At 41.5% G+C, this 144,179-nt stretch overlaps 1 protein-coding gene across 1 annotated transcript; it reads left to right on the top strand.

The window, feature by feature from the left end:
* The first annotated feature begins 340 nt into the window (after window positions 1–340).
* On the top strand, window positions 341–104,828 carry ZCWPW2 (zinc finger CW-type and PWWP domain containing 2). Its single transcript, XM_050938520.1, has 8 exons — window positions 341–627; window positions 10,746–10,905; window positions 26,846–26,960; window positions 48,901–48,962; window positions 62,981–63,042; window positions 63,974–64,041; window positions 83,755–83,876; window positions 104,655–104,828. The coding sequence occupies exons 1-8, from the start codon at window positions 341–343 to the stop codon at window positions 104,826–104,828; spliced, it is 1,050 nt and encodes a 349-aa protein (XP_050794477.1).
* Window positions 104,829–144,179: the final 39,351 nt, after the last annotated feature.

Below are 144,179 nucleotides of genomic sequence, written 5' to 3' on the forward strand. Positions count from 1 at the left end.
CATCCTCTTTTTCTCCATATTACTTCTTTGTCTTTATCCTTTCTTCCTTATCTTAAGCCTTAGATGTTTATTAATGGAGAAGGAAGCAGGTGGAGTTAGCTATGTCTTTTTGGCCTCTTTGTTTACTGGTAGATGGAGACAGAGTGCTGTTAGTTCAGGATGTTTCCTTTCCTTGAATGGGAAAAGGACAACTCTGGAAAAAGTTTACTTTTCTTTATATGAATTGTTAATTTATCTTGTTTTGTGCTCATCTGTATAATTTTTTTCTTTTACATTTCAGAATAAATAAAATTACAAAAATTGATCCTTAGAAGACTGGAAAAATCTTGGAGGTTTTGCTATGGATACTATAAATGAAAACCATTTTTATCTAGACAAAGTGTGGGTTCAATGTGAGATTGGCAATTGTTTGAAATGGAGACTTCTATCAAGTGATGACGCTGCACAAGTTGATCACAGTGAGCCTTGGTACTGTTATATGAATACTGACCCGTGGTTTAATAATTGTTCTGTTTCTGAAGAATATTTTCCTGAAGAGTCTGAGTTTAATAAAAATGGATTTAAATATGTCTACTCAGAACTTCCTATAGGAAGTCTAGTTTTGGTGAAAATGCGCAGCTGGCCAAGGTAAGGTTAAAATTGTTACAACCTTAACTGTAAAAAAGGTAAGACATCTGTTCATTTTGTAATGTGCACTTAATTTGAGTTCAGTTCTCCTTTTTAAAAGTAAAAATGGGAGTAGAATTGTAATATTCATGATTTCTTAGTGACTTACAGATCTAATGTTCTCGGTTTATAGGTGAGATGATTTTTTTACCCCTAATTGTGAGCCGTACAAACACGACTTGGATTTTGAGAAGCAAACTGGGTTCTTTCCTTTTTTATGCATAATCAAAGTAGCTGTGGGGGAAAAAAGAGGTCCTCATTTACATCTGTTCAATTCTATAGTTCTTTGAGTGATTGTTCATGTCCATTCCAAGCAGGTGTGTGCACGCCGCATGCATGCCAGCCGGAAGATTTTCCCCTAGCAGCGTCTGTAGAGTCGGCCTTGGCACCCCCTGGAGTGGCGCCTCCATGGCACCCTATATAGGGGCCCACTGACCCTCCACCCCCTCAGTTCCTTCTTACCGCTAGTGACAGCTAGCTGGAACCTTGCTCGCTTACAGCAAGTTTAGTAGTGTCTCGTTGTCAGTGTATATAGTTTTAATTTTAGATTAGAGTTAGCTGATAGTTGTTGGGGGGGCTTCCCCAACATATTCGTCACCCCGCTGGGGCATGCCTGGGTCCCCAGGGTTTAAACTCTGCAGGGACTGCGGGAAGTTTATGTCGAAGAGTGACCCGCACTCTTCCTGCTTAAGGTACCTTGGAGAGAGCCACCAGAGAGACCGGTGCAGTATCTGCAGGGGCTTCAATCCCAGGGCTCTTAAAGACAGAGAGCAGAGACTCAAAGTGCTCCTGATGGAGGCGGCCTTACGGCCCTCTCCAACCCCAAGCCGGCTGACCCAGCGCCCAGCAACTCATCTTCAGTGCGTAGCGCCCCAGCACCGGCATCAAGACATGAGACCCAGACCAAAGCCTCCAAATCCCAGCACCGGAGGGAGTCGTGTCATAGAAAATCGGCCTCCATGCGGCACCGCTCACCTTCTCCAGTGCCCGTTAAAAAGAAGAGACCAGTGAGGGAATGATCACCCCACCAAGACCTCAAGAGGCCAACACCGTCCATGAGTGCAAGTGAACAGGCCGGACCATAGACTCATCCTCCAGTTGCTCCGTCGACTCCCGCACCAGAGAGAGGGCGGTCGAGTCTGGGCTGGCCGAGATCCCCAGACATCAGCGAGGATGTGCATCTCCCATCGACGCCTGAGGCATTCGAGGCGGCTTTTGACTTGTTGAGCCTCCCGGTGCCAGCCTCTCTGCATCGGGTGCATGGAGCCGCTGGCCGTGGCCCGACCCTCGATACAATCACGGGGCAAGCCGGCCATGATGTCTCCTCGTTCCCCGCCCCGCATCACCCCAGCTGCACCGGTGCAGAGGGAGTGTTCTCCGACCCTGTGGCACTGTTCCCGGGCAACAGTGGGTATTGCTTCCCCTAGGTCCTCCTATTCGGACACCTCGGACTCGGAGGCAGAGTCCTACCGCTCCAGTAGATTGAGGAGCAGGAGGTCAGCTTCGCGGGCAAGCCATCAACCTTATCTGCCACAGTGGCAGCAGCAGTGGCAACTGCCCTCCCAGTGGCCGTTCTGGACTTCCTGGGCCTACCATCAGTCCGTGGGACAGGCGTTTGGTCCTCAGTCTAGGTCCGTGTTGGTCTCCTCAGTGTCGGTGGCTCCGGCGCAATTAACTCGTCCACCAGCACCGCCATCCGGCAGGGGTATGCCACAACAAAGTCCAGCACCCCTAGCCAGGTACTGGCAGGGGCCATGGTTCCAGCACTGCAGGCACCGCCTGACTCGCCTCGTCATTCAGTATCAACCCCGGTACCGGCCATGGTGCAGCATCTTGAATCCGTACTGGCCACGCAACCGCAGTACCATGTGCCACAAGCCCCTGAAGAGATGGACAGTACAGAGGAAGGCCCGCTACAGGTGATCTCCTCCTCTTCATCTCCAGACAAGGCAGTCGCGGGTACAGCAACGGCTGTAGAGGACAACCAGGTGCTCTAACAGCTGCTTAGGTGGGCAGCCCAGAGCTTGGCGATCCAAGCAGAGGAGATTGAGGTGGACGTGGACCAGGTAGTGGACATCCTGGCCCCCTCAGGCCCATCCAGGGTAGCCCTACCATTGATTAAGACAATAGCAGACACATCCCGTACTTTGTGGCAGACGCTGGCTTCATTGGCCCCCACGGCCAAAAAGACAGGCGCTACTTCGTACCCTCCAAGGGCCATGAGCACCTGTATGCCCACCTTTTCCTGGACTCCCTAGTGATAGATGCAGCGAACCAAAGGGAGCGTCAGGGGTCCCAAGGGTCGACACCTAAGAACAGAGAGGCCAAAAAGTTGGACCTGTTTGGCAGAAAGGTGTATTCAATAGGGTCTCATCTGTCTCTGAGTTGTGAAGAATATGAATTAAGGTTCTAACAACCAACAAGAATACACTTTTATATAGAAATCTATGATTAAATCGAATCTTCCTAACTAGTGATTTAAATCTTGATTTAAATCACATTTAAATCAAGATTTAAATCACATTTGATCTAAATCAAATCCACCCTGGTAGATTGCTATAGTAGCTAACTTTTGCAGCAAGTTTATAGAAAGTGCATCAAAGTTACTGTAGTCCAAGAACAGAATCCCAAAAATAACCATGACTTTCAAAAAAACACACAAAAATGAGGTGTTAGAAAGACCACAAGACATTGGAGTTACGTAAACTGTGATGATCACAAAGGCCCCTTCAGGCCCCCCAAGTAGTGGTTCTGACTGCCTGTCCATTGTCTGAATGAACACCCCTACTGAAAGTTGAGTTTTAACAAAAGTGTCTAGGTTTTCAGTCTCCACACAAGATTGGCAAAGCTGCTGTTGCTTCAGTTGAAATGTTTATTACTTTACCAAGGATGTGTGATGGGAGTGGTCTGTGTATGCAAGGAGAATGCTTGTGAGATGTAAGATCTTTCGGAGAAAGATGACAACTTAGATGACTGTTTCTCTTCTGAGTATTTAAAACAGCAAGAAGCTGTCAAAGAGCTATTTTAATACTACAACCATTAAAATTTGAAGGCCTTCTCAATAGGTTACTAAGGACACTAAGTAGTCACAGATTGAGAGGTAGAGTTCTAGCATGGATTAAAAACTGGCTAAGAGACAAAAAGCAAACGAAAAAGTGAGCTATCAATATGAAGAGAGTTTTTTAGCAATGTGCGAGGTTCTGTACTAAACCTAGCGTTTAATATATTTACTTACTGATTTGGAGAAGTGAGTAAACACAGATTGGCGGGGATGAGGGATTATATAAGGCTAAATTAGTTTCTCTTCTGAGGATTATGGATCCTCACTTTAAGAAGTGTGGAAACATCTAGCAAGTACTATTTGTTGGTGCTACGTGTGGGTCTTTTATTGTTCTACCAGGGGTGAAAGTAACTTAAAGGACTTACTGGTACACAGAGCGGCCGGGATGGGCAAGGTGGAAGGAGGTGGCCTTGGGCCCCCTGAAGGTCCTGCTCTCTCCCTAATCCCCCAGGACTTACCTGCCACCTGTAGAGCTGGGCTGGGAGGAGCTGATGCCGAGCCTGCCCACTTTCCTCTAGGGACACGGCAGCGGTCAGTCCCTGGAGCGAGGCAATGGGGCGGGGAAATTGGGGCACAGCAGGGTGGGGGGGCCGATCCCTGGAGCAAGGGACTGGGGAAATCAGAGCACAGTGGGGTAGGGGGGCCCATCCTGGAAGCGAGGGCCTGGGGTGGGGGGGCATCCCTGGAGTGAGGAGCCGGGGTGGAGAAATCAGGGCACAGCAGAGTGGGGTTGGTCCCCGGAGCAAGGTGCTGGGGTGGGGAAATTGAGGCACAGCAGGGCAAGAGGGGAGCAGACAAGTTAATGCAGGCACACACACACACACAGACAGTGTCAGTACCTACTTTGGAGCCTGGTCCCAGAGTCATTCAGTTCCCCACATCAGGCGAGGGGGCAAGAGCAGCAGCAGCTGCTAAGCAGAGCTGTTCCTCCAGGCTCCAGCAGCAGCTGCTGCTCTCCTTCCCTCACCACCCCCCCACACAGTGGCGGAGGCTGCTGGAAGCTGCCAGGTTCGACCGGACATTCCAATTGAAAACCAGACACCTGGCAACCCTAATTAGGCACAGTAATAGGCCACCATGTTGATAGCCTAGGCAAACATCCTACTGCTTCTTTGAGTGTTAGGGCTTCCAAATGCCTCTCATCTGTCACTTTGGTGTAAGTTAGTGTGCAACAGATAGAGGGGAAGAGATGAAAGGTTCCTATTCTAAAAAGTTGAAGTCTTACTACAAGATTACTGCAAGGGAAAAGCTTACCATCTTTTTCTGTGAAGGTTAAACTCTTTTCTTCTCTACCAAATGTTTCCAGTGTAATCTTTGATTTAAATATTTTCAGTTAGTTTTTTAAATATAAATAATACCAATAACTAAATTAAATTCCTTAGGTTTGAGTCTCTGGGGCAGTTACAGATAAATTTAATGTAATGGAGGACAGTGAATGACATAAGTGATAAAATTAAAAACTTTATTTAAAATAATTAGTTCAAGCAAACAGGCTTTACAGTATAACCACACATTGCATTTTATACTTACATTCTAAGATGAAATAGTGCATCCAGGGGTGATCAGTTCTTGGTTGAGAAGAATCTTGTATAATCTCTTTCTCTAATGGTGTTTTGATGGTGTATGAGCACGCTAATCTAAAATTAGCATACTGGCCTTTTTATAATCAGTTATAACAACACCCTTTAATTAATTAGCATTAAGCTTGCCTTTTTACCATATCTGTATTTCTGCTATCATATTTAAAATGCCTTCTTCTCCCTCACTGGTTATTTAATACTAAATATAATTAACGTATGTGTAAAAGCTATTCCAATATCTGTCAATATAGACAGCATTCTTCCAAAACATTCACAGTTTGTCTAAAACTTGTTAAAACCAGTTAGGTGCAAAAATGTTGTAAAACCTGGGATTATGTACCAATTTATCTCTAACTTGCCTCTGAAATGTCTCACTTTATTTCACCCACAGTTTAGCAGGCCTCACTATTGACAAGCCTAAATTTATGTTACATAACCTAATCTCTACTTACATTTCCACACATTTCTATTACATTTTTATTTGACATAAACAAACATGGCTGCGCCAGTCAATGAAACTGTTCTGTGTAGTGAATCTGGGCTCCTACAGTTGTGGGGGAAAAAAAGTGGACGTCTTGCTCTGAGGACTTTTCACATACATTTTGGTTAAAATCAGTGTGTGTGGCTTGGACTTTTCTATTCCATAATATCAGAGTCCTGCCAGATGGAAGCAAATGGAGTGTTGCATCTGATTGAATTTCAACCTGTTCTGCTCACTGTGGTTTGGAAGCATGTGGACAGTTGTAATCTGCAACCTTAGGCAACTCATGGTAAAGGCAAGTGGGGACATTAGGAACTTTGCTGGCAAAGATTTGATAATGCTTCCCTATGAGAGGGTCAGGGTTGGGATTTCCTTGAAGAAATGCTTATTCTTCTCTTTTTTTCAAGAGATCATTTCTTGATGTGTGCAGTTTCTAACCTTCCTTTTTAAAAGTTGTGGCAAAGCCACTCGGATACCATTTGAAAAGATTGTTGATCTTTAATACCTGTCTTTAGTTCTAGGAATTGTGTGGAGCCTGTGGTGCTTTCATTGGCTGATAGTCTAGTAGTGTAAAAGGCTAGTTGTCCACCTTGAGTATTTTAGACATGATCAACCTTTCAGGTCACTGATCAGGAGATAAAGCTGACTCATCTATGGATCTGGAAGAGAGTGGATGGAGTTGCACTTCAATGGCTCCATTCCTGCCTTTTGAAGATATAACAGAAGTGGCTACTGAACAGTTGCTTATCTGCTCCAGAAGCTTTTTCATGTAGGGAGTCTTAGGCCTCTACTGTCTATCCTATTGAATGTGTATATAAGGATACAGAGAGAGAGAAGCAATATGGACTTCAGTGCCATCTCCATGCAGATGACTGGACTATGTCTCCTTTTCATTCAAACTGTATAATGCTCTGTCTTTATTTCTTGATGTCTGGCCAGGTAAAGTCCTGCACGAGAACAAGTTAAGTAGAGATTAAGGCTGTCGATTAATCACAGTTAGCTCAAAAAAATTAATAGTGATTAATCGCAGTTTTAATTGCATTGTTAAACAATAGAATACCAGTTGAGATTGATTAAATATTTTTGGATAATTTTCTACATTTTCAAATATATTGATTTCAATTACAACACAGAATACAAAGTGTACAGTGTCATTTTATATTTTTATTATAAATATTTGCAACGTAAAAGTGATTTTAAAAAATAATAATTTTCAGTTCACCTCATACAAGTACCATACTGGAATCTTCATCATGAAAGTGCAACTAACAAATGTAGATTTTTTTGGTTTTGGTTACATAAGTGTTTTGTTTTTGAGTGCAATATAAAACTTAGCCTACAAGTCCGCTCAGTCCTACTTCTTGTTCAGCCAATCGCTAAGACAAACAAGATTGTTCACATTTACGGGAGATAATGCTGACTGCTTCTTATTTGCAATGTCATTTGAAAGTGACAACAGGTGTTTGCATGGCACTTTTGTAGCTGGCATTGTAAGGTATTTTACATACCAGATATGCTAAATATTCGTATGTCCCTTCATGCTTCGGCCACCATTCCAGAGGACATGCTTCTATGCTGATAACGCGCGTTTAAAAAAAATGCGTTAATTAAATTCTGTCTGAGCTCCTTGGGGGTAGAATAGTATGTCCCCTTCTCTGTTTTACCTTCATTCGGCCATATGTTTCATCTTATAGCAGTCTCCTATGATGACCCAGCTCATGTTGTTCAGTTTAAAAACATTCACTGCAGATTTAACAAAACGCAAAGAAGGTACCAACATGAGCTTTTTAAAGCTAGCTATAGCACTGAACCCAAAGTTTAAGAATCTGAAGTGCCTTCCAAAATCTGAGAGGGATGAGGTGTGGAGCATGCTTTCAGAAGTCTTTAAAAGAGCAACACTCCAATGCAGAAACTACAGAACCCAAACCTTCAAAAAAGAAAATCAGCCTTCTGCTGGTGACATCTGACTCAGGTGATGAAAGTGAACATGCGTTGGTCTGCACTGCTTTGGATCGTTATTGAGCAGAACTCATCATCAGCTTGGACGCGTCCTCTGGAATGATAGCTGAAGCATGTAGGGACATATGAATCTTTAGTGCATCTGGCATGTAAATATCTTGCGATGCCAGCTATAACAATGCCATGCGAACGCCTGTTCTAGCTTTCATGTAACATTGTAAACTAGAAGCAGGCAGTATTATCTCCTGCAAATGTAAAAAAACCAAAACAACTTATTTGTTTGAGTGACTGGCTGAACAAGAAGTAGGTCTGAGTGGACTTGTAGGCTCTAAGTTTTACATTGTTTTGTTTTTGAGTGCAGTTATTTTTTGTGCATAATTCTAAATGTGTAAGTTCAACTTTCATGATAAAGAGATTGCATTACAGAACTTGTATAAGGTGAATCTAAAAATACTTTTTTTACAGCACAAATATTTGTAATAAGAAAGTAAATATAAAGTGAGTACTGTACTCTTGGTTCTATTATCACAGAAATCAATATATTTGAAAATGTAGAAAATAGCCAAAATCTTTAAATAAATGATATTTTGTTATTTAACAGTGCGATTAATTGTGTGATTAATTGCAATTTTTAAAATCACTTGATAGCCTTACTAAAGATCAAGCCAGATAAGATGACATGGTGCTATATAGCTTCCCCAGAGAAAGTGGGGAAGGTAATAGCAGTTACCTCTCTGGAGTGGAGTGTGCACCCTTTATTAGTGAGATTCACAATCTCAAGCTGTTGATGGTGCTTAGCATTGCTGGATTTCCGTGGCCACAGCAGCTAGAAGTATGTTTATCTGTCTTTCTTTGGTGAAGAGATTGAAATATTTCATCTGTGACTTGGATCTTGCTATATTGCTTTTTTTGATGTGTAAAGAAGGCTTAAAAGGTGTGAGGTATAGTTTTGGTTTTGTTTAATTTTTTTAAATTTGGCTTCTTTTTTTATTAGAAATTCAGGTATTGTCTGACCTGGAAGACTCGGATCTTGGAGAAATAGTGACATGAAAGCATCATAAAAGTCAAGAGAGAAAAAGCTGAGCAGTTTAAATTCCTAGACTATGTAACATTTTAACTTAAATTACTTATATTTTGGAGTATGGAACCCTTTGTTAAAGATTGAATGTTAACCATATATACTTGTTGGAGACTCTCTCCTTCCTTAACAACTTCTTACACTAAGCCATAGAAGACCAGTATTGACATTTCTGATATTTGTAAGGTTTAAAAAAAAAAAGGAAAATCTTTAGACTTTTTTACATCATAAAGAAGCAAAAAAGAGCAAAAGTTCAGTTTTTCAAAAATCCTTTGTAGTTAATTTTTAATGATGATTCTGATATGCAACGTTTTGTACTTATGTTATTGATTTGCTTGAGTTGATGTTTTAAAAATCTATAAATATTTGTATTGTTTGAATCCTGGCTACCCCAGAGACTACTTATGTATGCACTATCACAACAGTTGAGATCCATTTAGATTCTTTAGCTAACAACCCCTAAATGTGAATCTCATTGTTTGCACAGGAGGGGTCTTTTGTTTTGGAATTTCCTTCCACTGTTGGTCTAGTGAAGTCCAAGTTCATTGACTTTCAGTGCAAAATGTAAAAGGTATCTCTTTACTTAAGGCTTGTCAGTTACCTTCACTCATGTGAAGTAGTACCTCACTCTGTAAGTGGTCTGGTTGATTTCGGTAGAACTGTTTGCAGCGTGTTACTCATTAGGAGTAAAAGTGGCAGATTCTGGCCATTGTGCTTTTGCTTGAGGGATAGTACTTTGGTGGGATGAGTCTTTGTCTGCTGTAAGAGGGTCATTGTACCCTTCCTTGGGTGTTATCTGTGCCTCAGTTTACCCTTCTGCCTCTGGGTTAACTACATATCACAAAATGATAGTTCTAAATAAAAATGTACACTTCTGGGGTCTGATTATGAGTTGTCAAAATCTGTTTTTTATAGTCCTGACAGCCAGTCACATGCCCCTAAGTCATAATCCTTTCTCTTGAGTCTGTTTGCACTGTTGCAAGAAGCTGTTGTCCTTCCTGAAATGGAAGGTTAACACACTTCCTGCCAACTCTGTGGTTGGGTCTTTGTAGTCCATCACAATGTGGATAAAGGAAGGAATTCTTTCCATTTCTCAGTTTTTGTTGGGTTTTTTATTTGCTTTTTAACATTTTTTTTCTTTAATTGTATATACACAAAGATGTTATCATGGGATGAATAAAAAAGAATTCTTTCACAGCCATGTTTCCTGTGCTGCTTATGATGGGTGTTTCTCGTTCTCTTAATACAAGTACTGTACCACTATTTTTTTTTTTTTTGTCACACTGAACAAATATCAGGTCACCTCTACCTGACTGAAAGGAAGTGAGACTTCCGTGTGTGTAATGAATCAATGTAACATCGCCTGTAGATTTTCAGTGCTAATGAGCAGCTTTTTCAAAACCATAGCATGGGGGAGGAACCCAATAAATTCAAATGTTCGTAAGAACAATTGTAGTTTGAAATCTGATACTGCAGGCAGATAAGAAGGGAGATTTACTATCTGACCTTTTCACGTTCCATATATATATATATATATATATATATATATATATATATATATATATATATATATATATATATATATTTGACAAGTTAGCAAGGACAGTTTCAAGCAAAGAAGACCTGAAGGTGATCTCTTACCCCTGAACTACACAAAATGACTAGAAACCCAAATGAAATGAAGACCTAAACTGGTATAATTAACCAATATCACCAGATATTGGCATGTATGGGTTTTCTGACCTTTGTGACAAAATATTGTTACTATTATATTTATTATTTATAAAGCCCTAAAGTATGCTAGACACTCTAGGTATTGCAGATAGGAAGAAACATAAATATTTGGTGGTAACTGAGGTATTGATATTGCTTGTTTTAAAAATATACATTTCTGAGTGTCTCAAAAATTATTTTTTAAAGATGGCCTGGCGTACTTTGTCCTGATCCTCTTAATGGACAATATGTGACATATGACATGGATGGATATGTTGAAAGCAATCATGTAGAATTCTTAGGTGATCCTCACTCCAGAGGTTGGGTTGCCGTGAAATATATTAGCCGTTACCCTAAGTCAATTAAGGTAGGCAGAATAATATATTAACATTTCATAATGCTGGCATTTTATGTGTATGCATGTTAAATATTCTAAAATAATTTACTTCATATATTTACTATTAAAGTGAATGAAAATTGCTATATGATCTGAATCAATAATAGAATATTTGTTTAGGTATAATAGCTACAAATAACATTGTGTTAACTGTTTGGAATCTTGGGTTCACTTTTAAATTAAGAAATTTGAAAGTTAGCTAATAAAATTATTTTTTATTTTGATGGATGTAAAAAGCAGATTCAGATGAGCCTATGCAGTTGCATTTAAACACACATTTTTGTTACCTAGAGCAATTTCAGAGAGTGTAAACTTACAGTAATAGCCTCATGCAGAAAGACATTAAGGAGTGTAACCTGTTTTACAACTTTCATACAGAGAGTTCCACTTTTTTCTTAGTATTTTTTTTTTTGCGCTATACACTTAGTCACAGGCAACCTCAAAAGCATGCTAGTAATTACTGATTTATTACTGATTTAACAAACCTAAAAGAATACCACCTGTTTCTGTTATTTCCAATTATTCTGTTTTTGCTGTATTTTTTAAAAATGAGCCTAGAAAACAAAAACCTCAATGTGCATTTACTGTCAATGTGAACTAGAAAAAAAGTCACAAATATTTGCCATAAAACTCAAGGCTATTCCAACCTGCAGCTTTTCCACGTGTAAAATGCCCAGTGGAATAATATACTCTTGCTGTTGCCAAGAGAAGGCATCATAATGGCCTTGTCAACATGTTTTGTATCTGCCCTGGCCATGCGTCCCTTTAAGTAAAGATACCACTTTGGGGGTTATATTGCTTGTCTGTGGTCATCTAGCAGAGGTGAGATTGCAGCTGCAACTTCCTCTTGGTACTTCATATGTGGTGGCCCTGCAGACTTGTTTATGTTAGCAAAAGTCTGGGTAAATCTGAAGTGAACTTGACCCACTGCCTTAATTTGGTGTTCTGAATGTACAATGGCTATCAATATCTTGATCTGAATTAAAGAAGAGGAAGTGTATTTTATTTACTATCCTTCAGTTTGAAACATTTTTCCATTGTTCACTGTCTCTTCAACCTTCATTGATACATGTTTTCTTCTGGGAGACATATAATAAAATTACATCATTCTCCTTTACAGAATTGGATAACACATGATGGGTTCAGAACTACCATCCTACTTTTGTTCAACTAATTAGTCATATTTTCTAACTGGTTTTGGCTCATTTTCTCCAAATCTTTGTGAGAAGTCATGTTTAATTAGCTGGAACTAAAATAGTCAATGATACATTATTTTATATGTGTATATATAATATAATACACATACATATTTATCAGTTCAAAGGTTGAAAGAAATTAAGAAATGACCTTAAAATAAACTGGAATTTGCCTTTAGAAAGGTAAGTTTTTTGGTGAATCAGTAAATCTAGATTTGTCTTTTAAACATTTCATAAACTTTACTGTAAAGCTCCTCTTTTATTTACATGTCTCTGGGAAAAAAAGGCATCACTTCTGCAGTATGTAATTTAAGAGTGAATCTTGATTATCCACTTTGTAAATTAGATATTCCTCTTAAGTAAACTGTCAAATAGTCATTTGCCATGTAGTGTCCTTGCACCAGAGAGTGTACCTTCTCTATTTTCAGACTTCTCCAGACAGAGACTGCATCTGTCCCCTGGAAACTGAACAGCTTACTCAGAAAATTAAACTATAGCTTATTGACACCAGCAGCAAGGCTTCAGTCCCTTCCCATATAATTCTCTCAAGAGTGGAGTAGGGCTCTCAATTTTAAAGGATTTCTACTTTTACATAGTTATCAGAATGGCTTTCAGAAAATATCTCTGTTTGTGTGTGTGTGTGTGTGTGTGGACAGCCATTATCAATATGCTACCCTTTGTCCTTTCTACCACACTAGCAGTATTTACCAAGGGTCTAACAATGGTCACAGCCCATCTCAAGCATCAAGGTATTCCTGTATGTAGAAGTCCAACGTAAAGGACGTACAGTTTAAATTTTTAAGTCTCTTAATAAATTGGAACACGTCCACGCTTGTACACGCCCAACAAATCTCCTTCATAGGGGCTGTCTGAACTTGTGTTAGGCCAAGGCACATCTTGTAGCAGAGAGTTTCAGACAAATTTATTAAGCAACCCTACAAAAGCAGTGATAATTCACCTGAGGCTTTAAGTCTCCTGGGGTCTTCCATTTGTCACTTTATGCTTATCTGTGAATGAAGTGGGTACAGCACTGATTGGCAGCAAAATTAACTCCAAACATGAACTACATGGGAGCTTTCCAGAGCATGTTTCCAAAAGTCTTCAGGATTCTCTACTAGTGAGCATTCCCAGACACTGTTTTGCAGGAGTTCATTTCAATTTTCATTCTCAACTGTTATGATCATCATAGACTGGAGAGCTCACCTTCAGGAGGTTGATTTAAGCATTAGCCTGCTAAACCCAGGGTTGTGAGTTCAATCCCTGAGGAGGCCATTTGGGGTTTGGTCCTGCTTTGAGCAGGGGATTGGACTAGATGATCTCCTGAGGTCCCTTCCAACCCTGATAATCTATGAATCTATATTCTACCTCCTTGTGGACTATGAAGCTCAATATAAATGTTCTGGAACTCTGTTATATATGGAGGCTCTAATATATATATTTCCTGCAGTTGGCCAAAAGCTATATTATTCAAGTGCTAAGAGCAATATGGTAGCTATGTGTTATATCAACAAAAAAGGACATTCTTTCTCAACTGTCAGCAGCCAGTGGCCCTGTGAGACTGGTGCCTGTCTCTTGAAGTACACTTGATACCTCTACATCTGACACAAATAACATTTGCTAGAAGGTTCAGGATTCAGAGACAACAAAAGTTGTCACTGGAAAGACCATGGTGTAGCTGCTGTTCAAAAATTGGGGTCATTTGTCCATAGACTGTACTGATGCTCAATGGGGAGAGACATATCCTTTATTTTGCTTCAGAGCAGGGATGGATGGAGATTTGATCACAGATGCATTTCTGTTGGATTGGAACAAAGGAATTCTATACATCTCATTGATTTCATTGATCCAATGAGTAATCAGAAGAATGTAACAAAACATAGTCCAAGTCATATTGGCTGCTGCAGCAGGGGCCAGACAGTATTCGTACAGAGATGAAGATCTCTCAGAGGAGTCTCCATTTCTTTAAATGGTATTAACTGATTTTCTCTTTCCAGAAGACTCCTCTTGCATCCTAATCCAGAGTTGCTTCACCTTATGCTTTGATTCACAGAACAGTGAGTACATCTGCTCTCATGTGCTGTGGAGGTGCAGGAGATTCTGCTACTATCTAGAAATCTATTTACTTTGAAATGTTACACTTGGAAGTAGAAAAGGATTTTCCTCTGTGGGTAGAGGAAAACAGTCCATCTCCTCTTGCAGCATCCAAATAACTCACTTTAAATGCAATAAATACTCAAAATATCCCAGCTTTTCCATACTGACATCTCACGGTGACATCTCAGCATATCCTTTGCCAGTGAAGGGTTTCCCATGTCAGTTATCTCCCCATCACAAGATTTCTGAAAGGAATTAATAATATTAATAAGCCTCTGACTACGAGATGCTGGGACTAACGATAGGGGATGTATCACTTGATAATCATCCTGTTCATTTCCTTTGATGCATCTGGCATTGGCCACTGTTGGAAGACAGGATACTATGCTAGATGGACCATTGGTTTGACCCACTATGGCCATTCTTATTTTCTAGGTCCCTTCCAGACCTAGAGTCTATGAGTCTAATATCGCCCTCCTAGTCATAGAATCTGGTCAATCATAGGGCTTTAGTTTGGTACTGTAAAGTTGATAGACTCTCCTTCTCAAATCTTGGGAATGTGCTCTTTGTTTCACATGTTATTAAAGACCTAATTTTTAATCACAAGTACATCTGCAATGAGTGAGTTGCATGCTTGAATGACTAATCTTGATTTCATCTAATCTGTGTTCTTAAAAAAAAAAATCTTATCTGGGGAAAACTAGATTCAGTAATCCAGATGGATAGGACTACAGCTTTGCCTAGATTAGGAAGAATGTTTTTCTAAAAGTTGTTACCTAAATTGAGTTGGCTAACGTGATTTGAAACACTTAACACCTAGTGTTGACACAGTTTAACACTTTTACAATTGTGTTAAAGTAATAGTGGAAGAAAAAGAAAAACTCCTTGCCCAAGTAGCAGAGAAAAATTTGTATGATCTGTTAAAGATTTCAACAACCTTTTGGTGGTTATAACAGAAAAGGCAACTAGACTTGTGGAAGATGGAAGAAAGCCAACTAGTATAGCATCTCCAGAAGAAACTGCACCTCCATGTAACAAGCAAAAGACTATATGACTCTGGCCTTTAGTCTGACACCATCAGTTCCTAGGAGGCCGATGTCTGCTCTTCTCAGAGGAACGTCCACTACCTCAAATAAGTGGGTCATGGAAATATTGAGAAGAGGTTTGCTCTACAAACCAAAAACATCATAAATCCTTGATTTATCTAATCCTTCATTCCAAAAAATCCCCCAAGATTCATGGAAGAAGCCATCGCTCATCTCATCTGGAGAGACTTTATATTTAAATACAGCATGAACACACATTTCCATGTTGAATTTAAAATTGAGACTTTTCTTAATCCTTTACTTCGTATTTTTTTTTTTAAGGAATCTTCTGTGGTCCATGGATATGAAGGAAGCATATGGAAATGGGAAAAATCAAGGTGTCATAATGACTGAAATAAGAAAGCACAAATTCTTAACTTTTTCATGAGCTTTTTAGTCAGTCTAATGACATTAAGGTCACATTTATTTATATGCATGGATTTACCAGCTTGATTTAAATAAATTCAAGAGGTGTATAAGGAAAAGTAAACAATTGCCAGTTGTATTAATTTCTAATTATCAGTGATATTTAGAAATGCAAGTAATATCAATGAGAATTGAGAAATAGAAACAGCTTACTCGTTTTACTTCAAAGTGGTCTTGTTCTACTATTGCTACCACAGAAGATACATTAACAAAAACTAAATATTGAGTAAACTTATAATTTAAGTGAATTACCATGTGAAAATATTAATCTGAAGTTATTGGCGGTATAAAAAAGTAAAGAACTCTTGACATTTTGGTCCATATGATTGCCAGAAATGTTATAAAGTAATATTCCTATTAAATTTGTGTCAAGTATCAGAGGGGTAGCCATGTTAGTCTGGATATGTAAAAGCAGCAAAGAATCCTGGGGCACCTTATAGACTAACAGAAGTTTTGGAGCATGAGCTTTCGTGAGTGAATACCCACTTCATCAGATACATGCATCTGTGGGTATTCACTCGTGAAAGCTCATGCTCCAAAACGTCTGTTAGTCTATAAGGTGCCACAGGATTCTTTGCTGCTATTAAATTTGATTGTTTTAAAATATTCATTTGAAAAAATTAACTTGCTAAAAGAGATGCTTAAAATGTAAGCTAGAACATTGTCAATTTCATCTTATTTATGTTCATAATATTAACTTTGGCTTTGTCCATCTAATATTTAGAAGTATTTATTATAAAACAGAATAGCCAAATCAACTCAGAAACCTAACTATTAATAAAGAAAGGTCTGTTAGCATTCACTTAGAAGTTTTGAATTATATACCTGACATTTAAAAAAACTTTCACTAACTTTTTATAAAGTTCATACACTCTTGAAAATGTTCTGTTAAGTAGTTTAATAAAAATACAAAAAATGAATCATTTTTTCTTCTTGCACCGGTACATGTTAATGGTATTTTTGTCAGGGTGTTTATTTTGGTTTGGTTTGGGTTTTTGGCAAGCCATTAGGTTCTTTGTGTCTTTTCCTCATCTGTAAAATAGGATGATAATTATTACAATACTTCTCATGTAAGAGCATTGTGAAGCTTAATCAAAATGTTTGAAGTAGTTTGTAATCCTGGAAGGGAAGATGCTGTACATGTAAGGCTTTATTATTATTACTATTGCTTAATTTCAATTACCTGCTCAAAATTATGTTTTGAAATTTAGAGCTTGCTACTTACTATCAGATCTTTTAGCAAAGGTACTCAAAAATTGGATTAATTTTGAACAAGCTCTGAAGACACATTTAAGTCATAAGAATTGAGATTTGCTGTGTCTTTCTCACAAATATATCATGCCAATAAGTAAGGTTACTTGAAGTGTTTTACCACAAGACTCAGAACTTTTTCCAGTTCACAGCTCTGACATTCTCATGGTCTTTAACTTAATCTTTTTTATGTGTCATATTTTAGTTCCTGGAACTGGGAAATTATTCCTGGAAACTGCATCCCAGCTGGGAAATTGTAGGGAAAAAATATGTCCCCAAGATTTTAAAATGTGTGTGGATCTATGAACCATGACAAATTTTGCAAGGCAGTGTTATATACTATGTCTGAAAGTTTTTTTGCAGTTTAATTATAAAGCTTGTCAGATGATTTTCAGCCACTTTTAAAAAACCTTGAGAAAGTTGAGGCTGCAATCCAAAGTGTGCATTGTAGTGGAAATTGTCTTAAAATTTCTTGCAATACATTTTCCATCTTTTTTTTGGTCTGACTGATAATTTGACTATTGGTAACAAAACAATTATCTGATTTAAAATTTTTCCAAAGAAAAATTGTGAGTGAGAAAAAAACACTTTCAGTTCAAAGATTCTCCCAAGTGCTTTTCAGCCTGAGAGCCACTAATCCTTGGCATGGGAAAGTTTCAGATTGAACAATGGTCTTATTAAAAATGGTTGATTTCTTGAAAATTTAATGATCATGCTCCTTTTGCCTATTTTATCATATTAATCATCTCATCAAGCACAGTCTTCAGTTTATCACTTACCTACTTTACTGTGAGATCCTAAGACAGAAGTCCCTTGTTCTGCTCTTGGCTGACCAATCCTGAGGATGCTCTGTACATGATGGGATAGTGCAATCGAAGAGCTGTTGGCGAAGGGGTAGAAAGCTTGTGCATCCTTCTTTTTTATTATTATTATTTTTTTTATCCTGTCCTCATCTCCCAGGGATTGTGATTTCAGTGGAGGGAAAGAGAAAAAGCCAGAAATGGGATCTGATGAGTCTCTTCGCAGAGGATGTTGGAGCACTGTCATGAGATTTATTCTTACTTCCCCAAATCACAATGGGAAAGGGAGAATCTTTTGCTCAGTGGTTCTTCCCTCTCTCGGACTGTTAGTGGTTTCAGGCACAGCCCACCAGAATACCTATACTGATGATTCAGATTCTCAGCTATCACTCACCGCATTTCTCCCCTTCTGGAGCCACTAATTGCCCCAATCTGTCACTACATAGATCTTTATACTGTATCCGTGCCATAATATCAAGGTGCCTCTGTAGTGTCAGGATACCTAAAATCATTCACCAGCTTCTTAACTGCTATTTATGGCAGCTTGGAAGTGTAATCATGGACTTAATCCTTGGGCAGAGTGTGGAGTTAAATGGCACTACATTGTTGAGGAACTGTAGTCTGTATTATTCTTCATGGTTCCAAAACCAGACAGTTTGCAGATAGCCTTCGGGCTCCTTGTAGATTCCTGAGACAAGTTTAGGCCCACAGTTAGTGAATCTCTTTTCTCATCAGTATTTGGAATCCATAGTAGGTTTTTTGACATTGCTGCAAATATGTCTCTTCAGATCTTAATATAATATCTTGAACACTCCATGCCTTTACTGCTGTTAGATTTCTCTCCAGAATTTGATATTGAATGAAAATTGGCAGTTTTAACTCATGTGAGCTAACAGACGCTTGTACTAAAGCACTTCATTAGCAATTTTCAAAGCAGAAAATTAAACATACATAAAGTACCACTGGTATCCATAAATACACTAATGTAACACATACTCATGATTTAAATCAGGCATCTTTCATTCCTAGGTTACAAATAGTTCTCTGCACATAGTATATATGACAGATCTAAATGCTCCATTGCATAAAGTTTTAAAAATGATAAGCTGTCTCACCACTTGAGGACACACATTTATTCACTGGCGAGGTACACTGGTTAACATCAGTTTTCTTTCTAACCAACTTGTAAAGAATTCCATTTTGGAATTTCAATATTGCCTTTAAGAAAATGTTTTTCTCAATTTTTAAAAATATTTTTCCAGATTTTACAGTTCTTTTATCATTAGTTCCTTGTGTGCAAACTATGTAGTTAATTAAAAAATATTTTATTCTGTGAGAGAGCTCCATTTGAGCAGTCTCCAAGGCTATATTACTATTTATTTTTCTTTTTTTTTCTTTTGGGTAGTTTTTCTCTCTTCTTGAGTATAGGCAATTTCTTCTTTTGGGGTAAAAGAGAGTATTTTAATGGTAGAGCTGTGCAAGTTGTCATTTTTTAGACCTTTCTCAAAACTTCTAGCCAATAAGGTATAGTTTATGCAGAAAACCTTGTTCAAGACTTTAGGACAGAGTTATTTTTCTTCCCAGGAGGCAAGATTTTGTTTCTAAAGCCTTAACCTTAAGAGATGGGGCTGGACTGGTCCTTCAACCCAGTTCTGAATTCAAGGAGATCCAAACATTGCAGTTGAAAGGAGAGCGCTGGAGAGCTCTTTAGAACATCAGTGCACTTTCCTTATGATGGAAAACATTAACTCTACATTCAGAAATTTCTTGCTAACTGGGAAACTTCCCCAGAACCAAGAATAGTGACAGTGTTTCTGAGAAATCTGCAAACTGCAGCACTAATCATATCCTGATTTGTCAAAGCACATCTGATGTTGAGTTGACAGTTAGATGTGACATCAAAGTCCATGGAATCTACTTCAATAAAATATTTCAATGTCTTGGATTCTTCAGTTGCACTTAGCCACAAAAAGGCTTGCATTGGTGCTATATTTTCTTCGTGTTCTGTGGACGTGTAAATACTAGAAAAATACTGAAGTCCAGAGGTGTTTTCTGCACACACAAGAACAAGGGAGCACTCTCCCAGTCATAGGCAGCAGAGCTACTTTATGCCTTCCCTCCATTTCCTTTGCTGCCCAAACCAGTAAGAAACATCAGCCAGGAGAAGGTCCTTTTAATTAGTGGCTCTTTGCTAGACTTGAAGGCTTTGGCTCTTCTTCAAGTGCTTGCTTATGTCCATTCCAAACTAGGCATGTGCTTGCCCCAAGCACCACTGCCAGAAGTTTTTCCCTCAGTGGTATTCGTCGGGTTGGCTTTGTTGCCCACTGGAGTCGCATGCTTATAGCACTGGTATAAGGGTCATGCCAACCTGCAGCCCCTCTCAGTTTCTTCTTACCACCCATTATGGTCACTGGAACTATCTTGTCCTTGTGTTCTACAAGTACCCTCTCAGTGGATTTTTCCAACTTTCATTGTATATATTTATTTCTTGATCTTAGTAGTTAGTTATCTTAGTGGAACCCTGGTAAGCAGGGTTAGTCTCTGCCCAGTGCCGGACCATGCGTTGGTCTCTAGCTTTTAAGCCTTATGCCTCATGCCATAAGCCTATGCCTGTGAGCGACTCCAATTTCAGCTGCCTTAAGTGCCTGGGGGAAGCTCACGTGCAGGAGCGTTGTAAGATCTCCCAAGACTTCAGAACCACCATATTCTCCAGAACCATGGTATCCTTCAAGGACAAGGTCTATTTGCATCCTCATCCAACTTTCCTTCCAAACGAGGTTTCACAGTTACATATAAGCCAGAATATCTTCCTACTGGTCTTCTATCCAAAATCACATGTCAACAGAGAAGAACAAAGGCTCCACTCGCTAGACATCAGACATCACTGGCTTTCTACATAGAAAGTACTAAGCCATTTCGGCAGGGCTGTCCTTACCATGAGGCGAACTGAGGCGGCTGCCTCAGGTGCCAGACTGTGGGGGGGATGCCACTAGGACCCAGAATGTAGAAAATTGTCTGCTGCTGGTGCATATGTATTCTCTCTGCTCTAGATGCACAGAGATGGTGGCGTGCTGTGCTGGAAGAAGTTGGGCACAAGAGACATAACTGGCAGGCAGGAGAAAAGGTGAGAGGGAATAACAGAAAGCAGCAGAAGCTGCAGGGAGAGAGAGGAAGAGCCTCTTGTGCACCTTTCTAGCACCCCCAGGAGCTGGGACTGATTTAACACCTGCTTCTCAAGGAGCTTCCTGTTTCCTGCTATTTCCCTGAACCCACTTGAGGAGAACAGGCAGTCAACTGAAGTAATAGGACCCAGTTAGGCCCTTAAGACATTGATATCTTCCCTCACTCAGGCCCTGCTACAAGTCTGCTTATTTGTCCCCTTCAACTGAATGTTGAGAGCCACTATAGCTGGCACAGAACAGCAGTCATGAGTGAAAGAAGAAAATGCCCCTCTGAGGCAGCATTCAGGAGAGAAAAAAAAAAAGCAAGCAAGCAAAGGAAGCGTTTCTATCTAAGCAGGAAGGAGGTCTCCTGAGATACATAGAAACAAATGTTCATGGTGAGCTCTCTGGCCCTAGTGAGGATGTGAGTGGTGACGAGATGCCTGATCTTACAGTTAGTCAGAGTGCAGGTGACCTGGCAGCTACTGCAGCATCCATATCTCCATCTCAAAAGGATGTAACCATGCACATTCCTGAAAAAAAGTGTAGATCAGAGAAGAGTGTGGTGGAGGCGCAAGAAACAGCTGCTGCTGAGTTTAATTCCTTAAGTCTAGATGATCCAGGACTGTGGACCCTCTTGAGCAGTAGCCTGAGGGACTTCCTTGTACTGCATGGGCCATAGCAAGTGAAAATCTTCATGTTTCCCAAAGACAATGAAAATAGAAGTTCCCATCCAACATGTTACTGGTGTGAAATCCCCAATGGTGTCAGAGTGGAGAGGCCATGGCTTATGTACTCAAAAACACAGAATGCTACATACTGTTTTTGTTGCAAATTCTTCCAATCTAATGTTCCAGCCACATTGGGTTCTGCAGGAACAAAGGACTGGAAAAATCTGGCTAGAAATCTGGCATGCCATGAGAAGGCAGTAAATCACCAGAGAGCATTCCATAGGTGGAAAGAGCTTGCGATGAGATTAAGGTTAAAGGCCACCATAGATGATCAGCATCAGGAGAAGATTGTATCAGAGTCTCTTTACTGGCAAAACGTTCTAAAAAGGCTCAGAGCTGGTCTACACTATGGGGGAAAATCGATCTCAGATACGCAACTTCAGCTACGTGAATAACGTAGCTGAAGTCGAAGTATCTAAGATCGAATTACTCACCGTCCTCATGGTGCGGGATCAATGTCCGTGGCTCCCCATGTCGACTCCGCAACTCCGGTGGGGTTGGTGGATTTCCGGAATCGATATAAGCACATTCGGGGATCGATATATCACATCTAGATGAGACGCGATTTATCGATCCCCGAGCAATCGATTGCTACCCGCCGTATTGGTGGGTAGTGAAGATGTAGCCTCATTACCATTGTGAGAGTGCTTGCTACCCAAAACTTAGCACTGTGTGGCACTTCAGGATCATCAGTATGTGCCAAACAATGGAAATGTCCTTAAAATTGTGGAGCTGATGGCTGAGTTAGATGCTCCGGAATACAGCATCTAAGAAGAGCCACCACCCAAGAAATGTACACACACCACTACCTTGGAAAAACAATTCAAAATGAGATCATACAGTTACTGGCAACAAAGTCAAACAGAAGATTGTGGCAGATCTGAAGTCAGCAAGATATTACTCTGTTATTCTGGACTGCACACCTGAAATCAACCATACGGAATGAATGACTTTAATGGTGCATTTTGTAACAACAACCAAATCTAGTGAAAATGTCCCTGCAACGGTGACTATCAGAGAGCATTTTCTAGACTTTATTGACATTGATGATACTACAGGAGCTGGTATGACAAAAGTGCTTCTTAAAAAGCTGGAAGATACAGGAATTGTGGTAGCTGACATGGGAGATCAGGCCTATGATAATGGTGCCAATATGAGAGGAAAGAACAGAGGAGTGCAGACATGGATCCGAGAGTTAAACCCTCAAGCTTTTTTTGTCCTATACAGTTCCCATTCATTGAACTTGGTGGTCCATGATGCAGCATCAGTTTCTCGTGAGGCTGCTAAATTTTTTAATGTAATTGAAAGCATCTATGTATTTTTCTCTGCATCAGCTCATCAATTGCAAATTTTGAAGCAACATCTGGGAACATCCTCTCTGACACTGAAACCACTGAGTGCCACACGATGAGAAAGTCGAGTGGAGGCGATAAAGCCTATCAAACATCAAATTGGGAAGATAGATGATGCCATAGTCGCTATTATGGAGGATAATGCTATGACAGGAACTGTTCATGGGAGAACAGTGGCAGAGGGAAATGGAATCACCAGAAACATACATCACTTCAAATTTCTATGTGGCTTAAGTGTTGTGGCATGACATACTGTTTGAAATAAATGTTATAAGCGAGAGACTCCAAGGTGTTGACCTTGATATATGTGGAGCAATGGAACAACTGGATAAAGCAAAATCATACCTACAGTCTTACTGGTCAGATGAGGGATTTCAAAATGTTCTGAAGAGTGCACAGAAGTTGGCAAGGGAACTTCACACTGAAGCTTTCCCTCTACCCCTTCAAGAATACAAGAATCACCAAAGAAGACGACATTTTGATTATGAGGCATGGGATAATCCCATAAGAGACCCCAAACAACAATTCAAAGTTGAATTATTTAACCAGGTACTAGATTGTGCAGTTGAAGAATGTTTCATGCAGTTCAAGGAGCACAGCAGTATATTTGGGACATTGTATGATATTCCAAAACTCCTCATTATACCTAAAGAAGACCTACACCAGCAATGCAGCGCACTAGAGACAGTGTTGACATGTGATGACATGAGCGATACTGATGCGAGTGATTTTGGCAATGAACTGAAAGCCCTTTCAAGATACATTTCAGCAGGATCAACTCCAAAGGCTGTTCTGGAATATATGCGCACAAGTAAGATGACCACCCTCTTTTCAAATGCTTTTGTTGCTTTGTGCATGCTTCTTACACTTCCTGTAACAGTTGCCAGTGGAAAACGCAGCTTCTCCAAGCTGAAGTTAATAAAAACACATCTATGCTCCACAATGATACAGGAGAGGCTGGTTGGCCTTGCAACCGTCTCAGTAGAGCATGAGCTGGCCCAGACTGTGGACCTTCAGGAAGCAGTTCAAATCTTAGCAACCAAGAAGGCACAGAAAGCATCACTTTGATTATTCAAACAGATAAAAATGCCAGTGCTTACTCTGCAGACAAGAAAAGTTACATTTGCTGTTCAGGCATTTGAAAGTTACGTGTTTACTTAAAAATTTTTAAGGAAACATTTTAAGTTGTTAGTTCTCCTTTATTGGGGTAGGTAGCAGAGCAGTACCATGAGAGGAAAAGAACAGGAAGAAGGAAGAATTGAGACCTTTCAAAGTTTTGGCCCAAGCAATGGGGCATGGTGGTGTTATTTGAGTTCCCTGCCTCAGGTGCCAAAATGTTGTGGGCTGGCCTTGCATTTTGGAAAACTACTCAGCTATTCGTGGCCATTGCAGACTGAATGGAAGGTCTTTCTGTCTCAGCCCAGAGAAATTCATCATGGATCATATCCTGCATCTGCACATGCTATGACCTGGCAAAGGTTCCTGCCCTGATAGCACATTCCACAAGAGCCCAAGCATCTTTGACAGCATCCATAGCACAAGTTCTTATCCAGGATATTTGTAGAGCAGCAATGTGGTCATCAGTTCACACTTTTGCTTCCCACTACGCCATCACCCAGCAGGCTAGAGACAATGATGTAATTGGCCGAGTGGCATTGCAATCAGCATGTCAATAATCTCTGAACCCTTCACCTGCTTGAGAGTCACCTATATTGAATGCACAGGAGCAAGCACGCAAAAAAGAAAAAATGGTTACTAACCTTTCTGTACCTTGTTCTTCGAGATATGTTGCTCTTGTCCATTCCAAGATCTTCCCTCCTATCCCTCTGTTGGAGTTGGCTGGCAAGAAGGAAGTGAGGGAGCTGTGGTTTAGCAGGACCCTTTATACTGGTGCTATGACTGCGCGACTCCAAGGGACACCAGAACTGAACTGATGGATACTACTGAGGGAAGACTTTTTGGCGGCTGTGCTCGGGGCGAGCCCGCACCTACGCTGGAATGGGCATAAGTAATGTATCTCAAAGACAACAGTTACAGAAAGCTTAGTAACCATTTTTCTCAGACCTTTCTTTTCAATCACTTCTGCATATTCCCATAAAGAAAATCTCTTGACATAAAGAGCCCAAAAATAGTCAGGAAAGCTCCAGTAAACAGCTTGGATGTTGGTAGAAGATAAGATGTTCATCGGCAGTATTCAGTATTCTTTATCACAGAGAACGAAAACACTACAACTTCTGAATGTGCATGGATAAGATGCAGATTTAAATACTGGGCCCTAGCAACAAGATAAAACCATTTTCTTCAGGATGGATTTGCCGTGATACTTAAAGAAAATGTTCCTTGTAAACGTGTTTCTGCCATATATGAATATATGCATTCTGGGACTGAGGATAGTACGCCAAGAATAAATTTCACTCTTACATCAAACATTTGTAATTGTTTTTTCTTCTAAGATATCAATTTCCTTTATAGTAATCTGTCTCACTGCATATTATGTAAGGGCTAAAGTGCTATTTTAAAATGTTCCGTGTGTTTCCATATATGCAGTATTGCAGCTTCTGCTCATTCACAGCAAGTAAATTACTTGAGCAGTTGGGTGGAATCTGGTGCTTAATCTGTAGACTGTGCTGCCAGCTCCTCTAGGAGCTGCCTTTAGTAGCCCTCTCAAAATTCAGTCATCTGTACTCTTCTTACTGTTTCATTCTCTGCATCCAGAATATAGGTAGGGTGACCAGATGACAAGAACAAAATATTGGGACACATGGAGGGGGGCGCCACGGCTGAAGTGCCAAAAAAAAAAAAAAAAAGCCAGAGGGCAAAATATCGAGACAAATGGCATCCCAACCATACATCGGTCGGGACGTGGGACAAACAACAAAACTTCGGGACATCTGGTCAACCTAAATACAGGTGAGGATAGATCAAGGCTGCAAAGAACTGGAGGAGGATATCCAAGAAGCCTCAAGAGAGTCTTCAACAGACCTACCTTCATCATGCTGTGTGGCATCCTTTTGGTGCCTCTACCACTTCACCTTCCCCCAGTGGCAGCACTCCTTCCATCATCACCACCTCCTTCCACAAATGCATGTTCTCTCTTCTTCCTTTCTTGTGCTTACCCACACAATCACCACATCATCTCACTTTCTCCTCTCCAAATAACTAGTCCAGAGAGCACTTTCCATCTCCCAATACAAGTAGGCTACATTTGCAAAGTTTACACAAATCATACAGACTGGAATAGTAGGTATTTCCTGGCCTAGTACATTTTTACAAGACAGTATTAATACTGTAGTCAGGTAGTTCTTTCAGATAAAAATTAGGTAGTCGCATCTTGTTATAGATCAGGATAAACTTTCTGTAGGAGTGATTCATAAAGGGTTTATGAATGATATTGTAAGTATTCTGGTGAATTAAGATCATTTTGGGGTTTCATTCTTCAGTCCCTATAGACTCGAAATGTTGATTTCATTAAGTGGGAAGTTAAACACAATAAAGAGCTACAGAACTGTGCTCTCTGCAGCACTTTGGAATGCACGTTCTATGTTGAAAGGGGCCCAATTACAAAAAAAAAAATACTAGAAAATTTCTATCCTTTGCACCCAGAGTAATTTACAAGAAATAGATACAGAAGCATTTATCTTGAATTAGACCTCTCTCAGTTTATCTAAATGCTTTGTGGTCTAGAATTCTTTTTTAGTCATTATTTAATATTTTTGAAGTACAATATTTTTGTTTGTTTTTTTGACTCATGCAAAGTGTAGAAAAATTGAGTAACAATAAGATATTTAATAAAAGTTTCTCTTTATTTCCATAGCCAGAACAATGCAAGAGAAAAAAGAAATGGTATAAAAGTGCATTGGAAGAAGCAAATAAATTATTTATACTTTCTGCTCTGCAAAGACTTGAAATGTGCCAGCTATCAGAAAATGGTATAATCCATATTTTTCAGCACTGTTTGTAAATAAAGTTATAGTCATATGCAGAGGGTTTTTTTCCAGTCATAATGTTGGAAGATTTTCTTTTTGAGAACATGCTATTATTATAATAGGAAAAATGTAATGTGTGTGTGTGTGTGTGTGTGTGTGTTGTATAATATATGTTTCACTCCCAATGGATTTCCTTCATGGATGCCCTTGTATTGAAAGGAGATGTTGGTTCACAAGTAATTTATAATTGAGTATTATTAAAATAAATTACTTTGCACGGCTAGTGAGAAAGTGATGTGCAATTACTCTTGTCTAAGATTTTTTTTTAAATTGGTTGGTTAAAAAGGATCTTGTCATTCATAAGACTAAGTTTATTACAAGCCTGAAATTTAAAAACTAGCCTGTTTTATGTAAGCATAAACCATAAAAGGCAAAAAAAGCACAAAAGGAAGTATATGGTTAATATTTTTTTTTCCAGAACCAGTCTGTAGTCTATAGCACTATAGTCTATAGTTTGTGAAGAGATTGATAGCACAGTGAGTGCTAATCTGGCTAGGGAAACTGTGGAAATCATTTTAGCACCATTCTGAAAAAAACTATTTTAAAATTATCTTTTTGGCTTGCTTTTGTCTTAGATAATTGATCTAAACTTTTGTTTAAATTATAATGTTAAATTACATGAAAACAACCATATGCTCTTTTCTTCTTTTGGAATATTGCAGACAAACATCTTCACAGTTAACATTTAGGTTAGCTTTAATTTTTTATTGTTCTGTAAGCAGTAAAGTTCTGTTGACTTTCAGAGCTGGGGGAGTTAGCTATTTAGTGTTTTTTGTTCTTGTAATGTGGGTCGGTGTGCCTAGTGCTCTGGATGAGTGCTACTTTTTATTTTTCTATAAATCCAGAGAAATAACATTAACCATCACAATTAAACTAATTAGTACAATATTATTAATAAAAAGATAACATGCTAAGGATACACGTAGCTGATAGCTAAGAGTAGTGAGGCATGTTCATCAAAAACAGGAGTCTTGTGCATTGTAGCTGTATTTCCATATTGTGCATCCTGCATTATTTAATCCTCTAGGAGCTCATCAGACTTAAAATTATGATGTAAACACATGTTGTTTTACAAATTGACAGCATACTTTGAGGTTATCCAAATGTAGTTCTAAGCCCCAACCCATGCTAGACAGCTATGAGTAGATTTACCAACCTCAGGTAATATTGTTTTTCAGGTGTATACAGTGCCTCCTAGAGTGCAATTACTGCAGTACTGTTTGACAAGATGTTCACTCTGCCTGAACTGGGCTAGCAGAGTGTATAAAACATTGGAGGACCAGAATTCTTCCCATCCGCTCTGGGAAACTAGCACTATTAACAGCATTATCTTAGAACAGTCCTTGTATTCACCCTCAGACCGGGGACGCTAGTAAATGAAGGATCCTTGTATTCTATCTTCATCCCCCTGTATACCTGCACAAAGCTGGACACAGTCAAGCACTGTTCTAAAGATTCTATATATGTATTTGGTATTTGGCTTTTTTTACTCAAAATGCAGAATTTCAGTTTGTGTAATATTAAATGCCACAGCATCTCTCCAGTCTGGCACTAACTCATTGACCCCAAAGTTAGCTGTAATGCCATTTATTTTGCCATGGGAACTTTTCTTCTGTTATTAAAATGTTAACATCTCAGAACCTCACAGGTAACACTTTAGCTGGGTTTTGCACAAACAGCCTTTTCTAAACACTCCCTGAGTATCTTTTCTCCTTTGGGACTCAACTTAGCCAAATTAAATCACTTTATGGGAAGGGAGAGCTTGTGTACCCTCTAGACCAGGAAAAGGTTCTGTAATACAAGTATCAGAGGGGTAGCCGTGTTAGTCTGGATCTGTAAAAGCAGCAAAGAGTCCTGTGGCACCTTATAGACTAACAGACGTTTTGGAGCATGAGTTTTTGTGGGTGAATACCCACTTCGTCAGATGCATGTAGTGGAAATTTCCAGGGGCAGGTATATATATGCAGGCAAGCTAGAGATAATGAGGTAGTTCAATCAGGGAGGATGAGGCCCTGTTCTAGCAGTTGAGGTGTGAAAACCAAGGGAGGAGAAACTGGTTCTGTAATTGGCAAGCCATTCACAGTCTTTGTTTAATCCTGAGCTGATGGTGTCAAATTTGCAGATGAACTGAAGCTCAGCAGTTTCTCTTTGAAGTCTGGTCCTGAAGTTTTTTTGGCTGCAGGATGGCCACCTTAAGGTCTGCTATATACTTCAACCTCCCTGGCCACACTATAGCAGACCTTAAGGTGGCCATCCTGCAGCCAAAAAAACTTCAGGACCAGACTTCAAAGAGAAACTGCTGAGCTTCAGTTCATCTGCAAATTTGACACCATCAGCTCAGGATTAAACAAAGACTGTGAATGGCTTGCCAATTACAGAACCAGTTTCTCCTCCCTTGGTTTTCACACCTCAACTGCTAGAACAGGGCCTCATCCTCCCTGATTGAACTACCTCATTATCTCTAGCTTGCCTGCATATATATACCTGCCCCTGGAAATTTCCACTACATGCATCTGACGAAGTGGGTATTCACCCACGAAAGCTCATGCTCCAAAACATCTGTTAGTCTATAAGGTGCCACAGGACTCTTTGCTGCTTATAATACAAGTAAATTTTAAACTGCTCCTGTTTTAAAAACCAAATCTAAGCAATAATGCTTAGTAAGTATATGAAGATAAAAGACGGTTTACTCACCTTCTTGTAACTGTTGTTCTTCACATCCATTCCAATTAGGTGTGCGTGCACTGTGTGCATGGTCATCAGAAACTTTTCCCCTTAGTAGCTACTGTCAGGTCAGCCTGGGAGCGCCCTGGAGTGGCTCCCTCATGGCGCTCAATATATGACCCTGCCAACTCAACCCCCCTTCGGTTCCTTCTTACCGGCTACCCTGACAGCGGGGAAGAAGGGGATGGGTATTGGAATGGACGTGAACAACACCTCCCGAAGAACAACAGTTACAAGAAGGTGAGTAACCGTCTTTTCTTCTTCGAGTAATTGTTCACATCGATTCCAATTAGGTGACTCCCAAGTTCTCCCATGGGGGTGGGGTCGGAATTAAGGAATCACTGACTGGAGCACTGCTCTACCAAGAGCTGCATCATCTCTAGCCTGCTGTGTAATGGCATAGTGGGTGGCAAAGGTATGTACCGAGGACCAGGTAGCTGCTCTGCAGATCTCTTGGATGGGCACCAGGGCTAGGAAAGTGGTGGAAGAGGCCTGACCCCTTGTTGAGTGGGCTGTTATAGCCAGGGCTGGGATCTTGGTGAGGTCATAGCAGGCACAGATACAGTCCGTAATCCAGGAAGAGATGTACTGTGAGGAGACTGGAAGTCCCTTCATCTGATCTGCCTCCACTACAAACCGCTGGTTTGACTTCCTGAAAGGCTTTGTGCACTCAGTGTAGAACTCTAATGCCCTCCACACATCTAATGAATGGAACTTCTATTCCTGTGCTTTGGTGTGTGGCTTGGGATAGAAAACGAGTAGAAAAATGTCCTGGCTGAGGTGGAATAGGGATACTACCTTGGAGAGAAAAGCTGGGTGCGACCTGAGTTGTACCTTGTCTTTGTGGAAGAGTGTGTGTGGGGGGGTCAGAGGTTAATGGTTTTAGCTCCGATACCCTCCTGGCCAATCTGATTGCAACCAGAAAGGCTACCTTCCACAAGAGATACAGAAGGGAACATGTGGCGAGTAGTTTGAATGGGGCTCCCATAAGCCTAGCTAGGACCAGATTGAGGTCTCAAGTTGGTATCGGTGGGCGTGACTGAGAATGTAAGTGTTCCAGGCCCTTAAGGAAATGGCCCACCATAGGACTGGCAAAGACTGAACACCCCAACTCTCAGGGGTGGAAAGCTGAGATGGCTGAGAGGTGCACCTTAGTAGATGATCCAGCCAGACCTTGCCACTTCAGGTGTAGGAAGTAGTCTAGGGTGAATGGTATAGATGCCTGGAGTGGAGATACTTGACTGAGATTACACCAGCACAAAAAATGTTTCCATTTGGCCAGGAAGGTGGCTCTGGTGGAAGGTTTCCTTCTACCAAGGAGCACCTCCCTCACCAATTCCGTGCACTGGAGCTCTGTTGCATTTAACCATGAAGCTTTCAGGCCGTGAGGTGCAGGGACTGGAGGTCTGGGTGAAGCAGGCAGCCGTGGTCCTGCGTAATCAGATCAGGAAGGAGTGGCAGTGCAATGCGGTTGCTGACTGACAGCTCCAGAAGTGTGGTGTACCAACGTTGGCGTGGCCACACCAGAGCGAGCAGAACTATCTCTGATTTGTGCCTGCGGATCTTGAGGACAACTTTATGGACGACTGGTATTGGAGGGAAGGCATACAGTAGGTGGTTCCTCCATTGCATCATGAACACATCCAAGATTGATCCTGGGCTGTGTGCTTGGAAGGACGAATACGTCTACCTGGCGAATAGGTCTACCTGGGGAAATCCCCACATCTCCACATCTGGAAGATGGAGTGGATGATGTCCATTCGGATAGACTACTCATGACTGCAGAACGAGCCTGCTGAGGTGGTTTGCGTGCTCCTGGAAGATAGGATGCCACCAGGTGAATGGCATGGGCTACACAAAACTCCCACAGGTGGAGAGCCTCCTGACAGAAAGGGGAGGAGCAAGCTCCACCCTGCTTGTTTATGTAGAACACAGCGGTGGTGTTGTCGGTCAGCACCGCCATGCAGTGACCTTGCAATACTGTATGGAAGGGTTGTCAGACTAGTCTTACCACTCTGAGTTCCTTTATGTTAATGTGGAGCAGGATCTCGGACTGCAACCACATGCCTTGAGTCTGTAAGTGTCCTAGGTGTGCCCCCCAACTGAGGTCTGACGCGTCCCTTATGAAGGTCATGGATGTTTGAGGGGTGTTGAATGGGACTCTGCAGATCATGCGAGTGTCCAACCACCATCCTAGGGTACCTAGGACTCATGGCAGTACTGTTACTACCAAGTCTAGACTGTCCTAACCCGAGCGATAAGCCGTAGCGAGCCATGCCTGGAATGGTCTGAGTCTCATCCTGGTGTGCTGCACCACATAGATGCATGCCGCCATGTGTGCCAAGAGGCTGAGGCATGTCCTCACGGTGGTCAGGGGGTATTGTCTGAGTGTCTGAATGATGTGTGACTGTGTTTGTTTGGAATCTGGTTTGTGGCAGGATGGCTTTTGCCTGAATTGAGTCCAGCACCACTCCAATGAATTCTGTTCATTGGTGGGTGACAGAGTTGATTTGTCTACAATGAGGAGGAGACTCAGCCTGTGGAAGGTCTCTCAGACTAACCGGACAGGGGACTCCACCTGCTCCCTGGAGCGCCCTTGCAGGAGCCAATCATCTAAGTAGGGATACACCTGCACCTGTCTCTTTCAGAGAGAGGCTGCGATGACTGACATATACTTGGTGAACATCCGGGGGGCTGTTGAGGGGCTGTTGATAACCCGAATGGGGGCACCATGAACTGATAATGTATGTGGTTGACAATGAATCTCAGGAAGTGTCTGTGGGATGGCCAGATGGCTATGTGGAAATATGTGACTTTCATGTCAAGGGCAGCGTACCAGTCCCCTGGATCCAGAGAAGGGATAATTGTGCTCAGGGAGACCATGCAGAACTTTAACTTTACCATGAACTGACAAAGTCTTCGCAGGTCTAAGTTGGGTCTGAGACCCCACTTTGCCTTGGGGATTAGGAAATAACAGGAGTAGAATTACATGCCCATTAGCTCCTGAGGAACCTCCTCCACCGCTCCCATGGCAAGGAGCGCCTCCACCTCCTGGATAAGGAGTTGATCATGAGGGGGTCCCTGAAGAGGGGTGGGGGGAAGCAGAATTGGAGAGAATATCCCACTTCTACTGTGCGAAGAACCCAGCTGTCCGATGTTATATGGGACCATGCATGGTAGAAATGGGAGAGATGGTTCAAAAAACATGGGGAAGGATCCGTGGTGGTGGCTGGTACACCATCCTCAGGCGTCCCTTCAAAACCCTTGCTTGGTCCCAACGATGGCTTGGTTGGGCCCTGCCCTCGGCCTGTGGGAGGGTTGGAAGGCCTACGTCATGAATTCCTGCCCCTCCGGTGGTAAGTATCCTGCCTAGGGCTGGGTTGGTATTGCCTCTGCTGTTGCACTGGCTGAGGCTTGAAGGGCTTTCTCTGGGTGGAGCATCCCCAGAGATTTCATGATTGCCCTGGAGTCCTTAAGGCTGTGAAGCCTTGAATCAATCTGGTCAGAAAACAGCCCTGCACCCTCAAAGGGAAGGTGATTCAGGATCTGCTGAACATCCAGGGGAAGCCCAGATGCTTGGAGCCAAGCTGTTCTCATGACCATCCCCGAGGCAATGGTATGTATCGCAGAGTCAGCCAAGTCAAGTGGGGCCTGCAGGGATGTTCTGGCAACTGTTTTCCCCTCCTCAACTAGAGCTGAGAACTCAGTCTTTGAGTCAGTGGGAAATAACTCCTTATATTTTGACATGGAGTCCCGTGAGTTAAAATTATACCTGCTGAGGATAGCTTGTTGGTTAGCTATCCTCAGCTGTAGACCCCCTGTGGCATAAATTTTCCTGACAAAGAGGTCCATCCGTTTGGCTTCTTTGGCCTTAGGAACTGGTACTTGTTGACCTTGACGCTCCTTCTCATTCACTGCAGAGACCACCAGGGAGCAAGGGTGGGAGAACAAAAATTCATGGCCCTTAGAGGGAACAAAGTATTTTCTTTCCACACCCCTGGTGGTCAGTGGAATGGAGGCTGGAGTCTTCCACAAAACACTATAATTGTTGCCAATAGTCTTAATTACTGTAACGCCACTCTGGAAGGGGCCTCCGGCATAACAATGTCCACCACTAGGTCCTCTGGCTCAATGACTTCCTCCACCTGTAGGCCTATATTACAGGTAATATGACGGAATAGGTCCTGGGGGGCCCTGTGGTCCATGGGCAGAGGACCTGAAGTTGAGGCCCCTGCCACTTCCTCATTAGTCAAAGACGAAGAAGAGGTCAGTGGAGACACAGGGTCATCATGGCACACTACATGCTCAGGTTGGTCCTGGGATGCGTGTGCCAAGTGGCTCAGCGTGGGCTGACAGGACCCTGGATGAAGGTGGGTCTGGGGCTGGTTCTGATGTGCCCTCTGTAGTATGCGGGGGTAGTCTGGAAATAGCCACCTCTGTGGTACAAGGAGTGGTTCTGTCCACTGGTGACTGTGCCTGGTGATGCCCCGATATAATGGACCTAGAAACCCTATGTCATAAACAGATAGTTAAGGGTTAATGTCTCTCTTACCTGTAAAGGGTTAAGAAGCTCAGTAAACCTGCCTGACACATGACCAGAGGACCACTGGGGGGACAAGATACTTTCAAATCTTGGTGGAGGGAAGTCTTTTGTTTGTGCTCTTTTTGGGGGGGGAGGGGGTTGTTCGCTCTTGGGACTAAGAGGGACCAGACGTCAATCCAGGCTCTCCAAATCTTTCTGAATCAGTCTTTCATGTTTCAAACTTGTAAGTAATAGCCAGGCAAGGCGTTTTAGTCTTATTTTTGTTTTCTCAACTTGTAAATGTTCCATTGTTACTGAGAGGATTTTACCTCTGTTTGCTGTAACTTTGAACCTAAGGCTAGAGGGGGTACCTCTGGGCTGTATGAATCTGATTACTCTGTAAAGTATTTTCCATCCTGATTTTACAGAGATGATTTTTACTTTTCTTTCTTTAATTAAAAGCTTTCTTTTTAAGAACCTGATTGATTTTTCCTTGTTTTAAGATCCAAGGGGATTGGATCTGTGTTCACCAGGGAATTGGTAAGTCCCCCAAGGCAACCCAGGGAGGGGAAAGTTTTGTGGGGACAGAAAGTGCTCCAGACACTGAAATTCTGGATGGTGGCAGTGTACCAGATCTAAGCTAGTAATTAAGCTTAGAAGTGTCCATGCAGGTCCCCACATTTGTACCCTAAAGTTCAGAGTGGGGAAGGAACCTTGACACCCTGGAAGGGGTACCCTGGGCCTGATGGTAAGCCCGGGGGGTCCAGAAGGGCCATTGTGCAGCAGATGGCCATTGAGGTTGCCAGGACAAAGAAGCGTATCTCTCACACTTGTCTGACCTGTGCCTACTATGCTGTGAGTAGTAGGAGCTGTCCTCAGAGTCTGAGGATCCTGAGGGCAATGACCACGGCAGTGCTGAGGATCTCTGCGCCAGTGTTTGGTGCTGCGAGGAGGAAGTCAGAGATGGGTGCCACAACAACTGTATAGACGAATGGTGTTGGCCTTCCTGCCACTAAAACCAGTGCTGCAAGTCCGGTGCTGAGGAGTGGCTCCTATGTTCTGGTGCCATATCGGACAATAGAGGGTGATTGTGACTGGTGCCAATTCCGCGGTGCTGGAGATTCCGAGCAACGCGCTCCCTGGGTCTTGCTGTCATGTGCTGTGGCCAGTGTCGGGGGTGAAGAAGACTGGGAATGGTTCCATGAATGGTGTCAGTCTGGAGAGGAAGATGGCCTCATCAGTGCCGGTTTGCCTGTAGATGGTACCCAGGTAAGTGGTGCCAGGGACTTGTCTCTAACAGCAGGGGGCTGAGAGAGAGTACTTTCTACCAGGTCCCTTGCAACCTCGAAAGTATCTGGGGTGGAGGGAGCTTCCAACTCCTCCACCAATTCAAGCCCTGCCAGAGAGTCACTGGGTGCTGGACTCAATAGTGCCGACTGGGTCGCTGGAGTCGACCACACAGAGTCTTGCTGTTTGGAAGTTAAGTCTGTCCTCTGGGGCAGCAAGGTCTCCCCGATGGTCTCGCTCTCTGAGGAGAGCTCCCTCTGTCGGCCTTCTTGTGGCAGTTAAGGGACACCGGAGATGTTGAGTGGTCCCGGGGCACCACACTGTGCTGCGATGCCAGGGATCTTCAGTACCAAGGATCTCTAGCACCAGAGTCCTTCCTTGGTACTGGTTCGTGAACCGACACTGGGGTGCTGCGCTCCGAGCTCAAGCCCGGGACTTGGCGGTCGGGTGCTGCAGGATGGAGTGCGGCTTCCATCAGTAGTTGTTTCAAACAGAAGTCGCGTTCCTTCCTAGTCCTAGGCTTCAAAGCCTTGCAGATCTTGCAACACGCAGACTGGTGTGCCTCCCCGAGACACCTCAAGCACGAGTTGTTGTAAGGGTCACTGTTTGGCATAGTCTTCTTGAATAGAGTGTAAGATTTAAATCCTTGGGCTTGAGGCATGCCCCAGAGTCCACGGCGGGGTGAGGAGAACGATCTACTCACTGACTATACTGCTAACAATAACTAACAAGAAAATAAAGAAATATTTCAAAAAAGAAAACTAAGAATGGCTAAGGGAAGACTTGCAGGTGAGCAAACTAACAGTTCCAGTGCCATCACAGATGGTAAGAAGAAACCAAACAGGGGTCAAGTCAGCAGGGTCATATATTGAGTGCCTTGAGGGAGCCACTCCATGGGGCTCCCTGGCTGACCCGATGGGAGCTGCTAAGGGAAAAAGTTTGAGCACCAGGCACGTGGTGGAATTGATGTGAACAATCACTCGAAGAAAAACTATTGGTGCTTTGTAAAACTCTAGTGGAAAGAGACTGGAGGCTCGGTGCCATAATAACGTTGCCCCATTGAGAATAAATTTTGACATAACAAGCATTAGGCCTGCCATAATTTGTGTTTTAGACCCATGTCTTTCCTGGCCCAGTGGGACAAAGACTTCTAATAGAGACTGTCAATGATCCTTTTAGGGACGGTAGAATGAAGAAAGCTCTGAAGCAGGATTTTCCAATCTTTCAGATTTTTCCATATGAACATTTTGCAACTATATGCTGTTGACTTGGCAAGGACTGCCAGGGACATTACAAGACAAACTGATAGTCCTCTCCTGTGAGAGTCCTGCAACTAGTGTTCTCTAGCTAGCTACTCAGTAGATTTTGACTGTCTCTGAAGGAGGAATACATAGTTTTTGTTGCAGAAGTCTTAAAATTCTCATTCCATTTTCAGCCTCCTATCTCTATGGGCTTGTCTACACAGACATTTAGTTCACAGCAAGTGGGGATGTAAATCTACCATACGCTAACCTGCTGCACATATAGGTGTCCATGTGGACCTTGCTGCTGTGCTCTGTAATCTAGTCCTAACCTAGACTAGATTAAGCAGGACTAGATTAAAAATTTTTAGTGTGCAGCAGCAGGATCCACATGTCCATCAATGATGGACCCATTGCACATACACTATGCAAGAGCTGTGCATGCTGCTCCTTTTAAAAAAGGACCCAATTGTCCAGAGAGTTTTACCTAAAGATCTTACTCCTTGAGAGATCCATGAAGGCTTCTTAAGTCCCAAAGGTGAGAAGACTGCTTGAACTATCATCTCTGAGTGCTCCAGAAAGCTGATGGTCCACGCTGGGTTCCAGAGCTCATTTGTCACTGAGGAAGTCCCACTTCTCCACCATGAAGGAGAGCGAATCCCAGCTCTCTGTTGAATGCTTTTTTGATCTCAAGATCACTTGGTGTCACATATGGGGTATAGACAGTGCAAGCTGGTGGTCGGAAGAGGAGACAGAACAGAACTGAGGTCATGTTCAGGAGACAAGCCAGAGGCTGGAGCCAGTGGGTTCAGAAAAAGGTAGAGGCTAGGGCTGGAGTGGGAACAGGCACAGTCTTGAAGCAAGGATCACTACAGGAAGCAGATCTGGCACAGCTGCAGGTGTAGAACTCATTGAGCAGATGCTGTGGTGTTGCTACAAGGCTTAAATGATGATCTGCTGGCTCTTCTGTCCAATCAGGGAGCACAGTCACTTAGTGAAGATTTATGGGGCCCAGCTGGTCTCACTGGGTTTCCAGGCAACTGTGACCAAAATCAGCTGAGTTCCTGCTATGAGGGCTTATGTATGCTTACTCTCCAATTTCCTTGATAAAGAGAATCCTCAGGAAGATTATGCAGGACACAGCCCTAATAATGACAGCCATAGCATGGCCCAGACAATTCTGGTATTCTGACCTCATGAACCTGTCAACACAGCCCTCAATCACACTTCCAATAAACACAGATGTGATCACTCAGTCGAAGGGACTAGTCCTGCATCCAGACCAGATGTGGATGCTGAAACTCATGGTCTGGATGCTGTTGTATCTTACTCATGAGCAGACTGGTTTCAAGATAAACTCTTTATGAAGAAACAGGAATTATGTACAGAGATGAGGTAACAAAACTCTACTGTGTAGCAGCAGATTTCATCTGCCCTATCCTGGGCTCCTTTGTTTCTGCCCCAGCAGAAGGTGTGTTCCAGGAAACCAAAGACTGCATCCAGAGTGTACAGGAAGTGGGGCATCTCTGCAGTTCCTGGAGGACTTACTCTATAGCACATTTTCCCTTTTAAAAAATTTCCCAACAGAACTAAAACATTAATTTAAACTATCAAACTATTACAAATACAAGAAGTGACAACTCTTCTGGTTGCTTAAATATAGCACTAATATTTCTCGATCAGTCTCTTCGGGCATTTCAGCAATCTCCCTGATCTGTATTGCAAACCTTTAGGCAAATCCTTGTCTGTAACAGACTGTTTAGGTTTATGGTAAATAAAAATATGTTTTTAACTTATATGTTTGCTCTCACTTCATTTGTCTTGGTCAAATTGTTGAGTATCTTGAGCAGATGTTTACGATTCTTTTGTAAGGTTTTTTGTTTTCATCTGTGATCACTGATTATGATGATCAGTGCAGCACTGACTGGTCAGTGCCCATGATAAGTTCTCAATGAGTCTTTATATTTAAATTGTGGAAGAGGTCTTGCTCCTTTTATTGTAATATTTTGTCTGATTGTACTTTCCTAGTCTTTTCTTTACTATCAGAGACTCATTATTCATCTATTGTTTTTGTCCCGTATCTAGTCATTGAGTATTTATATGTCTGTAGAGGAGTTCAGAAGGTGACTTCCCACATTGCAGCGGTGTTGCTCTATATTTGAATAGTGCTAAATATGACCACCTCTTCCATCGATTGCCTTTTTGAGCATGTTCTTTATTATACATACTTCACGTTCAGCTAATCCATTGGCTTGGGGAATGGGCTCTAGATGTCATACATTTTAGCAAAATCCAAGGATTCCCTATTCTGTGGTCCATTGTCAGTTATTACTAGTTTTTGAATTCCATGATATACAAATACAGATTTAATGTGCCTGACAACTGTTGATGCTGTGGTATCTTCAAGGGTGATGACTATTTGGAAACTGGTATAATAGTCCATTACAGCCAGATGATTGTGTCCTTCCTAAGCTGAACATGTCAGTTCCAACTTTTTCCCAAGGAATTGTGAATTGTTTGTGTGATATCATTGGTTCTTTCTGCTGGGAATTGCAGTACTTCTGACATGATCCACACGTGCTCACCATTTCTTCAATGTCACTATTCATCTGTGGCCAGAATACAAATTCTCTAGCTCTTCTTTTTGATTTAGTCATTCCCAGGTGCTCTTCATGTATTCATTCCAATATTTTCCTTCTCATCACTGTGGGAACCACAGTCTGTGTTCTTTTCAAGAACACACTTGAAATAGGTAAACGTTCATTTTTATAATGAACATGCAAATGTGATTTTTCTCCCTCCTTATCACTTTTATCACCACATGCAGCATTTCGTCTTTAGCTGTTTCTGTCTCCAGTTCATCCCACATGCCTAGAGATACAGAACATGGCATTTTTTATCACGTTCACATGTATGTTTCCTGCTTGTTCCAGATCATCAGGCTGTGATTTGTCAGGTAGAGCATGTGCTCTTGACAGTATGCCTGCCATTAATAAGTGGTATCCATGTTGGAACTCCAGAATCATATAATATTTCTGTATTTTCAGAAGTAGTCATTGTATCCTTGATGATGCTTCTCCAAGTCCTTTTTTGAGTATTGCAATCAGTGGTTGTGATCAGCTTCTTCTTTGAAGCTACCACCAGAGAGAAAGTCATGGAATCTTGTACATCCACGCAACAGACCTAGTGTATCTTTCTCAAATTGTGCATAAATCTGCTCTGTGGATGTCATAGCCCTAGATGCATTTGAGGCTGGCAACCAATCCATTCCATGACACTGTAATAGTACTGTTCCCAGCCCTCCTTTCAAAGTGTTTGTGGAGAGAGTGATGTCTTTTAATGGGTCAAAAAATTGCACCCTGGAGCTAATAGAACGTGCTTTAAATCATTGAATTTTATTCCATGCTCTGGCATCCATGCCCATTCGGTGACTTTGTGGAAGAGGTGTCTAAAGTGAGTTGTGCAAGCTCACTATTTAAGTCTGAACCTGCTGACATAGTTCAACATGCCTAGCAGCTTTTGAATTCCCTTTTTATTTTCAGGTATCTACATGATCAGTCTTGCTTGACTCTTTAATTCATCAGGCAAGATTCCCTTGGAGGTCAGTCTTTCTCCCAAGTATGTTATTTCCTTTGTTTGAAATTGACATTTGGACTTACTCAGTTTAAGATTATTAGCGCTTGCAATTTCCAGTACTCTTAATGTTCAATGGTCGTGCTGCCCCAAATTATTATGTCATCATTATTATGTCATGCATCTGACGAAGTGGGTTTTAGCCCATGAAAGCTTACACCCAAATAAATTTGTTAGTCTCTAAGGTGCCACAAGTACTCCTCGTTGTTCATGTCATCAGTGTACAATTTAACACCTGTTTGACCCTCTTGCATGTGGTTTATTGTAAGGTAAAATAGTTCTGGAACTTAACATATTCCAAAAACAGTCTTAGGAAGCAGTGTCTGCCAAGTGGTGTGTTGAAAGTGTAGATTTTGGTGTCCTCAGTGTCTAAGGAGATCTGTCAAAATCCAGGTGATGCATCTAGTTTGCTGAAGAATTTGTCTTCTGTTGTTTCAGACAACAGTTCACTTCTTGGGGTCTCTCTTTATGTTTTTGTTCAGCTTCTTACTGTCCATACACAGCTATGGTCCCACTTTTTTCTCTACGGTTACTAAGTGAACCCAACTGTTGGTTCTTCTATTATCCAGATGATATCATTTGTTGTGGTGTTTTGCAGTCCTTCTTCTAGGCTCTTTCTTAAGGCTTGTTGAACTTTTCATGTAGCATGAACCACATGTTTTACATCTTCTCTAAACTGTATCTTGTATGTTAGTTGGAAGCATCCATTTCCTGTGACTATATGTTCATATGATGCTATTAATACTTGCTTATCTGGTTCTATATTGTCTGTCTTTCTATGGGTATACATCCTCTTAACTTAAAGACCAAGCACTTCATGTATGTAGACCCAAGTCTGATTGCTTGCCTCTGTTTACTACCCCAAACTCTGTTTTCTTCTTAGAGTGCTTGCCTTAGCGGTATCCGTAAGGTTGGCTGTGGTGTATCCTAGAGTGCTGTGCTCATGTACTGGAATATTAGGAGCTGCTGGCCCTACCCCTTCTGAGTTCCTTCTTACCACCTCTGATGGTTTGTTGGAGCACCTCGTCTTGCATTGCAAGAGCGTTAGTGGTTCTTTACAACCATTGTCTATCTTCTTTATATATGGTTTGTAGGTACTTAGTTAGCCATTAAGTTAAATGTTAGGTTAGTTTGGTAGTTAGAGTCCCGGCATGGACTTCGCACTGGAGTGGGTATGCCCCGTTCCCCCAGCTTTAAACCATGCTTGTCATGCACCAGGCTGATGCATATTAGTGACCCTCACGACAGCTGCTTGAAGTGCTTGGGGGAGTCCCATATAAAGTACAAGTACAAGATTTGTAAGAACTTTCACCCTAGAACCCAGAAGGAGAGGGATATTCGCTTGAGGGTCCTCCTTGTGGAGGCTGTGCTTTGTCCTGCATCGGAGCCCTCCTGCTTGGCCTCCACTCCTAGAACCTTGGCAAAGGTACAGAATGCACTACCAACATCTGGCTCCATCCAGCACCATTCCACCTTGCTGGTGCCTAAGAAATGGCAAAAGAAGAACGGCTCCCCGGTACCAGAGGGGAAGGAGGCTTCAGGCAAAGGACCTATGTCAGCATGTGACCAAAGCAGAGCTTCATGGAGGTACCACAGCAGTCGGACCCTCTAGCCCAGCCAGGGATCCAACTCTAACTCCTGGATGTGGCAGCAGACTTCAGCTTCTCCTAAGGCTTTCGTTCCCTGAAGTGGCCCTGGTGGCTAAAGAGCAAGAAGGCCAGCTGGCACCGCAGATGCTGCACCAGGGGTCAGACTCAAAGACCCCTATATCCAAGGGCAAGTTGATCATGGTACCGCCCCATAGGGCAGTGGAGTATTCTCGATCCCTGGATGGCAGATGTAGATTCCCATTGCCTCGGCCTAGGACCCCAGCACTGCAACCTCGGTCTCTGGTCAGAAGACACTGGTCCCTGACGCTGTGCTCACCCCCAATGAGGTGTGGGACACCGGAGTGGAGACATAGCTCTCCATACCTTGGTCTTGACCCTCTTGCATGTGGTTTATTGTAAGGTAAAATAGTTCTGGAACTTAACATATTCCAAAAACAGTCTTAGGAAGCAGTGTCTGCCAAGTGGTGTGTTGAAAGTGTAGATTTTGGTGTCCTCAGTGTCTAAGGAGATCTGTCAAAATCCAGGTGATGCATCTAGTTTGCTGAAGAATTTGTCTTCTGTTGTGTCAGACAACAGTTCACTTTTCCTGCCAGAGATCACCACAGTGCAGGTTACCATCGCCTAGATGGTCTCCCAGGCGTTGGTCTTCACTGGGGAGGAATCGCTCCTAGACGTGGCACCGGTCTCCACCTCTCTAGTACCATTCATCCGGCAGGCACCGATCCTTGCCAGGCACTGATAAGGATTAGTCGACAGACTCGGGCCTCCACAGCACCGCCATGGTCACCAGAGGAGCAATGGTCCTTGTTGGAGCAGGAGTTCAGTCCCTAGCCAAGGAAGGGTGAATCACTGCTAACCCGCGAGACTGACACGGCATCTACAGCAGTGGTAGTGTGGCAGCAGGGACAGTGGCCCACTCAATGGCCATACTGGAATCTGTGGGGCATGCCCATGATGCTCGTCCTGTATTCCTACCATTCCTCCTTGGCCTCCTTGGACAAACTGCCCCAGGCACCGAATCCAACACAGGGGCAGCACAGCAGGCTTCAACATCTAAGGAGCCATCCCTGGAGAGGGAAGGGAAACCTACCCTTCCCCCTGTGGAGAAATTGTCATCATTGTCGTCGTCTCCGGACAAAGTGGTGGCCAGCCCTCCCAAATGGGCAGTCCCCCCCACGACTTCAAGGAACACCAGCCCTACGTTAAAAGGGTGGCTACCAGTTTGAACTTGGATACTGAGGAGTTGACTGAGGAGTCCAACGTCTTTTATGTTATATTCTCCACATGTCATGTCTCAGGAAGCAACTGTTCCTCAAAAAGCCTTACAACCACCTTATAGTGTGGCCATCTGAATTGCAAAATACAAACAAGCATGCCCCATTGTTGAGACCCTTCTACTTCCAGGAGCAATAAACATGTAGAATTATGGTTGAGGAACAAGCAGCCACAGCACTGAACACCATTACTATGTCAAATAATGCCCTTCATTGACACATTGACGGCATTGCAGAAAACTTCCAGAACCAAATGATAGAACATGTTCTAAGAAGAGTCAGCTTTTTGCACTGCAGCTTGATGAATCAACAGCCAGCCAGCTTCTGGGTTATGTGAGCTTTGTCAAAGCAGGTATAGTCGTGGAAGAACTTTTATTTAACAGGTCCATTCTTAAACTTTGTCAGAACATGCCAAAATATGTATTTTCAGATTACAATTTTAAAAACCAGGATTAGAGAGAATTATATAATTAAACTGTATGTAGTTAAATAAAGTTGCAAAATCATCTGAACTCTAGTGTCCTGAACTCTTGAATCTTGTGTCTTGCGTTGGTTTAAAAAATAAGTATTTGATTGTAGGAAGCCACTTAGTTTTAAAATATCTGTAGGAGTGCCACAGTGCTAAAAAGCTTGAGAACCACAGCTCTATAGCACAGATGCTGCTTGGCTAATATCTAATAACAGATTCTGTTCATTAGCAGTGCAAAACATCTTTCCACCAGTTTTACTTGTGCTGCTAAATGGAAGAGGGTCTCCGTCTGGCCACTGGTTGCCATCCTGGACTACCTACTCACCTTAAACTGTACAAGACTCCTCAACAGCTTTTTAAGACTGCACCTGATGTTTATCTCTGTTCATCACCCCGCAGTGGAAGACTACACCGCTTTCTTTCAACTAATAGTAGCTAGATTTCTCAAGACTCATTCCTGTCTACTTCCCAATCAGAGAGACCCTGCCCTCCTAAGACCTTAACATTGTTTTAACAGGATTGGTCAGACCTCTTTTTGAACATTTGGTGACCTGCTGTTTGTACCACCTCTCCATGAAGACTACCTTCCTAGTGGCCATAAAGTTGGTTGAAGGATAGGGAAGGTACAGGGTCTCAAAGCAGGACCACCTTGTACAGTATTCTATAGTATGACTTCATCTGTTATTTATTTATTTATTTGCATTAAGTGGTTTGACTGTCATCTTAATTATATGATCCATCTACCAGCCTTCTTCTCCAAGCCTGATCCAAGCTTCCACTTAGGGAGAAGCTGAACTTCACATAGTGGGTATTGTCATGGGTCTTTCATACTATTGGTACAGAACAAAGTTGTTCCAGAACGCGCCTAGATTGTTCCTATCAATTGCTGACAGAATGAAGGGTGAATCAGTCTTCTCTCAATGACTGTCAAAAAATTCTCTGACTGTATTAAACCATACTGTGTGGTGGTTTATGTAGACCCACCTGGACAGGTTAGGACCCATTCCACCAAAGCTCACACAGCCTCTACTGCATCACTGCAAAGTTACAAAGAGAATTGCAAAGGAGCTACTTGGAGTTCAATTAGCAGCTTCATTCAGCATTATCATAGAAGATTAGGGTTGGAAGAGACCTCACATGGTCATCCTGCTCAAAGCATTGTAGTTAGTATAAGCTATAGATCCATTGTCCTTTTTGGCAGAGCTGTCCTGCAGTCATCATTTCAGAAGAATCTGAGCTCTAACATCCAGGATAATGAGTTACTGCTTCTGAGTCACCAGAAGTGGAATATACATGGATGGTCTCTCAAAGATGAAAGAAAGTTACATACCCTACAGTAATTGTAAGATGTATTGTTCACATATATTTCACAACCTGCCTTCCATCCCTGTTTCTGTGGAGTCATTGTCACTGTGAATTCTGTTCTGGGGAAAGAACTGAAGAGTGGCTGCAGCTGCTTCACCCTGTCCTTTAGAACCTAGGCTACAAAGTGCTATAAATCATACAGGGCACAGGCGCAGCTCCAATGGACACTACTATTCAGAAGATTCTGATCTCATCTGCATGGGGCACATGTGCACCAGAGATGTCAACATGTAGTCCAACATTTCAAAGAAGAATAATTACTGGAGGTTAAGTAAACATTCTTTCTTCTCAAGGATCTCTGTGCATTTGCAGATTTGGTGCCACTAGAGTCAAGCTCACGGAACCTCTGATGAAGTCAGAATCTTTTGAAGCTAATGACTTGAGGCATCTGACATCTGAGGCTGTGAGTGCAGTCTCTAATCACTTCTGTTCCTTCTTTTCTACAGTGAAGAATGTTAGGAACCCACTCTCTTAGATCTGCCTAGCAGACACTCTTAGTACCTTACTTTCTTTAGAACTCGTCTGGATACAGGTCACAGTACTACTGAGAGCATGTCTTTGACCACTGTGTGCCCTTGCTCTGACTCCTGGCACTTTTCTCTTCCTGACCTTTATGAGGCCCGAGACAGAAAGAACTGTTCTTTGAGAGTTACTCCTGTGCATTCACACAGAGCTCTCCTCTTAGAGTAAGATGCTGCAGTTCAGGAGAAGGTACTGAAGCAGTTGGTGGGGGCTATGCACTCTCAGATGTCAAACACTTATGTCTCCAAGGGGCATTCACGCAGGCCCACAGATTTGGTAAAGATTCTGGTAGCTTGGTACCGGGGCTGCCAAGTGCACATGGGCAGAGGTGACTCTTGAAGAGGTACCCATCAGTAATCTCTCTCTCTCTGATAAGGAATTCCCAACACTGATTCACACCGTTCAGGAACTCTGCTGTGAGGTGCTATTTGAGTTCTGCTGATTCACTGGGGCAAGTGTAGCTCATTGAGTCCACTTGGGAGAGTTGCTCTCTAGAGAGAAGCAACTGGAGTTTAGTATACTGAGATCGGTTTAGGGACCTTAGAAATAGCTAATCTTTGGTATAAAGCTTAGGCTGAGGTTTACATATTTGTTGGCATCTGAGTTAATGATAAATCTACTCCAGGAAGGTGACAAAAGGTACTCTAAGAAGACGATTTCAATGGAACTATATTGATTTACACCAGTGTCAGACCTGGCCCAACAAGAGTAGGTTCTTTTTAGAGCAGAGTGGGAACTGCCCATCCAAAGTGTTGCACCTTTGAGGGTCCATACCTGTATGAGAAGTTCATGCATTAGAGTTTCACACCAACATTACTTGATTTCTTCAAGTATAGGTCCTACACATCTGTGTACTAGAGGTAAGTTGTATGCAACATCGTTATAGCAGTGTAGGTCCCAGGTTATTCGAGAGGCAACATGGGTGAGGTAATATCTTTTATTGGATCAATTTCTGTGGGTAAGAGACACAAACTTTGTCTCTTTCACGCACAGAATTTGGTCCAATAAAAGATATTACCACACCCATTTTGTGTCTACTGGAGAGACAAGGGCAGTTCTGAATATACTGATGTCCCTCTTAGTCTTTTTATATCTGAAAACATGTCTAGATTACAGTGGACCATCAAGCAAACTGCCTCTAGGCATCCCTCCTCACTTGTCGCAAAATAGCGGAAAAACATGATCCCAAGAGAACAAAATCTTCTGTAGGCCCTTCATACTGGGTCTCTGGATCAGGGAGAATTGTTCAGTTCTCCCTGTGGTAGAGGAAATCAGTGGTAAACCTTTTTGTTACTTGTCTGAACAATGAATTACCTGTGTTCTGTTGATACCCAGAGAAGATAGTTTTAACAAAATTTGCCTTCTCTGTCCTTCACAGGTAAGTCTATCAGTTCTTCTGATAGCAAACTCCGAAAGCTGAGGTGTCAAAAAAAAAAAGGAAAGAAAGACACTTGGCCTGCAATTGTTAATCAGTTTAAAAATAAAGTGTGAGCTACAGACTTTTAAATAAGTTTGTAAACATAACTTCTGGAATATTACTGTTTTATGCTGAGTATATTTTCATTAATGAAATTTATTATGGAATAAGCTAAAGTTCTTATACACAGGTTGTAAACAATATTACTTGGATTTGTGGCAAAGTATAGGCAGCCTTTTATAAAAGGAATTTTTAAAATATTCAGGTTTCAGTGGTAGCCATGTTAATCTGTATTACCAAAAAACATGAGGAGTCCTTGTTGCACCTTAGAGACTAACAAATTTATTTGGGCATAAGCTTTTGTGGGCTAGAACCCACTTCATCAGATGTATGAAGTAAAAAATACAGGAGCAGATATAAATACATCTCCCTGTATTTTATTTAAATCGGCTCCCTGTGGCTGTGGTTCGCCATTCCCAGCCCATTGGCTGGAAAAGGCAAACCACAGACACTGAGATCTGAGGGGCCCTGTGCCTGTGAACGCTCCAGATAGACAAAACATCCAGGCTCACTAGTGGCTTACCCTAACGGGCCAAGAGCCAAAGTTTGCCAACCCCTGAAGTATAGGATTGGCTTATTAAAGGGTCATATGGTTTTTGCTATTTTTACCTAGCCATCTTCGGCAGTCAGCGTATAAATAAACAGGCTAATGAACGAATATATATGGTAAACTTAATTTCCCCAATACTAATTTCTCCCTACTGTTACTTACACCTTCTTGTCAATTGTCTGTTATAGGCCATTCTCCTACCACTTCAAAAGTTATTTTTCCTCCCTTGGTATCCTGCTGTTAATTGATTTAACCGGTTTGACTGACCTAATACTGGTAAAGCACCTCCATCCTTTCATGTATTTATACCTGCTCCTGTAATTTTTACTTCATACATCTGATGAAGCCCACGAAGGCTTATGTCCAAATAAATTTGTTAGTCTCTAAGGTGCCACAAAGACTCTTTTTTTTTTTTTTTTTAAATATTCAGTTACTCTACTCTATTTACTGTTCCTCAGTCTCAAAATTGAGTGTTTCTATAGGCAACAGCTCAAGTGACTAAACTACAAATATTTAAGTAACATACCTATTGATGAAACATTGTACTATGTAACACACACTTACTGGCCCACATTTTAAATTACTTAGAGGTCTGACAGTAGTGACCACATCTGAGATGGAATGTTCATATAATGAATGCTTTCTTTAGGGAAGAGAGACAGTGCTCATAATGAAATCTTAATATCTATATCAGATTGCATACAGATCTCCTAAAAGGATGGAGATTTGAGCAATTCATTAAGAAACTATAGAACTTATAGTTAGAGATAATCCATTCCTTGTTAAGAAGAAAGTTTATATATGGCAGTTTCGTAATGTATGGTATGTTTGAGAACAGTTTAACATCTTGGTTCATACCTTTATTCAAGAAGAATCCATCTTTGTTTCTACCCTGATATGTATAATCTATTTTGTGGTAGTAAATACACAGAAACAGTGTAAAGAACCCAATGTTTATTTGGGTAATATATTGTGGATACAAATTGTTCCCACAAGAGAGACTCTTTTTTGAAAATCAGAGTCAAAATGATTTCATAAAAACCCTTTGATTATTGTAATATTAATATGACCTACTAAAATCAATTATGACTGTACTGTTCTATATTTCAATAGTGTAAATATGTTTATAAACAATTACAACAATTTATATTCTATTTGCCAAGAATAATATTCAATATTTATTTTTATTGGTTTCACAATGTTTTTCAGGGGCAGGAGTGTTAGAGGATAAAACAGAAGCCAGTAATGACACAGTGGTATCCAAGAGAAGAGTAAGACCTTATCTTTTAAAATACAAGCTTAAATGATCAAGTCCTATTTCCATTTTGATTAAAAAGCCATATGCAAGACATTTTTTCAAACTCATTTTTGAAATATTATGTCAGTTTAGCCACTGTCAACTATTTTTAGGTCCTCAAATTTTCATGTACTTGAAAAAATGATTCTTCTTTCCGAAGTTCAGTCATGCCTTTACTATTTTTTGGTAGGAGTAGTAAAAGTATTATTTGCAACTGATACACTACTGCAATGATTCAGGTGTTTTATTCTCAAGTAATCTACAAGTGAATATTAAAAACAATTGTAATATGATTTCAGTCATGTGTTTTAGTGCCCATAAGGTGAAATTAAAACTTCTGGCTGGTACGTCTATGTCTGTTTTATAGGTTTCATCATATCATAGAAACGTTGGACTGGAAGGGAGCTGAGAGGTCATCCATTCCAGACCCCTGTGCTGAGGCAGGACCAAGTAAACTTGGACCATCCCTGACAGGTGTTCATACAACCTGTTCTTAAAAACCTCCAGTTATGGAGATTTCACAACCTCACTTGGAAGCCTATTACAGAGCTTAACTACCCTTACAGTTAGGAAAATCTTTCAAATATATACTTAGAGAGATTTTCCTTGGTGCAGATTAGGTCCATTACTTCTTGTACTACCTTCAGTGGACATGGAGAACAGTGGATCATCCTCCTCTTTATAACACTTCTTAATGTATTTGAAAGCTTTATCAGGTCCCCCCTCAGGCCTGGTCTACACTACGTGTTTATACCGAATTTAGCAGCGTTAAACCGATTTAACCCTGCACCCGTCCACACAATGCAGCCCTTTGTATCGATATAAAGGGCTCTTAAAACCGATTTCTGTACTGCTCCCCGACGAAGGGAGTAGCGCTGAAATCGGTATTGCCATGTCGGATTAGGGTTAGTGTGGCCGCAATTCGAAGGTATTGGCCTCCGGGCGGTATCCCACAGTGCACCATTGTGACTGCTCTGGAAAGCAATCTGAACTCGGATGCACTGGCCAGGTAGACAGGAAAAGCCCCGCGAACTTTTGAATTTCATTTCCTGTTTGCCCAGCGTGGAGCGCTGATCAGCACGGGTGGCCATGCCGTCCGAAATCCAAAAAGAGCTCCAGCATGGACCGCATGGGAGATACTGGATCTGATCGCTGTATGGGGAGACAAGTCTGTTCTATCAGAGCTCTGTTCCAGAAGATGAAATGCCAAAGCTTTTGAAAAAATCTCCAGGCTATGATAGACAGAGGCCACAGCAGGGACTCAACACAGTGCTGTGTGACAAGCATAATGGAAAGCCAAAGAATCAAATGGACACTCATGGAGGGAGAGAGTGGGGACTGAGAACTCGAGCTATTCCACAGCTCCTGCAGTCTCCAAAAAGCATTTGCATTCTTGGCTGAGCTCCCAATGCCTGAAGGGTCAAAAACATTGTCGCCAGTGGTTCAGGGAATATGTCGTCAATTTACCCACCCCACCCCCCGCTCCCAAAGAAAAGGGAAAAAAATTGTTTCTCACCTCTTTTCAATGTCACCGTATATCTACTGGATGCTGCTGGTAGACGGGGTGCTACAGCGCGAAACAGCAGCATCCTGTCCCCTCCCCTCCCCTGTGGCAGACAGTATGGTACAATATGACTGATAGCCGTCCTTGTCATCATCCTGTGAGTGCTCCTGGCTGGCCTCGGTGAGGTCAGCTGGGGGTGCCTGGGCAAAAATGGAAATGACTCCCGGTCACTCCCTTCTTTAAGCTTTGTGTCCTGGAGATTCAGTCCTGGCAGATGGTGCAATAGGGCTGGTAACGGTCCTCATCATAGCAGCTGGAGGCTGAGCTCCTCTCCCCCCACCCTTTAATGAGTAATGGAGATGTCCTGCCTGGAATATCATAGCAGCTGGAGGCTGCCTCCCCCTCATTTTATCTCACTAAAAAGTCAATGTTTCTTATTCCTGCATTCTTTATTACTTCATCACACAAATGGGGGGATAACTGCCGCGGTAGCCCAGGAGGAGTATGGGAGGAGGGAAGCAATGGGTGGGGTTGTTGCAGGGGCACCCCTTAGAATAGCATGCAGCTCATCATTTCTGTGGGATATCTGGGGCTCTGACCCGGAGCGGCTGTGCTCTCTGGTTCTCGAGTAGACTTGCTCTGTATTCTAGGCAGGACTGCCTCTATTTTTATACAAAACATAAGAAGGGGATGGCCTGGGAAGTCATTCCCATTTTTGTCCATGAGCCCCCAGCCGACCTCAGCAAGGCCAGCCAGGAGCACCCATGACAGCAGTGGACGGTACAATATGACTGGTAACCGTCATTGCCAATTTCCAAAGCAGCAGATGGTGCAATAGGGCTGGTAACCATCTCTGCTACCTTGCAAAGGCAAATGAATGATGCTGTGTAGCACTGCAGTACTGTGTTTGTCAGCAGCATCCAGTACACATACGGTGACAGTGACAAAAGGCTAAACGGGGTCCATGGTTACCATGCTATGGCATCTGCCAGGGCAATCCAGAGAAAAAGGGCACAAAATGATTGTCTGCAGTTGCTTTCACGGAGGAAGGATTGAGTGACGACATTTACCCAGAATCACGCACAACACTGTTTTTGCTCCATCATGCATTGTGATCTCAACCCAGAATTCCGATGGGTGGGGGAGACTGCGGGAACTATGGGATAGCTACCCACAGTGCAACGCTCCAGAAATCGACACTAGCCTCGGTACATGGACGCACACCACCGAATTAATGTGCTTAGTGTGGCCACGTGCACTCAACTTTATACAGTCTGTTTTAAAAAACTGGTTTCTGTAAAATCGGAATAATCTCGTAGTGTAGACATAGCTTCAGTTTTCTTTTCTCAAGAAGAAACATGCCCAATGTTTTTAACCTTTCCTCTAGATTAGGCTTTCTAAGCCTTATCATTTTTGTTGCTCTTCTCTAGACTCTTCAGTTTGTCCACATCTTTCCTAAAGTGTAGTGTTCAGAATTGGACTCAGTACTCCAGCTGAGCCTCACCAGTGCCAAGTAGAGCAGGACAGTTGCCTCCCGTGTATTAGATACAAGATGCATGTTCATACACCCCCAGGGCCGGCGCTTCCATTAGGCCACCCTAGGCGGTCGCCTAGGGTGCCAGTATTCGGGGGGTGGCATTTTGTGTGCTCCCCATGCGGCGCACGGGAGCTTCCGGTTCCGCTCCTGTTGCACCACCGAAGAAGGACCTTCTGCCGACGTGCCGCGGAAAACAGCGGCAGGCAACTGAGCAGCTCAATGACTGCTGCTGTCGCCTGCGGCATTTCGGTGGAGGGTCCTTCTTCGGCGGCGCAATGGGACTGGAACTGGAAGCTACCGCGCACCCTGTGGGGAGCGCACAAAATGCCGCCTCCCCAAATTCTGCCTAAGGCGCCAGAAACTCTGGTGCCACTCCTGTACACCCCAGAATGATATTAGCCTGTTCCACAACTGCATCAGGTTGTTGACTCATTCAGTTTGTGATCCACTGTAACCCTCAGATCCTTTTCAGCAGTATTACATCATAGCCATTTATTCCTCATTTTGTAGTTGTGCATTTGATTTTCCTTCCTAACTTTGCACTTGTCTTATTGATTTCAGACCAATTTTCTAATTTGTCAAGGTCCTTTTGAATTCTAATCCTCTCTTCCAACCACTCCCACCGTGGTGTTATTTGCATATTTGTAAGAATACTCTCTATTCTGTTGTCCATGTCATTAATGAAAATATTGACTAGCACTAACCCCTGCTGGACTCCACTAGATAAAACCTCTCAGCAAACTATTGATATCTATTCTGAGTACAGAGTTTCAACCAATTGTGCAACCACATTACAATAATTTCATCTAGACCACATCTGTACTCCCTTGTTTGTTTATTATTTGGAGTTACTTTCACCCCTCTGAGTTACATATGAATGTGTTCTAACAACTGGGATATAAAGTTCCTTATTTATGTATATATATGCATGTTAAAATTGGTTATACTATGTGTTACAGGTTGCCTTTCTAGCATTTGATAAGTCTTTACTAAATGCTAGAAAAACAAATCCCTAACAGTTCAAAGCAAAACACTGAAAAAAATTGAACAATGCCCTATGCACGTGCCCTGCCTTCTTGCTACAAGCCCCAAAACGAAGGCCTCCAAAGCCTCAGATCTGAGGCTAGTAATAGTGGAAAACTCCACTAGGTAAGTCAAATATAGATGGAGATGTTTTTTTTAAAAGATCTAGAGTAAATTTTAGAGACACTAGAACACACAGGAACTCTCCTGTGCCTGTTAGTGAGCCCTGATAATTCTCAGACAGACAATCGGATGTTTAAAGGCTAGATTTTTGAGAGAGTTGAACTCCCATTTAGGTTATGGCTAGACTAGGAAAATAAATTGTGTTTAAAAAATACGTTAACTAACATGTTTTAACTATTTTCTTAATCTAGCTATGGCTTGAAGCTGTGAGTTATTAACATTTTCAAAAGAACTTAGTGCCCAACCTTCCAATCTTTTGGAAATCTGGTCACTTATTTTGGTGTCTATGGGTATGTCTACCCTGCAGTTGGAGGTGTGATTGCCATGCGTGTCGTCATACCTGAGGTAGCTCTAATCTAGCTACCACAGTTACCACTAATAGTGAAGTGGTAGCAGCATGGGCCAGCTACCCAAGTAAGTATTCAGGGCCCTGGGCAGGCTTCTATAGGTTACACTGAAGCACCTGCTCCTGTGGTTTCACTTCTATCGGTACCTCAGATAGCTAGGGTATGCCTATCTGTGCTGCAATAACACACTCCAACTGCAGGGTAGACACACTCACAGACACCAAAATAAGTGGCCAGATTTCCAAAAGACCAGAAGTTTGAGAGCTGAGCTCTCTCAATATTATGGTTGTAAATGCAAGTGGTGAATTCTTTGGAAAATATATCTTTTAGTTTTCATTGTGTACAAGTCGTGTTGCCATATTTAATTAAATTGTATTTATTTATTATGTAGATTATATAAACTAATTAGAAGTGCACCCACCCAAAGCTCCAAGTGCCTTATCATATAAAATCATTGCTAGTAAAGTTTCCAGATGACACAGACATTGGTGGAGTGGTAAATAATGATGGGTTCAGCTCAGTTATACAGATCTATCTCGATTGCTTGGAAAGGTGGGCTTTTTTGAACAATGTGTGTTTTAATGCAGCAAAATGCAAGGTCATACATTTATGAGGAGATAATATAGATCAGGCTTAAAGATGGAAGACAGAATCCTGGAATACAGTGACATTGAAAAGCACTTAGGAGTAACAGATAACCACCTGAACATGAGATCCCAGAGTGAATGTCATGTTTGTTCGTGTAAGCAGGAAAATACCAAGTAGGAGGCAGTGTCAGGATCCAAACAAAGGTAGTCAGGGTCAAGAGTCAGAACAGGGACACACCCGAGGGTGGGAGCAGCAGAGGAGTTCATAGGTTCCAGGCCAGTATCAGATTCCAAGCCAGGTTTCCAGATCCAAGTCAAGAGGCAAAGTTCAAATCTAGTCAAGGTCATAGCCAGGCATTCAAGAACAGTCATGGCAGCTACAGGAAATTCCCACTGTTTCCTGAACACTTCCTGGAATGCCCCTTGAATTTATATAGGGCAAGGAGCCAATCAGGAGTCATGAGGCTGCTGTTTGTCAAACCCTTGAGGTGGAGCTACCCATGGTCTGTGTTCACAGTGGAGAACAAATGGGTTACAGCTTCTGCTGGGTGGCAGGCAGGAGAGGTCAGATGACTGGTATCTCTGCAGGTCTGGATTCTAGATCTGCAGGGACCTTATAACAGGGAGGTGATACTATCTCTATAGATGGCATTAGCAGCATACAGTCTCCAGTTCTGGTTTCCATCCTCAGAAAAGATCTTGAAAAATTGTAAAGGGCTCAGAAAAAAATCTTCAAGAAAGATTTGCAGTCTGGAAAACATGCCTTATAATGAGAGACTTCAAAGGCTCAATTTGTTTAGTATATCCAAGAGAAAGTTAAAAGGAGATTGATAAGTATGTACAGAGGGAAGAGATGGCTCTGTAGTTTAGCAGAAAGAGGCATGACATAATCCAGTGGTTAGACAGTGAAGCTAAACAAATTCAAATTAGAGGTAAGATGCACATTTTTAACCAGGAGGATAACTAACCATTGGAACTTACTGAGAGATATGATATATTTTCTATTACTTTGTCTTTAAATCAAGAGTTGGTATCTTTCTAAAATATGTACTATATCTCAAACAGAAGTTATGGGCTTGATGCAGAAACTATTGGGTGAGATACTTTGGCCTGTATTATGCAGGAAGTCAGACTAAATGATCTGTGCTTAAAATCGATGAATTTAGCATATATTAAAAATACAGAAATAAAAACAGCAGCCTCCCCAAAAACCAGAAGAAAAATTCTACTCCATCATCAGATACTCATTTTCAATGCATACATTTTGGTCCTCAGCTCACCCTTTTCTCTTCAAGAGAGACAGGCCTTGCAGAGTAACAGATCTGATCGATCTCTCTCTCTCTCCCATTTTGACCTTATGTAGAAGACAACTTATAGTTATGTACTTCTGGATGTAGATGTGCTAGAAAAAATTAATTAATTTTGCTAAAATGTTTTATAATACCAAGAATATGGAAACAGTTAAGTCTCCTTTCTTTTAGACAACATAACTAGAGCTTGAGTAAATCCCTCATTAATTTCATAGTCAAATAAGTCACTTCATTTTTTCTGCACAAGGATACCTTTCTTGAAGATATTAAAAGTAGTGTGATATTCCTAATAACACTAGAGCCAACCTCTTGATTTCCTGTATGTTGAAACATAAGAGCCAAAATGCTGCATTTCTACTGTATGTGAGAATGCAATCACTAAGCAGTACAGGGAGATATTGGACTTGTTATGGAGCCAAGTTGTGTTAGGACTGTGGGCAATCCTGGAGAGTAGTAGGGAAGTGGCTGGTAGGACTGTCTCAAACCATACAAAAAGGGAACAGTGGATGTTGTGCACCATTCCCACTCATATCTTGTTGTATGCATTCAATTGCTTTTTGAGGCTAAGAATTCCATTTCTCACTCTCTCACTTTTGAGCACATTTGTCTTAATACACAGCCCATTTACTTGGAGAAATGGAGCGTATTAAACCTTGTACTGGTTAGGCTAGGAAGGGATTAATGGTCTTCCTGGAAGGCACGTACTCAAATCTGCTCTACCCTACAACTCCTGCCAGAAGTCCTAAACCTGTAAGGAAGGTTGTCTGGCTATAGTTAATAATTGGAGAAAATAGTAAATAAGAGGAAACAGACATCAGAAATGGCTACTTTGATAAAATTAGAACAGAATTCCTTTACACCTAAACAATTCTAGTTTCATAAGTTCTGGAGAGCACGGTTAGCTAGGGAAAATTGCATGTTCCTGAAGAATAAAAGTTCAGTTAATGTATTGTTCAACCATTTGAGGAGTTAGAGGGACTGTCTAAGTTTCCTTGAATTAATCAAAAACCAGGGAACAAACTGGGTTTTGTCATCCCCCCCGCTTCCCACCGCCCTTCCTGGGTCAGTCAGTCAGTCAGTAGGGGTTCTCAAACTTTTTTTGCTGGGCCCCCCTTTTTAAAATATTTCAGGCTGTGATGACTTTCCCAAAAAAGTGACAACCGCCCCATACTATGCCACCCTTACTTCTGTGCTGCTTTGGTGGCAGCACTGCTTTCAGAGCTGGGTGCCTGGCCAGCAGCCGCTGCTGTTTGACCACCCGGCTCTGAAGGCAGCATAGGTGTAAGGGTGGCAATACTAATATCCCCCTACAATAGACTTGTGACCCCCCCTTTTGGGTCAGGACCCCCTGTTTGAGAAACACTGATCTAAAGACTATTCAACCACTTAGGAAGTGGGAGGGATGGTCCATGTCTCTCAGAAAAGGAAGGACCTAGATTTAGACTAGACTCTGGTGGTTCTATCCCTCTGGAATGGAGTCAGGCTTCACCAGACTCAAAGCAATGATATTTGACTGATTGCTAGTTTTCAGTAATAAGGTTTCTTTTCCAGCCTCTCTTTCTTGTAGACTTCTGGTGTTGTGGGTGTGGTTCAGCTTTTTTGGAAGCTATATGGTCTACACTTGGCATCTGGAAGTACAGCAGTACATCATTTTTCTTTTCCTCTTTCTTTTTATTTTTCTGTTTTTTTTCTTCTAGCGCTTTGTATGCCATAGTGAACAATTTGAAATTAACACATTTATTGAAAAAAATCTAAATAAAGAGATTAACATATAGGATCTCATGTTTGGGAACATTTTCTCTTGAAAAAAATAAAACAGAACTACTAATCACTTTACCATGGTAACATTCCTTGGCATTATGCAGAATAGCAAGAATCAGGGGATTGAGCTAGCCAGATTCCTATTTGGAGAACTCTTGGCCTAAAGGACAAATAATACTTGAACACTGACTTGATTTCATAAGATGATATACCTTGAATAAACGTAGGACTAAAAATGAAATGCAGACCCTGAGTTGCCAGCTTTAACAAACTTTCAAGCTCCATCAACATTCTCATCACTATCACCATTACTAGAAACACTGAAATTTGTCTATGTATTTATACCACAATTGCTACTATGGTATTTGTGTTCCTGACAAAATTTTGTCAGATGGATCAATACATTGCTTCTTTGGAGACTTTTAACACAAGATGGATTAATTAAAATTTTCTATTTCATTGATAGAAATGAAAATAGAAATTTTAACATAAGAGGTGGATAGTTTAGATTATCAGGTGGAGTCTAATAATGTAGGACAAAACACCCTGAATAAAGACTGGAAAAAAAACAAAACAAACCTCCCCACCGTTTAATGCAATTCTGATGGAAGTGATTTTCAAAACTAGATAAGAAGAAGAAACTTAAGAGTTCAGTGAAGTTTCTGAATTATATAATACAGGAAATGTTTATTTTTAATGTATTGTAATGTTGTAGAATTCCATTGCAGAAGCCAATCATGAGTTCAGAAGGAAATGGAGGCCCATAATAGGGCGTCAGTGGAGTTATCCTTATGTATGCTATTCATTAGTTTAATTATGCTAGAAATATTATTTTATTTACATTATCTTAGTCTAGGAGTTCTAATCATGGACCAGGACTCTGTTGTGCTAGGTGTTGTACAAACCCAACAAAAAGACAGATGCTGTGATAAGAGACCACAGATCAATATAGACAGATGAGGGAGTACATGGAAACAATGAAACAGTATTGGTCAGTAAGATAGGTAGGGATCTCAGCATACCAGCACCCTTACCATTATCATTTTTTTGTAAGCATCTTGGCTGTGGAGAATTTTGAGGAAAGATAAGAAGTTAGTTTTGTGGATATTTATGGGGAGCAGCATGGGAGAAAGCATGAAGATGGTTATTTGTGTATTTAACAAGTGAGTGGTACAGAATGAGAGACAATGGTAGGGTGGAGATAGGTGGTGAAGGACCTTGAAAGTGAAGTTAAGTACTTTATGTTTGATACAATAGTGAAGAGGGGAGCGAGTGGAGGGATGCAAAGAGGGATGTGTGTGACATGGTCAAAGCAACAGACTAAGAAAATTGTCTTTGCAGCTGCATTCTTAATGGCTATGCGCAGGGCATTTGTCAAGGCCAGAGAAAAGAATGAGTCAGTAATCAAGGTGTGAGATGAAAATTTAGATGAGAGTTGGTTGTTTGGATGGATGAGAGGCTGTATCTCAGAGGTACTGTGCAAATAGAATCAGCAAGACTTAGACACAGTCTGGATGTGAGGTCCTACAGAGAGTTCAGAATTGAAGATGATGTCCAAGTTATGGGCTGAGTTATGATGGTGTTGTCTACAGTCATTGAGAAAGGAGGTAGTAGAGATGGCTTGGGGAAGAGGAGAGATTAAGCGCTCTGTTCTAGCCATTTTGAGTTTGAGCTGATGGCTAGACATCCACAAGGAAATGGCAGAGAGACAGGCCAAGATTTTAATTTGGACAGAAGAAGACAAGTCTGAAGTAAAGAAGTACATTTGTGAATTGTCCACATAGAGGTGGTAGCTCAATTTGTGGATGAAATTACTCCAGAGATAAGGTGTATATATAGAGAAGGTTACCAGAGTTGGACAGGGTAGGGGGGGGAAATGAAGGGTAAGCTGAAGGAGGAATTAGAGTGGTAGGAGGAGAACCAGGAGAGGACATTGTTATGGAAGCTAAGGGAGGACAAGATTTCAAGAAAAGCATGATTAATGGTGTTTGAAGGCAGCTCACAGGTCAATGAGGATGAGATGGAGCCCGGTTCTGAGCTTTGGTGAGGAAGAGGTCATTGTAGACTTTTAGGGCAGTTTCAATGGAATGAAAAGAGTTGAAATCAGATTGAAGATCCAGGATGGAATTGAAAAAGAACTCTAGACTGCAATTATTAATAGCATGTTCAATGAGTTTATAGATGAAAGGGAGCCGCGATGGTCGCTGGAAAGGCAAGTGGGGTCAAAGGTATATTTTTTTAAGATGAGAGAGATTAAAGCAAGTTTGTATTGTTCATGGGAAAGAATCAGAGGCCAGATCTTCATGACTGGCTTCTTTGGCCATAAAAGTTTATTAGTGTAAATTGATTTTAGAAATCAGCTATGACCAAACATCATAATATATCACATAATATCATTCTGTAAGAGCAGAACTTACAGGAACAGACACAAAATCCAGAGTTGGGTTTTGGGAAGCCCAGTGATCTGTGATGCAATGAATGCAGTGTTTTCTTTAAAGTTTGCTTAAATTGTATGTGAATTTGATGCTCATTAAAGTAATAGTACAAGTAGGCACTGTGAAAGATACATTACATTCTGTATAGTATCTGTCCTTAACTCCCAACCTACAGCACTGTTGCTGTCTCAGTCACAGCAGAATCTTCCTATCGTGCTGAATCATGCCACATTGGTGTTTTTGACAACTATCCACTAGGGACTAGAATGCTACTATCAAACTCATTTAAAAAGTTGAACACTTCTACAGTATATACAAAAGGCTACAGCAATAGCTCACTGCAGCAACTAGGAGGGAACCTCATAAGAGAAATCCATTATACTTATCCAAAAGTAGTATTTTTCATATTAATTGTATCTAAAATATATGTTCAAGAGATTTTTTTATTTAGGCTCCTTCAATGTGCTGCATGTAACTATAGATGCATTCTGTTCTATTTCTGTTCCTTATTAATAATATTAAATTTAATTAAAACTAAAAAATACCTTAATTTACTGTAGCTGCTACTACTCTATAATTAAAAAATGAGCAAGTTCTTGGCACCTGCTTTGAAAAAAATAAAGTTTACAAATTCTGTTGTTTGGGCAGCAAAGTACTTACCAAGAACTCAGTTTAAAGTTCAGTTCTACTCTGAAAAATGATTCAGTAAATTGAGAGATTCCTTGTTTGTATCTAAAAGTTTTCTGTAACAAATGCAGTCAATTCACAGGTTTACAAAAACGCTTTTCTAACAGCCAGTCCTTCAAACACAACATGAGCATAGTACCAGAGGGATAGCTGTGTTAGTCTGGATCTATAAAAAGCGACAAAAGCTTATGCTCCAATACATCTGTTAGTCTATAAGGTGCCACAGGACACTCTGTTGCTTTTAACATGGGCATAGAAAGTCAGGCTAGGTCATTTCTATGATCATCAATAAATAAAAAGTTTGGCAGGTTGCTGTGTTTGGATCTCATCTTTTAAGCTTCTTTTGGTCTGGGTTCTGGCAATGGTTCTGGCCTCTCTGGCACTCTTCCTGGCACAGCCTCTCTAATACTGTTCTAGGCTCACCAGATGAGTGCTGAACCTCGCAAGACACTCCAGTAGCTTAAGCACATCCTTTCCCAGAGCTCCCCTGTTGAGGATTCTTTGTTTATATTTTACCTCTTTAGGGACATGTGATAGTTGAAACAAACAGGCATAGGCTTTGCAAAGGATTTCTGAAAACAAACACTCTTTACTTTAGACAGCACAAGAGAAAAATAGATGAGGTAAAGCAATAAATGTCTATGTGCCATTCTCTGTCTCAGTTACCTTACCACTCTTGAGCATTTTTTGGGAATTGGGTTAGCTACTCTTCACCAGCTCATGGCTTCTCCTCTGAATCAGGGAGTCTATCTGCAGTCAGCTGCCTTCAACTTTGGCTGGTCCAACAGTCAACAGAACCTGTCTCTCTCATAAAGCTGTCCCTTTTGTTCCTCTCTGTCTCTGAATCCCTCTGTGTTTTAAAAGGGCTAGAACAGCATATAAGCCTCTTTATTCCTCTTTTGGGGAAGTTCCACTGCTTGACCCCTTCTTCCCTGCAGACAAGCTAGGTCAAATTCAATCTCCAAGGCTTCAGCCATCCCATTGTTCTATAGTGCTCCCATTGGAATGGGATCCATTCAGGTTACTGACTCTCCATTGTCCCTAGTCTTGGAGAAAAGTGGCACAAGCCCTTGGTAGCAGATAGCAATACACTGAGGCATTTAGTAATACAGCAATGTCATAAAATCAACCAAAATTCATAAGCTGTATGTAGACAGATTCTTCAAATTGTCACAGGAGTGAAAAGCAATAAATCTTTATTAGCCACTACAATAAGCAGATATGACTGACAACTCACAATAAGCAGATCTGTTGAGGAAGAAAGTATTTTAACACAGTCATCTTTCAGAGTAACTGTACTTTCAGCATTTCACTTAATTCTCCCTCATACTTCCCAACAGGAAGAAAGTCTGATGGAGTATTAAGTTTCCTCTTTGATCACTTCTGACAAATATACAAAGGATGAAATTTTCATTTTTGGCAGTCTTGTCAAATTTCCCATTTGAATAGTGATAAAGGTCTGAAATTCCTTGGGAAAAAAAGATTAATAAATCATTTCTTATATGAAGGCAAAATTCAGGGGCCAAAGTAAATCGAGAAAACAAATTTGTGTAAACCACCGGTGTATTTGAGATAATTTCAGAGTTAGAATGAATAAATATACATAAAAGCCAAAGGTATTTAGATTTAGTGTAGTAGTTCAGTACTTACATAAAAAGTTATCTTTTGATTTGTGTTACTTAATATGTGATCCTAAACTGATTATCCCTAAGAAGTACTGATGTTTTGGAATATTATATTATCTACCAGTTATGGAAAGTGTAAAAGTAAGTTTGCATCATTTTCTTAATATATATACCCATTAAGAAAATCCTAATAATTAAAAATGTTATTATTTGTATTACAATAGGGCTCAAAAGCCCCAACTAATCTGTGAGGACCCACTGGGCTAGCCACTGTACAGACACATAGTGAGAGGCAGTCTCTAGTTATCTTATAAATAGACAAAGCTTTTGAAAAGTCAGAAGGGAAACAAAGGCACAGAGAATGAAATTACTTGCCCAGTGTAACACAGCAGGTTAGTAGCAGAGCCCGTATTTTCTAACTTTCACTCCAGTGCCCTGTCCAAAAGAGCACAGTGTTTGCTTTCCTTTTATCATCATTAACCTGTATTTAAAAAAAAAACCAGAGTCTTGATGAAGAACATATATTGTCTTTTTGAGATGACAATCTAATCATATCTTCAAGAATACTGTAGCGTGGATTAAGCTATCATTTCTTTTTTCATATTCATACAAACAAAACATACCTTGTACTATGTAGGGTGTATTTTTAATATAAATTGTGTATATACATGCTTAGAACATGTGACATACCTGTCTTATAAATCAAACTACAAATGTCAGAGAAGAAGCCTACTAATATTTAGTATCATAATGAAAGCCTGAATTCACTTAAGGGATCTACAAAACATTACTTGAATTGGTATAATTGTTTTATTAGATTTTTAATAAACATTTTGATCAATTATTTTTCATATTTGTAATTACAAGTTTAAATTATTTTCCTGTAAAAGTTCATATAGTTACAGAATGTACTAATATATAGCATAAAATTACTTTAAAATGTTGCAGCATATTACCACTTACAAACCAAGTTTTATTATTTTTGTGTCTCAGATAAAAGCTCAGAAAAAGCAAGTTGTCAAGAAAAATAAAAGTGTCATAGGACAAAAAAGAAAGTAAGATTTGGGTAGTTCTTTTTTAATGTTTTTAATGTGTAATTAAATAACTTCCAGTGATTTGGTAGCACTGTGATTAGTATATCATGCTATTATGTGAGATTGCTTCTGTCATTTCTGAGAACGTGGGTGCTGGAGTAGGAAGAGCACCTACTTGCCCTCACTAACAATATCCAAGTCAATGCAAGAGCACTGCTGAAGGGAAGACATTTGGCCCTCTGTGGCCAGAAGGGTTGCAACAGCAAATCCTGAAAAAGAGATGTGTAAATCAAGGGTCATGCATTAGTGGAGAATTCAGGAGGACCATCATGAAAGAAATATAAACACTATTTTTTCAGAGCTTAGAAACATTAAGCATGATTTCAATTGTCTCTCACAAATTCACTTCTACTTACCTTGCTAAATAAAAGTGATAATTGGCTAGATTTTCAGCAGGCTTTCATTTTTGTTCCTACAGTTATGCAGATGCAAATAATAAAAGCAGTTTATTTGTGTGGAGGAATGATTAGGTCACTTAGATATTGAAGTACCTGATTTGTGGGTACAATAAGGTATCTATATTAGCTAAATTTAGCCTGGACAATTTTTGTGGGTTAGAGTTTGGAAATTTGGCTCATTTTGTGCCTACATTTGAGTTTTTCTGTGTATAAATAGAAATTGCTTCTCATAATGCATTTCTTCTTACTGCTTATCCAAACCTTGGGACCAAAACTCTGTTAATAATACGGGATAAACAGAGGATTGTACCTATAATAAGTATTATTACCAGAAAATGAATGAGAGAGACATGTTTTTTCACAAATCAATATGTAGCAACTATTGTAAGAAAGAACCTAGAAAAATGTTGTATGAATAAATATTATATTTTAAAATGTCCTTTAACTGTGCATCATTAGTGACTTGTATTAAATGTGTGAAAATCTTTTTCTAGGAAAAGTATGTTAAGATGCTCTCTTGAAACAATGGTTTCAGATGACTTCCTGTCAAAAGAAAATCTGCGTATGTATAAACTATCTGTTTAATTACAAGTGTCCAGTTACTTTGAATAATATTTACATACATTTAGCATCTTAACATATTTGAGATTTTGATTCCCTTTTGTGTTGAAAAGATGGTCTTTGATGAACAATAATATTTTAACATACAAGCCACATGTATACATACAGAACAAAAAACAAATTACAAGACACCTGTTGCTGCAATGTTAAATTCTCCTTAGAGTCATTGTGCACATATACATTCCACCGTAGGTGTGTGTGTGTGCCTAGTGCACTCTAGTCAGAGACTTTTACCAGCAGGAGTAGTGGGTGGCACATGGATCTCTGCCATCTTTGTGCTCCAAACTGAGAATATGAAAGGGGTGTGGCTGCTGCCTCCCTCTCAGTTCCTTCTTACCATCCATGTCAAGAGATAGGGCTCCCTGTTAAGCTTTGATTTTCTTTACTTGCCAGATTTTAAAAATATATTTTACATATTTTGTTCATAGTTTTAGTGTTGTAGGTTAGTTAGATAGTTCACTCTTTGTGTTCTGAGTGTCTCTTACCATGCAGAAAACCCCAGAATTTAAACAGTGTGCCACTTGCAGGGCAGTAACATCTGTGAGTCATAGGTACTCAAGCTGTCTTGGAAGAGGGACATGTTAGGGACAAATGTCCATACATACCTCTTTCCCAGCAAGGATAAAGAATTTGAGGGAATTCCATATCAATATTCATTTGCTTGAGAAATCGATGCACCCCGCTTCAGATTCTGACCCTGACTATGAAGGAAGAGAGAGTGGAGTGGAGTGGAGTGCACCTCTGGTTGCTCAGGCCCCAAAACCAAAATCTGGATAAAATAGATCTTCTTCTCCTGCAGCTTCCTCAAAACAGAGGAAGTTTCCTTCTCCATCTGAGGCTGATAGACCATCCTTATATATTATAAGGTCTTATATATTGTCCCACAAATGCAACAGATCATCTAAAAGTCCTTCATTATTGAATTGAAGTCTGGTCATAAACACCTGTGTTCACTGGTACTGTTTGACATAGCACTGTCAACTCTGGTGGGGCCATCAAGACAGGTATCTTGATCATCTTCTACTCAAGCACTATCAGGTGCTGTCTGTGGAGCACTTACCTCCAATTACAGTAATGTTGATGTCCCTACGTAAAAGGATAAATGGACCCAAATCAGATATTAGGAATGGCAATATGCAAAAACCTGTAGGTGAACACTTCAATCTCCCTGGACACACAATAGCAGATTTAAAGGTAGCCATCCTGCAGCAAAAAAACTTCAGGACCAGACTTCAAAGAGAAACTGCTGAGCTTCAGTTCATCTGCAAATTTGACACCATCAGCTCAGGATTGAACAAAGACTGTGAATGGCTAGCCAATTACAAAAGCAATTTCTCCTCCCTTAGTGTTCACACCTCAACTGCTAGAAGAGGGCCTCATCCTCCCTGATTGAACTAACCTCATTATCTCCAGCCTGATTCTTGCTTGCATATATATACCTGCCTCTGGAAATTTCCACTACATGCATCCGACAAAGTGGGTATTCACCCACGAAAGCTCATGCTCCAATACGTCTGTTAGTCTATAAGGTGCCACGGGACTCGTTGCTGCTTGTTGATGTCACAAACATTCTTTGTGACAAAAAACTTATTGTGCCTTTTTGTGCCTAATTCACTGTCTGGTATCAAAGGCAGCAGTTTCATCCACATCAGCACTTTCCACACTGTCTATCTTGTCTGCTCAGTCAGCACTGTTGGCACCATCTGTAATGCTGGCCCTGTTCGTGCAATCCATATACCAGTCAGCATTTCGTCCTGTGCTATATGTTCCACCTGGACAAATAAAATCAGCTTTAACACTGGTAGTACTGCCTGTGCAGCAGCATGCCTCACCAGGGCTGAAGCATCTGCTAACACCCACTGAAGCAGCTTCTCCATTTCTTGAAGATAGCTATATCATCTTCTCCTCAGATTTGAAGCATAACCAACCCATTTCTCCTGCAAGGTCTTTTAAGTCACCTTACAGATCACATTCTAGGGACACTTCTCAGACTCGTGGGATGGAATAAGGAATACTACACTTATAGGGCTATTCCAGTTTAGTGTCCACCACTGTGGGCAGTACAGAGATTGGATTTCCCACCCGTGCCATACTGGGCATGCTGGATTTCTCCCAGAGCTTCTAGATACCCTTCTGCAATGTGGTCCAGAAGAAAGTCTGCATCTCAAGCATCTATTCCTGTTAGAAAAGACCCAGTCCATCAGTCATCCCAACACTGGGATTAACTAAGGAAGAGGAACACAGGGAGAACCCACAGATCTACCTCCTCATATTTCTTCCCCTGATGAGGATGTAACCCCAGAATCTTTCTCAAAGCCTCCTGAAGACTTTAAGGTCTTTCATGTTCTCATGAGGAGGGTGACCACATTTCTACATGTGCAGGCAGAAGTCATGCAGGACAATTCAACCAAACTCTTAGACATTCTTCCAGCTCTAACCCCTGTAAGAGTTGCCCTTTCCGTTTAATAAGGCTTTTTAAGAACGAGACAAAACTCTTTGGCAGATCCCAGCTTCTATATGGTTCACTGTCCAGCATGTGGAAGGGGTTACCGTGTTCCTCAACAGGAATTTCACTATTTCTTCATGCATCCTGTTTCGGACTCTGGTAATAACAGTGGCTAATGAATGCTCAAGGCAGTCTCACCCTGAGGCTATCCCAGAGGACAAAGAACACAAGAGACTGGACCTGTATGGAGGGAAAGTCTATACCACCACAAGCTTGGAAATGAACATATCAAATTACTAGGCTTTGCTATTCAAATATATTTTTATGAATTGATGATCAAATGCAAAATTTGCAGACAAATTGCCTGACAAATACAAACCAGTTCATGGTCATAGTGTCTGTGGGGCAACTCTCAGCCCCCACATCTCTTCAAGTAGTCATTTGGTGCATTGGACTCTGCTTTTCATTCCATGGCTACAGCCATTTCAGTGAAATGCTTTTCAGGCTTGAAGGCCTTGGGCAGCCCAAAAGAGCTGCAAAATACAATGGAAGACCTTCTATTTGAAGCGTCTAAGTTATTTTAGTTATTTTAACCAAAAAACAATGCACACATTGGAAGACTTTTATGCAACTCTCTGCTCTTCTGGGAGTTTCATCTTCAGTGATGATGAGGAAACAGTTTAAACCTCAATCAGGTTATAGATCTTTGTTTTTCCAACAAAGACCCCAGGATATCTCTAAAAGAAGATTGAAGTCTCCAAGATGACAGCCTTCAGTTTTGTTGACTGCAAGCCCTTCTCACCAGGTCTCAACTTCAGTGAAGCAATTGTTCTGATGTTTTCATCAAGGACAGCACTCACACCAGGATACATTTCCTAGGTTCTAATCCTATCTCTCTTTTACAGTGCATAGAAAGAGATTATATCAGACAAGTGGGTGCTCCGCATGGTGAGGTATGGAAAAGTTATTCAGTTTACTTCCTTTCCCCAACCTACCTTCTGTGATGCAGTAGGGACTGTCTGTGTGGGGGATGGGAGAGCCAGGGATGACTTTAGGTGAGGGACAGGACCTGAGCCTGTAATCTGAGCCAGGGAGAGGGGGGGGACTCAGCACGTTTGCCCGGGAAGCTGGACAAAGGAAGGGGCCGGCTGGAGGGAGTTAGTTCAGTTTCGGTTTTGGGCTGGGTGGTGGAATTCAGGGAATCCCAAGCTGAGGACTAAGCTTCCTGAACCCCCAGAAGGACTTGATTGAGGGGTCTTGGTTGTGCCTACAAGCTCTGCTGTAGCCTGTGTTCCTGTTGTCCAATAAACCTTCTGTTTTACTGGCTGGCTGAGAGTCACTGTGAGTCCCAGGAAGAGGGGTACAGGGCCTGACTCCCCCACACTCCGTGACAACTGATGGCAGCAGCGGGACTTACTGCACCCCATGGACAGCGCTTTCTGCAGTAAGTGACTGGGGAGCAGTAAAACGAAGGGACGATTTTAGGGGTGATTAACCCCTGAGAGTGTGAGACCAGTGAGAAGGACTTTTGCAGTAACAGGGTCCCCCAGGGGATTGCAATGAGTGGTCCCAGGGGCGGAGGAGTCTGCAGCTTGACCCTGGCAGAGAGGTGGTGACCTCAAGAAGGACTGGCACACTAGGGGTCCCCCTGGAAACCGTGGGGAGCAGTGAGCACACAGGCCTGTGAGTGATCAGCAGGAAGATGTATGCCAAGTGCCTTAAGTGTGACCTGGTGGAGCTGTGTGAGCAGAGGGGGCTGCACAGAGGGAGTCTCACCAAAGACCAGCTGATTGCCCAACTGGAGGAGGGAGATTGCTTGAATGAACTGATCCTTGTCTCTGAGGGAAGCAGCCTGGCAGATGCAGCACAGGCACCAGTGTCTGTCCCAGCTGGGAGTGGTCAGCCGGCTGCTGAGGGCTCCCTGATACTCCCCTTCCTATGCCTAGGGGAAGGGCAGGGAGGAGCCCAGCGAATACCAAGGGCACCGTGACACCCCTGGCCAGCAGGGGATCCTCCCAGCAAAGCTCGCCGGCCAGCAGGGGATCCTCCTGGTGACGCTCAGCATCTGTGGAGTGGAAGCGGCTGGAATGGGAGAGAGAGCTAAAACTGAGAGAGCTGGAGGATCGTGAGAGACAGAGGGAACATGACCGGGAGGAAGAAGAGAGACAGCATCATCATGAGCTGAAACTGGCGAGGCTGAGGAAGAGCGGGCCCCCGGCGGTGATGAGCAAGAGGGCGCCCAGGACCACACGGAGCTTTGATAAGTGCATTCTGGCCCAGCATAAGGAGGGGGAGGACATGGATGACTTCCTGAATGCCTTTGAGACGGCCTGCGAGCTGCACCAGGTAGATCCTGCGGACAGGCTCCGGGTTCTCATCCCCTTACTGGACCCCAAAGCCGTGGCATTGTACCGCCAACTGGAAGAGGCAGAGAAAGGGGACTATGAACTATTTAAACAGATCCTGCTGCGCGAGTTTGGGCTGACTCCTGAGATGTACTGGGAGATGTTCCGGAGTCAGTGTAAAACCCCTGAGGTCTCATATCTGCAACTAGCCATCCGTATGGAGGGATGCTCCAGCAAGTGGGCAGATGGGGCCCAGACGAAGAGGGACCTGGTTAAACTGCTGGTACTAGAGCAACTGTATGAGTGGTGTCCACTCGACCTGAGGCTGTGGTTGAGGGACCAAAAGACAGAGAACCCGCGACATGCAGGGCGGCTGGCTGATGAGTTTGTGAAGAGCCGGTTGGGGGGTGGCAGGGAGGAGTCCCAAAGGAACAGGCCCGCCGCTATGCAGAGAGAGTCTCATTCTGGGACCTCCCAAAGGGGGAATAGGGAGAACCCCCTCCCAAGGGGAACGCCCAGCATCAGGGACAACCGACCGGTTCAAGGGGACCAACGGGACATAAACTGCTATCACTGTGGCCAGAGGGGCCACATACGGTCCCAGTGCCCCATGCTCAAGGACAGACTGAGCAGACCGACCCCACACCAGGCTAACTTGGTAGAGACCCAGCTGGACGAGGGGCAGCATTCCAAGGAAAGGGGGGTTGGCCGCATACCGCCTGCGAAGGAGGGAGGAGGGCCCCAGGTCAGCTCCTCTGGGGGGCTGGATGCTCCAGGCTCCGGGTTTTTGGTTTACAGGGTAGGCGCAGGGCTGCCCCTCCGGAAAGAGTGCCTTGTTCCCCTGGAGGTAGATGGGAGGAAGATCACTGGGTACTGGGACACGGGCGCAGAGGTGACGCTGGCCTAGCCCGAGGTGGTGGCCTCAGATCGGATGGTGCCCGACACTTACCTGACCCTGATGGGCATAGGCGGGACCCCATTCAAGGTGCCCGTGGTGAGGGTACATCTGAAGTGGGGGGGCCAAGGGCCCCAAGGAAGTGGGGGTACACCCACATTTGCCCATGGAGGTGTTAATGGGGGGGACCTGGAGGTCTGGCCAAGCAACTCCCGGGGTGCCCTGGTCGTGACCCATAGTCAGAGTCGGTGAGGGGAACTGCGCCCTGACAATGGGAAAGGTACTTTGCCTGAGGCGCAGGACCCTAACCTGGTGGGGAGGGAACGCCCAGGGACACGGCTCAGAGAAGCTGCGGCCTCAGACCCAACCAGTGAGAGAGAGCAGGTCCCCATCCCTGTCCCAACTGCTGAGTTCCAGGCTGAGTTGCAGAAAGATCCCTCCTTGTGGAGGCCAAGGGACCTGGCCGAACTCAGTGCGGTATAGTCCATGAGGAGAGGTTGCAAGGAGAGGTTCCTTTGGGAGAAGGGGTTCAGGTACCAAGAATGGGCTCCCCTAAGGGAAGCAGAGTCATGGGGGATCAGGAAGCAGCTGGTGGTTCCCCAGAAGTTTCAACACAAGCTCCTGTACCTGGCCCATGACATCCCTCTTGCGGGGCACCAGGGAATCCGACGCACCAGGCAGAGGCTGCTACAGAACTTTTACTGGCCTGGGGTCTTTACCCATGTCCGACAGTATTGCAAATCCTGTGACCCCTACCAGCGGGTGGGGAAGGCCCGGGACAAGGGGAAAGCGGCTTTGAGGCCTTTACCCATCATAGAAGAACCTTTCCAGAAGGTGGCGATGGACATAGTGGGACCTCTCAGCAAGACAACCCGGTTGGGGAAGAAATACATTCTGGTGGTGGTAGATTTCGCCACTCGCTACCCCGAGGTGGTGACCTTGTCCTCTGTTGAAGCAGACACCGTGGCAGGTGCACTGCTGACCATTTTCAGCCAGGTAGGGTTCCCCAAGGAAGTCTTAACGGACCAGGGGTCCAACTTCATGTTGGCCCTTCTCTGGTGCTTGTGGGAGAAAGGTGGGGTCCGGCACAACTGGGCCTCCGCGTATCACCCCCAGTCCAACGGGCTGGTGGAAAGGTTCAACGGGACACTAAAGATGATGCTAAAAACATTTATGAGCCAGCAACCGCAGGACTGGGACAAGTACTTACCTCACCAGCTGTTCGCGTACAGGGAGGTACCCCAGGAATCCACCGGGTTTTCGCCTTTCGAACTGTTGTATGGAAGGCGGGTAAGGGGGCCCCTGGACCTGATGAGAGACGAATGGGAGGGGAAGGCCACTCCCGATGGAGAGTCAGTGGTAGAGTATGTCCTGACCTTCCGGGAAAGACTTGCCGAGCACATGGGCCTAGCCAGGGAGAATCTAGCCTGAGCCCAGAGGAAGCAGAAGGTCTGGTATGACTGCACGGCGCAGGCCTGTGCCTTCACCACCGGGGATCAGGTGATGGTTCTCATCCCCGTGAGAAAGAACAAACTCCAGGCCGCCTGGGAAGGACCCTCCAAGGTTGTCAAGCAACTAAATGAGGTGAACTATGTGGTGGAGCTGTCTAACCGGGCACATCACTGCCGGGTGTACCATGTGAATATGGTGAAGCCGTACTATGACAGGGGGAATATGGTGTTGGCCATGTGTGGACATTGGGAGGAGCAGGGAGATGACCCTTTAGTGGATCTACTCCCTGGGACAAAAGCTGGTTCTTCCCTGGAGGCAATTCCCCTTTCTGATCAGCTGACCCTGGCCCAGCATGCTGAGATAAGAGGGGCGCTGCATTTATACTGACAGCTGTTTTCCAACCAGCCTGAATGCACTAATTTGACTGTTCACCGGGTGGAGACTGGGTCACATCCTCCTATAAGATGCTCCCCTTTTCGAGTCACCGGGAAAACTGTCCAGGACCTAGAAAGAGAGGTCAGGAACATGCTGGCTTTGGGGGTGATCCAGCCATCTTCCAGCCTTTGGGCCTTGCCAGTGATGCTGGTCCCCAAAAGGGATGAGTCGATCCGGTTCTGTGTGGACTATTGAAAGCTCAATGCCATCACCGTATCTGATGCCTACCCCATGCCCAGGCCTGACAAGCTCCTAGACAAGCTGGGAGGTGCTCGGTACCTCACCTCCATGGATCTTACAAAGGGCTACTGGCAAGCGCCGCTGGACTCGGATGCCAGGCCAAAATCGGCCTTTATCACCCCTCTGGGGCTCTACGAGTTTCTGACCCTGCCCTTCGGCCTCAAGGGAGTGCCAGCCACCTTCCAGGGCCTGGTGGATCAGCTACTGAGGGGTGGAGGGTTGTGGCGTGTATTGATGACATCTGCGTCTTTAGCTGAACCTGGGAGGACCACGTGTCCCAGGTTAAACAAGTGCTGGACCGACTCTGAGAGGCTGGCTTAACTGTAAAGGCTGAGAAGAGCAAGGTGGGGATGGCTGAAGTATCTTATCTGGGCCATCGGGTGGGGAGTGGCTGCCTAAAGCCGGAATCAGCCAAAGTGGAGGTGATCAGAGACTGGTCCGCTCCCCAAACCAAAAAGCAGGTCCAAGCCTTTATTGGGATGGCAGGGTACTATCGAAGGTTCGTGCCCCACTTTAGCACCATAGCTGCCCCCATCACTGAGCTGTGCAAGAAGAGGAAGACAGACAAGGTGGTCTGGACCAAGGAGTGCCAGCAGGCTCTCCGGGCACTAAAGGAGGCTCTGGTTAGTGGCCCAGTTCTGGCAAACCCAGACTTTGACAAGCCCTTTATGGTGTTCACCGATGCCTCAGACACGGGACTGAGGGCGGTGTTAATGCAGGAGGATGAAAAGGGGGAGAGAGACCCCATCGTGTACCTGAGCAAAACGTTACTACCCCGGGAGCAGAACTACGCGGTCATCGAGAAGAAATGTCTGGCCATGGTGTGGGCCCTTAAGAAACTAGAGCCATATCTCTTTGAGTGACACTTCACCGTGTACACCGACCACTCTCCCCTGACCTGGCTGCACCAGATGAAAGGAGCCAACGCCAAGCTCCTGAGGTGGAGCCTGCTCCTGCAGGATTATGACATGGACGTGGTCCATGTGAAGGGAAGTGCCAACCTGATAGTGGATGCGTTGTCCCAGAGAGGGGGCCCTAAACTTCCCCAGGTCACTGGGCAGAGTGACCCCACTCAGTTCAGTCTCAAAGGGGGAGAGATGTGATGCAGTAGGGACTGTCTGTGAGGGGGATGGGAGAGCTGGGGATGACTTTAGGTGAGGGACAGGACCTGAGCCTGTAATCTGAGCCAGGCAGGCGCAAGGGGGGTCAGCACCTTTGCTTGGGAAGCTGACAAAGGAAGGGGCCAGCTGGAGGGAGTTAGTTCAGTTTCGGTTTTGGGCTGGGTGGTGGAATTCAGGGAATCCTAAGCTGGGGACTAAGCTTCCTGAACTCCCAGAAGGACTTGATTGAGGGGTCCTGGTTATGCCTACAAGCTCTGCTGTAGCCTGTGTTCCTGTTGTCCAATAAACCTTCTGTTTTACTGGCTGTCTGAGAGTCACTGTGAGTCCCAGGAAGAGGGGTTCAGAGCCTGACTCCCCCACATTCCGTGACACCTACCCCATCCCTTTTCAGGGACCGATCTCACAAGGCTGTTCTACTTCAAGTACAATCTCTTTTGGAATTGAGAGAAATAGAGGAAGTACCTCACCAGCACAAAGAGAAGGGCTTCTGTTCCTATTACTTTCTGATTTCTTCCCCTCACCCCCCTCCAGAAAAAGAAGTGGTCTAAGACCTGTTTTGGATTTGAGAAATCTGAATAGATTCATCCTGAAAATAATATTTCAGGATGGTCATCCTCTCATCTGTTATTCTTTTCTTTGGAGATTGGTATGCGTCCCTCAGTTTTTAGATCACTTTCTTTCACATAATAATTCATCTAGGTCACAGAAAATTATCTTGATTCATTGTCAGGAACACAGACTGACAGTATGCAGTGCTGCCCTTTGGTCTGTCCTCAGCCCAGAGGATGTTCACCAAATGTATGTCAGTGGTAGCTGCCCATCTCCATTGTTCCAGCATTCAGTTAGTTAGTTTGAGGAACATCAAAAGAGTACATCGAAACAGCATCATCATGTCATTTGGGGCTGAAATTGAACCCAGAGAACTAATACATTTCCATTTCACCAATCCAACTAATACATTTCCACTTCACCAGTCCAACTAATACATTTCATGGGGGAAGATCTCAACGCCGAGACAGTGATGGCTTACCTTGTGGCAGACAAGTTTCAGTCCATAGTCATCCTTTGCAAAAACCTCAAGTCTGATCCCAGGACAACAGTACGTTCTTACCTTCAACTTTTGGAGCATATGGCCTCATGCATGTACATGACTCAGCATGTCAAACTTAACTTAAGATATCTGCAGGCCTGGCTTCAATCTGTATGCCATCCAAATAGAAACTCTCTGGTCATGATGATTTGTATACCTGCATGAATGGTCAAGACCCTGAACTGGTGGATGGCTCCCCAGAACATCTGCAAAGGGTACCTTTCTTACCACTGGAACCAACAATAACCCTTGTAACATGTATGTCCACCAGAGGGTGGGATGCTCATCTTGGACAGTGTCAAGTTCAGATGCTATCAACAACTCAGGAGGCTATGCTCTATATAAATATTTTAACACTTTGATCCATCTGTTGGGCTTACAAGACATTCATCACCACTATCAGAAATCAAGTGGTTCAAGTTCCTACTGACAACACCACTACTATGTTTTATCTAAACAAGCAGGGAACCAAGAAGTGATTCACTTGTGGAACTTCTGCATATGTAACAATATTTCTCTAAAGGCATTTCACCTTGCCAGGGTGAGAAATACCTTAGCAGACTCTCTCACCAGATACTTAGTAGACCATCACAAGTGGTCTGTAAAGAAGGAGAGTCTAGAATGGATTTTTCAAGAATGGGCATTCCTGGTAAAAGACCTCTTTGCAACAAACCTGAACAAACAAATGCAGGAAATTCTGCTTCAGGGCATGTCACAGCCTGGGCTCTGTAACATATGCCTTTCTTCTTCCATGATTGAGTAATAGAACGTAGGGTTGGAAGGACACCACAAGAATCATCTAATCTAACCTCCTGCCAAGATGCAGGATTTGTTGTGTCTAAACCATCCAAGGCAGATGGCTATCCAGCCTCCTTTTGAAAATCTCCAGTGAAGAAGCTTCCAAAACCTCCCTGGGAAGTCGGTTCCATTATCCTATGTTCTTATAGTTAGAACTTTTTTCCTGAGATTTAATCTAAATCTGCTATGCTGTAGTTTGAGCCCACTGCCTCTTGTCCTGTCCTCTGAGGCAAAAGAGAACAACTTTTCTTCACCTTTTTTATGGCAGTCTTTCAAGTATCTGAAGACCGCTATCATGTCCTCCCCTTAATCTCCTCTTTTACAAACTAAACATACCCAGTTCCTTCAGCCCTCATTCATGTGGCTTGCATTCCATCCCTTTGAACATCGTTGTCACTCGCCTCTGGATCCTTTCCCGTTTCTCAACATCTTTTCTATACATTGGTAACCAAAATTGGACACAGTATACTAGCTGAGGCCTAACCAGTGCTGAGTAGAGTGGTACTATCATCTCCCGTGACTTGCATGCTAAAAAGCTCCTTGTACAACCACATTGCCCTTCTTATCTTTCCCCTGTATCAAAATAACGTGATGTTGAGCCTCTAGTATTACATCTTCTAAGTACTGCCAATCCCTTTTGACTCCTTTTCTTCCTAAATGGTCTTTTCATGGGATGTTGCCTACTATTTATCTGAGTCTGTTGAAAATGCCTTTTTTGAAGTCCAGTGTCCTTTGTTTTGTTGTTCTCATTTCCTCCTGCTGATCACAGGATCAGACACAAAGATCCTAATGGACAACATAGCCTGTATGTACTACATCGTTTGATGGGGGACGCTAGGTCACCCTCCCTATGCACAGAAGCAATGAGGTATGGAATTGGTGCATCTCCCACAATGTCTGTGGCTTACCTCCCAGGCACACAAAACCTGACAGTGGACAGTCTCAGTTGCAAATTCCCACATGACCACAAGTGGGAGATGCACCCAGCAATACTTCATGACATATTTGGATGATGGGGGTAGTGGATGTTTGCCACTCACCTGAACAAGAAAAGTCCATGCTACTGCTCCAGAGTGGGAATGGGTCAGCACTCCATGGGTGATGCTTTTTTCATCCCCTGGAACAGGAAACTTCTCTATGCCTTTCCTCCATTTACTCTACTGTCAACGGTCCTGCTGAAAACAAAAAGAAACAGAGCCCATGTCATTCTAATTGCTCCTACTTGACTGAAACAGACTCGGTACCCTTACCTGTCACAACTTGCGATGTGCCCGATGATCCCACTCCCAACCATTCTGCACCTCTTCTCATAGAACAGAGGATGTACCCTGTATCCCAGCTTAGGGATTCTCTGCCTCAAGGCATGGCTCCCAGTCGGTTCCAATTTAGAAAGCTCCTATTCAACGGAGGTACAAGAAGTTCTGTGCACAGCAGAAAGGCCTTGACTTCACATACTTACCTGCAAAAATGGTCCAGGTTTCAGATTTGGTGCTCTTTTCAACAAATTTCCCCAACATCCGTGACTCTTCCACATATCCTAGACTAAGCATTGACCCTAAAGGTCTCTCAGGATCCACTTAGCAGCTATAACAACTTTCCACCAGCCAGAAGGATATTCAGTGCTGTCACATCCAACCACTAAAAGTAAACCTCTTCCCACAACCTTGTCTTCCGATTCCCATGTGGAACCTAAACCTGGTACTGAAAGCATTGATTAGGCCTTTCAAACCTATGGCCACCTGTTCGCTGATGTACCTTTCCATGAAAACGGCCTTCCTGATAGCGATTACCTTTACCACGAAAATAGGAGAGAGAGCTGTTCTGATGGCACATCTCCCCAACACGGTATTCTTCCCAGAGAAGGTTACGCTTAGGCCTCATCCAAAATTCATCTCGAAGCTGACCTCCCTGTTTCATGAATCAATTAATTCACTTTTCAATCTTTTACCTTAATATTGCATACCTTGAATGTCAGGAGAGCCCTGGCCTTCTACTTGGACAGTACTAAGGCCTTCAGGAAGTCCCATAAGCTTTTCCTCTCCATTGCAGAAAGATCCAAAGGTTCAGCAATATCAGCCCAAAGGCTTTCCAAGTCAGTCTTGACTTCCATCAGTGTTCCAAGTTCACAATATGATCCCTCCAGACTCTGTTCGGATACACTACACAAGGTCAATTTCTTCACTGTCGCCTTCTTCACGAATGTCCCTATCTTGGAGATTTGTAGCACAATGACATGGGCATTGGCCCATACTTTCACAGAACACTATGCGATGACTGGGGACTCTGCTGCTGAAGCCATCTTTGGCTCCATAGTACTGCTAAGTGTAACTGACCCAACTCCGAAGTCCCAGCTCTCCAGAAGGGGTATTGCTTGGGAGTCACCTACAGTGCAGCACCCACAGGGACACTACTCGAAGAAGTTGTTACTCACGGTGTGCAGTAATGATGGTTCTTTAAGATGTGTCCTGCTACGGGTGGTCCACCACCTATCCTCCTCCCTTCTACTTTGGAGTTATTGTCAGTGACTCTGCAGTAGAGAAGGAACTGAGGGTCGGGGGTTAGCCCACGTGCACTAACTACCCTCCTGGAGCAGCACAAGGAAACTGCTACCGAAGTTCTCTGATCAGTAGCGCAGGGACACAAGCACATCTATACAGTGGAGCACCCAATAGGGACACACATCTTGAAGAACCATCATTACTGCACAAGGTGAGTAAATTCTTCTTGCTACCAATGAAAACAGTGTTTTTGGTAGCAGTTACTTTTGTGGGGATGGCATCAGAGCTTCAACCATTACCAGCAGACCCTCCCTTCACAGTATTTCACCAGGGCAAAGTCTATCTTAGGCTGCATCCTAAGTTTATACCAAAGGTTGTTTGGCATTCCACCTCAATCAAACCAACCAAACTTCTTGTTTTTGTTTTTGAAGCCTCACTCTAATAAGACGGAGGAGAGGCTTCATACCTTGGATGTCTAGAGAGCTTTATTCTTTTACTTACACATACAAAGACGTTCAGGTAATCTCCTACACTTTTTGTATCCTATGCTGAAAGGATTAAAGGCAACCTCTTACAGTTCAATATATATCCGACTGGATTTCTGACTATATCTAGCTAAGGTCTCTTGTCCTATGAGGATAACAGCCCTTTCTACTAGGGTTCATTCCACTTGATCAGCCTTTTTGAACAACATACCTATGTAACCCTTCTCCCCCTCTGAGTTGGCAGCAACAAGGGCCGGGTTCAGTATCCAGGGGTTTTGTTTCTATAACACAATGCCAAACCAGCTCGAGCCCCCACCCAGTGACCTGGGAAAATCTTACACACACCCCTAGGTGCCTCGAAGAGGCAATACTTCCCCTCTCGCAAGCGCAGAGTCTCAGTGTAGTAGAAAAGGTTTAATTACATGAGATAAACAACAAGCATTAAATTGGGAAAATATCTCAATTAGAGTTCATAGACCAAACCGTGAGCAAAGACCCACCCCAGGAAATTGGGCCGTGTCCTTTTCCCTGGGCTCTTGAGCCCAGCAACCCCCAAATCACCCACAGTCCCAAAAGACCCACAATCCAAAAATCTCTGTCCTGGGTCAGTGCAGCCCCGAAGTTCGAGAGTCTATCTGCAGATGTCCCTCCCCCCAGCCTGGGTAGAAAGGGGCACCTTACGTGGTCCGGGGCCAACTGCCCTGCCTCTCCGTGGGGTTCTGCTTCCGCCTTTTCCACGAACTGTTCCGCTTTACCAGCCACTCCGCTCTGCTCCTCCAGCCGTCCTCACAAACTGCTCCGCTCCGCTCCACCAGCCGCTCTGCTCCACCAGCTGTCCCATGAGCTGCTCCAGCTGTTCCCGCAAACTGCTTGGCTCCGCTCTCTCCGTGGGCCACTCCAGCCATCCCCACAAACTGCTCCACGCCACTCTGCCAGCTGCTCTGTTCCTCAGTATAGCTTCAGGCTCCCCCACTAGTTAGCACAGTACTCAGTGCTCTCAGCTCAGTAATTCCAGCTCTTTAGTGATTTCAACTCTTAATGATCTCAGCTCATAGTAGGGGAGCCCCAGTGCTAGTGCACCATTAGCCCAAAGTGAGTTCAGTTCAGTAACCTGTATCTAGATTCTTAAGGGAATAAAAAATCAACTCTGACATTCCACAGTGGAGAGAGGAGTGGGTGGAACTGGTGCTTCTGGCTCCACAAGGAGACTACACCACCAGGCACAGATACCTGTCCCCAGTCTCTCTCAATTCACTGGGTTTTGGAACCCATGTCCCTTGTCTAGCAAGTACCACCCAACTGAGGTTGAGTCATTTCTGTCACAAACCAGTCCCACAGCTCGGCAGCCTGGGATGGGGTAGGTGTGCCTATGCAAATACATTCTCTGAAATTCTTTCCCCCAGATGTCAGGGCAGAGCTCACCCTGACTCTGCTTACACCTATAGTGGACATTTGCAAAGCAGCAACATGGTCATCTGCACCTACCTTCTCCAGACACTACACTTTTACTTAAACTTCCTGAGCTGATGTGAACTTTGGCAAGATGATGCAGCAGGCTCTCTTCAAATAATTAAAGTCCCACCATCCTCAAGGTAACTTTTGCTGAGTCGCTTACAGTGGAATGTGTATGTGCACAACTATTCAGAGGAGAAAAAATGGTTACATACCTGTACAGTTAGTGTTATTCTTGGAATGTATATAGGCATAACATGTCTCAATGTCCCTTCTGCTTTCCTGTTACTTTGAGTCTTTGTTGGATGTTCATGTGAAGGAATAGAGAGGGAGGCAGAGCCACAACCATTTTATGCCCTCAGCTCTATGCACAAGTGTGGGAAGGGGCACATGTGCCACCCACCAGTATGGTTGGCACAAGTCTACAACTTGATGCATAAGGCACCCATACACCTACAGTAGAATATGTATATGTTCACTACACATCTCAAAGAACAATAGTTATTGTACAGGTAAATAATTTTTTAATTATTATTTTAATAGTTTTAACAGTGTGAATTACAAAACCAAGTAAAGATCTTAATAGTTAGCATCCACATCTCAATGTTTTGGAGTCAAGGACATATTCAGCATGATATAGAAATTTGTGGCAGAACAGGGAACAGAACCCATTCTCCTCGGTCCCAGTCAGGGTCTCATAGCATCTGATCATGTAATTAAAGACTGTATTGTTCATCTGTGTTTCTCACAGTGCTTTGCTGAGGTGGCTGTGCAAGAGTTGCTCCATTTTTTACAGAGAAAATAACCAAACACATAAATTTGGCTTAATCTAATTGAGAGACAATGTGGCTAAATTAGTGAGATTTGGATATGCCACAGCAGAGATTTGGGTCCTATTCCCAGCTCTGTCAGAAATTCTCTCTCAGAAATGATCACGAGCAACCTCTCAGATCATCAATTAACTCATCTAACCTCTTACGGTAATGATCTAAGTAAATATGGGCTGTGAAGGACACAATTGTTAACAATGATCACTGGAAGGGGGAGACTCAAAATCATGATGTCCTGGGTTCCCAGTCAAGTACATCTTCACCTAAGCCAAGAAGTATTTTGTCCATGTCTTGTCTTGAGCTCTGGTTTTGTGCATTTCATATGTAGGAGAACAAAGAAAAAAGAAACCAAAAACAAAGGGTTATATTAGAAAGTGTTAGGGTACTGAACTATACGTGTTGTTAGTTGTGCTGGGTTAATTTTTTCAGATTAATAGCTTATTTGGCAAAAAAAAAAATAAAAAAAAAATAAAACCCAAAACCACAACAGTTTGGTTGACTTAAAACTTTTCACAAATTTTATGTGAATTTGCTAAATAATTCCGACCAAAAATATTTTGGTGGTGGTAGCTGTGGCTATTTCCTTATAATGTTTAGCCCAGTGGTTAGGGCATTCATTGGGGATGTGGGAGACTGCCTGATGTGGAGAAGAGATTTGAAAATACTCTCCTACCTCTCAAGAGAGAACCCTTATCATAGCATTATGGAATATTTTGCAGTAGTCTCTCTTAGTCTTTCTTGTGGAAGTTCCACTTATTATTGGAGCACAGATGTGAATTTGGGTCTCCCACATCCTAGGTGAGTGCCCTAGCCACCAGGCTACAGAGTCATTCATTTGTGCTGTCTTTCTGATCCAATTACTATTCATTGCCATTATGAATGACATTGGCTGCTATACCATAGACTGATATCACCACGACCTCTTCCTCCTCCTGCTACTTTGTGAATCTAGCCCTTTTAAATCTTTTGCATCAGTTCTATACCCTATTCTGATTAGACTAAATATTCATGTGCTTTCCAATGAAACAGTTTATAGACAGAACTAGGATACCAAAATAGCTTCTTGACCTAATGAAATACATTAAAGATTGCTTGGACCACTGGAAACACTTCACAGCTACTTCTATATGGTATATTATAGAGTTAAAACTTAATATCTTAGATTGACTCAGTTATATAGTTTGTGTTCTCACTGGTGCTACACCTAGAATTACAGCACATAAACATATAAGAGAAATATGTCTGGCTATGGAAGAAACTCTGCATTGCATTGTTACAGCTATAAAATAGACTGAATTGTGATTAATCTGTTATTTGCTCAGATTTACTTGTCTAGTATCCCAGGTTAGGCTAGGTACAGTCTAATATGAAAAATGCTCCAGAATATTGACTGGAAATGTCATTTTCATAAGCACATCTACTAGAAGAATTCTCCCATCCTCAGGTATTGTTCAGATATATGGTCTAAAATGCAAAAAATAAAATTGCTGACAATTCTATACCTACTTCTCTTGAGCACACTAAATTCAGAATTCCCCATAACTTATCAGAATTAAGCTTTCAATTATTGGGAAATTCCAAGCATCTGACATTTCTTTGATTTAAAAGAGAAAAAAACATTTAGATAGGAAACATTTTGGATCCACATGTCTCCTTTTCTACAATAGGCTCCATGGCATTATAGTTAAGACAGATACTCTGCTTGGGCCTTTCTCAGCCCAAGAACAACTCTTCATACAAAGTAGAAAAGGAAAGGTCTTTCATCTTCTCTTTGTTCAATCCTACTAAGGTCTCTATGGGACAAAAATCTTCATTTATGTGACTGGATAGTATAAGTTTTTGGCAGAATACTAGCAAACAGTACACTGTATACAATATAACATCTTGTATTTTTCAGTTTTGTAAAACAAGTCGGGATACAGATCATATGAAAGATTATATAAAAATGTATGTGTGTATCTATGTAATTATAAAGTATGTTATCCTGGTATGACTTACATGATTAGTCCAAGGAAAACACATATTAATGATTTGGAAACACATTAAAAATGTTATACCAAATGTAGTGCATATCATATAAACTACACCTAATGAAAATGATGATTCAGCTACCAGCCAAAAACACTGTGGTAATATTGATGATATTCATTAAATGAGAAGAGCTGAAGAAAAGCTTTGTGAAGCTTGAAAGTTTGTCTCTTTTATCAACAAAAACTGGTCCAATAGATGATATTACCTCACCACCTTGTCTCTCTCATATCCTGGAACCAACATGGCTACAACACTGGGATATATCAGTAATGGCAGACTTTCCATGAAAAGACATTCATGAAGCTGATACTGTTGTGCAAACATCCATGCAGGCTTTACTGCACATTTTGACCAGAGAAGTTGGTGCAATTATTGATATAGTCATTTCTGAAGATAGTATGTAATAAGTTTAATTGAGAAGGTCTTTTCCTGGCAGCCTCTAAAGCCTCAGTAAGGTGAGATGAAATGGTCCCAGCTAGAAATTAAATTGGTTCAACTAACCTTCAACCTGAAGGTTGCATTTAATACTTTATTAGCACAACAGAACCTCTTTATAATCTTATCAAAGCTGTTTACAGAATGTCTTGCTTTAGAATAGCTTCCTGCATTGTTTTTTCTTCCAGCTTCTCTTTACAAATAAATACATTAAATAAAATGCTTTCTAATATTTTTCCCTAAAACCTACCACGTTGAAAAAATAGAATAGTTTTGCATCAAATACTTAGTATGAATTTACCTAATTTTGAATCAATGCTCACAGTGAAAAACATTTGTGCTATACATTGGAAAGAAACAAAGCTGGTCAGAAGGAACTGGTTGAGCATTCTCATGGTAGCATTGTGTTGTGTCCATTTACGGAAAGGTGGGAGATGACCTCATGTGGCCTCCTGTCCCCATATCCCTGCTGCCTGTGGAAAAGGCTGCTTGCAGCTGCCACCATCCTATTTCTATAGGAAAGAGAAGAAAGACCACCAATGACCTGTCTCCAAAGAGCTCTGCTTCAGCAGAGCCTCTTGGCGTTGTGAGTTTTGTTGCATTTTGTATCTCCTTTCAGAGATTTTCTATCCAGAAAGTTCAAGAGGTATATTTTGTAAAGTAATGTAAGAAGTTACTTTTTATTTTTGTTTAAAAAGTTTTCAGGCAAGTTTCTACCCACATCCAGTATAACAGTGCTATACAAATTGCAAGAATTTTACCTAACAAGATAACTCTTTTACTATTCTTCGCTTAATCTTGACAATTGTGTTGATTTCAAATCATTAAAGACCAAAGGATGAATTGTTCTCACACCTGAAGCCAGTAAAGTTACGCTGGAGTTTCACCAGTGTCAATGATAGCGGAATTTAGCTCCATATGGTTTTATCACAGGAAACCCATTTTCTTTTCCATGTTTGGAGTAATGATTTTCCCTGGAGATTTTCTGTATCTGTTCCCCACTGTTGTTATTTATTATTCAGTCAATTAAATTTCATTAATAATGTTGCATAAATGTACATATGTATTTTAGCTAAATTATTGATTTTGTTGGTTTATTAGTTGTCTCTGAGACAGAAGTTATATTAAAAGATCTGGAACAAATTCTCAGGCATGTTGCAGACCCTTTAAAAACAACTTGTGGGTTGTATGGAAATGGAGAGGGAAAAGATTCAGGAGAAAAGGTATGAATTATACATGGTATTGCTAACTAGTTACTGGAAACATTTTTAATTTTAGTGGAATTTATGATAGTGCTTAAAAAAGACACTTTTAAATATGTTTTAATGACTATATAACATACTTCTGAAAACAATGTATACTGCCCACTTTTTGAATGCTTTATATTTAATCATAATAATGATATAAAATAAAATTGTTTAAAGATCATATTTAATACAAACCAGTTTCACTGTATCCTACATTTAAAACAGAAGATATTTGAAATTAATATTCATGGTTGAAATCCCAGTCTCAGGGAGATGCATCCACTGATATCCCCATTATTAATTATACTGCAGATGTCTGCATGTGGGCAGACAAGTAGATCTTACTTCGTATACCTATATTTCAAATTTGGGTGTAGTATATCTAGCTAGGAGATGGCCTCTAGAGATCCACACTCTCCCTGCACATGGTCCAGGATCACCAAACAGCTAATCCTGTATCTGCAACATACTTAATAAGTTACCTTCTTTATTCAAGGGCCCATTTAGCTAATGTTTACTTTATTTCCCCTCTATTTAAGTGTAAAAAAAAAGCACCTAATCAGATTGTCTTTAAGTGATTGTCCACATCTATTCCATTATTGGTACACACATATACCATGTGTGCGAGAGTGCAATCTTTTTAAATAGCACTGTCTTTCAGGGCCATGTCTGTACCCTCTGGTGCTCCATATCTGAGGTCATAAAGATGAGGTGATAGCAAGTGACCTACAGTTCCTTCTTACTGCCTAGGGCTACAAGATGGAACACCTTCAGTGTCTGTATCTATGCGCAATGTGCAACTGATTTTCTATGGTTAGTTCTTAATTAATGCTCTAGCTATAGTTGGTATAGTTTAAGCCCATTGGCAAAAAAGAAAAGGGAAAAAAAGAAAGGAAAAAAAAACCCTTTTCAAGTTAAGGATATGCTTAACTTGCCCCAGACCTTGCCCCAGACGTAGTGAAGTCAAAGTCTCCTAGATTCAAGACCTATCTTTCTTGGGAGGCAGCTGTTCCTATTATGAACACCCTAACTGCCTCTTCTGCCTTGGGGAAGTACTTATATCATGCAAGTTTCTATATGCTGCTTCTTTCCCAAAAGAATCCAAAAGCAAGGGAATCCCACCTGAAGCTTTTCCTCTTTGAGAAGTACATGATGACCTTGTTGTGTCCTGAAGGAGAGACCATCTTACTGGATCACACCAGCTCTGTGAGTTCTCCAGTAAGTCAAGTGTCTACCTCAGGCACTAGAGGTCATTTGGCACTGAGGAAGTCCCACTCTTCTATTGTGGAGTCAACCAGAGCTTCCCTACCCTCCTTCACTCAACACTGAAGAGGGAGGGTGCTTATTGGTGACCACAGATCTCCCTCTCTGGGTCCGAGCAGATTTACCTTAGGAGGCAGTTCAAGGCCCAGATTGGATATTGCTGACACTTCGACACTGAAGGGTCACCAGATTATCTTAGTGCAGCTTGGAGAAACTACTTGTGTGTCTGGTACTGACAAACAAGAATTGAAGCATCTGACACTAAAGCAACTGGAACTGAAATTTTAAATGGCAGAGTGTCAGTAACCTAGTCCCAGATTTGGACCTTAGCGTCCAAAATATGGGGGTTAGCATGAAATCCTCCAAGCTTAGTTACCAGCTTGGACCTGGTACTGCTGCCACCACCCAAAAAATTAGAGTGTTTTGGGGCACTCTGGTCCCCCCAAAAACCTTCCCTGGGGACCCCAAGACCCAAATCCCTTGAGTCTCACAACAAAGGGAAATAAACCTTTTCTCTCCCCGCCCCTCCAGGTGTTCCTGGAGAGATACACAGAAGCAACCTCCGTGAATCTAAACAGAGGGATTCCACCCTCCCCGTTCCCAGCCTGGAGAACAGAATTACCGAGAGTCAATCTCTCTTCCCCCCTCACCCAGAGTGAATGCAAAGTCAGGCTAGTACATCTAACACACACAGGTTTTCCCCTGACTTCTTCCTCCCACCAATTCCCTGGTGAGCTGCAGACCCAATTCCCTGGAGTTCCTCACTAAAGAAAAACTCCAACAGGTCTTAAAAGAAAGCTTTATATAAAAAAGAAAGAAAAATACATACAAATGGTCTCTCTGTATTAAGGTGACAAATACAGGGTCAATTGCTTAAAAGAAATATGAATAAACAGCCTTATTCAAAAGAATACAATTTAAAGCACTCCAGCAACTATAGACATGTAAATACAAAACAAAAAACCAACTTTGTACTCACAACTTGGAAACAGAAGATTAGAAAGCAGGAAATAGAAAAAATCCTTCTCTAGCTGAGAGAGATTCAGGCAGAAGACAAAGAACTCAGACACAAACTTCCCTCCACCCAGAGTTGAAAAAACTCCTGTTTCCTGATTGGTCCTCTGGTCAGGTGCTTCAGGTTACTTTTTCAGGTGAAAGAGACATTAACCCTTAGCTATCTGTTTATGACACAGAGCTTCCCATGCTAGCACTGAAGCTCATTGCACTAAAGAATCCAGTGTAACCTAAGCTGTCAGTCCTGGTATCACTCCTTTGGCACCTACGATGGAGCACCTAGCACTTCACTTTATGGTACCAACCTCACATCTCAGGCTGGAGGAAACACTACCTTCTCTTGTTGTGGTACTCATAATATTTGTAGTACTAGAATACCTAATGGTATTGGACTAATCAGAGTCACCATTTCTGGCCTCCTGGAAGAAACTACTCTTTGACCCCAGCCTTGATACTGATACAAAAATTTCTGGGACCCTCATGAACTCTTGAAAGATAATCTCTGCCAATGAAAGATTTATATCCCTTCTCCTCTGCCTCACTTGCCCTACTGAAGTGGAGCAGGCTAATTGCCCCATTGTCATGAAGCAGTTCACTGCTGGGACTATTGTATCAGCCCTCAAGTCACACACCAGTGGCTCTATAACTCCCAGACCTTGAAAATAAACTAGCAGACGATACTCAATCAATCACAAATAATCCACCAAGAATTCTGTTCAACAAGACATCTTCTACAAACGGCGATGTCCAAGAATAGACTTATTTGCTTCAGACCAGAACAAGAAGTGTTAGAGATTCTGCTCCAGAATGGCAGCCAATCCAGGCTTTCTGTCAGATGACTTCCTGACTTCATGGACTGTGGGACTCATGTATGCCTACCATCCCATTCCTTTGATACTGAGGGTCATGAGGAAGCTCAGATAGGACACAGCACTGGTGAGGATGATAGCACCAGCATGGCCCAAGTAATTTTAGTATTTGGGCCTGATGACCTTGTCAATGCAGCTTCCAGTCGTGGTTCTGATGCACCTGGGTATCCTAATGCAGACAAAGGGCCAAATCCTGCACCTGGACCCTACACTCCTCCATCTCACAGCCTGGATGCTGGCTGATAACCACAGACAGATCCTGCTCCATTGCAATCCAGAATTTCTAAGTTTGCACTAGAAAAGACTCAACACGGATGACATGAATAAATGGAAAAGGTTCGCTGTTTAGGTGACACAAAATCATTGACCACCTTGGAAGGCTGCAGCAGCCTCCATTCTCGATTACTTGCTAGCCCATAAGCATTCAGGTCTCTCCATCAGGTCCACAAGACCATATCTGGCAGATGTCATTCTCCTGCTGAAAGCTACACAAACTTGTCACATGCAACAATGGCCAGGTTTCTCATTCACATCTTCCCATCAGTCAGGGAATCTGCCCCTGAAACCCCCCTTATGGTAGGACCACTGTATATGGTATTCCACAAGGACAAAGGGACATAAAGACCTCATCTGAATTTTTTATCTAAGGTAGTCTATGACTTTAAACTCAACTTACCAGTGTTGGAGAAAAACAGCGTTTTTTCTTTTAGGTTGGGTGCAGCAAGTTAGATACTTTATTTTTTCTAGCAATTGCATGGAGAGAGCTAAACAGGTCTCTCACAAGGTAAACAATTATAGCAAGCATTTATACCTTTGTTACATACAATAATGAGCAACAACTGTATTTGTTTATACATAGGTCATCCTGATATCTTATTTTTCTCACTTTTATTTAGATTATAGTCTATATTCCATACTTATTGAACACAAGGTCGCAACAACTTTTCACATAGTTCTTTCCCACTTGCCTCTCACAATCCTTGCTTCTACAAATCTCGCGTTATTAGGGTTACAGCTAGCCTGACTCTTGTTTACATAAGGAGACTGTGTGGACTTGAAATCTCCTTCACATCTGTCAAGGTTCCTTCCCCACTCTGAACTTTAGGGTACAGATGTGGGGGACCTGCATGAGAAGCTCTAAGCTCAATTACCAGCTTAGATCTGGTCTGGCTGCCACCATTCACAAGCACTCCCTTCCTTGGGTAGCTTTGAGAAACTTCACCAATTTCCTGGTGAACACAGATCCAAACCCCTTGGATCTTAAAACAAGGAAATTAACCATCCTCCTTTCTTTCTCCCACCAACTCCTGGTGGATCCAGATCCAACCCACTTGGATCTAAAAACAAGGAAAAATCAATCAGGTATTAAGAAAAAGGCTTTAATTAAAGAAAAGAAAGGTAAAAGAAAATCCTCTGGGAGAGATTAGCATACCAGCTACTCTCACAGACAACAGGTTCAAAACACAGAGGATGTTCCCCTAGGCAAAACTTAGTACACCAATAAAAATACCCAAATACTCAATTTGATTCTACCTCTAATTGCACAAGACAGGTTACAAAGAAATAAACATAAACTTATTTATTCCTTTCTAAAACGCACTACTCTGATAAGAGGCTAGTTCCTTGATCTTTTTCACTCCGGCTGAAACTGAAAACTAATAAAGGAAAAAGTGCTCCTTCCTTTTAAAACATCTTGTTCCCCCATTGGTTCCTCTGGTCAGGTGTCAGCTAGGCTAGGTGAACTTCTTAACCCTTTACAGGAAAAAGAGGCATTAACCCTTAACTATCTGTTTATGACAACATCCCTGTTAGTTTTTTTTTTTTTACTTCCACACCCCCCTCTTTTGTGCTTTTAGCACAACTAACATTTTTAAATCTTTATTTGCATTAAGCCTTGGATTTAGATTTTACAGTAAAAGCTTTAACCTTAGGGGTTTTCATTGAATGCAATGACAATACATGATTAGCATGGACATGAAAGGTATTACTATTATTACGTTTTTTACAACAATAATATAATTTTAAACTAAACAACAGCAATAAAAGCAGTAACATTTTTATGGTAATAATATGATGGGGTTGTTGTACAGTTTTAGTTACAAATCACAATACATTATTTTTAGTACATAAAGTAGACACTTTGTAAGCTGTATGAAAGGTATTTTTTTAAACTTGATATATATTTTGAAGCCCTTGTAATGAATTTGCCCTTGTAATTTAGAGATTTTTTGAACCTTTGGTAATAGTGAAAGCAAATTTTGAAACCAATTAGGCACTGAAGTACTTTAATTAAAAGATATTTGAAACCTAAGGGCTGATTGTAGGATTTTATTTGCGGGCCAGTAAATAATATGATTGTCTGCAGCAGTAGTATGATTAAAATGTATATTTTGCAATGTGGTGGCTTTAACATACACACAGCTATTATTAGCTTGAAAAAGCAGGTGTTTTGTCAGGGTAGTTTTTTGTTTTATACCTTTCTAACAAACTTTGTTAAACATTGTGACAACTTTTTTTTGCTTTAATTTTTTTACACACTAAAGCTGCGGGGGTGTTAAGGGCCAAAATGTTTACTGATTTTTTATTTTAATTTAAATATTAGGTGTTATTTTAGGAGCACTAACAACAAATTGGCTAGGCATTATTAGGTGGTTTAATTTTTTAGATATTATGGTGAATAATTTAGTTTTACATGCATTTTTTTATGGCCGCGGCAGGACTTGGTATGTGGGAGCCCACACCCCATTTACTGGCCCATATGCTTGGAAGGAGCACTGCGAGTACTTGCACATTTATTTAGAAAAATTTTAAGTATGTTTTTATGGCCACAAATTAGATGGCATTTTTAAGGTATTTGTAAGGGCAGTAGGCCATATCTTATGCTTGAGATTACTTTGAATGGCCATTAGCTGGTTATTCAGGAAATTTTGAATTTCTGAACATGACAGATTTTACTGCAATGCCTTTTTAGCCTTAATGATATTTAATATCATTTTTGTTAGTAACTTTTGGGTTATTGAACTAAGGGCAGAATAACATGTAATTTACCAATTTTAGCTTGCACCTGGATTAGCTGTGCTTTAGTAATAAGACCAGTGGCCTTTTTTAGTTGTCCTAATTTTTTATTGTGTTGTTGGCCCTTAAGAATATTTTAAATTGCTACTGCACTATTTTCACCATTTTATAAATGTTTAGCTAATTTTTTTTAGAGGAAATTTGTGCCCTTTGCTAGCCAAATAACAGCTTTTTTGGAGCAATTTGGATATATGGAAGTGACATAAGTAATTAAACACATGGGGGAAGGCCTCCTTCTTTGGAAGATAGTATTAGGGAGATAAATGAATCATCAGGCTGAAAATAGGACATCTGAGCTAAATAAGGGTAGTAAATAGATCAGTAGGCTAAAAAGACAATGTCTGAGCCAGCTGAGATAAGAGGGAGAATGCCCAGGGAACCGTTTACTAAGAACAAGATAACAATGGACAAGATCAATTAGGAATGTAGAGATGAGGTAAGGAGTATGTTGATCATGGAAAATGCATGGACAGAGCATGCTGAACAGGGATTGCTTCCTGCAAAGTAACCAAGTCAAAGTGTGATGCAATGTATAGTAAATGCAATGACATATGTAATGTATATAAAGGAACAGGATTTCTGTGTAACTTTGGAGCTGTGATGTACTCTACATCCACCCTGCCCCGCTTCCCCCAGCATTTGAGACTGATCAATTCAGTATAGCATTGCTATGTGCCAAATAAAGATATCTGAGAGATAAATCTGGAGATGAACTGAGTTCTTGAGAAGCTGAGTGGAAAGAGGTCTTGTAGGGAATCCCAAAATTTAGCTGTTGACAGATCTCTTGGTAGCCTCTGCAGTTTCTCTTTTGGTGTTCCAATTTCAGAAATTTGTAAAGCAGCTACTTGGAGTTCAGTCCACACCTTCATTCATCACTACTTTTTGATAGAGGGCTTCAGATCTGATGTCTGCTTTGGCAGAACTGTATTACAATCATTGTTTCATTCGACTACACCTATGAGATGTGAATTACTGCGTGTGAATCACCAGAAGTGGAATATGTGTGGATAATCACTCAAAGAAGAAAGAGCAGTTACTTACCCTACAGTAACTGTAGTTCTTTAAGGTGTGTTGTCCACATGTATTCCACAATGCACTTTCTTTCTCTGCTACTGTGGAGTCCTTGTCAATATGGATTCTGTTTTGGCAAAGGAACTGGAGTGGTTGCATCCATCTCACCCTTTATGCCCTCAGCTATGAAGTCCTAAAGGGCATGTAGAGCACTATTCAAAAAGATTCTAATCTCATTCCCATAGAGTGCATGCACACCAGAAGTGGAATACATGTGGACAACAGATCTCAAAGAACTACAGTTACAGTAGAGTAAGTAACCTCTTTATGTGGGTAATCCAAAATAATATACATCAATGGAAAAACTGGCTGATTATACCATGGTAATATTTCTAAGGAAGCATGTGCTGAATACCTTATTATCATGTAATTCTATCTACTGTCTGGTAAATCTAATGTAATTTCCTACTTAAATAATGGAAGAGATGTCTAACAGAAAAATCTGCATGCAACTAGAGGATAATACAAACATGCACAATGAATGGCATAGATTTATAAAGAAAAATCAAACAAATTTGATAACTTTTTTTATCAAATTACAAAATCAGTTGTAAAAGACAATTGATTACATATAAGATATCTGAACATTAGTTAAAACATTAAACACTGTTTCTTATAAAATCTTACTTAAATAATTAATCCAAATTGGATTGAACATGAGTGTTCTTACATGAATTGAAAACTGTCTCAGGGATTGTAAATAAGAAGTAATGATAAACTACACAGGATCCACATCCACTGGGCTGCTAAAGTACAGAACCATAAGAGACAACAAGGAATGGTGATCTGATGGCAAATTGATAGAATCACTTATATATTCTTATAGTTCCACTTGCAGTTACAGGCTTACCTGTTAGCAACATGGACCAGAGTTGAAAGGCAAATGTAACATCTAACATAAAGAAGTGGTGTTTTCCAACTGTATCTACCCTATTGGATTGCCACTCTTATGCCTGTGCTTCCAACCTATGACCAGGAAAGAAGTTTTCAAATATTTTGAGATATTAAGAATTTGTAATGAGTCTTAATGTCTTTTGAAGTTTCTTACTGTCATAACACAGCTCATTTCTGATTGGTCTTGGAGACAGAACTTCTTGCACTTCAATAGGCAAGCAAAAGACACCACCAATTTGGTCATCTTAATGTACCCTCTCTACATACATTGGAAAGCTTATTATGTCTTCAGATGAGGTATGATGTGGAGTTCTCAAGTGGTGCCATTACCATAGAAATGAGATAAACAATGACACCATCAACACGTAAAAATGACCTCTTTGAAATATTTGCATTTGTTTCTGTTAATGACTCTGTATTATTTCAACCTATTGCGTCCAACCTTTAGATCCTGTCCAGTGCCGTCTTTCTGCAGTTTTCAGTTATTGTTGTCATATCTGTCAAGGACTTCGGTTACAGTATTAGGTTTGTCAAATCCTTTTAGGACCTGCCTCAAGTACTCAGCTACCAGTTCATCAAATCTGTGGAATTTGTCTCCAGCCATCATTTGTTTGATGACCATGGAATCTCTGATGTACACTGTGGTTTCTTTGTTGCATGCTCTTAGCTTATGGATGCTTTCAGCTTGAGCTTCCAGATGATGTCCTAATTCAGCTTTTTCTGTTATTCTCATTGTTCCATCAGCATGCAAGAGGGACATAGACACAGACATAGACACATTGAGAGACTAAGAACAGATACCATTGAAATATATCTGTGTCTTGCTAAGGGTAGGGCTCTGCAGAAAACAATTTATGGACTGAAAGCTGCTGCAATTGTCCCTCCCTTGCGAGACTTAAATTTGGTCTTCTTGGACATATGATCAAACGTTTTGATGCCAGATTTCTTGACTGGGCTGAAGAAGCTATGTGTCCCATGAGAATCAAGTGCGCCTCTCAAAAATCTCTTCATTTGTTCTTCACCAATATCTGTTATTTTCAGTAGATTCTCTTTACATTTGATATTACATGCAGTTCAGTAGATATATTGATAAGCACCTCTGGATGTGATTCAGGATTAAATGAATTTGTCATATTGTTGATGACATCATTTGTAAGGCAGTAATATGATCTTCATACCTCTTCAGTGCAGGCGCAAGGACTCATTTGTAGACTTTGTCTTCACTACTTCTTGTTAGGCCATTTCTTTTTCTCTTAGCTTTTGCATGTTCATAATATGAAACTGTGCATTGTCATATCTGACACTAATTCTGACCTATGCATGAGTGTCACTGAATTAAAAAGTTAGTTTCTAGACTATTCAAAGGCTAGTACTGCATGCATAGGCAATTACAAGTTAAAACCTTCTACCAAGCAGATACTACATTATATGTACAAAAGCTTACAGATGGAGAATCATTATATTAGGAATTCATGTACCTTTATAACTACCCTCCATACAGTACAAACTATGGGCATACAATCTACTGTTACTGGTGCACAAACTTAAATGTGAGACCGATATAGCCATAAAATTTCAATTGAAAATATAGAAAATTATTATAATCACTTGTGAGATACTTTGACAATTAAGATATGCAATGTGAAAACATTTAATGTTAGTATATTGCAATATGTTATTTGCCATTTTTGCCCTGCTAAACAGTGTCTTCATTTATAAAAAAAAAAAAATACTTGTCCATTGAAAACCAACAAAAATCTTTTAATACATTTTCATTTGGTAGCTTTGACCAATAAACACCACATTAAGGGGTTAAAATTTACTTAAAACAGCAAAAATTGTAGTCAGAGTCATGTTGCTATGTTTCTGGAAATATGCAAAAAATATGACACTCTCATTTTGAGTATCATTGTTTCACTGTGCTTACAGACTTACAGTACCACTTGGAGTTCCACATGCTTCCTCATCTAAACATATATAAAATAAGCTTTCAACTGATATATGATGTAGATGTGTGTAATGTGGTACATTAAACACCAAAAATATATCCCTTTTTGGAAAAGTGCCACCTGCCTACAAGAGACTTGTCTCAATTTATAGTAACATACTCTTAAATCACAGGATCATACTCCTTCATCTTTTACTAGAAGTTATGTCTAGTGTTAGTCTTTTTTATTTGAAAAGGAAATAGTTTTGCAGGATGTTTTGTTCTCATGGGGCTCTTATTCAGTGAGATAGTGCCTGCAGCCCATTGAAGCTTTATCCCTAATACTCCATTCACTTCATAGCCTTTGGAACATTAGTTCCATGCATTGCCACTGCATTTAAGGTTACAGCCCTTCCACCTACTCCTTGCAACAGTATCCTGGTACTCCAGTCTTCTTTAGAGGCCTCTTTTTTAATTCTAAGGTTGTTTCTCAAAAAACACTTCCTTTGATTCTCTTGGACTATGGACTTCTTAGCTCCCCTTTGCTGAGCTTTGTTTTCTATAAGTTTTGATTTCCTGTGCAAGATAAGATGATTCTTTAGGTCAAAATGGTTTCAGAACTGGTAAGACCATATTTGTTGGCTCCTCCTCTGGGAAAAGTGTTATGTACCTGTTTGTACTTAAAATGATGGGATATGCCTAGTGCCTCACATAGCCTTTTATTTTAACCAAATTTTGGAAGCAAGGAATTGGGATAGGGTTGCACTGAGGCAAAAATTCTTAGTTTAGCCTCACTACATCCTTTTTTTTCTTTAGAAATTTTGTACTTCATGAGGATATGGTGTACAATTATTTGTTGATCCTTGTGGGAATTTTTAATGAGAATTTTGCAATGTCTATTTAATAAAAGCTTCAAAGAAGAACTGCTATAATAGGAAAACTTTCAGATCTATTCAGTTTTGACATAAACTGAATGTCCCTCTAAATTTTCTGTCTTAATTGTTCTTGCTAATTACAAAATCATTTGTTTGCAGACAAGGGCTTTTTCTCTTTTAGCAATTCTCCTATTCACTCTTGCAATAAAGTCATAGTGCAAGGCCAAAGGCTCTCCCCTGTGTGAGATAAATATAAATAAGCTTTCAAATGGAATCTGGAAGGATGGAGTTGCCTCCCTCCGTCAAATTCCTCTTTCCTGTTTATAGAGACTCAGTAGAACTGCTGCATGACATAGGTAGGGAGGGATTTGACTGGTTGGCTATATATAGCTTTAAATTCTCTGGCCATATCCATGCATCTCTCCTTCCCCAACCCTCCACCAAGATAATCACTCCATACTACTGAAGATGAAAGATGGAGTCCCCCAATCTCCTCCCACCAGAGAACTATTTCTTAGGAACATAGGATTTGATCAGAGGTCTATCTAGTCCAGTATCCTGACCGTTGCTAGTGGCCTAGACCAGATGCTTCAGAGGAAGGTGTAAGAACCCTGTAGTGGTCTGAGGTGGGATAATCTGCCCCCTGCATTAGGGATAGATTAAAAAGGTATTTAGGTGCCTAAAGATACAGATGCCTCTTAGTGGTGTTTATAAAAGCACATAAGTAGGTTAGCCACCTAACTCCCACCTTATCTGCTTAGGTGCTTTTGTAAATTCCTCTAGGTGCCTATATTCATCTTTAGGTACCTAAATACCTTTGTGAATCAGGCACCAGGTCTCATCCTGATCCTGGAGATTGACTTAATCTCTGAAGCACAAAGTTTAATATCCTTTCAAAACTTTTTATAATTAATTATGAAAACTCTGGATATCCTTGATATCCATATAAATATCCAGTCTTTTTCAATCTCATGTTCTTGACCTCAGGTTATTCCAGTGGCAATAAGTTCCAGAAGTTAGTTTTATAAAGTACTTCCTTTTCTTGATTTTGAATTTTCACCTTTTACTTTCATTGATTATCTCCATTGTTCTTTATTATTATTATTATTATTATTAATTATTATTATTATTATTATGAGACAAGGAGAACAGAAATTTCTTATCTGTGTTCTCTATACCATTCATGGTTCTACATACTTTTATTGTGCGTCTGATCATTTTTCTCCTTTCTAAGGTAAACAATCACAGTCTTTTCAATCTCTGTTCTTGACAGACCTAGATCATTTTTGTCACTCTTCTCTGAATTCCCTCTAATTCTGCAATATCCTTTTTGAAATGGATAAGGCTGCACCATATATTTATATAAAGGCATTATAATATTCTTTGTGTTATTCACCATTCTGATCCTTATCCTAACATCTTGTTAGATTTATTGACCACAGATGCATGTTGAGTAAAAGTATTCATTGAGCTGTCTATAATGACACTTTCTTGACTTGATACAGTTAACTTAGAACCCTGAAAGGTGTATCAATTATTTAAAATTTCCCCTCTAATATTCATTATTTTGCATTTATCAACATTGAACTTCATTTACCAGTGGTTCTAAAAGCATTTTGACCTAAAACATTGTGCAGCATATGGGGCCAAAACTCAGGGGGAAAAGAAAGCACAGGAAAGGGGAGTCTTTCATACTGTACTCACTCACATAAAGAATACAGGTGAAAGGGTTAGATCTAAAATGCTGAATTTGTGAAATCACAATCATTTCTGTGGCAGCAGATTGTGTTATGACAAACAAAATAGATTTCACGGTAGGATCTAGAACAAGGTAAACCAAGTTGGGAAGGAGAAAATTTTCATTTAACCTTCACCCCTCATTTTTCAACATGGAAAGCTCCATCAAAATTTTAATAACATTAAGAAGAGAAAATATTAACTAAATACATTGCTTCCTCTGTAAATGTTCTTTTCTTTCCAGTTTTCCCTGAACTGCCTTTTACTGAATACAAAATTTGTACCCAAAAGGAAAGAGGATTGGTTATATGATGAGCCTGTCAAATGAGTATCTGATAGAAGTATTGAAGCTATATTCTCCAGTAAATAATAATGTATATCTGAGCTTTTGGCATAAGTCTTCAAGAGTAGCATAAGAGCATCTTATTCAAATTACTTAAAATTTTATTATAAAAAAATTAAGCTACATTCCTCAGACTATGTTCATGCTTCCTGAGAATGAGTTCGCGAATGCAACAGTATGAGGAAAGGTCACTTAAAATTTGTTTAGAACGTTGGCCACTCCTTGAATGCCTCTCTGATGAAACTGGAATAGGTCAGCGTTAGTGGAAGGCTCTCCTACCTTCCTCTCAAGTCCTACACTCATTTATCCAATGTTTTAATATTCTCTTAAAATGAAAAATGGGCTATAGAATTATCATTTTGTTTATTGACCTTCAGCATCTTACAGAATGCTGTCCAGCATTATAAATGTGCTACATTCCACAAATCAGAGGCCTCTCTTGTTCTTGCCCATTCCAGAATCTCTCATCCAATGATGTTTTAATATCATTCTGTTCCTGCTATAGTTTTGTGACATCAGTTTGTGTAGCATACAAGAAAATTTTGCATTTTGTTTAGCCTCCCAGTCTACAATTTTAAAAGATAAGAAACAATTACCATGACTAAAGAGTTTCAAAGCATTTAAACATTTTTATGACAATCAGCATTTATGAGTCTAATAGTAGTACTAGTGGTGCATATCATGCTTAAATCTCACTGGAAGTGTGGAACCCTGAGTTGGGGCTATAAACAAAACAAATGTCCATTCTGCTTTTAACACTGGTTGAAAAATCTTAAAAAGCAATGGCTTGAAATTATATACAAAATATTAAAATTAGTTGTAGGATTGTTTAATATTTGAAGCATGGTGAAAACTTGATTTCATTGAAATGTTATACTGTCTGTACTACAAAATTGTCACTTTGTAGCAAGATGAATGTCACTGAGAGTGGACTCAGATATGCCCATTATAATTTTGGAAATGACATGAGTGCTTTCCAAATCATTCAGTTAGAAATGGGAGAAGGTGAGGGTGGATAGCTTCTACCTGTGGAACAAAGTGTCCAACCCCTTGACACTACAGATACCTTGAAATCCATATAAATCTCAGGACACCCTCAGGGGACAGGAACATCTGAGCTTGTCTTCTGTTCCTTTGGCTTCCCGTTCCCAATGGCAGCTCCACTCCTTCGCAGTGTACTGTCACCCAATTTAGGAGTATGAGGAAGGAGCTCCTGTCTTATTACAAATCCATCTGATTCCCAAGGACTATGTCATATACACAAACAGTTGTTCTCACTTTGGGGGTTGGGTCCATAAATTCAGTAGTAATGGGTTCTCCAGTCTCCATTTTATCAGTAGCAGAGTCAGATGGTTTGATGGTCAGGCTCACTCTTCAGATAACTTCTTCCACTTAAGAACCCATCCAGAATTTTCTCTGCCTCCACAAGTGAAACAGGTGAAGAGTTAGGACATCTGTAATTTGGCCAAAGCAGCAAAAAGTCCTGTGGCACCTTCTAGACTAACAGATGTTTTGGAGCATGAGCTTTCATGGGTGAATAGCCACTTCGTCGGATGCATGCAGTGGGTATTCACCCACGAAAGCTCATGCTCCAAAACGTCTGTTAGTCTATTAGGTGCCACAGTACTCTTTGCTGCTTTTACAGATCCAGACTAATACGGCTACTCCTCTGATACTTGTAATTTTTTTCTTTTTCCTGTTTTTCTAGGTTATTTTTCCCTCGGCTCTCTGCATTTTTTTACTTTGTACAGAGTTAATGTCTTTTTAAAGGCAATTAAAATTTACCTCACAGAGCTCCAATCTCTCCCCACAAATTATCCCTGATATTGCCTGAAAAAGCTTTAAAGAAGGGTTAGGACAAGGGCTGAGAGTATTGAAGGGGAAAAGTTTCTTTTGTTCCTCCAAACTTGGTGCTACCAGGATTGAAAAGCAGGCTGTTGGGCTGCCTCATAAGATAGTGTGGTGGTAGCCACAGGCAAATTGAGGGCCCCAGTAAGACAAGGCACTGAAGAAAGTGCCACAGAATGCCAAAGCCCAATCTCTGGCTCCTGACATGGACCAGGCCGCATTGCCAGGTATCTCGCCCCAGAAGTGTGCACTGCAGAAGCCACCTGGAGCTGAAAACAGCCAAGGACACTAGGGCTCAATCTGCAGCCAATGATGCAAACTAGGCCCCATTGTTGGGTGAATTATGAAGGCCCTAGGAGTGCCAGTTAACAGAACTGGTGCATGGTAAAAGTGCGGGACCCCAGTCACCTTCACTCCATCCCTCCCCTCCACTAGCCAAAGGATCATGCCAGGGGCCTATGAGTGTTGCAAGGACCTCCCTTTGTCCCTGCCAGTGGGTGTGCTGTGGCCAGGACATTCCCTCTGTTCCTTAGGGGTCTCAAAAACCACTGGCAGCAAAAATTAGTATTCCCACCTCTGTGTCCTCTTCCCTTTGTAGAGGGGTTGCAGTGGCCACAGGCTGACATTTTGAATAGGCTCTGGGCCTGCCTTCTTGGTAGCCATCTTAGAGTCTCTTCAGTGAAAAAGTGTAGGCTTAGGCTGTCCTTAGCAGACTCTTATGACTCCAAATCCTCAGCCCTCTCTCTTGCTACTCCTCACTCTGGAGTTAGGGTCACACATGCAGATATAAAACAAAGAAATCCTAGAAGATCCCCAGAACTATTGTTCCCTGCACGTTTTTTCAAGTCTATTCTGTGTAAGGCTGTTACTCTTGTTGGGATGTCTCCCATGAGCACTCGGCCATCAGAGATTAAAAAGGGGACGAGGATGAGGCTAAAGAGACAGAATATACCTGAAAATATTTTCTAGTGGGCTCAAAACTGACCTTTACAAGCCCATTCTGGCAGACCTGCCTAAGGCTCAATGGATGGAATGGTAAACTCAGCAAAGATAAAGCATCTGATTTAGAACAAAAGTTCTGTTCAAAACTTGCATTAATAGAATCAGCTCTCTGCAGAGACTATGCAGCAGTTTCAGCAGCCCTGAAAGCCTCAGTGGAGGCCACTTTTTTCAGCAAAGTCATACTTGCTTATACTGTGTCCCTACTCTCTGACATTCCTGAAAAGGGACAAGGGGATGGGATCCTCCTTAAAAAGAATTTCCCTAAATCTGCTCTAGTTTCAGGTGCCTCACTTGATGCTTTCAGGTCCTCCACCTGATCCAGGATATCCATGGTGGTCGCAAGAAGGCATCTATGGCTATGGACATGGAAGGCAGATATTTCTGAAAGACAGGTTTTTCGTAGCAAACCCATACTCTGGAGAGAAATTTGGCAGAGGGACCAATAGAAAAAGCAACCTCCAAAGCACAGGACAAAAACAAAATCTCTCTTCTATTTTAACGCCCATTAGAGAAATTTTAAGCTGTTTTTCTAAGGTAGGCAGCCTTTTCGGGGTTATGATGCTTCATATAGGTGGTGGCAGAGGAGAGATATTCTCTAAGAATAGGTGGAGGAAAACCAGGCCCATTAAACCCAGAGATGACTCTAAAAAAGTAGATTCACTTCCACAAGTTCAAAATAGACCCCATTCATGTCCACCAGGGCAACTATAATCTAGGGTGATATTGTAACCTCTGTGGATCAGAAGTAGGTGTATCTCCACATTCTCTTTCTTGCGGCCACAGACAGTATTTTAGGTTTCCTTATGGTACTCTGCACACGGAGTACAAAAGCCCTTCTTTTTGGCATTGACACTGCCCTCAGGGTAATCATGGGTGCTGAGGGTAATAGGGGAATCTTTATGTCAGCAAGGGGTATATCTGTACACTTTTTCTCACTGACATTCTGATAAGAGCTCCCTTCCTATAGAAATCAGTCAGAGACACTCAACTGACAGTACATATTCTTCAACAACATGCATTTATAATCAGTTTGGAGAAAAGCCAGCTCATCCCTAGACAGAACACCTAGGGGTTTGGCTGGACACCACACTCTGCAGAGACATTCTCTCCAGTAAAAGACAAGCATGGATTGTGGAGCAAATATAAAACATTCTTCCTTGTCTGTGTTCCCTCATGAAAGTCTTACTATGACTTCTAGTCATCTTAATTTCATGCCTACTCTCGTGGCAAAATTTCATTTCAGGTGCCCACAGTACTACCTACTGAGCTTTCCTACTCGTATTCACAATTCCAACTCACACACTGTAAGACAGGGGTTCTCAAACTGGGGGTCAGGACCCCTCAGGGGGTCACAAAGTTATTACATGGGAGGTTGTGAGCTGTCAGCCTCCACCCCAAATTCTGCCTTGCATCCAGCATTTATAATGGTGTTAAATATACAAAAAATGTTTTTAATGTATAAGGGGCGTTCACACTCAGAGGCTTGCTGTGTGAAAGGGGTCACCAGTACAAAAGTCTGAGAACTACTGCTATAAGATTTCCCTCCACAGTAAAAGGTCCCTCAGATGGTGGTTACATCTGACAAGATTCACAGACAATATCCACTTGGCAGAACCACTGAGAGACACCACAATGATGGATGCTAGCTTGGAAGGATGTGGAGCTTACACATCTCAACATGATACAAGGGCAGGGGTCACAGATGGAATCTCAGTACATCATAAACTGCTTCAAAGTGCAGGCAATTCACCTAGTCCTTCAGGCACTCCTACCCCACTTAAATTCCAGAAATATACTTGTATTCACAGTCAGCACAAATGCCATAGCATATATAAATGAGTGGGGGGCACAAGGTTTGACCGCATATCCCAGACCTTTAGGAAATCAACATCGGATCTCTTTGCATCCAGCTCAATTCCAAGACGAACAACTTCTGTGCCAGGAGGGGAGATTGTCGCCCCAGGGAAATTGATTCTTTCTCCTAGGTAAGGCAAAGGGCTCTTCTATATGCATTACCTCTTTTTTCTATGATAATATGCCCCATCTAACAGGTATGCAGACAACAGTGGAGAGGTCAGTGACCCTCCACTAACATTACAATCCATGCTGGATCTACTGTCATGGGACCATCTGTTCCATTGTTACCTGACATCCCAACTTGACTGCCTGGTTATTGAGAGGTCACCTTAAAACAGAAAAAAACAAGCAAACAAAATCTATCAAATTCTCAAACTAAAATACTCCAGTGACAGAGTTTCAGTCATACTGAAGTCCAGAAGGTTTTCCACCAGCTCTTAGTATGCAATAATATGGAGAAGATTTGATTTTTGGTGCTCATCAAAAGGATACGCAGCAGGATCAACACTGGTTAAATTGCTCCTAGAACTTCTTACAGGAAGGCTGGTCTCAGGGGCATCTGTACAACTCACTTGCATCTCAAGCATTGGTTATAGGCTTAGTGCTGACTGCCCAGGGTCAACCTATCTGACCCCATCACCAACACATAAAACAAATAAATTATCAATGCTCCTGCCCTTATCATACCTCCTTCCATTCAAGGGTAGGTCCACAGGATCTTTTCTAATATTAAATGCTTTTGAGGTAATTGGGTGTCAATTTTTGACCCACTCTCCGAAGGGTCACTATATTTCCTGGCAATTAAAGTCACCTTTCTAGTGGCCATAACACCCACATGAAGGATATCAGAGCTGAGAGCCTTCTCTGTCCTCCCTCAAAATTATGTTTTTTCAATAATGAAAGGGTGATTTGACAGACAGATCCATCATCCATTCCTGAAATAATTTCCTTCTTCTAATCCCAGGAGATTTCACTCTCCTCTTTTTGCCCAAATCCAGACCATCCAAAAGAAAGAGTTTGGCACATCTTAGATGTCTAGAAGGCAAATTAAGATGTGTGGTTTACAGTACAAAATCCTTTAGTGAAGCTTCCACTTTGTTCATTGTAAAATACCACATAGCTAAGCTTCCAGGTCCTCCACAGCAAGGTACATTGGAAGGGGGGAGATTTTCCAAGGAATGTAAAGTTAAGGGTAATCTCTCTCATTCAAGTTTAAAGCCCATTCCAAGAAGGCAATGGCAGCTTCATGAGCCATTCAGTCCAGTGCACCATATGGACAATTTTGCAGGGCAGCAATCTTGGGTATCCCTGCAAATGTTGGCTAATTTCTGTAAAATGAATAGACTTCAGATGGGTGAAGCAGACTTTTGTAGAAGGATTTTCTAAGCCGTAGCTCATTCTTAGCCAACCCAACAATTGGTAGTGATGGGGGTGGGTTGGTAGTACTGCTAAAAAATTGGATGACTATTGAATTTATGAACCCATCTCTCAAAGTGAGAATGAAAAAAATTTGTCTCACCTGGAAATTTTTGTTCTGGATAGGGGGATAGGTCTATGAATTCATCCCACCCTGTATTTTTTCATCTCCTTCTTTCAGGAGGTTATTGCTCAGTAATGTTGCATTGTTTTCTTTCCTTTTTAGGGAAAGCTGATGGATAACAGTATTCTTATGTTAAATCAATGACCCTTGGGGTTATCTCAGTTAATGTGTTTTTGTCAGGTTATACAGTTATAATATATGGATATATACTTATCTCATAGAACTAGAAGGGACCCTGAGAGGTCATCAAGTCCAGCCCCCTGCCTTCACTAGCAGGACCAAGTACTGATTTTTCCCCAGATCCCTAAGTGGCCCACTCAAGGATTGAGTTCACAACCCTGGGTTTAGCAAGCCAATGTGCAAACCACGGAGCTATCCCTCCCTTCCCCCTGCTTAGATGCTGATCAGATTTTTTTGCTACTGTTAATATGTGAAAGTGTGTTATTCAGATTCGATAGCAGCTTTGGAAGCAACTCTCTGGTGGGGCTATTCAGTGGGAGGAGTTATCTGAAGAGTCAACTCGGTCAATCAAAATACCTGACTCCACCTCCTATAGCAGGGAGACTGTAGAACCCATCACTGTTGAATTTATGGACCCATATCTCTACCCAGAATTAAATTTTCTAGGTAAGTAAGACAAATTTTCTCACTAAACCAGTCTACCTCTTTAGTTCCCTCTTAAGAACCATAGTGCCTAAGACTTAGAAAGGCTTCTGTATCTGGAGTTGAGGAGAATACTGCAGAGGCAGTGCCTTGACACATACATTCATTTGAGGGTCTTTGTCCATAGTTTGATAATCTACAGGTTGCATAGTGAAGAGTAGCTTTTCTTCCCTTTGGTTTGAGATACATTTCACAGTATTCTTGGTAGAAAGTGGTTCTTACATTTAAGCTTCACATATTAAGATCTCAGTAAAATGGCAATATAATAGAAGAGATTTTGGTTTATTAAGGGCACATCTACAGGAGGACTTACACTTACTGCTGTAGATTTACACCACTGTGAGTGGCAGTGTAAATCTACAGTGCTCCAACATGTCTTGCACTATGTGTCCATGGGCACTAAAAGCTTCAAGTGTGTTGATGTGCTGTGGTTTGAAACAGCAGTAAATCAAAGTGCACTAGGGAATTTTTAGTGTGCATCAGTAGGGTCCACACGGACAGTTAGTGCATGGCCTATTGGAAGTGCTGTAGATTTATACCTCAGCTTACCGCTTATTGCTCATATAAACATACCACTATATTCCTCCAGATGCTTTATGTTTACCAAAAAGTATGTTCAGGCAAATTCACACTTTAACTGCTTGTGATGAGAGTTTTACATATATTTGGACTATGGATTGTTGACATGTTGAGTGAACTTGATAACAAGGAATATTACTTAATGTTGTTTTTAAATTTAATGTAATGCATCTAGAGAATGCATATTTGCTTTTCAGGTAACGAAATGCAGCACAGAGAGTACTGAAGGAAGTCCAATGGAAAACTACACCCAAGAGGATTGTATTATTATGGATGGGATAGCTTTCAGGGCTGGGGAGTGTATTGAGAACATAACCAACAAGTTTAAAGAAATAGATTCTTTAATGGCTGAATTCCAAGATAGTTTGTAGCACTTTAAAAAAAAAAAAGAAAAAGGAACCTCTCTATCCACTTTTCCATTTAGTCATAGATTATTAAGTGAATAATTTGCATAGTTACAAAGGCAGTTATTTTAATTTAATGTTAAATGTTACCTGATAACATTGTTAACAAAACTAAAGTATATTTTCAAGTTGATAGGAGAGATTTAAAAGTAAATACTCATTTATAATTTTGTTGTTATTTACATGGAATATTTTATTAAGGCTTGAAACAAATTGTAAATAACTGAAAACTAGATTTAAAAATAAAAGCAAATAAGCTTGTTGTAGTGATTCTGAACACATCTTGAATTCTGGAGGGATTCTGGCAAGATGGTGGATCTTCAGATGTTCAGAAGTTGATTAAAGTAAATCCTCTAGTAGTCATAAGTTTATATGGCTGAAATGCAATTTAACTACATACCTTTCTCTAATATGAAACATTGATGGAGTTTGTTAGTCGTTTGATCCACCTGTGCAATTCCCATTGGGTTCTATTCAGCTCAAATTCACCTCTGGGTAACCTGCCTGGAGGCTGCATACCATTCCTAAGAATACTTCCTTCTTCTTTGAGTGGCATCTGGATATTCACACTTGTGAATCAAGGAGCCTGCACCCTGAGAGTCCACAGCCTTCTTGAAAGCAGTGTTTGTTGGGGCCAGTTGCATCTCTTAACCTGGAGAATTCTGAGGACATAAAAGGGGAAATGGCCCCAGTTGTTTCTCCATTCCTTTCTAACCACTGTAGGTACAGGAAACTCAGATCACACAAAGTGTTCTCAATGCTTCCCTCATCTGCATTTCATTTATCTTTTTTTTCCTGTCCTTTTGAGGCAACATTTGTTTATAGTTAGTCTATCAGTTAGTCAAGTTTTTCTTTTAAAGAAAAGAGGAGATGCTATGTGCTTAAAGTGGAGCCAGTTTCCAGAGGATCTGTATCCATAGACCAGATCTGTATCTGGCAGCCAAGCATGGATTGGGGGCTGAAAAATGTGGATCCAGATCTGGCAGCCAAGATCTGGAGGTACCAACCCTCCGCTCACCCCCAAACCAAACCAAAAAAACAAAACCCAAGCTGTGTAAAAATCTATGGCTGATAAGTATGGATTTAGATCCAGATGGATATGGGATCAGAACCTGGATCCAGATTTGACAGCTAAACATGAAGAACTGCCAAGCATGGGATCTGGTTATCTGGGATCCAGCCATCATGAAGATCTGATATCTCTGACTTTTGAGAGGTATGGTCTAATAGTTCTGTATCTCTCTTGGATCCAGCCCCGGGTCAGTGGAGTATGTTACTAGATTTCCAACACCATGATCTTTTCAGAGTTATCTGACTTACTGATGCTGTTCCCAACATCCGTTCCCAGTTTTGTGAATTCGTTGTGAGATGTGGCTCCTTGTAAAGGCACTGGAGCTGAGAGCTGTTTCTCTGACTTGCAAAGGTTTTCTACACTTCATAAAATTAAAATCTGTCTAAATTCTGATGGACAACATTATGGGAATATATTGCACAGACCACCAAAAAGGGATTTGCTTTAGCCAGTTGTGTCAGGGAAATTACCTGTTCATAAAGTTAAGTATCCTCATTGTATGGATCCAGGGAAAGATGATGTATTGATAGATTCTTTGAGAAGAATTTTCACTCAACTGTACAAATGCTATATCAAGGGCTCTATCACGTATTGTCATGTTTGTACAAATGAGGTAAATACCAGTTATGTCCTTTCCCTTAGGGAGAATGTGCTTGTCTGTGGTTCTGAACCAAAGACTGGCAAGTGCTAACCTCAATATTGCACTCGTTTTCTGCACTAAGAGCAGGAGCTTCTCTGTTGCCCTTGATTCTATTAAATTACAGGTTTCAAATGATAGTTCAGTTGATATTAAGTTACAGTCAGTAGCCCTGGTTAGAGATTGGCAAGTCTTTCTGTGAAAGGGTCTGCTCACCTGTGGCACCTCCTGTTCGCCATCACAGGGATTAGCTCTGCCAGCTGGTGCTCCCTCTCTAGATGGTGCCTTTTTCTGTCATTTTCTCTGGCCGCATACCTGTCTCAATCCAAGGACCACAGCATCCTCTTCATGACTCAGCCCTCCAGCTGGGTCACCTTCTGTATTTCTCCCTTTTAGGAGTGGGTACCACTGTTCAATAGTCAAGCCACTTCCCCAATGATGAATAGGGGTGACCTGGGCTAGCCCACTGCTTCAGGTCCTGACCCAGGGACCCTATAGATAGAAGCCTTCTGCTGTGTCTCCTCATCTTCCTTCAATACTGCTTCAATTCCCTGGGCCACTTTCCCATGGCCCCAGCACCTTCTTTGCACTATTCCCAGGGCATTCAGTGAGCAAGTCCCAGCAGCCAGCCAGGAGCTCCCTATTGCTCCCCTGGTCCCTGCCATCAACTGCTCTGTCCAAGGTGCTACCCTTGCTGCTAGGAACACATTCCTCACTCCTTGGGCTCCCTGCAGCAACTGATCCTGTTCTTCCCCACAGCTCCTTTTATACTAACCTGTTGGGCCTGATAGGTTGCTCCATTCAGCCTCCCTCCAATTGGTTGCCTCCTGCTCAGCCTCCCTACACTGCTAGGAGGACTTGCCTCCCCTGCTCTTAACCTCCATTAACCGATTCTACTTGAGTGTGGGGTGAACACCCCATCACACTTTCATGCAGTATCATGGGTATGTATAACCTCCCAAGCACTCTCTTGAGGGCGAGTGTGTCTCTCCTGTGGCCTGCCTCAGCTTCCTCTCCTTAATGAGGTACAAATGAAATGACTTAAACAGCCTGGTCAAGGAGAAGCCAAACACTCTATAGCAGTATCTCTCCCTTTAATAAAGGCTTCTGAAAGGAACATTTGTACAAGGGTTTAAAGGTTCTTACCTCTGAGCCCAGATAAAACTTAAAAGTTCCAAAACAATAGACTCTAAGTTCCAGCAGTAGATTTGTAGTCTTTTCCCTGCTTATTCAGAGTCTCTCCCAGGCCTCCTTACCTGGAAAGCTTTTGCCTAATTCAGGCTTGCTTGGAGCTCCCTTCTTCTGGAGCTTCCTTTCTTCTTCTTCTTCTTCTTCTTCTTCTTCTTCTTCTGCTTTGTGGTGAAGAAGACTCACCCACTGATAACTGCCACCTACTATATTCCTTGTACAGTCATGCCAATATACTCTCTTTACCCTGTGCTATATTCTTAAAACATATGAGAGCTTTTTGGCTGTTACCCACTTTCCTAATACTCTTCCTAAATCCCCTATAGTATATTCTGTCACCTTAAAGTATCTAAATTCTTCATAAAAAGCCTTTCTTTTCTGGGAAAGTCCCTGCATTCCCATACCAGATAATCAACTCTTAGTTTAATCTTACATGTGCTATATAACCTATCTTTGTGTTCAGTAAATATAAATTATTATTCAGTGACCAGTTAAAGGTTTAAATATGAGTATTTGTCTGATCCTTTAGTTACTTTGGAGTAGTGCAATATCGTCTATTTTGGGGCATACTTTATAGAATGTATTCCTCTTTTCTCCTTGGTCCATAATTCTCACCATTCCTTTTTAAATTTCTTTTTTTAAACTAAACTTTTAAATTCCTACTTACTCAAAGGAATATTTATATCAATCTCCCCATTTATTAAAGACATTTTTCACTTTCTTATCTGCCATTTCATTGCTAGCTATCCCGCATGCGAGCTTCTTTTCTCCTGAAGAACTTGAGCTCTACAAAGGTTTTTATTAGACCCAGATGTTCCTTACTTAATTAACTACCTTCCAGCTACTTAGGCAGCTAAGTACCCCAGGTGGATCTGGGTTAGCTCATTGCCTTCAGTGGAGCCTGTTGCAGGTAGGTTGGGCATGTTACAACAGGGCTGCTATGTGTATCTCTAGTACTGCTTGGGGTAGTTACTTTGCTGTGAGAGCTGCAGAAAAATACACTAAATGAAGATGCTATTCTTGATAGCTGAGATAGCCACTAGGCTTGTCTCTTAGTAACTATCTCCTTTAAATTGCATTATTACAGGACAAGGGATGACCATCCCCATCCTTACTGTCTAAGATGCCTGGGCTTTCAATCTCTTTCAGAACCCTAGAATGTTTGTATGTCCAAGTCTCATTTATTTTCAAGTAGGTAGGTATCATACTTTGCACATTTAGAGAATGTTGTCATTGTTTATTTGGGACCAAAACTTATCTATAAATTTGTCAAACTCTCGGAGAGGTGGAGCTGACACAAGAGGAATCATTCCACCATAGTCCATGTTTGTCCATGTAACACACTGTGTTTGACAGTTAGCATGATCTGACAGGGCTTCAGCCTCCTGGAACTGTCAATCCTCATCCAGAATACAGACAGCATCTGTGGCAGGCCCTCATGCTGTGTTCACCGCGCTATGTTGCATGACTGATACTGCAGATATGTATCTGTGTTTTAGCCATTTTTTCCTCTGATTAAGACTTGTTTTAGGAGAGTGAGAAGATCAGTCATGTCAATCCACTCTTGACATGGCGTCCAAACCCTATTCCTGTTTTGGCAGTTCTGCTGTCTTTCTTTACCCAGAACTTCCTGTCTGTTGTACTGCTCGCTAAACTCCCACAAGTGGGAATATGCAGAAGCCACCTAAAGAAGAAATGAAGGTTTCTTACCTGTAACCAGAATTCTTTGGGATGAGCTGTTGCATATTGATACTCCCTGCCCACCTTCCCTACTTCTTCAGATTCTCAAATTAGGAATTACTGAATTAGAGGACAGGTTTCAGAGCAGTAGCCGTGTTAGTCTGTATCAGCAAAAACAATGAGGAGTCCTTGTGGCACCTTAGAAACTAACAAATGTATTTGGGCATAAGCTTTCATGGGCTAAAACCCACTTCATCAGATGCATGGAAAATACAGTAGAGAGGTATAAATACACAGTATACGAAAAAATGGGAGTTGCCTTACCAAGTGCGGGGTCAGTCTGATGAGACAATTCAATAATAAAGAATGGTAGTGGATGAGTCACTACAAAAACTAATTCCCCCCCTGCTGATACTCACACCTTCTTGTCAACTGTTTGAAATGGGTCACCTTGATTACACTGAACTCATTAGCACTACAAAAATGATTTTTCCTCCCTTCTTGTCAACTGTTGAGAATAGCCCACTTCCACCTTAATTGAATTGGCTTGTTAGCACTGACCCCCAACTTGGTAAGGCAACTCCCATCTTTTCATATGCTGTGTATTTATACCTCTCTACTGTATTTACCACTACATGCATCTGATGAAGTGAGTTTTAGCCCATGAAAGCTTATGCTCAAATAAATGTGATAGTCTCTAAAGTGCCACAAAGACACCTCATTGTTTTTGCTGAATTAGAGGAAGTAACTGAGGAGTGGTTGGAGCCACTCCTTATTTTTATATCCTCAAAATTTGCAGGATGGGATGGTGGATGGGGGATTGGCCCCCAATGTATACTGTTTTCCAGAATGTTCTGGAAGTTCATGGCCCAGGCACCTGGATCCTATAAATGTGGCTATGTAGAGGCTCATCTCTAAGAACTCTGGTTACAGATAAGTAGTCTTCATTTCTCATAAGTGGCCATATTATGCATTTTGGCATTAGATGGTTGCTATAAGACTTGAAGAAATGATCTCAGGAGACATGCAGAGGACACCTACTGCAGTGCTTTCCCCGACCTCTTGCTGGAGAGTGAGGATCTCTCTTACTGACAAGATATGGAAGATTTTTTAAAGGGGGTTCAAAGTGCATGGATGTAGCTTTCAGAGGAGTTTAAAAGAGTTAGATGCCCAAATCCCAATCTCCAAACTAAAATAGAAGTTTAAAAACAAGAAAAAGAAAAAACAAATGTACACAAACTATTAACATAATAGGAAAGGGTCAAAATATAGCCAGTACATGCAAACAAACAAAAAAGACTAGAGTTAAAGCAAATAAAACACTAAAATAGCAACATAAGAGCAGGAAGAGGCAGATTATATTTTAATGTTAAAGATGATTGAAGTTTTTTCAATTTTGGGAGGTCAAAAATGGCCTTTTTTCAAAAAGTGTGTATCATCATTGTATTATCATCATTGTAAAAAATCAATTTTTGAAAAAAAATATCATGCCTTTAAAATATTTCCCCCAAAATTTACTTAAAGGGTTATTGAAATGATTATCAAAATTTTTCATTTTCTGAAAGCCTGATAAATGGGAGTTTTGCCATTGACTTCAATGGCCCAAGATTTCACACTGCAAGTAGTCTCATTGACTTCAGTGGGACTACTCACAGTGCCTAAAATTAAACACAAATGTAAGTGTCTTCAGGATTGAGTCTTCAGATTGTAAAATCTTAGGGCAGGGAAATACTTATTGCATGTCTATAACACCTAGCACATTTTCAGCAATATGTAAATAATAATAATACAGAGTTCTTTTCTGAGAGAAAAAACATTTTCAGGAAGGAAAGAGAACACAAGTACTCCCTTCAAGTTCACTAAAGATGAAATTCATCTGCATATGGAGAGCTGCTGCAAGTCTTTCCATGTGACTGAAGGCCTATATAAGGGTTGCATGGGTCTGCTGGTTGAGCAGCAAAAGAGGGGTGCCTGTACACACCCTGTGTGCTGCAGAAATGGTTTCCATGTCACATAAGACAATGTCAAAGGACATATCTGATAAGCAGAGAGACGCAGGCGCTAATTATGTGGATTCATGTGCTATTAACCCATGCAAATAGTGTGCAGAGGCTACAACCACTATTCCAGCCTATATGCCAGAAAAGTTGCAAGAGATAAGCATAAGGACAATTCTCAGTTGTCCCACTTTCTACACCTGATTTGGAGGTGTGATGGGGTATACCTGCCCTGCACTGGACAGGAAAGGGTTAACCTCATACTGTGGGCTGAAGAAGCCATGACCCCTCACCTCTCCTGGGCATGCTCCAACTGGAACCTCAGTATAAAAGGGATCGGCCCAGCTCAGTCTTCTCAGAGGGCAGAGGAGAGAGGATATGTGTTGCAGGCTCATGGCCAGGAGCTGCTGGAGCCCCAGACAATGGAAGATAGACACACTGAAACACGGTTGGCCATGGAAGCCTGTGAGAAGAAGGAGTTGTCAGGAGCTTTGCCTGCCAACTACCTCAGAGACCCAGAGGACCTGCAGACTACAGAGCAGCACGACAGGCTAGGAAGTAGCCCAGGGGAACCAGATATCGATCCAGTTGTGAAACCAGGAACCGAGTCACTGTGTTCTGGACAGATCCCTACTAATCCAGTGGTAGATACACTTGCTGCTGACAGGGCCCTGGATGGGACCTGGTGGAGTAGGGAAGGCCCTTGGGCCGATAGGCCACTTTATCCTGCATATAAGGGCAACCATGCCCACATTGAAAAGTGGTCTGATTGACTCTAACGATTAGATAACACCACCCTGAGGAAAAGGGCAGTTATTTGGATTTGGCCCTGGAGCTATAATGCCCCTGTTCTCCCCTGGTTCCAAGAGGTGATGGGGTTTCCCTGCCCTGCAAGAGAGGAGCTTGACTTCACTGGCTCATTCTTTCAGAATTTCATTTCTCTGAACTCAGCACTGAACTTAAAGAGGAGTGAATTTCACCCTGAATTACTTGTTATGAAAATGAATAAATCTAAAATAAAAGTTTTCTCTAATTTTAACATACATTTTTAACTGCCTCATTTAAGCCTCTGCTAATATAACTCATGTTTGTGTCATGTTCATGGTAAAAAAGTGAAAATATTGCTAGCTCACTGTTGTGTGCTTATAATTAAAATGTAAAAGGACTTAAATTCAAGAATGCAAACAGAAATCTAAACTAAAACTGGGACTGTAAATATTGTATATTCCTTAAAATAAAAATTGTTGCGTAAGATTGGAAGATAGCTAACCTGATGCTCATCTTTTAAAAGGAATCAGGGATGACAACAGGCTTACAGGCTCACCTCAGCATTAGGAAAAGCAGGGCCGATGAGAAGGGGGGAAGCCGGTACAAATTACTGGGGCCCAGCGGTCCAGAAGGGGGTCCGGAGCCCAGTTTTGTCGGCCTGGTCCGCCCTTGCTGGGGGTCCTGAAAATTTTTTTTTCACCGGGGCCCAAACCCACTCTCAGCAGCCCTGAGGAAAACTGACAGAATGTAATTAAGGACAGAGTAATGAAATGCTTGAATATATATATGCTGATAAGGTCAAACCAGCTTAGTTGCAGGAATTTTGCCTCTCTGACCTGTTAAATTCTTTCATTCTGTAACATAATGGATAAAGGGCATCTAGTGGAAGTAATTTATTTGGATTTCAAAAGGTTTTCAATAAAATCTCTCACAAGAAACTAGTAAACAAAACAAGTAACCATGAGGTAAAGGCTAAAGCCCTGTCAAGGATTAAAAATGAACTAGCAATAAAAAACAGGATTCTAGCAATATGGAGGAATTGTTAGCTATGCACGTGAGACACTTAAGAACAGTGGGTTTCAGTGGTTTCACCCAGCAGGTAATGTTTCAGCCTGAGTCATTATGACTGTATCTGTGCTGGCAATTTTCAGGAAATCTCTCACCATTGCATTTCAACTAGCACTAACAATAGTTGGAGCTCTGATGTATTTTTGGCACGTTTTTAACCACGTTTTCTAACTCTGCTCAAAGGAGGTGATAAAAATGAATGTGCTCAATCTACACTCACATTCTAGTTATTGCTAGTACAGGTGAAAATGCAATGGTCAGAGATTTCCTGAAAAATGCCAGTGGAGACAAGGTCGATTACTACCATTATCTGTCCCTGAGGATAATCAGCATCTGCTCAGTTAGTCTTGCTATGAGTCATTAGTCTTTACATAACCTTAAGACACACAAGACCTGTCTATTCTACCACAAAGTCCAACTAGGAAACCCTATGTTAAAAATAATTTAAAATAATTTGAGCTAGCATAGTTTTGCCTCCAGTGTAGATAGGTCATAGCGAGGTTAACAGATTTTAACACTGCAAACAAAGGCAGTAATCTGCTCTTAGTAATGGTTTTCAAAAAACATTTAACTACACTATGATCTGCCCACCATGGAACAAACCTGTCAGAGCTGAAACCATTTTTAAAAATAATTTTTAGAAATGATTTTCTATCACCATCTTTTTATAAGATAGACAGGGCCAGGTTGTGCTGTCTTATTCTCCCACTCCAACATATGGTAATTTGAAAGTTCTCCAAGTAAACAAGATAGGCTCACAAGTCAAAGTTAAAAAGTAAATATATTAAAAACCAGCTACAGAAATTAGAATTGTACTTGGTTGATTTATTACCTGTCAGAAATTTTAAAAATATTAAGTTTAGAGGTTAATCAAAAGCAAAAACTAACATTGATGCAACAATAAAAGAGAAACCAAGCACAGAAAAGTCTGGTTAAGGTTTACATAGCAAAATTTTATTGAACTCCCTGGATATTTTATAACTGCACATTAAACACCATAAGCAGCAGTGTACTAAGGCAACAGTTCTCAAACTGTGGATCACAGATTACTTGTGGTCTATACAGTCATTGCTGCTGGTCTACGTAGAGCTGGCTGGTCACATAATGTGGGCTCTTGTTCTCCTTTGAGTGGTTGCAGGTATGTATTCTGCTCAGGTGTGTGTGAGCCCAGCATATCAAAGCTGAAGAATTTTGCCTCACAGTATCCCTAGCATCTGTGCTCATGCCCTTTCCCTCATAGCCCCTATTATGGCTATATAAGGGTGGTGCCACCCTGACTCCCCTCAGTTTCTTCTCACTGCTTATGACTACATTTGGAGCGATTAATGTCATCTTATCTCACAATTGCCTTTCCAGTTTTCTGTGAATTCCTTTCTATGTAGTTATAGTTATTCATAATGCCCTTTGTTAGTTAGTAGTAGTTAGTTGGGTAGCTTTTCCCAGTGGGATGCCCTCACCGGGGTTTAAACATTGTCCTTGGTGTGGGATAGCAATTCCCAACAGCAGCCTCCACATTAAACGTCTGTTGTGCCTGGGGGAGGGGTTCATTAAGGAAAGATCTCCACCTATAACTCCTTTAAAAAGAGTATAAAGAGACTTAAGATTAAAGGCAGCACCTTCTTGAATAGGCAATGAATTATGCCTCAGCGCAGGAGATCACTGTGGAACATCAGGCACCTCAAAGAGCACCTGAGCTAATACGGACTGGTACTTCTCCACCGAGAAGGAAGAGGGATTGCTCTCCTTCATTGGGTCCCCTGAGAAAAAGAATCCACAAAATGGACCAGAGCCATTCCAGAGCTCAGGGAGATTTGTCTTCATCTTCTAGGGCAAGTAAAAACCAGCACCATGAGTCTTCAGGTACATGGGTTAGAGTTGGGTCATCAACCAGCTCTACAGTACCTATATGAGACAAGGGGGACACTGTACCATCAACTCTGGTACTGCCTAAGGATATCTGGGTCAGGTAAAGACAACAGAGATGGCAGCACTATCAGTTTTCACTCTGTACCAGGCAACAGCAAATTTGCCTATGTGTCCCTGACTCATCTCTTATTCAGGGACATTTGACTGCAGTGGTGTCATCCTCAGTGTCCTTGGCTCCCCTGAACTAGTGGCAGAATTACTGCCATTGCCAGCTCTGTTGTCAATGCCCCAGTTTACTCATAGTGCAGGGATTCTGTCAGCTTCCTGCTTGGCACTGAGAGTTTCACTAACATGAATAGAATCTTCGGTACTCACTCTGATTACAACACAGTCTGCATCTGTGAGCCTGGGACCAGCTTTGTTTTCAGTACTGGTGCCTGTTTCAGGTCCGAATATGAGTGCAAGGCTGGCACCAATATTCAAGGAACCATTGACTGTTGGTTGATGCAGGGTACTTGGTGTCAGGAGCAGGTCCCCTGCTACCATCAGACTGCTTAGAGGGGTCTTCACAGTCAAGCTCAGAGGCATCTCCTTCCCCTTTGCTCCTCTTGCTATCCATATGTAGAGTTGTTGAGACATAGTAGGAATCATAGTAGGTACTGGCATCAATACTATTCCCACAGTAAAGACAAGTGCTCCTGGTCTAGTTCCTACTGGTCGCCAATGCCATATCCTTATCTGCAGTGGCCTTTGGGGAATCCCTGAGAAACTCTATGTTCAGCTAAATCCTGGTTGTAAGCTCACTCAAGGATAAGATCACCTGGATCTCTGGTAATCTTCCTGCCAGAACCACTGGTCCTGCAGCCACTGGCAGAAGGGACTCCTTCTGTGTTGGAACATCCTGAATCTTTGAGACTGTCAGGTGTTATTCTTCAAGGAATTCTGTTGGTCCCATGTGAAGCCCATCTACATCTGCTTCCTCATCACCAGATGATGCAGCAGTGATAAGTCCTCATCTTTGGTACTGGAGGATTTCTGATTATATCAGAATCTGCGTATCGGCATTAGGTATTCAGGCCAAGTTTGTTCAAGAAAACACCCATAAATTGGTGGATATCCTCCAGCCCTTGGCTCCTAGGAGAGTTGTCTTCTCTATAAATGAATCAGTATTAAAGCCTGCTAAGTCCCTATGTAATACCGTGACTTTGTTAATACCCACAGCAAAGCATACTGTCAAAAGATGCTATGTGCCTGTAGCAAAGAGGTGTGGCATCTCTTGGAGATTGACGGCGAGGGAGGGCCAGATGCCCCTGGTGGGCAGAACCTGGAAAACCATGCCCGCCATGCTGGAAGCAGAGGGGTGGAACAGGAACAGGAACTATAAAATGCAGGCCCTGCAGCTCGGTTGGGGGAAAGCCACTGAGGGAGGCAGACACTTCCATCCTGGTGCTGGAGCCAGAGCCTACTGAGGACTTCTGCTGTCCTGAGGACTTTTCCAAACTTCCTGAGTTTCCAGATGCTGAAGAGTGGCTGGGATTACCGCTAGCAGTGTATCTAGGGAAGAAGGAGGACAACCTCAAGATCCAGATATATTCCAAGGGAAGGGGAGGAAGTGGCTCTGGGACAGCTGACTATGAGGGAGGGCCACACATACCTACAGTGCCCATGCAAGTTTTTGAATGCTTTTGTCTTATCCAGTTCCAAATTCCCTGGTTGTGACAGCAGAAAATGAGCAAGCAAGACAGGAAAGATATAAATCTATGCCTAAATAAAAAGATTTTAAAAGGCTAGATTTGATGGGAAGAAAGATCTATTTGAGTTTCACCTTGAAGATACATATTTCCAACCAGCAAGCTTTGTTATTGAATAATGATTTTGTGAACTGGGATGCTATGTCCAAATCTGAATTGGGAAGGGACCTGATGTGTGCTTTCCTCCCATCTCTCTGATCCCTCAGGTTATCCTCATGCTCAAATTGGATCATGTCAAACTGTTTCTGATTGCTCCAGCATGAGGTAATATTGGTTTTCCAACCTCTTCACTCTTTTGACTTGACCATCCAAGCTTCTCCCTCTTCTTCCCAACCTGCTCACTCAACGTCACAGCCAGGGTGTCCATACAGAATTGAGCAGTGTACACCTTACTGGGTGGATGCTGTGTGGCTAGATGAAGAGGAGGGGCAATGCACAGGAGTGGTTAGAGATATTCTGCTTAGTAAAAGAAAACCAGTTACAAAGTCTACCTATTTGTCTAAATGGAAATGGTTCTCGATTTGGGGAATGTCGAAACAAATTCAGCCCATGTTAGGCCTATATCTGAGGTCTCTGAAGTTTCACTTGACTGCAATCTCAGCTTTCCTTATTCCCATTCATAGAAAGTTGGTATTCTCAGACCCTATGATAGTGAGTTTTTTAGAGTATTATCTGCCTTTTTCCACAAGTGAAGGAAACGGTGCTGTTGTGGGACCTTAATTCGGTTCTGGTGATGCTGATGGGTTTGCCAGTTGAACCAATAACAACATGCTTGTTGGCTATCCACTACCAGAATACAGCCTTCCTTGTGGCTATTACATCTACAAGAAGAGTTAGCAAGTTCCAAGCCTTAATGGCAGATCCTTCATGCCCTCAAATTTTCAAGGACAAGGTGGCAGGTTTTTTTGTTTAAAGTGGTATCTCAGTTTCACTTTAAGGGTATTTACTTACCTATATATTTTTCCAAACAACATTCAAATGTAGAGGAGCAGCATCTACATACCTTACATGTCAGGCAGTGCTTAGTATTCTATTTAGAAAGGATTAAACTGTTTTGTTCATCACCTCGACTCTTCGAGTCCTACACTGAGAAGATGAAAGGACAATCAGTCTCCACTCAGACTATTTCCGAGTGGATAACTGCAAAGGATGAATATAGGCAAATAACACAGGAATGCAGAGGCAAGATTAGAAAGGCAAAGGCACAAAATGAACTCAAACTAGCTATGGGAATAAAGGGAAACAAGAAGACTTTTTATCAATACATTAGAAGCAAGAGGAAGACCAAGGACAGGGTAGGCCCACTGCTCAGTGAGGAGGGGGAAACAGTAACGGGAGACTTGGAAATGGCAGAGATGCTTAATGACTTCTTTGTTTCAGTCTTCACTGAGAAGTCTGAAGGAATGTCTAATATAGTGAATGCTTACGGGAAGAGGGTAGGTTTAGAAGATAAAATAAAAAAAGAGCAAGTAAAAAATCACTTAGAAAAGTTAGATGCCTGCAAGTCACCAGGGCCTGATGAAATGCATCCTAGAATACTCAAGGAGTTAATAGAAGAGGTATCTGAGCCTCTAGCTATTATCTTTGGGAAATCATGGGAGACGGGGGATATTTCAGAAGACTGGAAGGGGGCAAATATAGTGCCCATCTATAAAAAGGGAAACAAAAACAACCCAGGAAACTACAGACCAGTTAGTTTAACTTCTGTGCCAGGGAAGATAATGGAGCAGGTAATTAAAGAAATCATCTGCAAACACTTGGAAGGTGGTAAGGTGATAGGGAATAGCCAGCATGGATTTGTAAAGAACAAATCGTGTCAAACTAATCTGATAGCGTTCTTTGATAGGATAACGAGCCTTGTGGATAAGGGAGAAGCGGTGGATGTGATATACCTAGACTTTAGTAAGGCATTTGATACGGTCTCGCATGATATTCTTATAGATAAACTAGGAAAGTACAATTTAGATGGGGCTACTATAAGGTGGGTGCATAACTGGCTGGATAACCGTACTCAGAGAGTAGTTGTTAATGGCTCCCAATCCTGCTGGAAAGGTATAACAAGTGGGGTTCCGCAGGGGTCTGTTTTGGGACCGGTTCTGTTCAATATCTTCATCAACGATTTAGATGTTGGCATAGAAAGTACGCTTATTAAGTTTGTGGACGATACCAAACTGGGAGGGATTGCAACGGCTTTGGAGGACAGGGTCAAAATTCAAAATGATCTGGACAAATTGGAGAAATGGCCTGAGGTAAACAGGATGAAGTTCAATAAAGATAAATGCAAAGTGCTCCACTTAGGAAGGAACAATCAGTTTCACACATACAGAATGGGAAGGGGCTGTCTAGGAAGGAGTATGGCAGAAAGAGATCTAGGGGTCATAGTAGACCACAAGCTTAATATGAGTCAACAGTGTGATACCATTGCAAAAAAAGCAAACGTGATTCTGGGATGCATTAACAGGTGTGTTGTAAACAAGATACGAGAAGTCATTCTTCCGCTTTACTCTGCGCTGGTCAGGCCTCAGCTGGAGTATTGTGTCCAGTTCTGGGCACCGCATTTCAAGAAAGATGTGGAGAAATTGGAGAGGGTCCAGCGAAGAGCAACAAGAATGATTAAAGGTCTTGAGAACATGACCTATGAAGGAAGGCTGAAGGAATTGGGTTTGTTTAGTTTGGAAAAGAGAAGACTGAGAGGGGACATGATAGCAGTTTTCAGGTATCTAAAAGGGTGTCATCAGGAGGAGGGAGAAAACTTGTTCACCTTAGCCTCCAATGATAGAACAAGAAGCAATGGGCTTAAACTGCAGCAAGGGAGATTTAGGTTGGACATTAGGAAAAAGTTTCTAACTGTCAGGGTAGTTAAACACTGGAATAGATTGCCTAGGGAAGTTGTGGAATCTCCATCTCTGGAGATATTTAAGAGTAGGTTAGATAAATGTCTATTAGGGATGGTCTAGACAATATTTGGTCCTGCCATGAGGGCAGGGGACTGGACTCGATGACCTCTCGAGGTCCCTTCCAGTCCTAGAGTCTATGAATCTATGAATCCATATTGCCTTAGCTTATGGAGTTGCTCAGATGATGCCCCCACAGTTATTCTGGGTTCATTCGATGAGAGTTCATGTGCCATTAGTTGTGTTTCTTAGCAATGTCTCAATAGTGGATATTTGCAGGGCTGCACTGTGGTCTTCGGTACATTACAATATCTCCATGGCATTGAGATCTGATGCAAACGTTGGGAAGGCAGCTCTGCAGTCACTATTTAAATAGACTCTAAGCCTCACTCCTGCAGCAAGTGCTTGGGAGTAGTCTGAGTGGAAGCATTTGAAGAAAATACAGATACTTACCTGAATTGTAAGTGTTGTTCTTTGAGATGTGGTGCAGATGTGTATTCCACAACCCACCTTGCATCCCATCTGCACTTGGGGTTGTGTGCAAAGAAACTGATAGGGATTGGGGCAGCACTGCCACTATATAGCCATCGGAGGGGCTATGAGGGAAAGGATACGAGTGCCACCACTACTATTATTGCTAGGCAAAATTCCCCAACTTTGGTGGTTTGGGCATGCACACGCCTGAGTGGAATAAGTGTCTATACTGACATCTTAAAGAACAACATTTACAATACAGGTAAGTAACTGTCTTTTTCTTTGAGTGGTTGCAGACATGTATTACAAATAGGACAAAAGATAAACGGAAATATCATAAATGAAGGTAGTATCCAGTGGACAGCTATAGAAGTTTTATTTTATTGTTTATTTGTAATAAGCACTTATATGGCACCCTTCACAGTAGTATCTGTCATATTGTATGTGTTTAGATTACAAGTATAACATTTCCCAAGAATAAGAAGCAAAATTCTGAGCAACTCTCTCATCCCTTGTAATCTCTTATCTTTATTGAACAGAGACAGGAAAAGCTTGATAATAGGTTAAATGTTAGTGAGAAGCCTGGACAAAGCAGTGCATCTTGCAGAATTTCTTTTAATGTAGCCAAAATCATCCTTAGGTGTACTTTTGGAAGAAGAATTCCAGGAATGAAGACCTAGCACAGAAAATACCCTGTCCCCAGATACCTTGAGCATACAGTGAGAGAAGTTTGCTTTAGTATTCTGAATGAAAACACTTAAAATGGTGGATCAGATGGGAGATGTAGTCTCTGTGGTAACTGGGCACTTAGCCATTCAGGGGTTAGTAGAAGATAAGCACCTTAAATTTCACCCAATCAGTAACTGGCAGCCAGTGTAGAGTGCCCAGTATGGATGCAATTTGCTCTCTGGCCATCTTGCTCAGAAGGAGGGCAGCCACTTTCTGCAGTAGCTGAAGCTTCAAGGTGCCTTTTACTTCTGGAGCCGGGTAGTGTGCATTGCCGTAGTCTAGTGTAGAGCTAACAAAGGAACAGATGACTGAGTGGAAAGGGCCAGTCAAATGTAAAAAACAGTATTTCTGGCGTTTTACATTTTTTCATAACTTTAGCAAAACCTCAGATTGTGATCTATTTGGACATTGGGCAGCCCTTAGTTGAGGGAGTGGTTATAGACATTGCCAATTCCTCAAAACCTACTACTTTCTCCCTCCAAACAGCATCACTGTTATCCAGATTGATCTTTAGCCAACCTGCTTTCTTCCATTTCCATATCTGAGCCAGACATTGGGAGAGTAAAGTAACTGCTCAGTCACATAAACATATCTTATTTAACATCTGTATTAATAATCTGGAAGTGCAGGAGGGGAGGTTAATGAGCACGCTAGCAAAATTTACAGATGATACTAAATGAAGACATAAAAATAATATGGAGGGACCAAGCAACTTTAGACATACAGGAAGTTAGATTTTGCTTGGAAAATTCAAAACTAATATACTATATCTGGGGAAAAATAATGTGAAACACAGCTGTTCAATTAGAGTAAGAACTTTTGGAAGTAGTAATGCTAAAAGATCTAGGGATGATAATTGGACTGAAAGTTATATGTGAATTTGAATTGGAATATGACAGAAAAAAGCCAATTTGATTTGAGAGACACACATGCCAAAATTGGGAGTGACATGTTGGGTAATAATAATCTCTTCCTGATTGCCTGCAGGGGTATGCTTAGGTTGCATCATCTTTCAGGATAGTGCATCCTGCTGTCCCAAGTATGCTTGGACTAGTCTTTAAACTGGTTGCGCAGGAGGATTCAGAGTCATGATCCTGCTCCCCTTCTGCCCCTTTCAGGCTATATATGTCTCCACTGGAGAAAATGGAGGCAGCAGTCCTTGTGCTCTGAGTGTAGGGACCGCAATTATGATTATTATAAGCTTCTTACATACTCTGCCCATAGTTCTCACCTGTACCTCATTTTAAGAGACGTTATGAATTTTAGTCCCAAATATAACCACGTTCCATGCATATGTATAATCCCTTTGCTTTTATTGTTGAAAATGATTGACATCAGAAATCAAGAATCATATAACCTGAGGCTACACAAGAGTCATTGCCACTACAGGAATGAATACTACAGCATTTTAAGTTGTGTACGTGAATAATTTTGAGGGCTCATTTTGAATCATTGGCGCATAGTATGTCACACGTTTAGGCATTGGCAGGTAGAGATGTATGTCTCCACCACACTGCACAAGAGTTACTCACCATCTGGACAATAAACAGAAGTGATAAACCCTTGTCTTTAATGACACCAAACATGAAATTTTGTAAAAATAACACTGTTGGCACTTAAAATAATACAGTTAAAGTTGAGTTCTGTTATAAGCATCTCTATTGGAGAAAGAGAAAATATGGACAGAGTTCAGAGAAGAACAACAAAAATAATTGAGGTACTGGAGAGATTTGTTTATGAAGAAAGAGCGAGAGTTATATGTATGACCTGACTAAGTGGACAAATGAGAGGAACCTGATAACCACCTTCTAATATCTCAAGGGTGTAAACACCGTAGATGATAAAAGTGCAACAAAGAGAAAGTGGTGGTTTTTGAACAGCTACCGTACTACAGGGATTCTGCTAGGGGATGGCAGTTTTAAATTGCATCAGGATTTCATTGCATCCTTTCTGGCAGAGGCTGCCTTGGAGAGGTTCTGGATTAATGCATCCCCAGGTTGTCCAGGCCTCATCCCTTCCTTAGGACTGTAATAGTTATCTCCAGATCTTAGGCTCCAAAGTGGAGTAGATGTGGGGACAAAAAGTTTCCAAAAAAGAGGACAGACCTCTGACCTTTCAACAACTGATGCTCTGCTGCATCATCTCTTCTTGAAGTCAGTGGCAGAATGGATCCAGGAGTTAGAGGGTGACACAGAGAAGAGCACAGAATCTTTGTAAGACCTTGCCTCCACAGCTCTCCCAACTCTCAGCCTGGCTCCATAGCACTGCCATATAATGCATTTTGTACAGGCTTTCAAGTATATGTTGAAAGGCCTGGAGAGGAAGTTACTGTTTCCAACAAAAGTAAATTACAGTATTCTAAACATCACTTAGACTTCAGTTTAATGTGCAACTAGAATAATTATTCAGTTACTGATATGCAGTACCATGTAATACAGTAACAAACAAACAAATGGGGGTAAGCTACAGTGAATCTTATTACTCAACTAAGTGACATACATTGAATGAATGACTATGTAAGACTGCACATAAATTAACAGAATATTGGATTTATGGTTATTAACATGGATATTGTTTTGTTTAATTTTTCTTTATTGATTTTAAAGGAATTTTTAAGCAACCTCATTCATTAAAGAACTGAGAAATATTATGTAGTCGCATAATATGCTTACTGATAAACAATCCTTTGAGCTTTAGAAAAAATCTTCTCTTCAGAGTAGGTTCTTTAACAATTACACAACAACAAAGCCCACAGATCCAATGACTTGAGAAATTCATCATTTAGCAGGAAGAGCTAAGCAGGATATTGTACATTACACTGTATAAAAAAAACCCCAAAGTAAAACAAAAACAAACAAAATGACAGACAACAAAGAAAAAAGACCCCAACTGATGATACTGTTGAGGATCTAAGATTCCATAATCCCTCTGCTGGTCCCCTAATAGTTATTAAATGCAAGAAAAACAGGAAATCTTTTCATTTTGACTAGGCTTCTTAATCCTGAGAAGTATTTAATCTTACAGAAATGCCTCAGTGGCACAGTGCTGATTGGCAACCAGTGAAGGCACTTGACCTGTCCCCTTGGGAGCAAGACCAAACCAATGTGCCTAATCTCACTCTGTGGAAAAAGTCAATGTGATTGGAATTTGAGAAACCATCTGGGTATATCTCAGATGCTACATACATACAGAAAAAATATTAATACAAGCTTTGTTCACTGTTTAGCCCTATTCAAGTATTTCCCATGCCCATTATGAAAAAAAGAATCCACTCTATTTAAATTCTAATTTTAAAATGGTTCATAGACTGAATCTCATCCCCTGGAAAGGAATTAACTTGATTATCACAACCTAGAATTTCACAGGAAACAGTAGTACTACCAAGACTCAAAATACAGATAGTATTGCCCATCATTTTTCATTATAATCTGTTTTCAGTTGCTTATAGCTTTGCCATATGTTAACCATTCAAGCAGAAATTTTCTTTGCCAGGAGTCTGCCTCGTGCAGCATTTTTATTTTGGAAAATTTCAGCCAAAGCAATTCAGATATTTCTCAGAATGAGTTAGGGGAGAAAGTATTGTTTTGCCCACGTTAAAAATTCTTACATCTGTTTTATTCAGAAGTTATAGATCATCCATTTTTTGGAGCAGAGACTTGAAATTTTTCTGGGAGTCTCCTTGATGCTGTGTTTGTGTCTTTTGCCATTCCTGTGAAAATTTGCCAAAATTTGGTCAAGTTATGAGCCCATGAAAATCTCAGTTCATGCATTCTCAGAAGATTCCATCTGACCCCTGGCTCTGCACCTGACTCTGTCTCCAGCTCTGACCTTTGGCTTGTTACCGGACACTGTCTTTGTTGTTGACCCTTGGCTCCGACCACTAGGCCTGACTCCAGCTCTGACCAGTAGGCCTGACCGCCCACACTCTGGTCATTGCAGCTTGTTCAGAACACTGTTAACTTCTCCAGCTGGTCCAAATTCCATTGTTCATGAATCAATGCTGCTTCTTGTTCTTACTTTGACTGCAGATGTATGCTTTTGGCCATACCCAGATAGGCCTGGTAGTCAGCCTGCTGACAGGGGAGGCATTGGACTGAGTCTCTCCTCTGTTGGAAGCCAACAGGCTGGTTCTGTCTAAGTGGAATGCCTTCCGGTGGGCAATACTGACCATCCTAAATGACCCTAACCATGCCCACTCCACTGAACCCCCCCTGCAGAAACTCCAACAAGGGGCGGGTCAAGCCAATCTGTATGTAGTTCACTTCTGCCGTCTCATATCGGACACAGAATAGAATGAGATGGCCCAATTATATCAGTTTCAATGGGGCCTGTGGGATGAGATTAAGGACAAATTGGCCTGAGTTGAGAGAAACCCCAGTGGGTCTGGATGCCTCCATAGAGCTCGTTGTCCATATCAACAATCTTCTATGTAAGCAATGGATAGAAAGGAGAGGGGCACTATGACTGTGCCCCATGCTATTGGATTCCAGCCAACCAGATGATCTGAAGCAGGTAGACCCAACCTGCCAGCAACTCAACCCTGAAGAAAGAGAGTGCCAGAAATGCCTTAACTTGTGCTGCTACTGTGGTGAGCTGGGCCATGCTATCTCCAATTGCCTCATGAGGAACCCAGTCCAGAAGGAATCCAAGAAATGAGCCAGCTTAGGCTCAGTAAAGGGAGCTAACCTGGGTGTCCTGACAGAGTATCCCTCTGAAACACCAACTGAGGTCCTTACAGGGAGGTGTGCTGACTTCCATTAATGAACACTGTACCTACAAATCCCAGTTGAGTTGCAAATCCCAGGGCATTCCCAACTACTTCCTCCACAGCAGGCACTCATTGACTTGGGTACAACAGACAGTTTCATTAATGAAGAGATGGCCTAGGCAATACAGATTCTTCTGTGACCTAAGCCTGTTCCAGATCTAGTAGAGATGATTGACGGGTCCCTCTGAACATCCAGGCCAGTGGCTACAGAAACTGTTCCACTCAAAGTTACAGGGGCATCGAGAGACCCTACAGTTCAGTGTCATCCATTCCCTATACTTCCCTCTGATCCTAGGTATCTCATAGCTGGCCTTCCACAATCTCCTTAACTGCTGACATGAACTAAAAGTTTGCAATGCCCTGGGAATTGGGCAATGTGCAGTAGGTCCCCAATGTTTGCATGCCAGGGTAGCAGGCCCAGCAAAGCTGCACACCGACTCTGGTCCTTAACTTCCATCCAAGTACAGTGACTGCAAAGATGTATTTGAAAAAATAATGCTGACACCCTGCCCCTGCACAGGGACTATGGCTGCCCACTCAAGCTATAACAAGGGACAAACAGTCCATTTGGGCATATATACACCACGGCAAAGTCTCAACTAGCCATGCTGTGCACCTACTTTCAAGAAAACCTAGACAAGGGCTTTATGCATAAATCCACATCACCTGCCCGGGCACCAGTCCTCTTTGTTAAAAAGCACAGGAGCCTCCGAATATGTGTTTACTAGTGGGTCCTAAATCTAATCACCATTAGAAACCAGTACTTGCTGCCACTAATCCTCAAGCTAATGGAGTATGTGAGAACAACCTGAGTGTACACAAAGTTGGACCTCCAGGGGCCTACAACCTAGTATGTGTTAGATCTGCAGATAAATGGAAGACCACCTCTGGAATGCATTATAGCCACTTTGAGTATCTTGTGATGCCCTTTGGGTTGACAAATGCACATGTAACATTCCATCACGTTATTAATGACGTACTCTGGGACATTCTGAACCAGTATGTGGGAGCATACCTAGAAGACCTACTTATTTTCTCAGGCAATGCCAAGCAGCACACCATGCATATCAGTTACATCTGGGAGAGGTTCACCAACACTGTCTCTATGTCAAACTAGAATAATGTGCTTTCCATAAGTTCTCAATAGAATTCCTAGGGTTCATCCTATCTTCTGCTGGAATCAAAACAGACCTGTGCAAGGTAAAGACAGTACTTGAGTGTCCAGTGTCATGGAATGTTCGTGAACTACAATGCTTCTTGGGGTTTCACAAATTTCTATCAGTGGTTCATCCTAAAATTCTTGGAGTGGATTGCCCCTCTCACTGCCCTACTCTGCAAAAACACCAGGTTCTTCTTGTCTCCCAGGGCCCAAGAAGTCTTTGAACAATTGAAACTTGCCTTCACCATCACTCCCATATTGGTCTACCCCAACACCATGCAAGCCTTCATCATCAAGGCAGTTGCCTCCAACTTAGCGATCAGGGTGGTGCTATCTCAAAGGAATGCTCCTCAACAACTGCTACGTCTGTGCACCTTCTATTCCAGACACTCTCTACTGCAAAGCAGAACTCTGACATTTTAGACAATGAACTACTGGCAATTAAGACGTCTTCTGAAGAGTGGTGCCACTATCTAGAAGGGGCTCGGTTTATAATCCAGGTGTACACTGACCACAAGAAGCTTAAAAATCTGTATAGTGCCAAGGCCCTCAACCAAGGGCAATTTCAGTGGGCCTTATTCCTTTCCTGCTTTAATTTCATAATCTCCTTTTTTCAGGAACCAAACACAGCATCACTGATGCTTTGTCCCAGAAAGTGAGTATTACACTGACCTGAAGGACCCAAACCTGAAAACCTCTTGAATCCTCAAGCCTCAGAACTTTCTGGGCACAGCTCCCTGCCAAGATCTGCTCAACCTCATAAGATCAGCCTCAACCCACGGGATCCTTCCAGTTGAGCAGAAAGCCACATGTAAGGAACTTCATGAGGTCCAATATGGGGTAATCTACGTAAAAGGATGTATATATATTCCCTTCAGGCCTCCAAGGACTACTACCCTACAAATAAATAATGATTCCCCTCTGGCAGGGCATTTTAGCTGCTTTGAAACTCAGCAACTCATCTCTTGTGTCTTCTAGTGGCCTCACATACAGGCCACAGTACAGGCCTATGTGGCCTTTTGCAATGTATGTGCCTGCTTCAAGGCACCATACAATACACCCCTGGAACTCCTGGAAGTGCATGAGATTCCACCTGGCCACTGGACAGTTATTGCCTTAAACTTTTGTGGTAGAACTACCCCAGTCCAATGGGTTCACCATCATCATGACAGTTATGGACCACCTCATGAAGATGACACACTTCATCCCCTGCACTGGCCTACCCTCCTCTCAGGAAACTGCTTGGCTCTCGATGGACCAAGTTTTCTGCTCTGATGGCCTCCCAGAGCACATTGTCTCTGACTGCAGCACACAATTTGCTCCCATTTCTGGCTAGAAGCTCTCTGGATTTTGGGCATCCACTCCTGCCTCTCCTCAGAGACTAATGATCAAGAGGAGCAACCCAACCAGATTCTGGACCAATATCTTCAGTGTGTTACATCAGCTTCCATCAGAACACTGGTTCTTGCTGCAGCTCTAAGCAGAGTTTGCCAGCAATAATTCAGAACACATGTCTATGGGGCAAAGCCCTTCTTTTTTTTCAAATTATGGGTTCCACCCCGTGTTCTATCCAGAGCTACCTGCAACTTCCCACAACCCAGAAGCCCAGGGCTGGATACAAACATATGCCAAACCCAAGATGACTTAAAAATTCATCTGGAGGGTTCCAAGAAGAGCTATAAACAATGTATGGCCCACCAATGGCAGGAGGGGCCCACCCTGTCAGTAGGGTAGAAGATATGACTGTTCATAAAACACCTACACACAAATAGACCATCTCATAAATAAGTTCCTTGGACCCTACCAAATTCACAGGTAAATTAACCCTGTTGCCTTTGAACTCGATTTGCTCCATTCTATCTGAATGCACCCAGTTTTTCACATATCACTCCTGAAGCCCCACCTTCTGGACCCATTTCCTCGCCGCTCGCAATCACCCCCTTTTACTGGTATGTGTTCAAGATCATGATGAGTACATCATCCATGACAGCGTCCATGCCAAAATTAGATGAGGTAAACTCTGGTATCTTGTAGATTGGGAAGGCTACAGACCTGAAGAGTGTTCCCAGGAACTCTCAGAGAATATCCACACTCCTGACCTTGTAAGTGCCTTTCACCAAAACCTACCCTGAAAAACCTGTCCTACAACCATCCAGAGGGCACACTAGGGTATAGGGTGATTTGAGGGATCACAGGCCTCAAACCTGGGCCCAGGTAGGGCCCAGGCCACAACCACCACCCTGCAGCTCACCTGAGTAACCAGGGAAGGGTTAGCTCTCAGAGGGCCACACTCCCAAAGCTCCAAACTGGTGAAACATCCAAGTGCCTGATTGGCTGAGGAACTGAATATAAACTAACAAGTAACAGAAAGTTGTCTGAGGAACTAAAGTAATCCCTGGCAGGTGACTACTTTGGACCCCTCCTGATTACCAGACTCCTAAACCCTCCATTGCTACCTGCTCCTGGTTCCTGTCCTCCTATCCCAGACTTCTGTCTACTCCCAGTTCCTGCGGCCCTGCTGTACTCCAGGTCCCTGCTCCTCTGCCTTACCTCTGATGCTGTCTCTGGCTTTGGCACCTGACACTGTTTCTGGCTCTGAGCTTTGGCTTGGTAGCTGATGCTGTCTTTGGTGTTGACCATTGGCTCCAACTGCTACCCTGACTGCCCATGCCCCAGTCATGGCAGTTCCCTTACCTTAGGGGTGAAGAGAGGATAAGTAGAGTCTTCATCTGAGCAACTAGGGAGAGGTATGCATTTCTGTATGGATTAAAGCTTGACTTTTGAACATGAAATTATCATACGCATATTGGCAGAGGAATAGAGGGAAGTTAAAAAGACAAAAACCAAACTGAAATTCTTGATTTTATTTTACTCTTTAAAAATATCTCATGATTTTTGGGGGTCTGACCCATGATTTTGGATCTTGAGGTTGGCAATACTGCAGTATTTGGTACAGGGTTTGGATGGTGTATAGTAAATAATGCATGGGAACACACACTGAATGGTGAGGATAAAAAAATTGACTAGCTAACCATTCAGCTTGCAGCATTCAAACTGCGTACTGAGTGACTGTGGAAAAAAATATGTGATCATGTAATTAAATACTATCACACGGATTCACAGAAAGGGGTGAATTAAGGTTAAGTGGGTGACCTTAATTTGGACATTTCCTAATTTTTGAGTGATTGACTTTGCAACATTAATGTTCTTTTAATTTACAGTTTTGTAAGTAATATCCAGCAGAAGTGTAGACTAATATTTTCAGAGAAGCCTAAAAGAATTAAGTGCTAAATCCCACTGGAGCTCAGTATGAGTTGGGCACCTAATTTTCTTATGCGAAAAACCTCATAGGCCAAACATTCATATTAAATCATAATATAGCAAAGATGAAACTGAGTAAATTGAAAGCAAAGGAGCAGTAGGTAGGTCAGGTATTCAGCCAGCTATTTCTTCTTTTTTTTGGTAGGGTGAACTCCTCTGTATTATAGCTTTTATTAATGTATTATTTGTAACAAACTGACGTGTGCTAGACGGCTAGTATCATTGAAGAGAACTTCCATTCCCTGCTTTTGAAGAGTGTTGGGTAATTTTATAGTTATCCAATAAGCAAAACATATATTTTAGAATGTACATGATGCCCTACTTTGTCAGTAGAATGCATGCATGATCCCATACTCATTTTCTAGTATGGACCATTCCTGAATCATAGCTCCACCTTTCACCTAGAAGGGGGGCTCCTCTCTCAAAAAGGAAGGCAAAGTGGCTTGGGACAGCTTTAATACCCCAGGAGTGGCAGCAGGGCCTCCTCTCTGTAGGAGCAACAGGGGTCCACCTGTATTTAGTGTAGTCTCCAGGAGTACATAGGAGATGATTGGATCAGGCCCACTGCATCCTGATCCTCCTGCCACATGCAGAGTCCTGTGTTGTGGTGATGGGATCCCCCAAAACAGTGAATCTTGGAGATAATACAATTCACATCTCTCAGAACTGTCATTTCTGGCTCTCTGCAGACTCAGGCAGTGACTTACGTCACTACCTAAATTGTGCTTAATTAATGTTTTCAAGATTTTCTTTGCAACCATGAGGGATAAAAAAACCCAATGAGGGTTACTTTTTTTAAATGAAAGCGAAGAGTCTAATGTAATCACATGACCCCAAGAGCTGGGACTCTAGTCATGGGCCTATGGTATTTATACCCTAGTCAGGCCTGACTACCATTTTTTAAAGAATTAGTACATTACTCTTAAACCAAATTACATCCACCTCAAATGACAGGAAATGTCATTCCTTAGGGAGGCCAGCTCAGCAAAACAAATTTGAGTTGCTGAGAACAAGAGAGAAAGGATTGCTGTCAAGAGGGGTTCCCCTGGAAACAAAAGCCTCACAACCATCTGATTGGTGGTGCTACCTTCCATAATGTAATGAGGAGCGTAGCCTACATTCCAGACTTGTGGTCTGTATTACAGAAAGTAATTTTACAAAATTAGAACAAAATCTTCATTTCTCAGTGCTGCAGGGTGAACTGCACTTCAAGGGACTAGGGATTCAGCTGCACTTTGTGCCAGACTCAGCTATCTCCCAGGGTCACATTGTAGAAGAATGAGACTCAGAGCAAGGCCAGCTGAGATATAAAGGACAGCCTGAATTTAGAGGGAGAGCTGTAGGGCATAGGCAGGTTCTATATTAGAGCCTAGGGTCAGGTTCTATATTAGAGCCTAGGGTCGAGGAATTGATTTGAAGGGGCTTGCCAGCCTCGCTAGGTGAAAGTCCTGGCTGGGATACCTGCTGCATAGGTGGCAGCAGGAAGGACCACTCTGCAGGACCTGGATTACCTGCTTTGATGCTGAATTTGTTTGAGTTTGAACAGTAAATGTAACTCTGGGAAAAAGAAAGGAAATACTGACACTGGTGGAAGCTTCATTGACGCAGCTGGCCAATGAGTTGTTTGACCAGTTTACATGACTGGAGGAACTGATACCAAGATTGGGGAGACCCCTGTTATACTCCATTTTGTCTAGGGCAAAATTCTGAACTTTAAATAGATATCGAAGCCTCACTGGACATTCTTGAAAACCTATTTCAAAATCTAAAGAAGTTCCAAGTTTAAAAAAAAAATAGTAATGAACTCAGCATTAAGGTTGTAAAAGCCTTGCAAGTCAAAATCGAGCTTATACTTAAAAAGAAAAAATAACAACCAAGCATTAGCAATTAACAACATCCTACTTTATTGAAAATATTTTTAAACAGAAGCACACAATGACATGAGTCATTCCTGAATACCTTATTACAGCAGATCCCCCATTTTACAAACTAATTGGGATTTGAGGAGTTATACAATAGAAAATTTCATAAAATTGAACAGCTCAAAATTACAGTAGGTATGGTGCACTGAGTTGCTTTCTTGTCCTTCAAACCACTGCAAAGCAAGTACACTGAAGGTAGCAGAATGTGAAGAGATGTCAATTTGTTCTTCATCGACATCTCTTTCATTATGTAAATACTCCCCTCCCGCATTTGGGATTTGTATAACTGATTCATCATAAGGTTGATGTTAGTAATATTGAGGTTTTTACCTCACATCAAGAAAAAAAATTGCATAACTAAGATCTGTGTTCATTTGTGGCTAAAGTGTAGCTTTGCTGTAAGCAAGGAGCATCCTAATGTTGTGATGTCCGTGGAGCAGACCAGAAAGCAGATTGTACCTCCTGGGATCTCCCTTGAAACACCCTGCTTCATGTCTATAGGTGCATGTCAGAGCATATTTCCTCCAGATCACACAACTATACTGGCCAGTCTGGAGTCAGGTGGGGCGGTGGGGCAGTAGGAGCCAAGGTTCCATCCCTTCCATGCGCCATTCTGCTCATATATGTTGAGAGGATAAAGTCACTCTATATCTCCTGTGCTTCTTCCCATGGTATAGGTAACCTGCAGAAGAGCATAAAGGAGAACAAGCTGGGCCACAAAGTGGCCTTTATTTATTTTTTATACAATTTGTCTAACAATTTCTATAAGCTCATTTTCAGACAATTGAAATAACAGTTTCAAATGTGAAACAACAAACAACACTGTAATAACGTAATTTAATATTTTAAATAAAACTTCTGTTAGAATCTGTCCACAGACCTTTGTCCACCTGAGCTGGTTGCCCTTGGAAACAGTCCCCTCTGGGATAGTGTTCTCTGAGCATTGTTTCTTGAAAACAGCAACAAAAAGCACAAACACATATGTGATCAATTCTATTGCGAGTTTTTTGGAACATGTAAGCTGAGAAAAAATGAGTTATTGCCATGACTAAGAGAAAAGTGACGCTTTTATTGTAAATTCCTGGCAATCTTCATCTCCCAAACATCATGGCTAATGAATAATCATTTGTAAACAAATAGGCTATACCATCCTATAGTAACTGGCTGTCTGGAAGGCTAGATCATATTTATTCCTGTCTGAAGGCTTCCAATAAAGCTTCTAAAACTATTTCCTTTTGACCACCTGGCATCTTTAAAGATCAAGTTAATCTTAATCCCTTTGATACCACATTAGTTACAACTTCTTATCTCAAGGCATGTGCTCAAAATCTAGAAATATCGGTGCCAGTTTCTTTGAAAGCTAGTTTAAACCAGGCTTTAATTGTGTTTAATTGAACAGGTCCATTCTTTTGTAGAAGAGAGAAATAATTTGTCAGGTTTTTTCCCCTAAAACTTTAGAACTATCTATCAGACAACTGACAAGCTTTCAAGACAGTAAACAATGAGTTTTCTGTAGTTAAAGATGTTGAGAGTGAGGGGTAAAATCAAAATGTGATTACCAGAGAGCAGATGGCCATCATGAGATGGCTATTTATCCAAGTAAAATTTACAAATTTTAAGAGAAGTTTTTGATACTTCACTCATCTTTGAACTTTCCTGAACCAAAACATCTATTTCTGAATGTAGGAAAATGGTTGATATAAGATTCCTTCTGAAGAACAGGAATTTCTCTTACAATGACAAATGTTGGTTTGATAAGTGTCCCCCTTTTATTTTTTTCATTCTGGCACAGTGCCGATTTCATTAGACTTCTGAAGACAAAAATCTATCGACCAGATATTAGGCAGATAACAAGAGGATTACTTTGCTAATACCACTAAAGACCTGATTGCTCAGGCAAAAGTTTTAAGCCTAACTATCAATGTTTGAGATGGAAGAGATTCCAGAAAAACAGATATTTTAGCAGCTTCTCAACAACAAATCAGCACACTTTCATTGATCTACTTGGAAATCATGAGACATTTCATCTCAAGAATACTTTTTGATTAAATAAACTTTTTGTTACTCCAAGTACTATATACCAAACATGTTGTCTAGGATTGGAGCATCAAGATAATCCAAATTAGGTGTTCCAATGTAAACAAAGATCCTTTCATTATGAGGATCTATGAGGTTTTTAAATACATGCATCAGTAAGTCTACAATTTCCAGCTGAAGGTAGACTCTCAATGGAAAACCCATCCAATTTAAATTTCCTTTATCTAATACTTTTTGGATCATAGACTTTATCCTGTCTGCCCTATCCATTACAACTAACTCTAGCCTTGCCTCCACAGATGTGCCTGTTGTTGATCTAATATACTCCCACCATACAACCATCAGTCAATCAGATTCCATCCTAACTCATTTCATGTCCAATGTTATCAACATTCAACAAGTACCTCAGTGTTCAGGGATTTAGTCCTTTCTTTCATATGAGACTGCATTCAAGTCCTAAAACTCCCCTTTGTGTTTCATGAGAACCTTTCTGGATTCAACTAATAAATCTCCCCTTTTCCATAGATATAACCTATCTTTCCTGGGCCAAAGGATCAACAAGAATGGGAGAAGAATATTTCTCATTTTCTTGCTCCTGCATATTTTCCTAGCTCATTTTGAAAGTATGATAAATGGCTCTTAGGTCAGGTCCAAAGTATGTTTCTGACCATTGATATCCAGCTAAATAAATGCAGCAAAGAATCCTGTGGCACCTTATAGACTAACAGACGTTTTGGAGCATGAGCTTTCGTGGGTGAATACCCACTTCCTCAGATGCATGTCACCCACGAAAGCTCATGCTCCAAAACGTCTGTTAGTCTATAAGGTGCCACAGGATTCTTTGCTGCTTTTACAGATCCAGACTAACACGGCTACCCTCTGATACTTGACAGCTAAATAAATGATCATCCCTACTTTTCTTCAGGTGTGAATGTGTGTGTGTGTATACACACATATCTGAGCTGGGTTTGTTTGATGTTACACAAGGAATACAGTTTCAACAGAAGAAAGTGACTCAGTCAACCTTGTTTCTCTACCTATTACTAACACTAATTGCTTTATTCTCTCTTCTTCCTTTTCCTTTTCCTCATCGCTTTTATTTATAGTGCAATCACACTCAAAATGTGCTAGTCATTATGCAAACAGTGGAAGAGACAATCCTTGTCATGAATAGCTTGCTTGTACAGGGGGAAGGACTGGAGGGGAACACCATGTACATAGAACCATTTAAAAGTAAAATCCAAAGCAGAATCTGATTATATGAGGTTCGTTACTAGAAGCCAAATCTTAGAACCTTGAACATTCCCCATAAATACCCTGTTATGCTGTTAGATCAGGCTAAATAAATAAATCAGGTATTGGATGGTTCAAAACTATAGAAACACCATGAAACAATAGAATATTAACATATTTAAATCTGACTGATAGCTCAGCATCTGAGGTTAGTGTTCTACATAAATCAGAGTAAGTTTCTAAAAGCTACTGAGTTGTTAGTCATGTTGTTTGAGAAAAGTCATTTCTACTGCATTTACATTTACTATGCTGCACCTCATTTTGGATCTTTAAGATCTTATAAGAACCATGAAGGATTAGACATTTATAAGGATAAGGAGAACATCCATTGTTACATGAATTAGGATAAAACTTTTTTTTTGAAGAATGTAAAACCTCATGTTTAGTACATAATTCAACCACAAACTGATAGGGATTAAGAAGAAACTTCCACAATAGGCTAATTACTGCATAATTGTTCACTACTGGGGTTCTTGCACCTTCCTCTGTATCATTGGGCAACGTCTTACAGGATGCTGCACTAGATGACCTGTTGGTCAGATCTAACATGTATGCAGTGTTGTTGTAGCCATATCAGTCCCAAGATATTAGAGAGACAAGGTAGGTGGGATAATATCTTTTGTTGGACCAACTTCTGTTGGTGAGAGAGACAAGCTTTTGCATTTACACAGAGCTCTTCTTCAGGTAAGAAGAATAAAGGATTGCAGTCAACCTTGTTTCTCTACCTGTTACAAACACTAATTCCTTTACTATGTCTTCTTCCTTTTTTGCTTCACTTTTTTATTATAATGCAGTCACACTCAAAATATGTTAGGCACTATATACACAGCAGAAGAGACAGTCCCGTCCTGAATACCTGAAGAAGAGCTCTGTGTAAGCTCGAAAGCTTGTCTCTCTCACCAACAGAAGTTGGTCCAGTAAAAGATATTACTTCACCCACCCAATCTAACACGGCCATTCTTATTATAAGTTGCATTTTGAAAATACAGACCAAGACAAGTTCCTAATACTACACATGTATAAATAATTACTGTGGAAGAGTTATTGTTAGGGTTAACACTACAGACAATTTCAGGTGCTTGCAAAATCTGTTAGCTTAGAGGCCTATAAATATATTTTAAATACGTAAACTTTAATGTTCCTCACTGGAAAACAAAAAGAGACATTGGGTTTAATTGACAGAGGTCAGAAAAAGAATGTTTACAATATAGTAAGTATGCTTTGGTTGATGATAAATCAATATTATAGTCTCAACAGAACTAACAGGTAATCCCCATTACTTGGTTGTTAGAGGAGAGGGGCTTTCATACTGCCAGATTTCCTCTGATTAAAACTAGGGCTGTCAATTAATCAGAGTTAATTTATGAGATTAACTAAAAAAAATTAACTGCTCTTAATCACAGTTTTGATCACACTGCTAAACAATAAAAGAATATCAGTTGAAATTTATTAAGTATTTTTTATCTTTTTCTACGTTTTCAAAAATATTGATTTCAATTACAACACAGAATACAAAGTGTACAGTGCTCACTTTATATTATTATTGTTATTACAAATATTTGCACTGTAAAAATGATAAAAGAAATAGTAGTTTTCAGTTCACCTCAGACAAGTACTGTAGGACAATCTCTTTATCATGAAAGTGCTACTTACAAGTCAACTCAGTCCTACTTCTTCTTCAGCCAATCACTAACACAGACAAGTTTGTATATATTTATGGAAGATAATGCTGCCCACTTCTTATTTACAATTTCACCTGAAAGTGAGAACAGGCATTCACATGGCGCTTTTGTAGCTTGCATTGTAAGGTATTTACATCTCAGATATGCTAAACATTCGTATGCCCCTTCATGCTTTGGTCACCATTTCAGAAAACATGCTGAAAACATGAAATACACAAGAACCAAGAGGCCAATTAAAAAGGCTGCCTCTTTGCTCAGAGGTAGAGCTGGGTGAAACTGGAATAGAGGAGGAGCTCCTCAGGCTGAACCTGGGTCCCATGCCCTTGTCTTAAGCTCTGCAACTAAGCATTGCATTTGAAGGATTTTTTTCTCTTTGTTTAGAGGCTCAGACAGCCTGACTTACTATTTCATTACTTGATTGTTTAGAAACTGATGACAAGCTTACGGCACCAGCTACCCTGCCGCAAGAGGCTGGTCAAAGGTGGGGACTGCCTGCAGTATCATTCAGTATCATACAGAGCAATGCCACCTCCCAGATTGGCATCTTTCTGTTGGCTAGTTTCAAAGGGAGTTGGATCAGGCCCTTAGATTGTAAGTGCCTTGGGGGTAAGAATGTATCTTCCTGTGTGTTTTGAAGGGTGCCATGGCCAGTGATGGTGCCCCCAAAATAGTAATAGTATAATAAGCTACTCCTTTAAGGAACAAGCAAATATACCTTGTGATATATTCATCATTTACTTGTCTCACACTGTCTGTCTAGAGGACTTCAAGTTTGTATCAGTGTCCTGTTGTCTTGCACTTAACGAGTGGTTTTTTTGTGTATATTCTTGTTAGCGTTGCACACACTGATATGGTGAACAAGCTGAAGAAAATATATTTCATATATTACTTTTGAATAAATACATGTTTCTTTAAAATTCCTCCACATTTACATTTTTTAAATTAGCATACTATAGAAATAGTGAGAAGTGTGTTTTTTTACAGTTAGGGAACTATCCATAGCAGTTCAGAATCCTGTGTTTCTCCTGTGACATTGAGCCCAGTCCTTCAGTTCATACTCAAACAGCTCCATTGATATCAAAGGACAGCAGTACTGGACCTATCATTAAAACATAGAGGGGTGAGGACTGTATTCTTTAGGCATAACTTTTTCCTATTCGTTAACTTGAGTGTGCTTTGGATCAGGCCTTGAATGTAATATGTAAAACTTGGAACTCTAAACTCTAAAAGTAAAGGAATAACTGATATTCCATATGTCTGTAACAGACTTTTTTGTTTTAAAAAGGTTGTAATTATTTTTAAAAATCTCAGCTTATGTTTTAGACAAACTTCTTATTTTCCGTTCTGGACTAATTATTAGCCATCTAAATATTTTTCAAGGATACTATGGCAATGAGAAGAGTAGGAGGCATATTTAAAAGGGGACAGAGAATGAGCAAAAGTTGGAAGAAGTAGCCAAAATGAGCAGTTTGTTAATTCAAAAATTAACAGCAGAAACATTTTAAAGAGGGTGCTTATGTGCACATCGTGTACGCAAATAGTACCAGATGAATTACTCACTTATTTTCAGCACCAAGAAAATCTTCCAGTCTTCAGTTTTGACAGTTTTAAACAAATACCATCTTCCAAGCTCAAAACTATTCTTACATATACACACATACAGTCTGCTACCAAAAAAAAAAGAAAAAAAAGCTATTAATACATCAAGCCTTATGCTTGCTTCTACTGTGAGATGTTGAGAAGAGCAAATGAAAATAAAATACAGTAGAAAAGACCTGAAATATAGAAAGAGACTGAGGATGAGTGGAGCCAATGCTAGATCAAAGCTAGCTTGAGCAACAATAGCAGTGTAGCTGAGGCAGCAGAGGCTGCAGTACAGGCTTGCCTCTGAGAGCACCACTCAGGACCCTGGGTACAGATCTGAGCAGCTAGCCCATGCTGCAGTCCCTGCTGCTGCAGCAACACTGCTATTGTTACTCTAGCGAGCTTTAATGTACGTAAATCAAAGCTAGCTAGCTTGGGTATGTCTATATGTGCCGCTGAAATCAGATCTTCCAGTTCCAGTGTAGACATACTCTTTGGTTCCAACCAGCTTCAGTGGCAATGGAGTCGTGGTTCCACCCTTCACTGCCTGCTCTATTGCAGAGGGACAATTACTCAGTCAGCCCCTGCATTCCTCACCTAATGTCGCAATCCGAGCATGTGTAATGTGGCTGCACAGCAGGGTGAGTGGACAGGATTGTTCCCTTTAATCTCCTGTGGTGGATGCATTAGACCCAGCCACAATTTAGCCCGTGAAAAGTGAATAAGTATATGTGCTTGTTCAAGGAACATATATTTATTTCACCATAAAAGGTGCCTATCCTAAGGGAATTTTAACCTTAATTTTACAAAAGTCTCAGGGGCTATTTAAAACATTCATAAATTGGAATGTCATATCATGAAATGAATTGTGATTATAATAAGAGTTTTGAGTAACATGGAGATTTGGGGTTCATTTCTATGTCAAATTTCCGTATAAAATTAAGAGAGGAGTATAGCAAAGGATCACATTATAAAAAAGTTTTCAAAACCTTATTTAATTGGCCTCATTTTTAACCATGCCTTTTCAATGGAAAACTGTTTGCAAAGAAGGGTACTAAAGTGTTTTTTGCTACTAGTATAATGTGTGTAGGTTATGCCTTTATTTATTATGGGTCTGATTCTGCTGCTCTCAGCCACACTAAGTAGTACCTTACTTCATAAACTGTCAAGAGAACTATTCACAGGATAAAACAGCACACAGTTAAGGGGGTGGTGGTAGCAAACTGAAGCTTCCTTGTGCTGAACTCACAACAATAGCACATGATTTTATGACCACAAAGTTAGATGGATTTTTCACACCTTTAAGAATTCTTATGTATATTAGTACTATACACCTCTACCTTGATATAACGCTGTCCTCGTGAGCCAAAAAATCTTACCGTGTTATAGGTGAAACTGCATTGTATCGAACTTACTTTGATCCACCGGAGTGCTCAGCTCCGTCCCCCCCGGAGCACTACTTTACCACATTATATCTGAATTCATGTTAGATTGGGTCACATTATATCGAGATAGAGCTGTATTTGTATTATTTCTTTTAAAATATAACCTTATATGTAGTCCAGTGTAACCCAATGCAACCACACATTCACCACCGCCAGGTCACTGGATAGTGACTATTCTATGTGATAGAAAGAAAAAAATCTTACTGGACCCCAAAAGAAGAGTCAAGCAACACATGAGATGGCATATGCCATTATCTTAGATTATCATCACCTTGCTCTTGCTTGTGATGCTCTCCTTATGAAATTACTAATTCGTCCATCAACAGGCAATGGTTGGGTGCAAGAACTGTGGCCTACTAAACTGCAGAGTCAAGGTAGACTATGGGAATCACAACTTTGCAGAACTTGGGATGTCTATGTGGGCTCTTGTCCTAGTCAGCTCTGCTCTACCAGCAGCCTTTGTGGGCACAAACAGTTCCCAGCTTTATTGTATAAACTGCAGAGGAGATTATGAGCGGGTAAACCCTTAATTCCCATGTGGATTTCCAGAACTATGCGGTCCTGAGGGAAAAATGCCATGCAGTGTGTCTGCTCCCTGGCTGCATGACCTTCTGTCCCTGACATGTCCAGTGAGATCCTGCACAATCACCACCCTGTAGCTAGGGGTGGAGGTTGCTGCCATGGGCTGAGGATCAGGGAGCAGCCACAGTATTGTGTGTAAATGACAGAATGCAATATCTAAACTACCTGATTTGTGGTTAGAAAGTTAGAGGCCAATTTTGAAAATGTAGCCTGGAAAATTTTCTGTTTGTATGAAGGAACAAGGAAAAAGGTGAGGATGGTGAAGCTCCAGGAATAGGTTTACTCTTTATTCTGTAAGTATTTGGTAAAGGACATCAGTGTCTTGCCTTTAGCCCTGGTAATATTATGTTGCTGTGCAGCATGTTTCTTTTAGGATAACCTCCACTAAGTTTAGACAATTACCGATCTTTTAGGTAGAAATATCTGTATTTGTGAGAGCTTGAATATGAAGGTAATCCCAAGGTTGTTGAATGTTTGCATACTAGCAGTAAGAACTCTTCGTGAACAGAAACAGAGAATGATGGATGGGAAAATGTCTCAATGAACATCAGTATCAGCCACTTTGAAATATATAGTACAAATCAAATTATTGATAGGGTCAGAATCTTCATGAGGAAGCAACTCTGTTTGCAACTCTTATCCAAGAGAAAGAAATATCCTGGAATGCAAGTTGACAGATATGGTTTTGAGTGAGGCCCCAAGCAGTCTGAGTTGACAGAAGGAAACCTTTGATTTGAATTGTCTGAGGGTGGCAAAAGGTCAATATTAGTGTCAAATGCGATTCTGATTAATAGGTGAGTCCTGAATCAAAAATCATGTAAAGTAATGTAATGTCAAATGCACCACATCACATGACATCCAGGGTCTACATTTTTTGAAAGGTTTCATATAGCCTGCGTATTTATAGTAACCATTTTCAGTCATAATTATTTAGATCCACAAATGAAAGCAATCAAGTTTTTTGAAATGCAGTGTATCTTCAGTTCACCCATATTAAATTACATCAAACTTGCATGGAAGAGGCATGGAAAAATATTTGCATACAACAACTGCAGTTTTCTAAAGCTAGCATCTAGTTTTATATGAATGATTAAGCAGAAGTTTCTAAGAACTTGTTTTTGTAGTATTCTTGTGATAAACACATACAATGTATCCAAAATCACAGGCATAATGTGGTCCAGTGGATAATGTGGCCTGGATTGGGACTCAGAAAGATGGTGTCTGTTTCCAGCTCTGCCACAGACCTATTTTGTGATCCTGTGCAAATCATTTTACTTCTCTGTGCTTCTGTTTCTACTCCCACTACTTGCCAGCATTATTGTTAGGTTTGGAAGTTCTTCAGTGCAAAGTCTCTCTTTCTGTGTGTTACTATAATGCCTAACATGATAACGACTTAATCTTGGTCTTGCAGTTATACCATAATATTGCTTTGAACCATTGGTTCCCACTTCAGTCCCATCATGTAGTCTTATTCCTGTCTTTCACATTAAACTCGTAACTTCATTGTAACCAAACTTTTATCTTTGATCCATGAAGGCTATAGTTGGTCCTGAAATGTGTTACCTTTATATTTTAGGGTATGACTGTTTCTAGAATCAGTTTAAGCAACCATTATAGACTACACCTTATGGAAGAGCACAGTGTGTATGGTAATAAGCTGTAATATTGATTGCACTTGCAATATTTTAATGCCATTTCTATTCAAAATGAATAATAGAACTGAGTTCAGAAATGTTTGATTTTTGTGCTGTATATTGTAATATACAGTGCATATTTAGAAATATGCCTTATTGTAGTTTTACAGTAGTGGGATCATATTTAAGGTTGCTTCAGAATTTTGTGTTTTACAGGTTTCTGTACCTTAGTGTGTCAACTTTTTTCACAACCTTTTTTTTTTAAACATGCCATGGGGAATTTGAGCCAAGCTAATTAATGTCTGTGTGGAATGATCTCCAATGTATAATTTTGGATTGGTATATTGTTACTTTTAGAAAATGTGTAAAAAGAAGAACACTAAAAAAGCATGTTTTTTGACACATTTGCTGTCCCCCTGCTACTGCGTGAGCACTAACATTGTGACATGAGAGAAAATCAGCCACTCATCACTCCTTCCAATTCATTTGTATATTTGGGGAGAATTACTACTGCCCTGGTTGTCATGGCAATGGCTGCTTTTGATAAATGATTAACATCAGACTGGCATAACATTATTACAAAGATGGGTCACAGGGGGAGCTATAATGAAAGCTTGCCAGCTTCTGATAAGCTCCCGCTGTGCTCCTTTGGGTTTGCCTTGTGGTAAGGTATGCTGTTTCTTTTCAAAGGGTAATTGTTTGTTACTTTCCTCAAAAAGGGTGCATGAAAATAAGATATACAATTACAGCTCCTTTTGGATATAGAATTACAGCTCCTATTGTTATCTACTTCTTACAAATTGGGGGATTTTTATAAAAAAGCTGGGGATTTTAGGTCTGATTCCCTATTAGGTTTCTGTTACACAGCAAAAAAACCCTATCATGTCGAAGTTGCAGTAAAACTGAAGTTACATTTAAAAAAAAACATGTTTTGTCTGAATAGATTAAGATTTAGGCATGAGATTTAATGTCAATGTATTGGTCAACATGGTAATCTGGAGCATCACAGAGATAACAATGGCAACAAAATATACATTGAAGACAACAAATGTGTGAGTGCTTTATTATTTAAATAGTGCGTGCGCACACACATGTATATTCTTTCTGTTAAAAACTAAGAAAATTCACAAAAATTTAATTTAATGTTAGTTAAGGTTACTCTCATCAATAATCTAAATATAAAAAAAATAGGAAATACAAAGTTAAGGATTCAAAGGGTGCAAAATCAAGCACTCGTAAATAAGAATATGCCAGAATGAATGTTACCCATGCAACTTTATTTTGGCCTCATTGTGCATACACATTATGGTACAGTGTTTAATTAAATGATCACATATTATTTTTTGCACAGGGCCCCAGGTTCATTATTCTGTGAGGATGGATTGGGTTTGTGTAGTGAAGGAATCTATTATCTGTAGGATCTCTGCCTCCTTTATTGTAAAAGTTAGGTTTGTAGTAAATGAAGCCTGTGATTGCAGGAAGAGAAAGGATGGTCTTTGTCACTGTTTCAGAGCAACTGCACATGTATTACCCCTCTATTGTCCACCAAGGGCAACCACTTTAGACTTCTGGCTCCCAGTTGTCACCCCTCTTGGGTGGAAACCTGTGTCTCACTCACTCCTGACTCGGACTTTTTAGACTGCACCACTCCCTGCCTTACATTGTGATATCCCTAGCAAGCCAGGCTGCCTAATAGGCCAACAGCCATGCTGTGCTTTTCTGTCCCAGGGTTATGGCCAGTATATTGCTCACAGTATAAATTACCAG

This window comes from Gopherus flavomarginatus, chromosome 2 (genome assembly GCF_025201925.1).
Source record: "Gopherus flavomarginatus isolate rGopFla2 chromosome 2, rGopFla2.mat.asm, whole genome shotgun sequence".
In the NCBI taxonomy this organism is placed as follows: Eukaryota; Metazoa; Chordata; order Testudines; family Testudinidae; genus Gopherus; species Gopherus flavomarginatus.

Coding starts and splice junctions, on each gene's coding strand:
- ZCWPW2 (XM_050938520.1), top strand. CDS start 341: ATGGATACTATAAATGAAAACCATTTTTATCTAGACAAAGTGTGGGTT. Junction 10,906..26,845: donor GTTACCCTAAGTCAATTAAG/GTAGGCAGAATA, acceptor TTATTTCCATAG/CCAGAACAATGCAAGAGAAA. Junction 64,042..83,754: donor CCTGTCAAAAGAAAATCTGC/GTATGTATAAAC, acceptor TTGGTTTATTAG/TTGTCTCTGAGACAGAAGTT.